The sequence below is a fragment of the Gymnoscopelus braueri genome (assembly GCF_963280865.1).
Source record: "Gymnoscopelus braueri genome assembly, chromosome: 15".
In the NCBI taxonomy this organism is placed as follows: domain Eukaryota; kingdom Metazoa; phylum Chordata; class Actinopteri; order Myctophiformes; family Myctophidae; genus Gymnoscopelus; species Gymnoscopelus braueri.
Window position 1 is genome coordinate 45,363,637 of NC_137620.1, and position 131,514 is coordinate 45,495,150.

Here is a 131,514-nt window from a genome sequence, read left to right on the forward strand (position 1 = left end):
GTGCACGAGAGCTAACTGTTTATATATATATATAGCTTATTTATGCCTATCCTTTATACATGTAGGTTTAAGTTATTCATCGTTACAAAGTTCATATTAAATGAACGCTCAAAAGTGATCCGCAATTACATTCAAAACGACTTTATCTGTTCGTATTAAGGGTACTTTTGAGTGTGCATATTCTTACCTAAGAAGAAATCACAGCTAAGAAAACATTGGTATATATAATAGCACTTTTTATGTTTTATTTTCTTTGTACTATATCATCAGCAGATATTCCCCTGCAAAGCTAACATGTCTGCAAATGAATTTATAATGATTGATTTGCCAGTATTCTTCTCATCATGGATGAATGTTACATTATGGTAAACAATGCCGTTCACACTGAGCACTATAACTATGAAGATAACTATAACTATATAACATAACATCGTATTTTTTATAGTTGGTGTGAACTCTGCCATCCACTTGACTTAGAATGATTTTTAAAACTATATTTTTATAGTTATAGTTCTCAATGGTCCTTAAAATGCAAGTTCTTCAACGATTCTTCTTTTACGATTATTTTATTTATATTGTTTGTATTGGGACTGTGTTATGGCATTGTGTTTTTGTGGGATTCTTATGCAGTGTTTTTTTCATTTCAGTCATCTATTAATTTATGTTTACAGTACGTATGTGTATTCATGTTACATCCTGATCAATTTGTACCTTAATTCCACACATTCAAAATAAAACATAATATGAATATGTCAATAATGATTAGTATTGTATGCACAACAACGTGTTTATACATGACACTAATTGGCCGCCCCATTGTAGGCCAGTTTAATATAACATATGTAGTTGTCGCTCGGTCGCTCAATTAGCTTAGGGATACTTTGCCTGAAAAAACGTTGAAGATACTGTTTATTGGACTCTCCTGTGAGACAATAGATAGAAACGGACGTGACAAAAGTAACAGATAAGTGTTTCTATTTGTGAAAGAGAGACTGACTGTCTATCTACTGTAGCTGTGTGAGAGCATGCAGAGGGGTGGGGTCGGGCCGGGTGTTGTAATTACGTGGTTAATTTTAAACTGTCTGCACCAAAACAATGCAGTGTATGCACCCCTCCTCTCTTCCATGAGTGGTTTGGTTTTGCTCAGCAAAGAACATAGTTTTGTACTGTACTCTACTATACTGTGTATCCTCCATGTTGCCATAGAGAGTAAGAAACCAAATAGGTACAACATAGTAAAAATCTCTGTGTTAACTCAGAGAGTGTACAAAAACACTGTGACATAAATGGTGCATTTATATAGCGCTTTTATCCAAAGTGCTTTACATAGATTGTGCATTACATTCACACACACACATTCATACACCGATGGCGGAGGAAACCATGCAAGGCACCAACCTGCTCATTGGGAGCAATTAGGGGTTCAGCGTCTTGATCAAGGACACCCCTGAGCCACTGATGCCCCTGACGTATCATTCGTTCCAAAGGTTGTGGATTTAAGACCTGGATGATGCAGAGTGAACATGTTATAGGCCTACCTACAGTACTCAACATTGGACCTAGCGGTCCAGGCACATACCACATACGCTGGTAATCCAGCGTGTCACAGGCTGGACTCCCAGTCCCGACAACCTTTGCTGTATGTCACCCCCCATCTCTCTCCCCATTTCCTGTCAACCTACTGTCCTGTCAAATAAAAGCCCCAAAAATATAGTAAAAAACAAAATAGAATTGTGTGAATTAGAGACACATGACTTCAAGATTTAACGATGATACATTCAGTTTTGCTGATGGATTTCTCAACCATCTTCCTCCTCTTCCTATTTTTCATTTTTCATTTTCCCCACTTCTGCTTTCTCCTCAAATTGCCTGGCCCTTGCCATGGCTCTGCAGCATCTATAATTTCATTGTAGCATTTCCTTGTTGTGCAAATTGTTCATGCTGTGTGATGGGGGGCTTCGATGGGGGGCTTTGATGGTGGGCTTTGGGTGCTTGAGCACCTGCCCCAATTGCCTCTGATGCCCAAGTGCTCTTTTTTGTGTTTAATGGCCTGACCAACACCGGCGGCCCTTATCAAGAAGAACATTTGACAAACAATGACAATTTCACTTATCATAATTATTATGTATAATTATATTATAATTAAAATGAGCTGGCTGCCATCAGTCAATTTTAGTTTCACGTTTCACCTGATGCAGTGATGTCATAGTGCCCCTCCCACCTCGTTAATCTTGCAGCTGCTTTGCAAACAACTTGAGACAGGCAGACACTCACTCAGCAAGCATGGTGATCCACTCCCACATCATTAGATTTTCGCTTTTAAACTTCACGTTTTGTGCAGATCAGATTAGCTACAAAACTGAGATGTGTTTCATTTCATGAGCTTTTGTTAGTTTGGTTTGTACAGAGTCAGGCTAATTGTTTTCCCTCTATTTCCAATCAATGTAATAATTAAATAAAGTGGCTCCTGCCTGGCTGTAGTTTGCCCTCATCTTAAAGTGAACATGTCAGGTCTGTTTGTGGTAGAGATGCAGGAGGAGTCACCGGAGATAGGGGGGTAATAGCAGGAATGACATGGGCCATGTTATTGTGGAACATCTTGCTTCCATTATGCACTACATTTCTGGTGTGAAATGGCACGAGTGACCCCCCCAAAAAGTTCCCCCAAAAAATTGCCACGCACGCACGCTTTGCACCTTTTGGTTTTTGAGGGTAATGAGATACTGGCAGACATACAGACGCATCCTGTTCTAGAAGGCTTGGCCTTCAGCTGTAAGAAGTCAGATAAACAAATTACACTTGGATCTATTCACATACAATACTAAGCATTTTGGTTTGAAAAAAAAATGGATCAGCCATAGGATCATGGCGTCATCAGTTCAAGATAATGCATGGTGCAATTATGTGCAGACAGAGTGAGGAGGATACTATATAATACACCTACACAAATATTTGAATGTATTTAAATCTGTTCTAACAGTTCTATACAACATTCTTTAGTTATTAGTATGTGTATGTAAGTGTGTGCGTGTGTGTGAGAGAGAGAGGCATGAAGTCAGCTACACTCCATTGGGAATCATATTTATACCAAGCATTAACCTTTTCCCCCATTTTGTGACTGCAAGTTATATATTAGGTTATATATCAGGCCAATGTGTGGTTAGAATGTTTAAACAATAATGAGAAATTGTATTATTATTACCTATTGTATATTAAAAGACTTAAGTGGGTACATAACTGCAGCTTAAAAATTGCACAACTTCATATTAATAATACAAAAAAGAAATCCATCCCCTAACCACACAAGACACATGTTTATATGATCGTGAATACTAGAGAGAGAGAGAGAGAGAGAGAGAGAGAGAGAGAGAGAGAGAGAAAACAAACAGGGATTCACACCAAGATGAGGTTTGAGCTGTCTGTGTAGTTATAGATGCATTTTAACTTCTGCTTCATCTTGAGCCCTGGTTAGATGCAGTTGGTACATGACACCTTCATACGTTATTGCATTCATTTTGGCGGTGTGACTCTGCTCCTGTGATAGTATAGATTATCTGCGCAAGCATGACACAGAATCTGAGATCACAAACAGCAGCTGCAGGAACAGAGCTGTGACCAATGCAGTGTGAATTTCGTCCACTAAAACTATGACGAAAAATGTTCGTCGACTACCCTTTTTCACTGATTAAAACTAAATAAAAACTAAATAAAAAAAATCTAAATATATTGACAATTTTGTCAACAAATAAATACTAGACTAAAATGTTAGTGAGGGACTAGTGGAGAAGAGATCCAGTAGAACTAAAAGACAAGTCATTTTATGTTTGGTTGCGCTCTGAAAATAGCAGAAATAGAAACGGGTTGTGAGCTTGTAGATCTGCTATTTTCAGCATGCAACCAAGTGTAAAATCAGCATTACGACGCCATCAAGGCACCGCCAACAATACATTTTAGTCGACTAAATCAACTGTAGATTTAGTCGATTAAAATCTTAAGATATTTAGCCGAGTAAAACTAGACAAAAACTAAAACATTTCAGATGACTAAAATATGACTAAAACTAAATTAAATTGTATTCAAAAGACTAGGACTAAAACTAAATACAAAATTAATTATTAAAAATAACACTATACCAATGCTGAGCATGAAGAGTGAACAGTGTTCTGCTTTTAAGGTTGTGAATGATTTATTTGACTCTGGCTCCCTCTAATGTCCTTTGTGTGTCATACCGCCCCCCCAAAAAAACTTGGTTTTTTTGTTTGTTTTACAAATAGATTGTGTTAGTAGTGTGTCTGTATCATTAACAAATTTACACCTGCTTCAATTCATCTAAGTTTGCCTTTCATTATTCCTGCTATTGACTGTATGTTTTCCTGCTCACAGAGCAGCTGTAAACACTACTCATCCCTGTGTTCTGTGGTGGAAAAAGTATTCAATTGTTTTATTTAAGTAGAAGGATCAATACTGCAATATAGAAATACTCAAGTAAAAGTAAATGTCTGGAATTCAAAATGTACTTGAGTAAAAGTACAAAAGGATCAAAATGTACTTAAAGTACCAAAAGTAAAAGTACTCATCATGCACAATGTCCCATTTCAAGTTTTCAAATATATAAAAAATCTTTTGAAAATAGCCGATCTACAAGCATTGTGAGCTTGTAGATCAGCTATTTTCAAATGGCCGAAATGTATATAGGGCTGAAACAGTTAATGTACGTTTTGTAATAATAATCAAAATCTACAAATTAATTATTAACTAAAGTTTTCAAATAATTGTGGTGGAGTAAAAAGTACAATATTTCCTTCTGAGATGTAGTGGAGTAGAAGTAAGGTAACTACACAACCCAAACCTCTACTAAAGTGGTCTTGCCCTTTAAGAGCACAGTTGGACAAACAGGATATTAACAAAGCACACAGACAGCTAGCATTGCAGAAATTAAAATCTTTATTTCTGTATTTATTTGCAGTTTTCTTTTTTTTCTTTTTTTACATTTTTATCCCATGATTGTGTAACCCATTTTTTTCACCCAGATATATTTGCAGTTTTCAAAAATTTTGATTTAAGAAGTGGTTAATGAGCTACAGTACAATGTATCGTCATCATTCGTTGAATATCGTCTATGACGGGTGGAAACCTCATATGTCCAAAACTGTTACTTTTCAGGTTTCAAATTCAAAAAGTATATATATTTAAAAGAAAACAGATTTCGAGCTTGCAGAGCGCCGTATGACGCTGTCGTATGATCAAATAGGCTGTTAACCCTTTAAGACCGGGAAAGCATCATTTGTGTCATTTTAAGATTTATTTGGCTATTCAAAAATGCCAGATCTGCTATGAGCTTGTAGATCTGCTATTTTTGAAAAATCATGAAATGAAAATGAATTTGTGCAAATCTTGGAATTTGTATTTTTTAAAGCCAACATTTGTCAAATATTTCGTTCCAGGGACCTCCCCCAGAAGCAAAGATTTTTGAGTTACAAATGTCCGCTTATAAATAAAAAACCCAATATTTGCACAAAATAATGTTCATGATTTTTAAAAAATAGCAGCTCTACAAGCTCATAGCGCGGCACCGAGTGCCGCGCTATGAGCTTGTAGATCTGCTATTCTTTAGTAGCCAAATAAATCTAAAAATGACAGAGGTGCGTTCCCCCGGATTGAATGGGTTAATTTATAATAAAAAAAAACACACAGAAAAAGGTCAAATATGGAGATGAAGCGGTTTCGGCCCCGATTGCTAACGATATCCAAACGGTACGCGTAATTATCCCACGCATTTATTTTTTGCAGCAGAAAAAACGCGCGTTGTTTAGCCCGGTGTCGTCACCGAGGCCTTGTTTGCCCTCCACCTGTGTCTGGATCCCACAGATGACCGTCCCCGGGTTACAGGAGTTGCTCCAGGACCCCCAGTCGCCCCAGTCCCCGCCTACGAAGGGGCCCGTCATGTCCCCTCCGCCGCTGCAGGAGAGGCGGATGTTGTTGACCGCGGTGTCGTCGCCGCCGGGCGACTCCACCTTCAGCATGAAACGTGTGAACCCTGAGGGGCAGTAGCGGATTGCATGATCACGCCAGGTGCCCCAGCTGGAAAAAAAACAAACAAGGTGCAGGTGCGTCATATATGGGGTTCCAGGCAGTGGTGTAAAGTAACTAAGTACATTTACTCAAGTACTGTACTTATGTACAATTTTGTAGTATTTTTTACTTTAATTGAGTATTTTTCCAATGTCAGTACTTTTACTTCTACTACACTACATATCGGAGGCAAATATTGTAATTTTACTCCACTATTACTTTTAAACTTTAGTTCGCCTACTAGTTACTTTGCAGATATAAATTACTACATTATAAAACATACATTAACCACTTTAGCCCTATTTTATACCTAGGCTATTTGAAATAGCCGATCTACAAGTTCACAACGCGTCTCATCGCGACGCGTTGTGAACTTGTAGATCTGCTATTTTCAAACATTTTTACTTTTGGTACTTTAAGTAAATTTCGAAGCCAATACTTTTGTACTTTTACTCAAGTCAACTTTGAATTCCTGACGTTTACTTGTAACAGAGTACTTCTACATTGCAGTATTGATACTTTTACTTAAGCAAAACATTTTAGTTATTTTTCCACCACTGGTGGTAAAACACTCAAATTGTTTTGGTTTTTTTTGCCAAATAAAAGTAGCCCAATCTCCGTATGTGTTTCTATATAGAATGCTATACAGGCATTCGTTTAGTGGCAATGATTGGGGATGGATGTGAAGGAGGAGTTTTCATTGAAAAAGAATAGCTCGCTCGGAGCAGCTTATACAAATAATAAATAAGAAAAATCTAAATAATGTATTTTTTGGGACCGAAACCTTAGTTCAAAATTCTAAACTGCTTAATTGTAATTTGTTGTGAACTTAAGCTATATCTCAACACTGGTGCAAGGTGTTATATACTTACTATCCGTCATGTGATGACACAAAACTATTGATAGATTTGCCGTCCTTGAAACATTCGAGTCGAATGCCATTTAACGCTGTGTCATCGGCCAAGTCTTGATTTTTCTCCACCTGTGAGAGGAATTCAGACCAACACGAGAAAAGAACAAAGAGAAGAGAATAAACAAGACAAGCAGAGAGGTGAATTGCTGCTGGTATAAATTCGTCTCCTGGTAGTGGTGGAAAAAGTACTCAAATGTTTTACAAGTAAAAGTATCAACGGAAATTGGAAATACTTTAGATGGTAATCTTAGCCAATCAGGGTGGAATATGGAAAATCGGTGATGATCACATGACTATAAAGATGCTGTGTACCGATTTGCGTCACGTTTGGACAAAATCCGTAGGAGTAATATCAATAAATGGGTTTTGCAAAAATCGGCCCCCTGATGGCTCTATAACAGGCCAATTTGAAACATTTGGGGCAGAGGTTCTGCTCTGGCGGACGGACGGACGGATAGGGGACAAAACATAGTCTCGACCACGCCTTCGACCTGAAGTAGACAGTAAAACATTGACATTTTGGCCTAATAGACTATAGTGGTAGATGAAAGGCCATAGAGTCACCAAAATCAGTATTGTTCATGTTTACGAGGCACACTGCAAATTCCATGGAAAGTTTTAGCCGCAGGACTGCATTCAATCACGTTTTAGTCTGCCCCAACGCTCCTGATTTCGTGTATAGAGGGGCGGGTGTATAGAGCCGGCGAGAGATTGCGGCTGATCCCATTGGTTCACCGATCTGTCCGTCAACCCCCGCCCCGTTAACACAACATTACGAGCGACGCCCACTGCACTCTGGTTGGTTGGGAAATGAAACACTTCCTCATACCCAGTACAGGCTATGGTTGGGCCAGGCTTTTATTTTTTAGCAAAACTAAGCAATAAAAGCCTGGAGATCGAGGCTAATCACGTTTATACAATAGTTTTTTTGCATGTGCAAAACAATGCACAAACCCATTACTTTCAACTAAAAATGTCATTAATTTTGCCATAAAGAGATGTATGTATTGATCGGGAATTCAGTTGTCAGATTAATTTAACATTAGTTTGACATGCATTTGTTGCCTGAGATGCTGCAACATACTTACTCTAATCAAGGTTTTACCTGAATTCAAGTTGCATTTCAAATCTGAACATACCCTAAGCCTAACCCAGTATGACTATAAGCAGTATGTACACACACACTAATGTAAACCACTCAGCCACATTTGAATGATTAAAACAATTGTTCAGTATATAAAATGTGGTTTCAAAGTCATGAAAAACAAGCAGTAGTTTCTCTGCTCAGGAATATGGGGTAGTGTCCACTCAGTGGTGTAAAGTAACTAAGTACATTTACTTAAGTACTGTACTTAAGTACAATTTTGAGGTATTTGTACTTTACTTGAGTATTTCCAATTTCCAATACTTTTACTTCTACTCCACTACATCTCAGAGGCAAATATTGTACTTTTACTCCACTACAATTATTTGAGAACTTTAGTTACTAGTTACTTTGCAGATATAAAGTATTACATTATAAAACATACATTAATCACTTAAGTCCTGTTTTATACCTTGGCTATTTGAAAATAGCCGATCTACAAGCTCACAACGCGTCGCATCGCGACGCGTTGTGAGCTTGTAGATCTGCTATTTTCAAACATTCTAGTACTTTTACTTTTGGTACTTTAAGTACATTTTGATACCAATACTTTTGTACTTTTACTCAAGTAAATTTTGAATTCCAGACTTTTACTTGTAACGGAGTACTTCTACATTGCAGTATTGATACTTTTACTTAAGTAAAACATTGGAGTACTTTTTCCACCACTGTGTCCACTGCCACAAGATGAAGGTGCACTCTAGTAGTAGGTATATTATTGTCACCTTGGCAGAAGAAGTTTGGAATTATGCGATCATCAGTGACACACTGATGACATCACTGAAACTCACCCGAGCGTGTCATAGGGTGAGGATCTAGCCTCGCTCCCCAAAACACAAACTGGGTGTTAGGGTTAGGGCAGGGGTCTTCAACGTTTTCAGGCCAAGGACCCCCTAGCTGAGAGAGAGATGAAGCAGGGACCCCTCTATATTGTATAACATTGTGTTTCAGATAAACTTTTTCTGCTCTTTTTTTCCCTTTACACCTATAACTCTTTGCCAAAAATAGCCGATCTACAAGCTCACAACGCCTCGCAACGCGAGGCGTTGTGAGCTTGTAGATCGGCTATTTTTGGCTGAAGTTCTCCTCAGAAAAGGGATGCTAGGGTTCAAGTGGTTCATGTAAAAAAAAAAAACACCTGTTGGCGGAGTTACCACCTGTAGTAACTCTGAGGACCCCCTAGGGGTCCCGGACCCCCGGTTGAAAACCCCTGGGTTAGGGTATTTCAAAATGTAAATTGTCTCATGGACTGTAGGGTTCATGGACTCACATGCGCCACATCGTGGCCGATCAGCCACACTACACCTCTAAAAGGTCAAAGGTGGTACCACAGCTACTTGGTGGTGCCCCTGTGGTACCACAGAGGTACTCAGATGGTATCACTGCCGTTATCAAGTGCTAACGACTGTACGTCCAAAACTGTTACTTTTCAGAATTCAAACATTATTTTTTTTTGTCTGACGTTGTATGATCAAGTAATGAAAGGGCCTTTCTGTGTGGAGTTTGCATGTTCTCCCTAGGTGTGTCTCCTAAGGGTACCCTCACAAAAACATGCAGTAAACCTGGTCTCTATACTGCCTCCCCCTGGTCAGCCGGGGTGCCTGATGGAGGGGAAAGGAACTGGTTGGAATAACTTGTTCCTTCCGCTACGTCTAACCAGGGAACCTCCCCCCTGTCAGGTGATAAGAAGCGGTCCGCTAGCTCTAATGCATTGAAGGAGGCATGAGCTCGGCTCTAGGCTCTCCCTAGGCTGGCAGAGGGAGTGTACCGCCCAGGATTACTAAGACAATTGGCACTGGGTGAAAAAAATGGGTTACAAAATCGTGGGATAAAATGTTTAAAAATAATAATAATTAGGGCGTTGATTTATGAAAAAAAAAAAAAGTTTCTGCGCGACAGCAACGAAATAGGAATTTAATAAATATGGTTAAACTGTAATGTAAATAGTACATTTTCTCACCCGAATCATGAAGGATCCAGCGTAGGAGCCCTCTGGGCACATCTGTGGCGTGGACCAGCCGCCCCACGGAGACCCGTTCCGGACCACGAGCGTTTGGCTTTGTGCCGGCCAGCACACAGCAGCCAGCACTGAAACATAACACACAACACAATGATGTGGCAAATATTCACAAACATGACGTTAAAGCAGTGGTTTTCAACCTTTTTCATGCCAAGGACCCCTGAATTGATATACATTTGACCGCGGACCCCCACCTGAAAATGTTTTGTGCCAGGGACCCCCAGAAGCATTTGAGTAAAAAAAATATTTAATGTAATGTAAAAATATTCAAAGATTTGAACACATTTTCAAGATTTTTCAAAAATAGCAGATCTACAAGCTCATAGCGCGGCACTCGGTGCCGCGCTATGAGCTTGTAGATCTGCTATTTTTGAATAGCCAAATCTAAGTGGTTAAAATGATTCTGACGCTATGTTAACTAATTTCGCTGGGGACCCCCTGGTACCCCCCCCCCCAAGGACCACTGGTGGTCCTTGGACCACTGGTTGAAAACCACTGCATTAAAGGGATGTTTCTCTGTAGAACACGTCTGGGGTCATTTTAACATACTCTGGCATTTGTGCAGTGCTGGAAAAAGTACTCAAATGTTTGACTTAAGTAATTGTATCAATACTGCAATATATAAATACTTTGTTACAGGTGAAAGTCCAGAATTCTAAATTTACTTGATTAAAAGTACAAATGTATTGGCAGCAAAACGTACTTAAAGTACCAAAAGTAAAAGTACTAAAATGTTTGAAAATAGCAGATCTACAAGCTCACAATGTGTCGCGATAAGACAGCTTGTAGATCTGCTATTTTCAAATAGCCTGTATAAAATAGGGCTGACGTGGTTAATGTATGTTTCATAATGTCATAGTTTATATCTGAAAAGTAACTAGTAACTATAGTTTTCAAATAATTGTAGTGGAGTAAAAGTACAATATTTGCCTCTGAGATGTAGTGAAGTAGAAGTAAAAGTATTGGAAATTGGAAATACTCAAGTAAAGTACAAATACCTCAACATTTTACTTAAGTACAGTACTTGAGTAAATGTACTTTAGTTATTTTACACCACTGGTTTTATATGACCATGTAAGAACAAAAATAAACAAATGATCCCGACGGTTTGACTCATAAGGATATATAAGGGTTTGACTCATAAGGATAAAGCAATGTCAGTGGTGGAAAGCAACGAAGTACATTTACTTAAGTACTGTACTTAAGTACAATTTTGAGGTATCTGTACTTTACAGGAGTATTTCCAATTTCCAATACTTTTACTTCTACCCCACTACATCTCAGAGGCAAATATTGTACTTTTACTCCACTATAATTATTTGATAACTTTAGTTACTAGTTACTTTTCAGATATAAATTACAATATTATAAAACATACATTAACCACTTTAACCCTATTTCATACCTAGGCTATTTGAAAATAGCTCACAACGCGTCGCGATGCGACGCGTTGTGAGCTTGTAGATCTGCTATTTTCAAAACATTTTGTACTTTTACTTTTGGTACTTTAAGTACATTTGATACCAATACTTTTGTACTATTACACAAGTAAATTTTGAATTCCGGACTATTACTTGTAACGGAGTACTTCTATATTGCAGTATTGATAATTTTACTTAAGTACAAAATGTGAGTACTTTTTACACCACTGTGAAGCACAGTTTGTTTAGTTTTGGACGACAATTCTTGTATGAGACGATTCAAAGATGACCAATGTTCAGTGGTGGAAAAAGTACTCATGTTTTACTTAAGTAAAAGTATCAATACTGCAGTGTAGAAGTACTCGTGTGTACTAGTAAAAGTCCGCAATTAAAAATGTACTTGAGTAAAAGTACAAAAGTATTGGTGTCAAAATGTACTTCAAGTACCAAAAAGTACTAAAATGTTTCAAAATAGCAGATCTACAAGCTTGTAGATCTACCATTTTTTTTTAGCACATTGTGAACTTGCAGATCGGCTATTTTCATATAGCCTAGGTATAAAAAAAAGGGCTAAAGTGGTTAATGTATGTTTTATAATGTAATGATTTATATCTGAAAAGTAACTAGTAACTAAAGTTTTCAAATAATTGTAGTTGAGCAAAAGTATAATATTTGCCTCGGGATTGTAGTGGAGTAAAATTAAAAGTATAGACAATTGGAAATACTCCAGTAAAGTAAAAGTACCTCAAAATTGTACTTCAGGACAGTACTTGAGTAAATGTATTTAGTTACTTTACACCACTCAATGTTATCTGAGTACATATTTCACCGCTGTATGTCATTGTAAATTATGCTGCTTTGAAGAGTACAGTACTTACCGACGAGGATGCACGGGAGTCGGAGGTTGGTCATGTTGTCAGATCAAAGCAGAACTGATGTGTAAGTCCTGCTTAAAACCATGCTCTTATATACAGCAGTCCTAGCACTTATCCTCAAAAGACTCAGAGACCACCCTGGGTAAATAAAGAACAAAAAAAACAATATTGTTTGACCTCAAACAGTCACCAGTCACCAAAGGCTATATTTGAGTAAGCTTGTTACGTTAGCTAATTACAGTTTCAATGACAGTTTGTTTAATTTAGTTTTATCCAGTGTGGTATGGAAACAGGAAGGAGTAATTACCGATGAGCGGGGCCGGATCTAGGCATGGGCACGGGGGGGGGAAATGCCGCCCTAAATGCCCTGACTGCCCCACCAAACATGATGGCATGCAAACATCCAACATTTCAAATAAAACTGCCCGTAAAAAGTTCGGAAACTTAACCTTGGTCGATTATATCTCCCCTTTAAGTTGAGACCTGAAGCCGATTCTCCTAAATCTCAATATTCTGAAAAATGTATGTTTCTATATCTGTGGTGCTCAATCTTTTTCATGTCAAGGATCCCCAAAATTATATGTATTTGGCCGTGGACCCCCATCTCAAAATATGTTGTTCCAGGGACCCCCCAGAAGCAAAGATTTGAGTTAAAAATGTTTGCTTTTTCGGTGCCGCGCTACGAGCTTGTACATCTGCTGTTTTTGAACAGCCCAAAGTGTAAAATAATGCTTTTTAGCTCAAATCTAAAAATGACACAGTTCCAGGTCTTAATGGGTTAATAACACCGATTGGTATTGTGTTTTATATCACTTTTATCGTTGATTAGTCACCTTTACAACGAGGCCTACAGCTTGTAAAGGATTGGGCATTCGTGGAATGAGCAACACAGCTAAACGTGTGGGTAGAGCCTCCAAAATTTTTTTGCCAAAATGCCCCAATGTATGCTTCTGTTGGTAATCACTCTCGTTTTGAGCGACCTGCCAGCACACACCTGCTGAGAGGTGTGTGTCAGTCACAGGTGTGTGTGTGTGTGACTGGCACCTAAACAAGGGTCTTGCATCTTTTTGTTGAGTTTGTGTTGATGCTCCAAGCAGCAACACTGCCCCCATGTGGCAAGATGCCACGTTTTGTCCCTTCAGGATAAGAGCCGGTGCAATAGAGCAAGTGGAAGCTGGTGTTCCGTCATGCAGAGCGGCAGCATTATTTGGTGACAGCCCCAGGTACCATTTCCAAACTTAGGACCAAGTTCTGTGAGACTGGTGAAGTCAACAGGGCAAGACAACAACCCAAGAAGACCGGTTCCCTCTCCTATGCTTCACTGAGATTTACAGGCAAGATTTTGCACAACGGTACCAAAGACAAAATGTCAAAGTTGCAGGACCCATGCTCAGGTGCCAGTCGTACACCTCACCTGCCCTGCAAATGGTACCAGGGCTGACACCAAATAATGCGTAATCTGCATAACACCAGCTTCACTTGCCCTATTGCCCTTATCCTGAAGGGACAAACGTGGCGTCTTTCCATGGGGTCAGTGTTGCTGCTTGGAGCATCAACACAAACTCAACAAAGTTGCAAGACCCATGTTCAGGTGCCAGTCACACACACACCTGTGACTGGCACACACCTCTCAGCAGGTGTGTGCTGGCAGGTCGCTCAAAACTTTTCGTGGTGCCGGAAGGAACAACTCAATACATTTTTCCCATTGACATTTCCAAAAATATTTATATCTATTAATTTAAGCCTCGAATCAAGCCATCATGACATGACATGAATCATGACCATAAAACGTTTTTTTCTGTGATTTTTTTTATTTTATATTTAATTATATGATATACTATATTTAATAAATACCCTTTGTTTTGCCGTTTTCAACCAAACAAAATCACAGAATCAAACGTTTTATGGTCATGATTCATGTCATGTCATGATGGCTTGATTCGAGGCTTAAATTAATAGATACAAATATTTTTGGAAATGTCAATGGGAAAAATGCATTGAGTTGTTCCTTCCGGCACCACGAAAAACCAGGAAGTGGGCGGGAACTGCGATGCTCTATTACCAACAGAAGCATACATTGGGGCATTTTGTCATTTTTTTGGGAGGCGCTACCCACACGTTTAGCTGTGTTGCTCATTCCACGAATGCGTGATCCTTACAAGCTGTACCTCAACTATTAGTCACAATCAACGATAAAAATGATTTAAAAAAAAACAACACAATACCAATTCGTATTATTAAAAGGGAGATAATCGACGGAAGTTAAGTTTCCGAACTTTTTGTGGGCAGTTTATATTTAAAATTAAAGGGCTTATATTTATAACTATTTGAAATGCTCGCACCACCAAATCAACACCATTTCATCATCCAAATAAAAAAGCTTAGACCGCTCTCTCTCTCTCTCTGCACCTAACCGACCAGCTTCATGCATCATTGCACAATTCAAATAATGCTCCACCCTGATTTGCCGTGGGTGCGTAATGCGTAGCGAGGAGCGAGCAGCAGTCGCTTGTTGACACGGGTTGACACAGACACACCTCTTCCAGAGTTGCCAACTTCAGACAGACAGTCTTTCTTCTGCAAAATAATTTTGAATCAAAAAGTTATTTAGACAATCGAGAGAAGGAAGCAAGAAATAGCGCATTGTATTAACACCAAATCTCCCTTTCTGCTTCTTAGTCTTAGCTTAAAGTAACGAATAAAGCTCCTAATAAAGTAGTTAAAGGGATATTTCACCTTCAAAACTAATTTGGGTCATTTTATCGTCTACTCAGGCTTTTTTCAGCCCCCCCAGACAGTTTTTAAGTTGTTTGATTCAGTATTTAGATATTTGATATTAATTTTGGTGACTAATACTGCCCTCCTTATACGTGCGGGGGCCGTGTTTTTTCAATTACTTTTTTCATTTGTTTTATTTAAAATTTTTATTGTATTAAATTGTTTTCATTTTCAAAAATAATATTTAAAATAAATGAAAAAAGTAAATGAAAAAACATGGTCTCCTCACGTATTAGACAATATCAGTCACCAGAACCAAGGACAATAATAATAATAATAATACATTTTATTTGTAACACACTTTATATTTGAAACAAATCTCAAAGTGCTACAGGATTAAAAACATAAAAAGAAAAAAAGAAAACAACAATAAAAGTAAAACAGTGAAATGAATAAACTTCAGATCAAGTCAGCAGGCACAGTAGAAGTTTAAAAGGATAAAACAACTACATCTCTGTCTAAGCAAATGCCTTGTTAAAAAGGAAGGTTTTTAGGCCCTTTTTAAAAGTGTCAATCGACTGTGGTGCTCTCAGATGGTCCGGGAGGGCATTCCACAGTCGAGGAGCAGCTGAGCAGAAGGCCCGATCCCCCATGGTGCGGAGATTCGTCGTGCGGGGCTCCAGTACGTTTGAGTTTCTGGAGCGGAGTGAGCGGGTGGAGCGGGTGGAGTTCGGGGGTTTGATGAGTTCCTTTAGGTAGGAGGGGGCATTGCTGTAGATGCACTGATGAGTGAGGAGGGAGACCTTGTATTCGATTCTGGACGGGTGTTTCCGATTAATCTAACATGTTTAAAATGGAGTTTGAAGTTACAATGGGTTTGTATAGGAAGGGGCCGTTTCTGATCAAATGAATGTCAAATATCTAAATACTGAATCAAGCAACTTAAAAACTGTCTGGGGTGCTCCCAAAAGCCAGAGTAGACATAAAATGACCCAGTAAAAAATAAATAAGTGAAATATCCCTTTAATAAAGTAATTTGAAATTTGTTTTGTAAAGTGACTTTGGGTACCAAGAAAAGCGCTATATAAGTCTGACGTATTATTGTTATTATTGTTATTATTATTATTATTATTATTATTATTATTATTATTATTATTATTATTACCTCATGGTAGCAGGACGTTTATCTCTAGAAACATTTTGTTTTTAGTGGTTCACTTCACTCACGAGGAAGTCACCGTGCTTTCATTTCTGTTCTCTCCTCGGTCAATATGCGCCGATTTCTGGTTGCTTATCGTTTAGATCTTTTTCATCTATTTATATATATATATATATATTTACAAAAGTATTGGTATCTAAATGTACTGTAGTATTGGTATCTAAATGTACAAGCTCACAATGTGTCGCATCGAGCTTGTAGATCGGGTATTTTCAAATGGACGAAATGTATATCGGGCTGAAGTGGTTAATGTGTGTTTTGTAATAATAATCCAAATCTACAAAGTAACTAGTAACTAAAGTCGTCAAATAATTGTAGCGGAGTAAAAGTACAATATTTGCCTCTGAGATGTAGTGGAGTAGAAGTAAAAGTACTGATAATTGGAAATACTCCAGTAAAGTAAAAAATACCTCAAAATTGTACTTGAGTAAATGTACTAAGTTACTTTCCACCACTCGATATTTGTAACGTGTCTCACTTCAAGAGACTAATCTTACTAGAATGTTCCTAACACATTGTAATTTGCTTAAAAGCTTACTCAAATATTGTGTTTGGTGGTGACTGTTTGAGGGCAAACAATATAATTGCGCTTGATGGTGTCAAACAATATTGTTTTATTGGTTTTGTTTTTTTTGTTCTTTATTTACCCAGGGTAGTAGCTGAGCACAAGTGCTCATCTTCAGCAACACCCTGCACATAGAAACACACACACACACACACACACACACACACGCGCACACGCACACGCATATACACACACACACACACACACACACACACACACACACACACACACACACACACACTATAACCTGGGAGCCAGAGACGTGCAGATGGATTTGGAGAAGCAGGGGCTGGAATTTCAACGAACAATTACCATACTTTTAGGCCCGAACATCCAAACAACCCAAAAATGTGTCACGTATCCAACAAGCTTTGAACTGAGCAGATTGGACCTTCCGTTCCAGAGATAATGGCCAAAACATCTTGAAAACGGCCACTTACGCCGGTTTTTGATCGCCGATTTTCGATCGCCGATTTTCGATCGTCGATTTTCGATTGAGTTTTGGCCATGGTCGCCCGTTTTTCTTCAATAACACGGGCTAGGAAGGTCGTACTTAAACATATATATATTTATACAATTTAGCTAATTACAATCACAGTCCCAACACTGACATCTTGTGGTTAAGACTCACAACTAGGAGAACAGTATGCCCAACATATTCTCGTTCTCAAATAGGACTTATACAGTGGTGGAAAGTAACTAAGTATATTTACTCAAGTACTGTACTTAAGTACAATTTTGAGATACTTTTACTTTACTAGAGTATTTGCAATGTTCTATACTTCTTCTATTATCTCTTCATGTGTATGTCTTCTTAAATGTCATCATGATTTGACTACTCCACTACAACTATTTGAAAACTTTAGTCACTAGTCACTTTGTAGATTTTGATTATTATTATTACAAAACATACATTAACCACTTCAGACCTATTTACATTTTGGCCATTTGAAAATAGCCGATCGTGATGTGACGCATTGTGAGCTTGTAGATCTGCTATTTTCAAAAGATGTGTATACATTTGAAAAATTTGAAATGGGACATTTTGCATGATGAGTACTTTTTCTTTTGGTACTTAAAGTACGTTTTCATGCCCATACTTTTATACTTTTACTCAAGTACATTTTGGATTCTGGATTCTGGATTCTGGACTTTCTACATTGCAGTATTGATACTTTTACTTAGGTAAAAAACTGTGAGTAGGCCTACTCTTTCCACCACTGGTTGGGAGCGACACTTTCCGCACTGAGTGGCAAAGATGAGCAGCATAAAGCAAAAGCTGGACAATGAATGTCAAACCACCTAGCCTGACATTCAGCCTGAATTTTCATTTAGTTTAACTCCATTATTCAATCTGAAAGCCCTCTCAGTGCAGCCGTTTTCTGAAATGGGGGCGTGGCCAAAGTGGGACTCTTGAGTCCCGATTGGGCCGGGCCGCCGGTCAGATTTTCAACCGAGAGAACCCGCCTTCCGCAGCGTCAACGGACCCTGAATATGAGGCTAGCGATTTCAGGGGCTGGAGCCAGGCTACAAACCACCCGGATCACAATGGAAACATGCTTCTGCTTTTTTGTGTTCAATCCATTTTGGCGCTTTCAATTGGTAAGCAGAACCCTCCAATCACACAATAACCTGCGTGGGAAAAGAAAACATCAAATCACACAATAGTGTTCTCACAACATCAAACCCGCCACAAATGTGGGCACAGTTCCAGGCCTTGCAAGCCCCGATGGCTTTCCATGATAAAATGAAAGTAAAATATTTTAAAAAAATATACAATGTAAAAAAAACACGTGGTACCAAAGTACTAAGTTGAACTACTGGCAGCATGCACGAGAAATGTGGCACTGATCTGGTCCAGCAGTGTGTGAGATTAGCTTCGGACAAACAGACATGCATGCATGTGATCCTGTACACAGAGTAAACTATCATGTCAGCAGTAGTGCGTGTTCCTCCAGGACACAGGAGGCTACTGCATGTCCTCTCTCTGGCATAGAGACACTGAGGAGTCAACTGTCCAGCACCAGATTGCACAGTGGAGGGGTTCCGTGAATCCACACTCGTCAAAGGTGTACAGGTGTATACGCGTGTCAGAGGAGACGCAGTAGAAGGATAGTTTGCCAGCAGGCCAGTCCAGATACACCCCTACTCTGTTGGAGCCAGAGGGACTGACAGGGAGTTCTGTTTTGTTGTTATTGTGACGGACGGTGTAACTGTTAGCTTGGAGGTCTTTATGAGCCGCGTAACAATCCAGACTCCAGGATTTGTCGTTGACTCCAAGCAAACTTATATCAGCGTGGCCTTTACGTAGTATGCTGTGGTATGAAACTGCTATAGAAACCTTACAAACCCATTGTAACTTCAAACTTCATTTTAACCATTTTAGATTCATAAATAATACCCGTCCTTGGTTCTGGTGACTCACCCTGGCCTCCTAATGCGTGAGGGGGCCGTGTTTTTCCGATCATATTTTTATTTTTATTTTTTTTATTGTATTTTTTTATTTTTTTTCCAAAAAAAATATTAAAAATAAATGAAAAAAGTAATTGAAAAAACACGGCCCCCTCGCGTATTAGGGGGGCGGTATGAGTCACCAGAACCAAGGACGGGTGTTTTTGATGAATCTAACGTGGTTAAAATGGAGTTTGAAGTTACAATGGGTTTGTATAGGAAGGGGGCGTGTCTGATTACATGAATATCAAATATCTAAATACTGAATCAAGCAACTTATAAACTGTCTGGGGGGCTCACAACGGCCTGAGTAGATGATAAAATGACCAAAAGTTTTTTTGAAAGTGAAATATTCCTTTAAGTACAGTACTTGAGTAAATGTACTTAGTTACTTTTACACCACTGGATATCACTTACCTTTTAAGTAAAAATGTCTTTGTAGACGTAGATCACCTTTCACTGACATTGACAGCAGTGTTGCCAAGTCTGCTTATTATAAGCCACTTTGGGCTTATTTTCTTTTCCTTCTTCTGTAAAGTCGCTTGTAAAAATAATAGTTGTGTCTAAAGTGTAAGTTGATTATTCGTTGCTTCCTAATGTTGTTTTAAACCAGTGGTTCTCAAATAGTTTCATGTCAAGGACCCCTAAATCAATGTGTAATTGTCCTCGAATTGTCATCTGAAAATAGTTTGTGCCAGTTTGTGGATGGTTCAGGTACATAAATATGATCCAACACTGACCTCTAGTGGTAGAAAGTATAAACAATACAGAAACATGACATTAGTTTAGTGGTAGAACGTTACTTAAGTACAGTACTTGAGTAAATGTACTTAGTTAGTGAATGTGATGAATGAGTGTGTTGTTGTTCACACAGAACACTTCAAACAGCTACAATGTATCTGTTTGAACTCTTAAGATGGGGCGGCCGGGTAGAGTGAACTGGAAACCGCAAGGTTCCCAGTTCGATCCCGGGCTGGGGCGCTCCCCCAGAGTTAGTGTGGAAGTGTCCTTGAGCAAGACGCTGAACCCCTAACTGCTCCTGATGAGCAGGTTGGTCCCTTGCATGGTTTCCTCCTCCATCGGTGTGTGTGTGTGTGTGTGTGTGTGTGTGTGTGTGTGTGTGTGTGTGTGTGTGTGTGTGTGTGTGTGTGTGTGTGTGTGTGAAATGCACAATCTATGTAAAGCGCTTTGGATAAAAGCGCTATATAAATGCACCTTTTACCATTTAATGATCTCTGAATACTGTTTATAATAGAAATATAATATTTACTGATGCATTCTATGCACTTCATCTAGAACTCAATAAGATAAATATAATATTTACGCATTCTATGTACTTCATGTAGAACTCACTAAATATAATATAATATTTGCTGATGCATTCTATGTACTTCATATAGAACTCACTAAATATAATATAACAGCAGCGCAACAGTGACCTCTACTGGCGACACCATTTAATAGGTCATTACTAAAAGTCCAGGGTCAAATAGAAAGTAAAAAACGGTATTCAGTAAACCAGTTTAAACTAGTTCGATCATGTGTTCTTCAGTCACATGATTGTGACTGATCTTCAGGAAATCATAGCGTCTCACTCGCTCTCTTGTTTTTCCTTCTTAGTCAGTTTGTGTAAAATCAACCATGAGGATTTATTTACTCATTTTCCTAGTAACTTGGACCAGCTGTTCCACATCTGTAACATCTGTAACATCTGTAACATCTGTAACATCTGTAACAGGTAAGACGATAAAGTTAAACATAACAGATTTACTAAATATAAAAGTTATTTACACTGTTACATACAGGGGAGTGTGGACTGATAACGTTTATTATAAGAGGTGAATATGAGGTTATAAATAATGTGTGTGTGTGTGTGTGTGTGTGTGTGTGTGTGTGTGTGTGTGTGTGTGTGTGTGTGTGTGTGTGTGTGTGTGTGTGTGTGTGTGTGTGTGTGTGTGTGTGTGTGTGTGTGTCCTGTAGAGAGCAGATTTAACCCTTTAAGACCAGGAACACATACTGTGTCATTTTAAATGTTTAGCTTAAATCATTATTTTATACTTTAGGCTATTCAAAAATAGCAGATCTACAAGCTCATAACGCGGCACTGAGTGCCGCGCTATGAGCTTGAAGAAATCTAAAGTGACACAGATGCGTTCCTGGATAGAATGGGTTAATAGTGTATAGTGGTACACCACCCTGTATTTATACAAAATAACACAACATATTTAACAAACACACACACACACACACACACACACACACTGTCGCCGGGCGGTTACGGAGGTACGTCCGTCCCGTATAGGCTCTCTGACTAACAGGTATTTTCCTATCCTAGTGAACTAAACCTTCAATTCACTCATAGGAAGCACATAAGCCTATGGCGTAAGATATTCACTCCAGCTCGTTAACCGATCTCCGTCTTAAGGCCACACCCTTTTTCAGCTATAGGCATTGATCATGAACAACCCATTAATCACTCGCTGCCTATAATCACCTTAATTAATATCGGCTATCTTACTTTAAATGTGTGCAAGTTGGTGTAGTTACTGGTTTGAGTATTTAGAATTTATTAACAATGTCTAAATCCAAGGTGTTGTTTCTTGAATAGTGACTAAACTCCTATTTAATCAATACCCAAGGTGGGGTTAGAGGTAACCCTTAAAATCCTTTAAATGCACTGAAACCACGTTTTACTCTATTAAGACTCAAAACGGAACGATGTCCATATATTGGGTAATATGGTAAAATTAATCTGACAGACTTCTAGGTCATCTACTCTAGCGCGCAAAGAGCCCAAATTTCTCTGTGCGCACTAGTAAGTTTAGTTTTAAGGGGCCCCGTGGCCCGTGGCCCTCCCTACTTTACCTCCCACTATGCTCTATAACCAATAATCAATAATCTTGATATTACTCCGTCCCCTTCTGGGAGTGATTTTTACTGGAAATTAATATCTTCCTTTCTCCACCCAGCTGACTTGCAATGACGATGTATGTTTTCTATTTGTGGGCACACTGCCACACCCCTGGTGTGTCTTCACAGAATTCTGTCACAGCAACAATCTAGTTGCTTTCAGTCTGTATCCAACTGGCAGTGTTAATCAGGGAAAGTTATTACAATATCCACTAGCCACAATAGCTATTACATCCTCCACTCGATGTCTCCTGCTGGGTGCGTGTCATTGGTGTAAAATGATATGACCTCCAGCCCCTGATCTGTACGTGGCATATCGCTCCCCTTTTTCAACGGGGGTTACACTGGCTTTTTCTCTCATGGATTCTCCACGGGTATTTCAACCATCCTTTAGCCTGGCTATAACCTACATACAGATCATCCCTCAACTTTCCAACTCTCCTCCTATGTTATCTAATCCAGCCTAATCATCGCCAGCTAATCAAACTGGACAAGTAACCTTTCCTCTTTACTACGTACCATAGACCATGGTAGGCTGTCTACAATGCCCCCACAACTCTATACTACTCTAAGTATTAGATGCATTCCTCAACTAAGGGCCATCATTCATCACTACACCTTTGTCACCATATTACATTCTTCATCTCTTTAAACCAATTGTTTTCTTTATTATTTATTAATAATAAATAGTTAACAATTAATATGCCTATGTGGCCTTCTTACTTCTATGTAATACCTTTCCTTTCTACTTCCCTTGCTCCATTCTTTAAACTACCTTTCTTTTCTGTTTCAATGATTGTCTCATCTCTTAAACAATTATCAGCACTATAATTAATCATAATGAATGTTTCTCCACTTCTGTTCAACCCAATAATATTATGTTCAAACCCAATACTATTATGTTCAAAACCTAATACCATTATGTTCAAAAGTATTTCTACTTCAGCTTAACACATCGGGTGCCAAAAACGGTCCGGACCGTTTTTGAGAATCCAAACGAGAAGTGCCGAAAACGGTCCGGACCGTTTTTGACCCAATTTTATTTTTATACGTAGAGCCCACGTGGGGCGCTCAAACGAAACTTTGGGATCATCCAAGGAGTTTCTGAGAAGGAGAGGCCGGATGTGGATCCATGTCAAAAATCCTTCCGGTCGGCCTTTCCAATGTTATCTCCTTGACTAAAAGCTTAATATCTCCATTTCTTTTTAACGTGGTGGAAGCGAGCCGTTTTCGATCGGCGATCACTCTGCAATGGAGGATCGCGTTAGAAATATTATTGTTCCAGGCGTTAGTCGGGACCCTCCGCCGTCTCGCACGCACTCTTTGTTTACATGCACTTCCGCGTCGGGGCTTCTACAGCACGAAACGTATCAACGTAATTGGATGGAAGAATAGCCGGCACTCAACGTATAATATTTGAATAAACCTCTGGCACCCAATGTGTGTATTTCTACTCCTGGTTATCACAGCCTCGCTTCTCCGCTCGGGCTCACTCTCTGCTCAGCACAACGCCCTGTCTTGTAATTTCCTGTTGCTCGCTACTAGTTCCTCATACTGCACTGGGTGCTTTTCTCAATACTGACGCAACTCTCCAACTCTCCAGCTCTCCTACTGTAAGTCATCATATTAACCCTCCAGTCTCCAGTTTGAGTTTACTTTAAAATACAATTTACTGAACCAGTTTCAAGTTTACATGCCTTAATAGATCTTCATCTATCATTGATATAGAAAATAACAAACACTTGATCAATTATTTCATAAAAAGCCTATATACAACAATTCCCCATAGCTCCTTCACCAAACTTCCCCACCCCAATGGTCCCAGTCAGTCTATGCCCATGAAAAGGTTCAGATCGTCCTCCACGTCGGATAAGCTATGACTCTGGGTGCTTGGGTGGTCTTCCTCCTCTGGTGGTGTCCCAGGCGTTGGAATAGAGGGGGAATAAGGTGAATAGTATAGGATAGAGGGGGAATAAGGTGTGCTGCGAGATGGGTCTATGCTCTCATCCCATTCTTCTGGGGTTGATGTGGGGTCATAGAGGGGGGAGGGGGTACTTCCCAATTCTGGGGTGGTCACCTCATACTCTTCTCTTATGCCAACAGGGGAATGATGGGCTCTATCTGGTGATCCAATCTGCCTCATTATTCGTATTATCTGTTGCTGTCGAAGGGTCAGGTCATCCAGATCCATCTCATCCAAATCTGAACCCCGCTCCTCTAATCCCCCCTCACTGTCTCTCTCCTGCTGCAACTCCTCTACCTCCTCTCCTTCATCGTCACTTATTTCTATCACTTCCCCCTGACGCTCTCTATCTCTCCTTATTCCTCCTAACATTCCATGAAAGGCGGCGATTACATTTCCAGCCTGCATGGAAGCCACCACATTATCTACTAGCTCTTCATCTGTTAGCATGTTGATGGCCTCCTCTGTTAGCAGCCTAGCTCCGGGCCCACTGTCTGCCAAACTTGAACTTGAACTGTCAATATTGGGCAACAGTGCACTTGAGCTATGGAGCCTGCCGAGTGTGTCACCGTGAGGCAATACTGAACTTCTGCTTTCTGTACGCTGGCTATGGTGGGGCATTGCACTATCTGGGAGCTTCCTCTTGCTAGGCATCACATGTGCAGTCTGTTTAGGCAAAATGCTTGATGGGGGGCCACTGGTGACAGTGGATCCTCTCAGAGGAGGGTCTCGACTGATGCAGACCCCGCCCTCAGCGACAACACACACACACACACACACACACACACACACACACACACACACACACACACACACACATAGTGGAGTAAAAGTACAATATTAGCCTCTGAGATGTAGTGGAGTAGAAGTAAAAGTATAGACAATTGGTCACGTTATTGTGGGTCAGCAATGTTCTGAATTCACCAATCAGGATGGAATATGAAAAATCGGACGGATCCGTCTTGATCAGATGACTATAGAGATAATGTGTCCTGTATTTGCATACACATGGTGTAAATGATATCGTTGTTGTCGGGCAGAAACCTCAAATCTCCATGTTTCTAAGTAGATTAATGCCCTATTTCTCAAACTACGGTGTCACACACAAGTAGCAACTTATATAAAAAACATTAATTTTATGTAAGTGGGCCTCCTGGTGGCGCTATAAAAGGCAGATGTGAAAAATGCAGGGCAAAGGTTTTTCGTTGGCCTCTAGGGCACATACAAAGATCGTTGCAGTTACAGGTAAAAACACAAATTATCCTGTTATAGCGCCACCATGAGGCTGATTTGAAAATGTTCAAGTGCCATGTCTTTATCGGCCTACAGGGAATGTGTGTTCAAAATTTCACGGAAATCGCACGCTGTGTTCATGATTTGAGGCTTTTTGTTCAAAACGGAGCACTCCTGCAAACTTTGGAAGCCAATCTTAGCCAATCATGATGGAATATGAAAAATCTGAAAGACCCGTTTCATTGAATGACTATAGAGATACTGTGTACCGATTTGCGTGATGTTTGGACAAAATCTGTAGGAGTACTGTCAAAAAATGTGTTTTGCAAAAAGCAGCCTTCTAGTGGCGCTATAACAGGCCCATGTGAAACATTTGTGGCAGAGGTTCTGCTCTGGCATCCAGGGAGTGTGTGTGCACAGTTTGGCTGAGATCAAGCCAACGGTGCCGGAGATTAGCTGTTCACAGACAGAAGGACGGACGGACACATACTGTACACAGACGGACGGACGGACGGACGGACGGACGGACGGACGGACAGGGTGCAAAACATAGTCTCGGCCATCAGGCCATGCCTTTTGGCCTGGTAGAGACATTAACAGAAACACAACATATGCACGCACACACGCACGCACACACACACACACACGCACGCACGCACGCACGCACGCACGCACGCACGCACGCACGCACACACACACACACACACACACTATTATCCTGTCCTCAGAAGTGTATTACTACACTTGTGAGGACATCAACATTTTAGGACAGGCATCTTAGAGTGAACATGTGTGACTGTTTGTCCTCATCTTAAAGTGAACATGTCACTGTTTGTTCTCATCTTAAAGTGAACATGTCACTGTTTGTTCTCATCTTAAAGTGAACATGTCACTGTTTGTCCTCATCTTAAAGTGAACATGTCACTGTTTGTCCTCATCTTAAAGTGAACATGTCACTGTTTGTCCTCATCTTAAAGTGAACATGTCACTGTTTGTCCTCATCTTAAAGTGAACATGTCTGTTTGTCCTCATCTTAAAGTGAACATGTCAGACTGTTTTTCCTCATCTTAAAGTGAACATGTCATACTTTGTCCTCATCTTAAAGTGAACATGTCTGTTTGTCCTCATCTTAAAGTGAACGTGTCACTGTTTGTCCTCATCTTAAAGTGAACATGTAACTGTTTGTCCTCATCTTAAAGTGAACATGTCACTGTTTGTCCTCATCTTAAAGTGAACATGTCATACTTTGTCCTCATCTTAAAGTGAACATGTCAGACTTTGTCCTCATCTTAAAGTGAACATGTCAGACTTTGTCCTCATCTTAAAGTGAACAAGTCACTGTTTGTCCTCATCTTAAAGTGAACATGTCAGACTGTTTTTCCTTATCTTAAAGTGAACATGTCAGACTTTGTCCTCATCTTAAAGTGAACAAGTCACTGTTTGTCCTCATCTTAAAGTGAACAAGTCACTGTTTGTCCTCATCTTAAAGTGAACATGTCTGTTTGTCCTCATCTTAAAGTGAACATGTCACTGTTTGTCCTCATCTTAAAGTGAACATGTCACTGTTTGTCCTCATCTTAAAGTGAACATGTCACTGTTTGTCCTCATCTTAAAGTGAACATGTCTGTTTGTCCTCATCTTAAAGTGAACATGTCACTGTTTGTCCTCATCTTAAAGTGAACATGTCACTGTTTGTCCTCATCTTAAAGTGAACATGTCACTGTTTGTCCTCATCTTAAAGTGAACATGTCACTGTTTGTCCTCATCTTAAAGTGAACATGTCACTGTTTGTCCTCATCTTAAAGTGAACATGTCACTGTTTGTCCTCATCTTAAAGTGAACATGTCACTGTTTGTCCTCATCTTAAAGTGAACATGTCAGACTGTTTGTGGAAGAGATACAGGAGGCAGAGGAGATAGGGAGGTGACAGCAGGAATAACATGGCGTTATTGTGAAACATCTTGCTTCCATTATGTACATTTCTGCTGTGAAATGACAAAATGCTGCTTTTATGTTTTAAAGGTCAATACAGCAAATGTATATATGATCATCAAATCAGTCCATAGAAACGGTTTTAATAGTTTGATAAAGAGATGTATAACATCTACGTCAGAATAAAACAATAAATAATAATATTTACAATCATTTATCTTATTTATAACTAGTTAGCATGTATTTTATGTTATGGAATGCATTCAGTTATTTATGATATGTAAGTAAGCTGGCTAAGACTTTTTATAAATATTATGCACACACACACACACACACACACACACACACACACACACACACACACACACACACACACACACACACACACACACACACACACACACACACACACACACACACACAAACACACACAAAAGTCTCCATTTGCTGTGAAATGGCTTGTGGATAGTTCAGGTACATAAATCTTACCCAACACTGACCTCTCGTGGTAGAAAGTAAACAATACGGAAACATGACTTTAGTTTAGTGGTAGAACGTTACTTAAGTACAGTACTTGAGTAAATGTACTTATTTACTGTCCACCACTGGTGGTAGAAGGTTAGTGAGTGTGATGAATGAGTGTGTTGTTCACACAGAACACTTCAACCAGCTAGGGGTCGGCAACTGAGATTGGCGGGCCAATATCATTCCCAGACATTCCATGGCGGGCGGGCGTCCGTCGGACGTCTTTTTTTCCCCCTCCATTTTCCTCTAATCTAGCTATAACATTTTATAAATCCTTTAAAATGCATCGTGTTTATGAGTGCATGATTTCAGTGAGTTCAGGTTCCGTTAAATAAGTATCTATAATTATTTTAACATTTATTTTTAATAATTTTATTTCTAAATTATTTTTGGGGGGGGTCCAATCTGAAGCTAGGGGACTAGGGGGGATTTCCGCGCCTGGCCAGAACAAACAAAAAAAAGTTAATTTAATAAAAACACCAGTTCAGTAAATCATTCATACTGTATCTTTACTAATATGTGACTGAAGGCACCAGCAATGTGAACATTAACATAATTAAACCGACTTAAAATCAGACCAAGATAAAAGCTGAATCCACTTGATCATGGAGTGCTTGATTTCAGAGGCTCTTGAAACGAGCGCTTGGTATAATAATTACAATGCGCCATTTATTAACTAAAAAAAAAATACTGTTAGGCTTTTGCATTGGGGGCGCTCGCTGTTATTTGTTCAGTCTGTTGCTTGATTGCAGAAAACATTTCAGCTGCTGCTAGTGAGCGAGATACAGACAACAACAATGGTGCTATTGAAAAGTTTGAAGAGGAAAGTTGACACTGAAAACAGAGTGTTTAGAGAGGAGTGGACAGATCGGTATGTGTTCATCTTACCTGGTTTCACTAATGCAAATCCCATGTGTTTGATCTGCAACAGACCAGTGTCTGTTTGCAAAGAATATAACATTAGACGGCACCACGATACGGAGCATCCCACCTTCAAAGTGAATTTCCCACCAAAATCAGAGGCACGAAAGAAATAAATTGAAAGACTGAAAGCATCTTATGTACACAGCAACAGTATCCTGGTGCGAGGCCTCACATCGCAACAGAAAGTGACCAGTGCTTCTCTAAAGGCGTCCTGGGTGCTCGCAAAGCACAACAAGCCCTTCACAGATGCAGAGGTTTTCAAGGAGATGATGGTGACAGTTTTGGAGGAACTCGCTGCCGACAAGTCTACTGATGGTATCATTGCGTCAGTCAAACAGCTGTCCCTGTCTACTAGGTCCGCCACCCGCCGAGTCGAGGCACTGTCGGACGTGGTGCGGGGTGTAATTATCGACGGTCTCCGTAATGCAAATTACTTTTCCATGGCCATAGATGAGAGCACTGACAACACAGATGTAGCCCAGTTGTGCGTTTATGTTATATATTTTGATGGAAAAGTTTTCAAGGAAGAGCTGCTGTCTCTTATCCCATTAGAAGGGCACACCACTGCAGACGTTATATTTACGAAACTGGAAGAGTTGTTTAGGCTGCCTTCTTTGTCATTTGAGAGGGTTAATTTAATCGTGACAGACGGGGCTCCTGCTATGGTGGGAAAGCACAGGGGTCTAGTTAGCAGGTTGAAGGAACTCGCCCCCCAAATGCATGGGCTGCATTGCCTCATCCACCAAAGTGTCCTTTGTGCCAGGCTCAGTGGCGAGCTAAAGAGTGTTATGGATAAAGTGATGCGAGTCATTAACTTTATCAGGGGTACGTCAAGCACCCAGCATCGGCTTTTTTTTTTTGGTTGAGCAAAGGCAAAGCATTGGACCGCTTCTGTGGACGAATAGATGAGGTCAAGGCGTTCCTTAAAATGAAAATGAGCAAGACTAAAGCAGCAGCTGACCACGTTGCCCTTCTGGGAGACGTAAAGTTCATGTCCAATGTAGCTTTCTTATCTGATATATTTGGCCACCTAAACCAGCTTAACCTCCAGCTACAGGGTAGAGAGAAAATGATAGTGGACATGGTCGAAAAGCTCGAGTCATTCACGAGTCATTCGCCCTACAGCCAAACAAGGCCACCGGCCTTGACAACATCCCCACCAGATTCCTCAGAGACGCAGCGGTCTCCATTGCTCCCATGGTAGCCCACATTACAAACTTATCCATCAGTCAGTGTCACGTCCCACAAGAATTCAAGTTGGCAAGAGTAATCCCTCTATATAAAAAAGGAAGCAAACTAGATCCTGGCAACTATAGGCCTGTTTCCATCTTTTGTTCCATCTCAAAGGTTATTAGTAGAGCGGATAGTAGGAACAATCGTTCACTTTGTGATACAAGCGTGAAAATTGGCATGAACATTCCTTTAGGTCAACTCTTTGACTTTTTTAATCGAGCCACTCAAAAATCCAAGATGGCGGCCATTTTTCAAGATGGCCGATACCTTAGTGGGCAGTTAAGTGATATGATGGTTTATTTGGTGATACAAGCATGAAAATTGGCATGAGCAGTCTCTGTGGGTCACTTGACAATAGGCCACCCACAGCTACTTGAAATTTCAAGATGGCGGCCATTTTTCAAGATGGCCAACACTTTAGTGGAGCATTTAAGTTATATAATGGTTCATTTGGTGATACAAGCATGAAAATTGGCATGAGCAGTCTCTGTGGGTCACTTGACAATAAGCCACCCACAGCTACTTGAAATGTCAAGATGGCGGCCATTTTTCAAGATGGCCACCACCTTAGTGGACTAGTTAAGCTTAAGAAATCATTTAGTTGGTGATACAAGCATGAAAATTGCCATGAGCCGTCTCAAAAGGTCATTTGACAAGAAACCGCCCACAGCCACTTGAAATTTCAAGATGTCAATCTTTAAATGATACCTTTTCTCATAGAAATGTATTGGGTTCCTCAAAAAGCTCTGTCAAGAGAGGTTGTTTGACTGTGTTTTGTCTGACTCCTCGCCCACGACCTGTCCAGTTTGGTAAGACCTGTCAGGAGTTGCCTCCCACCGGCATAGCTCTCAGGGTTCACTGAGGTAGGCCTAAACAAGCTCCCTTACCACGACAAGGTAACAGTCACAAGGGAGGATATATATATATATATATATATATGTATATATATATATATTGTTTTTTTTTAAACTAACAGCCATTACATGTGTCAAATAAATACTAAGGGGTGGGGAAACAAAAAATAAGATGAATAAATTAGCACAGTTGTGGTGCTGATAAGCACAGTTGTGGTGCTGAACGGACAGTGCTCCAAAATTATGAGTAATGGCTAATACTGAATGGCAATAGCCACGGAACCATGACAAACGATACTAAGGAACTAAACTGAAAATGTGCTTCACTGTTAGATATGGCAGTGGAAGGCAGTGGAAGCAATGTTACAAAGTAACAACTGAAAATTACACAGTAATAGACTAGATAAAAAGTAAAACATGATGCGTCGATGTGACGAGGGGAAGCCGAGCCATAGGCCTCCACTTGAAAACACAGAGGACAACAGGGAATAACTCTGGCAAAATAAACATGCAAATAGGTTCTAGCAGGGGCAACTACATAGGCATGTGAAACTGAGTCCATATCTGAAGCAGTTACACCTTCCAGTACATGCCTTGGAGCACCCACATTTGGTCAACTCCCAACAACTCTCCGCAATAGGTGGAAGTGGAGTCCAGAAGACTTTCCACTTCTCGTCCTGTTCCACCCATCCCCAGTCAGATGGGCTCGGCATTTGTGGATGTCGCTTCAATGCCTGTCAGGGGTGAAAGTGGGCCGGCACGGTCCGGAACGGCGTTCCGGTAAAAGATTTGGTCCCGGAACGCCGTTCCGTTAAGAAAAATTCGAAGGTAGTTGTGAAAATCCCATATTAAATAACCTGCCACAGACCCATGGCCATGTTCAAGAAGAAAACATAATCTACTAACGTCAGATTAACATACACAATTATTAAATTTTCTAATAAAGTGCTTTTGAATTGTTCCACTGTGTGTTTGTGTCAGCATAATCCGTGCTATTTTTACGGTGTTTATTTGTTTTACGGAGCCGAGAGGAGAAGCGTCTCCTCTTCTCCCCAGCGAAACGAAACTGGGACTGGGATCAATTCACTTTGCAGCTTGGAGATCCGGTATAAAACGGATACGGAAACGGCCGTTGTCCGTGCCTATGTGTGTATGTGCAAATTACCGGATAAAGAAGGCGGGCTTTACGACGAATTAAATCCCACCAACGTTCAAAACATGTTTCTGGTTGGCTGACAGACTAGCATAGTTAGTTCTGATTGGTTCAACAGTATCAACACGTCTTTTCTGGAGAAAAAAAGAAAAGAAAAGAAACGCGAGGGGAAATAAACACTGTTTTGATGAAGAATGCAATTTTAAAAATAAATGAAGCACAATGCAACGAAAACTAACTGCGATGTTTAAGAGAAAAGAAGACAGAGTTGAAGAAGCTGACAATGTGGTTAAAAACAAAGTTTGTAGAACAACAACGCCCAGGTACAGTGGTGGGAAAAGTACTCAATTACTTAAGTAAAAGTATCAATACTGCAATGTATGTATGTAAAGCACTCTGTTAAAAGTTTGGAATTGAAAATTTACTTGAGTGAAAGTACAAAAGTATTGGTATCAAAATGTACTTAAAGTACCAAAAGTAAAACTACTAAAATGTTTGAAAATAGCAAATCTACAAGCTTGTGGAGCTTGTAGATCGGCTATTTTCAAATAGCCTAGGTATAAAATAGGGCTAAAGGGATTAATGTATGATTTATAATGTAATAATGTATATCTGCAAAGTAACTAAAGTTTTCAAATAATTGTAGTGGAGTAAAAGTACAATATTTGCCTCTGAGATGTAGTGGAGTAAAGTAAAAGTATAGACAATTGGAAATACTCCAGTAAAGTAAAAGTACCTAAACATTTTACTAAAGTACAGTACTTGAGTAAATGTAATTAGTTACTTTACACCACTGCCCAAAACATTTGGAACCCTCCCAAAACACAGAAAGAACCCTCCCAAATCCGCCGTATAACCACATTTTTTACATTAGTATAAACCCATTTTGTTTGAATATTTTATTAGGCAGAAATTGTTTTTTGTGATAATAAATTGGTAAAATCAGGCAAAAATATGAATTAAATAACATAACCCTAACCTAACTCCTAATCCTAACCCTAAAACCAAAATAAAGAAACCAAAAACTGGAAAAAAAAACGAACCCAATCCGCCCAGAACCGCGAAAAAAACGGACCGCAAAAAAAATTTTCGGCCGCGCGGTCGAACGCACTCCCCCGGCCGCGCGGCTTCGCCGCGCGTCCTCACAGTTCCGGCAAGAAAACTGAGCCACTTTCACCCCTGATGCCTGTCCCCACACGTATCCAGCCTCATAAGAAGCATGTTTGGCATGCTCTTTGAGTGCTGCTTGAGTTGGTGGGATCAAGTCATATTGTCTTTGCTTTCTGGCAAAGAGATCAAGCCTGGCCTCGTTCACAGTTGTGACATCGCTGGACCGGTCATACATTAGATCTTCTTGGCCTCTTGACATGGATATCTTTGGTATCTTCAGTGTCTTCAGCAGATGTAGATGCTCTCTTTTGGGTCCTTTCCAGCTCTGTGTTGTTGAACCTAAGTTTACAGCTTGAATTATATTTTGCTCTGTTTCTTCTCGATGTGCTTTCTATGCCATCACCTTCATCTAGTCGGGTTGGACTAAGTAAGATAGGCAGAGCATTGATCTTATGAAATAATGGAACATTTCTTGCAATGGTATCATAACCAGTACGATCGTGCTCTCTTTTGAATAAACTCGGCTGAATGAGTTTTTCCTTGGTGACCTGCTGACAAATTAAACATCTGTCCCAGTTAGTTTTCACAACTGTTATGATGGCTTCTGCCATGTCTGCAGCATAGGCAGAGGCCGAGGGTTTATCCTTTTACCACCTTTTACCAAGCACTTTGATGTATGGGATACAACTAAGTTCGTGCCTTAACCCTACACTTAGTTCGATCGTTCATCCAATGCCATTTAAATCCTGAGCGATCTGTACACCATCCGGTTAACTAAAACCCCATTAACCTTGGCTCGGCTCTCCCGTGCTGGCACAACCTGTCAATTCAGGTGCGGCTATCTAACTGTTTTGGGGTAAATTAGACAGCATTTGGGATACCAACTTTCAATTAGCTGACATTGAACCCCAGTGATATATCACCAGTGTGCCCTGGTAGTGCAGATATTCACTCTTATCTAATCTATCTATGATCAACAAATCAACACAACTATATTGTGATGTGTTAAAAGTTGTTCTTTAGCATAATAATAATAATCGTCCTTAATGAAAAAAAAACATACATTTCTATGAGAAAATGTATCTTTTGAGGATCCAGGGGGTGGCCATCTTGAAAATAGAAATGTAAAGTGGCTGGGAGTGTTTTCTTGTCAAGCAACCCTTAGAGACTGCTCATGCCAAATGTAATGCTTGTATCACCAAATAAACCATTATATAACTTAATTGCTCCACTAAAGTGTTGGCCATCTTGAAAAATGGCCGCCATCTTGAAATTTCAAGTAGCTGTGGGTGGCCTATTGTCAAGTGACCCACAGAGACTGATCATGCCAATGTTCATGCTTGTATCACCAAATAAACCATTATATAACTTAATTGCTCCACTAAAGTGTTGGCCATCTTGAAAAATGGCCGCCATCTTGAAATTTCAAGTAGCTGTGGGTGGCCTATTGTCAAGTGACCCACAGAGACTGCTCATGCCAATTTTCATGCTTGTATCACCAAATAAACCATCATATCACTTTACTGCCCACTAAGATGTCGGCCATCTTGAAAAATGGCCGCCATCTTTGATTTTCAAGTGGCTCGATTAAAAAAATCGATAAATGACCTCTAAAGATGATCTGTACCAAGTTTCACGCTTGTATCACCAAGTGAACGATTCTCCCAAAATATTGCTTTTATCCGCTCTACTATATAGAGCGATCAATCCAAGAACAAATCAACAGCTACCTCGGCGACCGTAAACTGTTGTTTGAATTCCAATCGGGCTTCAGAACATCCCACTCCACTGACACATGCCTACTGTATTTGACCGACTACATCAAACGTGAGGTAGACTCGGGCAAATACTGCGGCATGGTCATGCTGGACCTCCAAAAGGCGTTTGACACTGTAAACCACTCAATTCTACTTGATAAGCTGAGGGCAATTGGTTTTGATTGCACATCACTAAATTGGATGAGATCTTACTTGGAGGGAAGAGAGCAAGTGGTTGACATCAACAGAACCATGTCCTCATCCCTCCTCGGTGAGCTGCAACCCTGCAGCTCACCTCAAGGCAGCATTTTAGGGCCGTTACTGTTCCTACTATACATTAACGACATGAATACTTCCTGTAACTGCAAACTGTTCCTGTTCGCTGATGACTCGGCACTCCTGATCTCGGGAAGATGAAGATGCAAGTTGAGGAAGCTCTCAGCTCCGAACTTTCCAAAATCCGTACCTGGCTTACCGATAACAAACTGTCACTACACCTTGGGAAAACTGAATCCATTCTCTTTGGGACCAAACATTCCCTCAGTAAGATGAAGGTTAATGACTTCAAGGTCAAAGTCAATGACATAATCATCTCTAGCAAAGAAGAGATTACCTATTTGGGATGTATTCTTGACAAATACCTCACAGGAGAAAGCATGGCAACAAAGGTGGTCAAAGGAGTAAACCAGAGAACCAGATTTATGGGCAGAGTTTCCCCTTTTGTCAACCCTCAGGCCCTCAGGACCCTCTCAGGGGCCCTGATTCAGCCCCTTTTTGACTATGCTTGCTCCTCTTGGTACTCCAACACCTCAGTGTCACTGAAGACTAAGCTTCAAACCTCCCAAAACAAACTGATTAGACTACTTCTCGGACTGGGGCCCATGACCCACCTCACTCCCACTCACTTTACCAGCCTAGGCTGGCTCAGGGTGGAAGACAGGGTTAAACAACAAAAAATGGGACTGGTCTTCAAAATTGTAAATGCAGATTTGCCCGAAATGCCCCCTATACCCGCTTATCTGTCAAAATACCTCCAAAAAGTTAGTGACACCCACAGTCACGAAACTAGAGGGAGCGTAAACAACAATCTGGTACCACCCACCCATAAAACAAACATGGGCAAATTCTCCTTCTACACCACGGCCACCGAGGTATGGAATAGCCTAACCCCATCCCTCAAAAAATGCAGTTCGTTGGGCTCATTCAAAACAGCCCTAAAAACTCATCTTTATGGAGGCCATAAGAGGAGGTAGTACCAGTTTCCCTGTAGACAGATGACCCCCCTCCCCCCTTTTTTTTATATACTTTTATTTTATTTTTCATGATGCTTTTTTTGTACATAGTGGTATTTTTTTCTCTGTTTCATATGTTGATTTGAACTGTTTGGTTGCTACTATATGTCTATGAAATTAATTCAAGGACCCCAACGGAAACAAGTCCGCAAGGACCTTTTTGGTCGGACCTTTTAGACAAAAGTATTATAAATGTAACTGTGCTGTTTTACATTCTTTTGCCTAATAAAATTTTCAATCAATCAATCAAAGTTGTTAGAGACAGACATATCCGCTGGCAGGCTCCTACATTTCAGTGCACTAAAAAAAAAACAAGGATCGGGACATGTGACAGAGCTGATGATTGACTTCATCAAGCAGCTACGAGCCAACTTCACGTATAGGTTTGATGACTACTCTATCCCAAAATAACTCATTGCCTTTGTACGTGACCCTATCACAGTGAAACCAGGTGGAGACTTCTCCTCCCAGGCGAAATAAATGATCCCCTCGCTAGATGCGGCTGCATTGGAAATGGAGCTAATTGACTTCCAAACAACCTCCCTGGTCAGCGATGCACTCAAGAGTGCAGAGTCCATGAGTGCCTTTTGGGTGGCATGCTCAGAAGAGTACAGTAACATCAAGAGACTCGCATTTTATGTGCTCACAATGTTCCCTTCCACCTATGTATGCAAGTCTGCCTTTTCTTCTATGAATGCGATTAAGACCCATGAGAGGAATCGATTGACACACAAAAACCTTGAGAACTGCCTGCGGATTAAAGTGACGTCCATATCACCAGACATCAAGCGAATAGTGACCGACGGGAGGTGCCAGTTTTCACACTAAGTGAGTAGGCTACCTAAGCCTGTTATTCAATAGCCTAATTGTATTTTTAATTTAGTTAATAAATGGCGCATTGTAATTCTTCTAATGTAGCGCTCCTGCTCTGTCGTTTCAGGAGCTTCTGAGATCAAGCATTTCAGTGGATTCAGCTTTCATTTTGGTCTGATTTTAAGTCGGTTTAATTCCATGTTCACATTCCTGTTCTGTCACATTTCTGTTTCTATTTGTAAAGATACAGTTTGAATGATTTACTGAACTGTGTTTTTATTTCATACCATACTACAGCTTGTTTGCTATTTCAGCACCAGGTGCTGTCCACTGACTTTTTTCATGTCATTGAGCGAGCGCCGCCCACGTTATACCCCGCTGCCGTGCCTGTCATTCACTCTCAACATGGAGTAATATAATATTATTTAGGTGGGGATAGTTTCTGTATTTGGACATAATAGATATTATAGCCTATATGTGAGACTATCGGTCTGATACTGTATCAAAAAAAAAAACTCCCAGCAAAACAAAAAAAAAAAACAAACGAAGAAAAACGTTTAAAAAAAAAAAAAAAAAAATCTCACAGGCCAGATATTATTTCTGGGGGGCCAATTTCGGACCGCGGGCCTCCTGTTGCCGACCCCTACAATATCTCTGTTTGAAATCTTAATGATCTCTTAATACTGTTTGTCATAGAAATATATGTATTGATGCATTCTATGTACTTCATCTAGAACTCAATAAGATAATATAATATTTACTGATGCATTCTATGTACTTCATCTAGAACTCAATAAGATAAATATAATATGTATTGATGCATTCTATGTACTTCATCTAGAACTCAATAAGATAATATCATATTTACTGATGCATTCTATATACTTCATCTAGAACTCAATAAGATAATATCATATTTACTGATGCATTCTATATACTTCATCTAGAACTCAATAATATAATATAATATTTACTGATGCATTCTATGTACTTCATCTAGAACTCAATAAGATTAATATATTTACTGATGCATTCTATGTACTTCATCTAGAACTCAATAAGATACATATATTTACTGATGCATTCTATGTACTTCATCTAGAACTCAATAAGATAAATAATATTTACTGATGCATTCTATGTACTTCATCTAGAACTCAATAAGATACATATATTTACTGATGCATTCTATGTACTTCATCTAGAACTCAATAAGATAAATAATATTTACTGATGCATTCTATGTACTTCATCTAGAACTCAATAAGATAAATAATATTTACTGATACATTCTATGTACTTCATCTAGAACTCAATAAGATAAATAATATTTACTGATACATTCTATGTACTTCATCATTAAAGTTACACATGACAGATTTACTAAATATGAAAGTTATTTACACTGTTTGTTACATACAGGGAAGTGGGGACTGATAAAGTTTAGTTAGGAGGTGAATATGAGGTTATAGTGTGTGTGTGTGTGTGTGTGTGTGTGTGTGTGTGTGTGTGTGTGTGTGTGTGTGTGTGTGTGTGTGTGTGTGTGTGTGTGTGTGTGTGTGTGTGTGTGTGTGTGTGTGTGTGTGTTATTCCTGCCCAAAGCTTGCCTCTTGTTGTAAATCTTTTGTTGACACTCAGGTGATTGTGGGATTCTCTGTCCTCTAATAGGATGTCATCAGAATGGTGTCTGATGACTCATGTCATCAGACACCATTCTGATGGAATTGTCATCTTTGGTGTGTCTCCTGTAGCGAGCAGATTTAACCCATTAAAACTTGGAACACATACTGTGTCATTTTACCTTTTTTAGCTATAACCATTATTTTATACTTTTGGCTATTCAAAAATAGCAGATCTACAAACGAGCTTGTAGATCTGCTATTTTTTTGAAAAATAATAAACTTGTGCAAATCTTTGAATATATATATATCTTAAAGTGAACATTTGTAACTCAAATCTTTGCTTCTGGGGGATTCTACAAATGTCTTCTAAATCCTAACAGTTTTTTTTGCTGTTGATGTTACTATAATCAGTGGTTCTCAAACTTTTTCAAGTCAAGGACCCCCAAAAATGATATGTATTTGGCCACGAACCCCCATCTCAAAAATATGTTGTTCCAGGGACCCCCAGAGGCAAAGATTTGAGTTAAAAATCTAAACATATTCCAAGATTTGCACACATTTTTACAAGCTCATAACACGGCACTCTGTGCCGCGCTATGAGCTTGTAGATCTGCTATTTTTGAATAGCCAAATACATCTAAAGTGACACAGATGCGTTCCCGGATAGAATGGGTTAATAGTGGTGTATAGTGGTTATTTTTGTCTCTTTGTTGCTTTGTTTAGTTTTTTCTTCTGTTGTGTATGTGGTCATGTATGTCTTGTATTTTAAAACAAAGCAAATAAGAATATATTAAAACATTTTATAATAAATAATGTGTTTTATGCTATTGTAATTAACAGTTTCAATGTATTGATATATTGTAGCTACTAATTGTAGCTACTGACATGTTTGCCTTTAGTTTGAGGTAGTGTAGTTCTTATTGGTTTATTTTATCATTGTTTTATGTATAGTTTTATGTAAAACACAGCAGTGGTGTAATTACCACACAAACGTCTACATCAGGGGTGGGCAAGATGTATTTCTAGGGGGCCATACTGACTTTGATAAAGTGAGTAAAGGGCCACACATTGTACAATTGAATTGAAACTTGAAACACATAGTGCTGAATTATGTTAAAACTGCATGAATTTGGTACACATGCCAGTCTACTTTACAATAAGGTAATTGCTACACAACTATACAATCATTATCAGTTACAAAATGTTGTAACTGAAAAATTGTTTAGTTAAAACATTGTTATTGTTTTACAGCTGTACTGTACTGTATCACTCTGGTGTACTCTGACTGTACAATAAAAAGATCACTTGCATAAAACAATCCACGTCAATGCCGTATCAACTGTTAAATGAGCCTATAAATGAATACAGTATCTTATCTTGTCTGATATGCACCGCTCCATAGGTCCAGTGTTGATTTCATTAACGAAAACGAAACAAAATATGTTCGTCAACGCACATTTTTCAAAGGACGAAGACGAGACGAGACCACCACCCACATGAATAAACAATAACTGGGACTAAATCATTATGCAATTTCGTTGACTAATAAAGACGAGACGAAAATGTAGTTCACTAAATAAAAACTAGACTAAAATCTATGGTCATTTTAGTTCGCGAACAAAGACGAGACGAAATATTATATTATATTATTATAAGATTTTGTCACTTTCTTCCTGTCTCCTTTGATGCGCTGCGCAGCGCAGGCTGTTCCTCACTCACACACCCCCTTTCAAAGTTGCAGCCGCGTGCGCACACACAGTCACACGCACACGCATACACACACACAATACCCCCCCCCCCCCCCCCACCACCGACAAAATGAATGGACCCATAAGTACCCGTATTTTCCGTATTGTTCAATAAAAAATATTTTAATCCGATCGGTGGCCATTTTCTCCGTATTTTCTCCACGCTTTCAACTACGTGACCCTATCGGTTGGGAGGTGTATTGCACTCTGATTGCACACTATAACTATGAGAACATGGCCGCAAATCGGATTAAAATGCTTTTTATTGAACAATACGGAAGATACGGGTACTTATACCCACCCGAAGTGAATTATAACATCCGTGGCCATGGGGTAAGCACTTTATATTTGAAATCCGAACGTTTATGTAGATGTACGGGCTGTAAATGGAGACAGTGCAAAAGACAGGTTGAAGTTTCGTCATGACTATCATGATATGACCATCATGTCATATGTAGGTTGCTGCTATAAATCTAGTAGCAGCAAGCGAACTATAGTAACTTGTAAACAACCCAGTGTGCAAACTTTGCACAAAATACCTGGGCAGCTATACATGGATGCAAACAAGTAATCTTTAGGTGACACATGTGACATTCACCGTTTCCAAAATAACATTAGGACACAAACAAGCCATTTGGCTTTAAAAAAAAAATCCTTTTTAGCTGACCTTGTATTGGAACTGTACTATCATGTGCTTTCATGTGCTCTCCCGCCTGGACTACTGCAACTCCCTCCTTGCTGGTGCTCCGGCATCTGCCACCAGACCTCTGGAGCTGGTTCAGAAAGCTGCGGCTCGTCTGGTGTTCAACCGCCCCAAGTTCTCCCACACAACCATCCTTCTCCGTTCTCTACACTGGCTCCCCGTAGCGGCTCGCATCCAGTTCAAAACCCTGGTGCTAGCCTATAGGGCAGTGAAAGGAACAGCTCCTTCTTACCTCCGGGCTATGGTCGATGCCTACACCCCTGCCCGACCACTTCGGTCTGCCACCTCGGGGCGACTGATTGCCTCGTCACTCAAGGGTCCTTCTGGCCGATCCACACGGTCACGACTCTTTTCTGTTCTGGCCCCACAGTGGTGGAATGAACTTCCCACTGATGTTAGGACAGCAGAGTCACTGCCCATATTTCGCCGCAGGCTGAAAACTCACCTCTTCAGGAAACACTACCCTTCCTCTCTGCCTGACCTACTTGTTGTTAACTAGTTGTACGAACGCTTGTTTTCTATTGTTGTATTGTTTATTGGATCTTGTTTAGTCGATACACTTATTTGTTTTAGCTCATGCTCATTTGATTTAGCTATTTTGTCTCATCTGTTTAAGGAAATAGGTAGCTGATATATTTTACTTTTACCTTAGCGCTAGGTATACTCTTGGTTGCTTGTTTTTGCAGAAAATGCACTAAAGACTTCTGGTGATTAGTAGTTTTCGTTCCCTACCTATGTTGAATACACTTATTGTAAGTCGCTTTGGATAAAAGCGTCTGCTAAATGACTGTAATGTAATGTAATGTGATGCTTTGTTTCTGCAAACTGCTAAATACAGTATTCAATCAATCAATCAATCAATCAATCAATCAATCAATCAATCAATCAATCAATCACACTACTACTAGTGAATGATTTGTGAGTAGTTAATATTTACCCTGGTATCTGTCACCTTTTTCATTCTCCATGAGAACAACTTACTGGTAAACTTGACCTGAGTTGGCTCTGTACTTAGTTGGACTGCTTTTTCCTTCTACTCCAAATTTGCCAGAAATAGCCGATCTACAAGCTCTACAAGCTTTTTGGCTTATGTTTCCCCTTAGAATATAGATGTTGGGGTTCAACTTCAAGTGGTTAAGTCCATGAGACACTTCATTGTATTTTATTATTATTTTTCATCTGAGATGTATTGTATTTATTGTAATGCAAGCATTGGCGTGTCTGTGAATTGTTATGGTTTCAAATAAATATACAAGTTCAATCAGAACATGTTCCATGTCTGGATGTATTCCTTAAAATTGTGTTTTTCATCAAAAGGATGAGAGGAAATGCTATGTGAAATATTTTTAGATTAGATGGAAATGTTCTATATTATCTACTGACAAAAAAAGTAAAGGGCTAATATAATTGTCATGACTAAAACTTGACTAAAATGTCAACAGTTTTTGTCGACTAAAACTAGACTAATAAAAATAAGTTTTCTTGGACTAAGATAAAGACTAAAATGCTCGACCTTTAGTCGACAAAAACTAGACTAAATAAAAAAAGGATGAGTTTGACTAAATGTGATAAAAACTAACAGCCGTCATTGAAACTGGACTAAGACTGGACTAAGACTAAAAAATAGCTGACAAAATCAACACTGCATAGGTCACTGATCAAACACATTGCATTATGTTATAAATATGGACTCAAGGTTGACGGTTTCACTGTTACATTATAAATATAAAACATTTGAGTACATATACGAATGGAGGAATGCAGGTACATGCATAGTACTCACATGGTAAGTATGAATTACTAATATTTGGAGTCGAGTTAAATTATGTTTTCTCAAAACCATTAACATACGGCAGCCTGGGGGGGTCATTTTGTTTTTCTTTGAGGACTTGGCGGGCCGGATTAAGATGGTTAAAGGGCCGGTTCCGCCCCCCGGGCCGTATGTTGCCCATGTGTGGTCTACATATATGTAAATGTAATGATATAAAGTCATATAAATTAATGTAACTATACACTTAATAATCACCACCCTGCATTTATGCACAATAACACAACATATTTAACACACACATCTATCTGAATAGAAAATTAAACATTACACATTAATATCTCTACACTAAATCCATTTTGTTTTGTTTCAAGGACAACGACTGATTGGTTCATCTCAGCCTGTGATGGCCATGGTGGGAGATGATGTCATCCTTCCTTGTCACATTGAACCTCCTGTCAACATGGAGAAGAGGACGGTGGAGTGGTTCAGAACTGACCTGAGGGGGTGGCCATACGTGCACGTTCTCCAAGATGGACGTGTGGATTCTGAGTATCAGAACCCGTCTTACAAACAGAGGACGTCCCTGTTTCCTGAGCAGTTGTCTCATGGTAACATCTCACTGAAGCTGACCAGGGTGAACAAGTCAGATCAGGGAAAATACGGGTGTTCTGTTCCAGACCTTTGCCGCTACAGTGAGATCCAGCTCTTTGTTGGTAAGATTTAAAGTAGGGAACTTGTGCTACTGCATCATAATAAAATAGTTTAACTAATAGTTGAAACATACAAAGTATGTATGTCTTAAAGGCTTAAAACTGTATTTATATCATACTTAGACCTACATGCATTGTGACTGACTAGACATGGATTCATAAACACAGTCCATAATTTTCTTATGTATATTACAGTTAATGAAAATGCTTGCATGAATTAATGTTTGGTATTTTAGCTTCCTGCACAAAATGATTGCCTTTAGTTTTGATTGATGTGTGTGATCAATAAGGATATTAAATTAGTGTTTGAAGTTCCAGTTCATAACTGTAGATGTTGTTTTACAGTAAATAATAAAACAATGACATCCCTGGACTATTTTAAGGCTATACAATTATACTTATAATCATCACAGGATTTATTTCTCCTTTCATTTAAGGAGGGAACCTTGGGATAGGCTAATAATCAAATTCTAACAGTACAGAAAATGTGCTTTTTGTTATTGAATGAGGTGTTTAAAGGATCTACACCATGAATTTAAAAAAAATATTTGATATTTAATATCTATGGTGTATGTCCCTCAAACCTTTTTCAAAAGGTTAGAGCCTAAATCATCACTCAGATATACTCATCCCAAGTCAATTGTCTCTGGCTTATACAGCACTTTCAGCTGCAATACCAAAACGTCCTCTTGGGCAGGGGGGGGGCTACTGAGCAATTATGTCTGTTAATAAAAAAATGTATTTAAAAAAATTATTTAAAAAAAAGAGGAAAAATTCTGCATAAAAAGAAGCATCTAAGAAAAATACAAAATCGAAAAAAAAACACTTTGAACATTTTTGAACAATTCCACCAAGTGTTTGAGGTGCCTGTTTCACCCACTTCCGGGGGGCGGAGCCAAAATCCGAGCCCGAAGTATTTGTTCGTAGACCCCCACTTAGGGGGGGTAGAAAAAGTTTCGGAGCGATTCGGGCACTTTTCATTTAACATTGGGTTTGCCATCATTAATGTTTGTGACATCAGAAACATTTCCATTCTGAGATCGCCTGTTCAGACACGCCCATTCTGGAAATCCATGAAATGAGAAGGAATGACTGAATTTTAAAAAAAAAACATTTTTTTGGGTACAAGAGACACTGGGGACCCCAAAAAATACAAAAAAAACAAGAAAAAAGTGATTTTCATGGTGTAGAGTAGACCCTTTAATGAATTATATAAACAATACATTTTCACAGCAGAAATAATGTAATTATTAATTTGGTGTGTGTGTGTGTGTGTGTGGGGGGGGGGGGGGGGGGGGGTACGGGACTGTTGGAGAACAACTGGTCTAAATAACATTATATCTTAATAACATTATGTTAATACAGTATGTTGATAACATACATCTATAAAATAATAAATAAACATTAATATCACTGCACTAGGGGGAATTATGTGAAACATCGTTACGCAGTTTGTTCATACAGATGTCCCTTTGGTCATCCTAAAACATCCTAGAAGGGGTGCCCAAAAAATCTTAAAAAGGAAGTGAGTTATGGACAAAATTCAAAATGGCCACCTAAACTGTTGACCGTTGACTCAAAAGACACCAAAAAACTCAACTTTAATTAACCCATTAAAACCGGGAACGCATCTGTGTAACCACTTAAACCATTATTTTATACTTTGGTTATTCAAAAACAGAGTGCCGCACTATGAGCTTGTAGATCTGCATTTTTCTTGAAAAATCAAGAAAATGGGTGCAGATCTTTGAATATATAAAGCAAACATTTGTAATTAATATCTTTGCTTCTTGGGGTCCCTGGAACAAAATATTTTTAGATGGAGGTCCACGGCCAAGTACACATCATTTTGGGGGTCCTGACATGAAAACGTTTGAGAACCACTGATATATATACATTAAAAAAACTGTTTTAGACTGTTTGAAGAATTGTACAAATATTCTCAATTTAAAAAAATAATTGCAGATCTACAATATATATCTGCTATTTTTTTAATAGCCAAAGAAATCTAAAATGACACATGATGCGTTCCCCGATTTAATGGGTTATAAGTTCATCAATAAGTCTGCATCGTGTTTTACAGATCAGTAAATACACTATTTATATTATTTAATATATATAAAACGACAACAGGGACATCTAAAACCAAAGGAGAAACTCACATTTCATTTGACGGTGCTGAAAGCAGGTCAGGAAACCAGGTGGCAGGTATACACAGCTGCAAAGACAATAATTAATTTCGATATAGTTGCATCGTGTTCTACAGATCAGTAAATACACAATTTATTTACAGTATTATTTAGTTACTCTGCTGCGCCCTCTACAGATCCGGTTAATGGAATTTTTCTATTGACAAGATCTGTAGGGGGCGCAGCGGAGTAACTAAAGAATGTTTTCCTTACGGTTGATTATTTTACATTTTGGTCATAAAGTGTATTTGAGGTGTGGGGCTCAGAGTGTTCCCACTTAATAGAGCAGGCTTTCAACTCCATGAAACCCTCTTTGTTAAAGAAAGTAAGAAAGTAAATTTTAAATTTGTACTGCAGACGAGAGGCTGTGTGTGCACTGTGCAGCCTGTCGTCAGTGTTGCCAGAGTTTGAGAGAAATAAGCAACCAGGTCTAGGAAAACAAGCCCAAAAGAAGCGACTATAGGCTACATGAGCACTTTTAACTCTATGTTTATTGTTTATTTGTTATCAAATAAGCAACTACATTTTAGAAACAAGCCCAAAAAAACAATATTTACAAGCAACTTTAAAGCAGCGCAAATTCACTTATAATAAGCAGACATGGCAACCCTGCCTTTAGCGCTAGCACAAAGTATTAGCAGTATAAATCTGGCTTCATTCATTTGATTCAGCATGATATTAACAACATTTCCAAATATATTACGTACTATTTCGAAGTAACTATCCGTGTCTTAATTCAGAAAGTACGCCTAAAGAAGTAAATAAAAACAAAGATATGTGCGTGTGCACAGACACACACACACACACACACACACACACACACACACACACACACACACACCGCGTCTTAGGCTAAAATGCTAGAGTGCTCTTCAACTCGACATGGACAACTTTCAAATATCAAAAAATAATTCAAACTACTACCGATTTCATGTTTAATATGACACACTTCATGTGGAATACAACACACATACATGCACACGCACGCAAGCACACACACACACACACACACACACACACACACACACACACACACACACACACACACACACACACACACACACACACACACACACACACAACGTAATATCGACCAATTATAAAAACAACTATTGATTTCATGTTTAATATACCTACAGTTGACTTGGTGAGACGATGTATTCTTGAAGGAAGTGTTTTTTAGATGGAAGCTTATAGAAAAACAAAGTTGGAGTGCAGTGCGAGGAACGGCGGCCATTAGAGAAAAACTTTCAGAGAGTTAATCTCCGCCCACTTAGCCTGTACGTCTTGACGTAGGCTGACGTCAGACGCACGCAAGGATATTTACGTAAACGTCAATAGAAGGTTCTGAGTTTAATTAATCCACAAAAATAGTTCAGATTAATAGAAAAATATATATATATATATTTTTACAAATCTCTTTATTATTTTTTTCAGACAGTAGAGACAGGGACATCATGTCAAATAATGAAAACAAAGAGGTCTGATTTTTCTTGACAAAACAAAAACAAAATAACAACAATTAAACAAAACACAACACAACAGAACAAACAGTAAAATAGATACAGTAATCAATGTACATGTTAAATGTGAGACAAACAAAATAATAATACAATAAACAGACAGGACAAACAATAGACAAGACACTCATTCATACCAGGGAACAGGAGGGGGAGAGAGGGGGGGGGGGTTTCTCTGCACAGAACACTAATTTATGAGTTATTTTTCATAGTAAGGATGTCAATGAGGTCCAGAAAGGTTATAAAATGTAGTGGAACATATTCAAGAAGTCATTTGAGAGGAGAACAAATGTAGTCTCACCGTCAAGGGAGACACTAATTTGTGAGTTCTTCCACCATAGTAAGGGTGTCAGTGTGGTCCAGAAAAGGTTGCCAAATTTTTTGAAACATCTTCAGAGAGCCGTTAAGGGAGAACCTGATCCTCTCAAGTTTGAGACAATATAGAATTTCATGGATCCATCTGTTATGCGTAGGAGGGGAGGGGTGTATCCATTTAAGGAGAATAAGCCTCCTAGCGAGTAAGGTTGTGAAAGCAACAACTCGGCGTGCGGAGATGCGCGCATTAAGCATTAAAGGGATTCCTAAAAGGTTAGTGAGGGGATCCGGGTCAATTGGTTCCCCAAGGGAGTTAAACACCTCTGACCAAAACGCTGTTAATTTAGGGCAAGACCAAAACATGTGCATGTAATCTGCTGGCGATTGTTTACACCTATTACAAGCATCGGACCTGTCAGGGTATATTCTGGCCAGCTTTGCATTGGTGTAGTGGACTCTATGTAATATTTTACACTGCAATAGTTTGTGCCTTGCACAAATAGAAGAGTTATGTACCAGGTCTCGAGCATGGTCCCACTGATCATCTGACATGGTAATACCGAGGTCCTGGTCCCAGGTAGCTCTCAGGGAATCTAAGTGGGTCAAATTGACTGTAAAAATTGTCAATATAAAGGTTGTTGATGGATCGCAGACCCTTGTCTGCCCAGATCCTAAAGACAGGGTCAGTACAAGATGGAAGGAAATGGTGATTCCTGTACACGGGTGCTAAATTTGAGGACCTATATAGGCCAAACTGCCTCCTAAACTGGTTCCAAATCTTTAATGTATGAATTACGATAGGGTTTTTGGACACTTGTTTAACCGGGAGAGGTAGTTGAGAGCAGACCACCGACCATAAAGAGAGATTCGAGGAGGATGCCTCCATTTTGGCCCATTGGGGTTGTACTTCAAGAATCAAATGAGAGCTCCACAGTCAGTTGATTGTTTTAAGAGAGGACTAAAGACCTACCTTTTTAGCAAAGCATTCTTGTAGCTGGTTTTATCTCTAGGCTTTATGCCCCCATGTTTTAATAGTTTTCTTCTAGTTTCCTAGTTATTGTTTTCTTTTACTGGTGTGATGTTTCTGTTATTATGCAATTGCCTTCTGTAGCACTTTGAGATTTCCTGTAAATGTAAAGTGCCTTATAAATAAAATCCATTATTATTATTATTATTATCAAATTAGTATTCCAATTTTTTTTTTATGGATATTGGATGCCCAATAATACTGACTGAGATTGGGAAGGGCTAGACCACCCTCGGATTTTGGAAGTTGAAGGACCGCGCCTCTGATTCGAGCCCACTTATTACACCACAGAAACGAGTTAATGAGCTGATCAAGTGTAGAAAAAAAGGCTTTACTGATGAAAATCGGAATATGTTGAAAGGGATACAAAAAGTGGGCCAGCACCACCATCTTTACCAAATTTACACGTCCCAACAATGAGAGAGGCAAGGTGGACCATCTAGCCAAGTCAGACTTAAAACGTTCCACCAGAGGGCTGATGTTTTTTGCGAATAGCTCTATGAAAGTTTTAGTGACGAATATTCCCAGATATTTAAATCCCTCCGTAGCCTTTTTAAAGGGAAAGATAGTTTGAGGAAGCCTGTCGGCCAGGGCATTAACAGGGAAATATTCACTCTTCTGGAGGTTAAGTTTATAACCAGAGAGTTTCTTGAATTGATCTAGAATGCGTAAAATTACAGGAATAGAAGATGACGGATTAGAGATGTACATGGAAGGTCATCTGCATATAAGGAGAGCTTATGCGTAAAACCAAAACGGTTAATGCCTTGAAACCTCTCTTCATTACGAAGCCATAGTGCCAGAGGCTCGACTGCGAGTGCAAACAGCGACGGAGATAAGGGGCAACCCTGTCTATTCCCACGGGAGAGGGAAAACAGACCAGATTTCACTCCATTAACATTGACCGATGCTACCGGGGATGTGTACAAAATTTTAATCCAAGAAATGAAGTTAGGGCTAAAACCGAATTTATTAAGTATGTAAAACAGATACCTCCATTCCACCCTATCAAAGGCTTTTTCCGCATCAAGGGAAAGCACAAGTTCAGGAACCCTAGTGGTAGGAGAGTAGATAATGTTAAACAGCCTTCTCGTGTTGGAGGACGAGTGCCTTCCCGGCATAAAGCCAGTCTGGTCCGGATTAATTAGATTAGGTATAACTCTTTGGAGACGGTTGGATAAAGCCTTAGACATAATTTTGAAATCAACGTTTAAAAGAGATATGGGTCTGTAACTACTGCATAAAAGTGGGTCCTTATCCCTCTTCAGCAGCAGTGTGATTGATGCTTCTGATAGAGACAGGGGTAGCTGGCCTTTTGAAAAGGCATCGTTAAATACCCTTACCAAGATTGGGGCCAAAACGTCACAAAATGTTTTAAAGAACTCTGTGGTATAACCATCAGGCCCAGGTGATTTCCCGCTTTGTAGGGATTTAATTGCCTCCGATACCTCCAGGGTCGTTAATGGTGCTCCAAGACTGGTGGCAGAGCCCTCTTCCAATTTGGGATAATCTAAGTCTTCGAGGGGATTGGGCCCCTCCCAATCCTGTGCACAGGTCTCGGAGGAATACAAATCAGCATAAAAAACTGAAAAAATCTTGCTAATTTCCCCTGGGTCTGTCATTACCTCCCCCGGATCAGTCTGGAGGCACTGGCCGCCCTTGCCTAGTATGCGAGCAATTTGCCCGCCTTATCTCCTTGTTCAAAATAGCGCTGCCTAGTCTGTAAAAGTTGTCTCTCAACCTTACCAGTTGATAACAAATCATATTGAGCTTGAAGTTGTAATCTCTGTGTGTACAAGGTGGGCGAGGGGTTGACCGAGTATTGGCTGTCCAAATTTCGAATGTCGGCTGAAATTGTTGTCAATTTGGATTACTCCGATCATCTGAAGTGGGAAACAAATGAGATAATTTGTCCGCGGAGATAAGCTTTGAAAGCTTCCCACAATACGTTACTGTCAATATCTGGAGTGTCATTGGTTTCGAAGTAAAATGTAATCTGTGACTCAAGGAAGTCCTTAAATGTAGGTTCAGACAACAGCTGTGGACTGAATCTCCAAAACCTGGAGGGTGGTCTGCCATGTGGAAATTGTATCTCTACGGATGTCGGTGCATGATCGGAGATAACTATGCTATGGTACTCGCAGGAGAGAACATTATGCAATAATTTGTCGTCAAGTAAGAAAAAATCGATTCTTGAGTAACTGTGATGAACTTGTGAGAAGTTGGTCAGCATGATATTGCAAAACTTTGGCTGATTTTGACAAAGTAGTTTGTTTAGTAGATTATCAAGAGCTAAATTCTGGACTAGGTTAAAATCTCCTCCAATGATGATTTGATATTCATCAAGGTTCGGTATGGAAGAGAAGAATTTGGAAATAAATGTATCATCATCCCATGTTGGAGCGTAGACTGAGGCCAGGACCACGGGGGTGTTTAGTAATTTGCCTGAAACTATAACATATCGTCCATTTGGATCTGACACAGTGGTGTTCAACTCAAATGCAATGTCACGATGTATAATAATGGCGGCCCCTCTAGAGCTTTCAGAATACTTTTAGTGGAACAGGTGGCCCATCCACGGCTTTTTAATACACGACACCCGTGCAGTGCGCATACGTGTTTCTTGTAAGAAGCATATGTCTCCCTTGAGCGGCTGCAAATGTGAGATTACCTTTCCAGCTTTAATGATACCGTTCATCCCTTTAACGTTCCAAGAAAGGGGGAGGGAAAGGAAGGCAGGGGGGGGGGGCTCACACACACACACATACGTCCAGTACAAACAAGAAAGAAAACCATGAACACAAACCCGGTTCCCTGAAAACAGAAACCCTAGTCCCAGAAGGGGCACCAAACATGCGTATCACTCCGGATTGGGGCGGCCATAGCTGAGTGGTTAGTGAGCCCGCCTTGGGAGCCAGAGGCCCTGGTTGCCCCAGGTACGATTCCAGGCCACGCCAGCATATGTGTCGATGAAATGAAATTTGTCCCTGAGCAAGACTCTTAACCCCTAATTGCTCACAGGCCCTCATTGGAAACAAGCCCTCAAGGACTTTCATGAACGTCCTGTTAAAAGGAATTATCCTTATCCTTACAAACCTCCCTGACATGAGTCAGTCCTACTCCTACCTACGTAACTTCCGTTCCCCCTATTTTTAACAACAAGTGAAAACCTCATAGACCACCCCCCTGCAAACCACTGAGTGACGAAAGGCATATCAAAAATAAAAATAGAAAAATGTAAATTTCCCTGTCCTCTCCAGTCAGCGCCCACCTCAAGTACCAAAGTCCCCCACCAAGTCTAGCTTAATCTGGATAGCAGTGCTATAGGATAATCCAACAAACAGGCAGTAACCAAATGGGTTCCACCCTGAAAACCCAGGCATGGTGCAACATACATATCCTATCTCAAATAGATTGCACTTGTCAGGTAGTCTCACCATTTTTTCTTTTTTCTTTTTTTCTTTTGTATATAATAAAATCCAAGATGAAGCCCCAATTCAAGTTTTTTTTTTTGGGGGGGGGAGAGAAAAGGTTTGGCACTTAAGGTTAGGCTCCATACTGAAGTGAAAACCGAGGTATAATATAAGATACATATCCGATCACAAATAGAGTGTACATATTAAGTAGCAACACAATAAGCTTTTACAATAAAACCAAAAATAAAAATCTGTGTAAACTATCATTGAAACCATTTTCTTTTCTTGAGAGGAAAGATACAAAATACAAATACAAGAAAATGAAAAAGAAAAAACAGGAAAACCAAAAACTGTGATAATAAAATATATACATATAATAATAATGATAATAATTGGCTGCTTAAAGTCAAGCTGCACAATAGAAAAAGGAAAAAATACAGAGAAAAAGAAGAAAAAACTCAGTATAACGTACATACTTAAGATACCTATCCTATCACAAAGAAAGTGCACTTATAAAGCAGTAACAAAATAACCTGATCATGAACAACCAAATAGAGTATCGCATTGCTGCTTTCCCCCTCATCCTCCCACCCCCCAAGAAAAACAATTGGCCGTCTTAAAGTCATTTAAAGATCAGAATGGCACCTCAATGGTGCTTCAATTACAGAAGGTCAAATATCATGATAACTACTACATCAAGGCCACATTACAACTGTTATATTTAAGGTAAAAAAAAACACTAGGGTCAAAAGAAAAGCCCATATAAGAGGACCATTTCGGCCATCCAGAGAAAATACTGGACCGGTAAACAGGGCAGAGACTGTTAACCTTACAGGAGAAAGAAGCCCAGTGCACGAGCGTATATAAAATGTGAATACAAAGCTAGGTAGGGCCCCCGCTATTTATAAGGAAAATAAGGAAAGTATAAATATAAATATAACATTTATGCAAACAAGAACAAACAAAACTAAACAGAAGTAAAGCCGATCCTACAGCCTAAATAGCACTCCTCTGTAGGACAGACAGTCACAATTTGCAAGTGGAATTCAACTAAAAGCAAGCCATTAGTTAACAAAAAAAGAAAGGGGAATGTCTGTAATAGTAGTAAATTTAAATAAGTGATTGGCCCACAGCTATGTAAGATACACAATCAACACTCCTAAAGTGGATATCATCAGTGATGTATACAAGAACAGAAAAGAGCAAAACACCCAAGAAAAGTCAGCTGCTGTACACATAAGCCCAGCGCACAAGCACAACATGCTCATGCACTGGGCTCACCCGCACACACAGCATACAGCACAAAGCACATACAAACCCAATACCAGAAAGCTAGACAGGGCCAATGCTATTATAAAGGAAAATGAGGAAAGTATAAAATATACTTAACATTTATGCAAACAAGAACAAAAGTAAAATGCGTCCAACGAGCCTGAAAAGTACTCCCCTATATTACGTTTAAGTACAAGTCTGTAATAGTAATCAATTTAAATAGATGATAAGCCCAAAGACATAGGCTATCCAATCGGCACTCCTAAAGGGAATACTATTAGTCTGTCCACGCACATTAAGACTGTGACAAAAAAATGAAGACATTAAAACGCTGAGATGTATATGTTTTAAAAAAAAAGAAGCGGTGTGAGCGAAGGAGAGAGGAAAAAAAAAAAACGCTCCGGACCCATGATTTCAACCCAGCCGACGGTAGTCAGCGTCAAAGCTAGCCAATCAGCCACAGCTGGGTTAGTCCACATAACAATATAGCAGTCAGGCTAGATACAATTACCATTTCCATGAAACACTCTTTAAGTGGGTATATTATCTCGATGAAGTTGCGGCATAAAACACTATTTACAATAAAAAAATAAACAAGGGCGGTGGCCGGGAAGGCGAGAAGATGACAAAAAAGAGAGAAAAAAAAAAGGTGTTGCATTAAAACAGCGCTAAAAATAAAATAGGTCAAACAACAAGCGATAGAGTAATCAGGTTAAACGTCACGTAGACTGCCCCAACGCTCCTGATTTCGTGTATAGAGGGGCGGGTGTAAAGAGCCGGCGAGAGATTGCGGCTGATCCCATTGGTTCACCGATCTGTCCGTCAACCCAACTGTGGCTAACCAGCTAGCTAAAGGCTAAGCTAGCCAGCTAACAGTCAAACAAGTTCACGCAGCAAACAATACAGCTGCCGGGCCAAATACAAAATTTTGCAAAGCCCATATCCAAACAGATCCAGTCATAAGCACAGCACCCATTACTTGCGTTTAGAGATGATGTACTTTTCAGCCTCCACAACTGATGCCAGCCGGACCTTCGCCCGCCGTTTTCGTTGGCGATCATCAACTTAGACGGGTAGTGAAGAGCAGGCCTGCAGCCCAGCTTGTACAACTCGGCCATCGCCTCACAATATTTGCCGCGCTCCTCCATAACATCATGAGGATAATCTTCATGGATGGCGATTCTCTTACCCTCGTACTGCAGGTCTCTTCGCTTGCGCGACTCCCTGATGACTGTTTCCTATCGGTAAATGGGGAGCGCCATGGAGAACGGCTGCTTTCGTATACGCTCCGTAGCGTCGCAACGCTTTTCCGTCTTTTTAGTATTTTTTAGCCTTCTCTTTTTTTCCTACACCGTCGGGTGTCTGAGGAGTTATGACAGACAAGCACTTATGGACATCAGCACAGCGATTACACACAGATTTCCGGACTTTTTTGCGGAAAACCCTCCACTCGGCTGGGTGGGGGGTGCCATTGTCCCGGCCGGGACAATGGCACGGAAACGGCGAAGAAGACGGCCAGGTCGACGAGGAAAAAGAGCGGGTCTCCTCGTAAGAACAACAAAACGTGGATATAAACCTGCACTGCCTTCAATCCTGCTAGCGAACGTTAGATCTCTGTGTGAATCAAGAACAGTGACCACTATGGACGACTTACTGGCGCGCGTAAAGTATAACAGTGAGACGAGGAACACGTCTATTGTTGTGCTAACAGAGACGTGGCTAACGGAGTTAGCATCTGATTCTTCCATCACTCCCCCTGGTTTCACCGTGTATAGGAAAGACAGAGACCCTGTACTAAGCGGTAAGCAACGTGGGGGGGGGAGTTTGTGCCTTGATCAACAACAACTGGTGCAAAGATGTTAAAATCCTAGATAGTCACTGCTCTCCAGACCTTGAACTTTTAATCATAGCCTGCCGTCCTTTCTACCTACCACGCGACTTCAGCATTGTGATTGTAGCCGTTGTTTACATTCATCCTGGAGCTAATAAGGACACAGCTATGAGGGAATTACACCAGGCGATCAGTGCACAAGAAAATCGCCACCCGGACTGCGCAGTCATCTGCCTAGGCGACTTCAACCGGACAGACTTAAAAAAGGTCTTTCCCAAATTCCACCAGCATGTCGCCTGCAGTACCCGTGGTGACAATATTCTTGACCACTGCTACACGCCCTTCAAGGATGGATACAAAGCTCTCCGCCGCCCACCGCTAGGAAGCTCTGACCACTACGCCATCCAGCTGCTACCTGCCTACAAACAGAGGCTAAAAAGGGAGCCGGTCGTTGAGAAAGAAATCCGAATCTGGTCTGAGGACACAGACGCTATGCTACAATCCTGCTTCTACCAGACTGACTGGGGGATGTTTAAGAACGCAGCTGGGAATAACATCAACGAACTCTCAGACTCAGTCACTGGCTTTATCAGTAAGTGCATAGATGACATAGTCCCAAAAAAGACAGTTCGGATCTATCCCAATCAGAAACCATGGATGGACAGCGGAGTACGTGCACATCTGCATGAACGGGATGCTGGTTTCAAATCTGGCGACGTGGAAACGCGCAACACGACGCGCACGGCCCTAAACAGCGCCATCAGGAAGGCGAAAAAGGCCTACACAAAAAAGATGCAAGACAAACTCAGCAATGGCGACATCAGGAGCACATGGCAGGCGGTACACACCTTGACAGACTGCAAAACAAGAACCAGAAGCGAGGTGAACCCGCCTTCCTCCCTCCCCAACGAACTGAACACTTTCTACGGCTGGTTTGAGATCAGCTCCAACCGCGGCAGCCAAGCGGGGCCATCAGCAGCACCAGCAGAGGAGAACCCTCTAACCATCTCGGAGAGAGAAGTGCGTACAGCCTTCGCACGGGTCAACATCCACAAGGCAGCCGGACCTGATGGGATTCCAGGCCGGGTCCTTAAGACATATGCAGACCAGCTGGCGGGTGTCTTCGCTGACATCTTTAACCTCTCCCTCTCCCAGGCTGTGGTCCCTGCAGGGTTCAAAATGTCAACCATTGTGCCCATTCCCAAAAAGGCCAAAGTGACATGCCTGAACGACTGGAGACCTGTTGCTCTCACCCCGATCGTCAGCAAGTGCTTCGAGAAACTGGTGAGGGAATACATCAGCTCCACGCTACCTGCCTCGCTGGATCCGTGGCAGTATGCATACCGCAAAAACAGATCCACCGACGACGCTATTGCCATGGCTCTCCACACCGTCCTCTCGCACATGGACAACAAGCTGCTGAAGGACAAATATGTACGTATGCTGTTCGTGGACTACAGCTCAGCATTCAACACCATTGTCCCAGCAATACTTGACAAAAAGCTCAGAGACCTAGGGCTACACCCAAGCATGTGCGACTGGATACAGGACTTCTTGTCCAACCGACATCAGGTGGTGAGAATGGGCAGCATCACATCCGACCCCCTGACCCTCAACACCGGAGCACCCCAGGGATGCGTGCTGAGCCCTCTCCTCTACTCCCTGTACACGTATGACTGCATAGCCACACATGTTTCCAACACCATCATAAAGTACGCGGACGACACGACAGTGATAGGCCGAATCGTGAACAACGACGAGTCTGACTATAGAGAGGAGATCAACTCACTGGCACTCTGGTGCCGGGAGAACAACCTCTCTCTTAACGTCGACAAGACCAAAGAACTGATCGTGGACTTCAGGAGGCCGCGGAGAGACCATGCGCCCATCCTCATCGACGGTGCTGCAGTGGAAAGGGTCAGCGAGTTCAAGTTCCTCGGAGTACACATCGAGGAGGACCTCAAATGGGAGACGCACTCCACACACGTGAGGAAAAAGGCTCAGCAGCGACTGTACTGGCTCCGCCGCCTGAAGAAGCTCGGAGTAGGACATCGCATCCTCAGGCTGTATTACAACAGTTCTGTTGAAGGCATCCTAACAGGCTGTGTCACGGCCTGGTACGGGAACTGCACTGCCCGAGAAAAGATCAGCCTACAGCGAGTAGTGCGATCGGCAGAGCGGATAATGGGAATCGAGCTCCCAGCGCTCCAGGAACTGTACAAAAAGCGATGCGTGGTCAAAGCCAACCGCATCATCAAGGACAAGCACCACCCAAGTCACAGACTGTTCAAACCCCTACAACGACCGCGACCGGGCAAGGGGCTCTACCGCAGTATCAAGAGTTCCACCACCAGGTACTGGTGCAGTTTTAATCCGGCTGCTGTCAGAATGCTGAATGGGGCATAAGCCTGAATGAGGCATAGGCCTTGTTCAGCAGCCTGACAACAGGCGGTGCAGACTTTTCTGGCTCTTCCTGAACACACCTGTGGATTATACCAGGGACAATGACTTGGACTTTGGCCCCCCCTCGGACACACCTGTGGACTACACCAGGTACAAATGACTTTTTGTTGCACTCCCTCATGGAGCTACTTGCGGATTATACTAGGGTCAGTCCACCCTAGGTGGACACGCACTGACCTTTTGCACCTTAATCCCATGTATAACGCACTGACTTTTTTTGTCTTTTTTATTGTGCTCCTCTCCTCTAAGCACCTTAACGTCCATTGTATATCATGCACAGTATAAGTATAACATGCACAGTATACAATACATTGCTGCTATGCTCAGGCACCTTAGTTTTTTTTTTTTTTTTTTTTATCTCAGGTACTCTGTAAATATGTAGATAACTTGTCCGGCCTTCTGTTGCTCTCTTGTTTTGATCTCCTTCCCACTTGCCCCCCACCCTCTTCTTCTCCCCCCCTCTCTTCTTTCTATGGAAACTAACGTTGCGATGGGAACGATGTACAAAAAAGAATTTCACCCACTTTTTTACCTTGTAAACCTGTGATGTGACAATAAAACTGATTCTGATTCTGATTCTGATTCCTTCATCTGGAGGTTGTGGAATCGAATAATGACATGCCTCGGTTTCTCGTTAGCACCCGGCTTAGCCTTCAGCGCTCTGTGCGCTAAATCCAGCTCGGGTGGTATAGGCAGAACCTCGTCCCCCAGAAGTTCGAATAGAAAGGTGGAGAAAAAGGTGGTAGGACGGGGACCCTCGATTGATTCTTTAAGGCCGATTATGCGACAATTCCAGCGGCGACTCCTTGGCTCGAGTTCCGAGGCTTTGGAACGAAGCTTGGCGTTGCTAGCAGTTAGCTCCGCGCAGGCCGCCTCCAAGGAGACTATGCGGTCGCTGACTGAGGTCGCGTTGGACTCCAATAAGGCAATGCGCTGGCCATGGTCAGTTATAGTGGCATGGATAAGATCAATTTTTGATTCCAGCGTCGTGATGCTTGATTTGAATTCAGCCGACAGAGCCGTCCTGTGTTCTTCTAGTAGGCTAGTCAGTGAATCCATGTTGATGTCGCTAGCGGCGGCGCCGGCTTCCATTAAAGTAGTGTCTTTTTTGGCTTGTGTGGAAGCTCTAGTGATCATTCTTTGTTGTCAAAACCGAATCGTAATCTCTTTTAATACTAAGTCATACCTTTTTGGGGGAAGGTAGTGGGGTTTTTCAAAAGGTAAAGATATATAGCGGGGGAGCAGAGACGGACACGTCTACTCCTCACTCTGCATTACCGGAAGTCCAAGTTAGAAGGACCTTTTAACATTTTTCAAGTTTTCAATACATAAACCAAATATTGTTTTATAGCATTGGGTTTTACAGTGTATCGATGGGTTGAAACAACCTTTTAAACCAGGTTTTTAGCCAGCCTGCAACTCCATGTTGAATATAGACATGCGTCCATGCCTAGGAATGTGCTTCAAGACCACATCAAGATCACCTTGAGCCGTCTTCTAGTCAGGCAGAAGAAAAAAATGACATGATTTCAATGTTGTTGTTGTTGAAGACATTATTCCTATATCTACTAGTTTTCATCATAGTGAGCATGTCATTTTGTGCTAAAGCAACATTAAAATGTATACATTAAATTTGAAGCAAACTAAATAAATAAAAGTAACACATAAGTAACTATGTAAAGTAACATAATTAGTTATAGTTACTTTTATAATTCAGTAGCTGGTAAACAAGTAACTAGTTACGTTTATAATTCAGTAACTAGTAAACGAGTAACTAGTTACTTTTATAATTCAGTAACTAGTAAGCTAGTAACTAGTTACTTTTATAATCCAGTAACTAGTAAACAAGTAACTAGTTGAGAGCAGGAGACCAGGCAGGAATCAAACTTGAGAAGTTTGGGCCACAGGACAGTGTCTCCACCATTTGATTTGATTGATTTCATTTTATACCTGATGTGTAAAACAGTTGTGTCATTGCTCACTGTGTTTCAGCGGATGTTTCAGCAGGTGAAAGTCTCACTGCAGGAGAGATTGCAGGGATTGTGCTCACAGGGATCATCATTGTGGTGACAGCAATACTGGGATATTTATGCTGGAAAAAGCAAACTAGTAGTAAGTGCCAAAATGATTTGTTAATTTATAATTTAATTTACTAAATCATCCATCTATGTGTCTATAATGATAACAATATGCAGATCAAAATGAGTCTCCTCACACTGACCAATAACTGTTTCACATCTCTACTGGTACAGAACGACGAGCCAGATACGGTAATGATTCAGTGATGCTTCTCAGTGATCCTGATCTAGGAGGTGTGTGTGTGTGTGTGTGTGTGTGTGTGTGTGTGTGTGTGTGTGTGTGTGGGTGTGTGTGTGGGTGTGGGTGGGTGGGTGGGTGGGTGTGGGTGGGTGGAATGGGGGAGCAGCCTGTGTAATAATCAAATTCAAACGTAACTATAATGGCGACTTCACTTATACAATATAGCCACACTTAGGATCTTAATGCAGAACTTGTAGTATTAACTCGTATCAATTCAATAATTTCCCACTTCATATTTCTTATATTTTGCAACTTACAACATCCAAGGAATGACAGAGTTCGTCTTGTATTTTAGGGGATTTATTGAAAGGTCCAATCTTTTATTTCCATCCAAAACAATATATTCCTCCTGAGTTTCTCTCAAATAGGATCCTCTTGAAAATACTGAATGGCTTTCCAACAGCAACAAAAGCAATAAAACACATTACGTTATTACGGTTACAGTCAAAAACCTGTATTGTCCTACTCCTGTCGTTATCATCTCTCACTTTCACTTCAATACAGGCCTGACGTAACAGCTCCTGAAAAACTTAAAATAGCAATAGCTCTTATAACATAATATAATAGAGGTTTCAGACATGTGTCAAAATATTGCAATAAACAATATCTACTATTAATACACAAAATGCCATCACAATATGCAAATACTACTAATAATACTGTGTCCCCTTGGTTATAACAAAATCATAATAATTGTTTTTTTTCCCCACAAAATGGGTTACGATTTTGCAACCCATTTTTTCACCCAGTGCCAGTTGCCTATGTAATCCTGGGCGCTACTCTCCCTCTGCCAGCCTAGAGAGAGCCCAGAACTGAGCTCATGCCTCCTTCAATGCATGAGGAGCTAGCAAGCCGCTTCTTATCACCTGACAGGGGGGAGTTTCCCCGGTTGGATGTAGCGTGTGGAGGGAACACGTTATTCCAACTAGTTCCCTTCCCCTCCATCAGGCTGACCAGGGGGAGGCAGTATAGAGACCAGGATAACTGCATGTTTTTGTGAGGGTACCTACCCTAGGGGACATGGGGAGAACATGCAAACTCCACACAAAAGGCCCTTTCACACAATCATAATAAACAAAAAATATAATAATAGTAAAAATCACTCAAATTTGTTCTCAATCAGTTTTCGGTCAGTTTTGGCTCTTACAGTAACTTCTTCCCGGTCGGGGCAAATAGAAACAAACAGAATAACGTACTGTAGCATTCAGTCCTATATTGCCTACATAGGAGACAGAAACAACAGTATCAGGCATCGTAACTAATACAGTAAATATGGGATAAAGAATCTGTGGAGTGTAATCGCTTACCGCCCGATGGGAGAGTGTTCCTCCAGCAATACAAGGAGAGCCAGCGATGAATGAGGTATATTGCCTTATATGGTCAAAGACTTGATCAGAACCAACTCAGCGCAGCTGTCTCCAGCCTGTTAGTCAGCGCACAGGTGTCATCACATCAAGCTGATTGAAAATGAAAATCGGACGTACCTCCCCTCAATGATGCACCCTAGGCAGCGGCGCTGGCCGAGGTGCTGAACTCTGCCGTCATTACGCTGGCTGACCCTGTGGATACACTCACCTGATCGGTGGTACTGAGGCAAGACCCGACTTAACTTCGGTTGATTATTTCTCCCCTTCAATAATACCAAATGGTATTGTATTTTATATCATTTGTATCATTGATTAGACACCTTTAGAGCGAGGTATAATCTGTAAGGTTTGTGCAATCGTGGAATGAGTAACACAGCTAAACGTGTGGGTCGCGCCTCCAAAGAATTGGCCAAAATCCCCCAATATGCTTCTGTTGGTAATCGCTCTTGTTTTGAGCGACCTGCCAGCACACACCTGCTGAGAGGTGTGTGCCAGTCACAGGTGAGTGACTGGCACCTGAGCATGGGTCTTGCAACTTTGTTGAGTTTGTGTATGCTCTCAACAGCAACACTGCTCCCATGGAATGGAAAGATGCCAAGCTTGTCCCTTCAGGATAAGGCCTGTGCAATAGGGCAAGTGAAGCTGTTCCGGTGTTCCATTACGCAGATTACGCATTATTTGGTGTCAGCCCTGGTACCATTTGCTGGCAGGTGTGTGCCAGTCACAGGTGTGTGTCTGGCACCTGAGTATGGGTCCTGCAACTTTGACATCTGTCTTTGGTACCGTTGTGCAAATCTTGCCCGTAAATCTCTGGAAGAAAACCTATGGTTCCTCAGTGAAGCAAGGGGGAGGAACCGGTCTTCTTGGGGTGTTGTATTATTTTGACTGCACCAGTCTCACAGAACTTGGCCCTAAGCTTGGAAATGGTACCAGGGCTGACACCAAATTATGCTGTCACTCTGCGTAACGGAATAACAGCTTCCACTTGCCCACAGGGCCTTATTCTGAAGGGACAAACGTGGCATCTTTCCATGGACACTCTAAGGAGATCTCAGTCTGTTAGACTGGGATCCTATGGGGAGACACAGAGTCCCCCAGGTACCATCAGTACCTGGGGTAAACAACAGTCAACAGCAACAGCACAATAAGCAGTTTGACAAAATGTAGAGCTACATAGGTAGTTGATATGGGAAATAATATTCATCATTTTATGAAAATTATGAAACATCTATTTTGTATGCAATACCTCCCAAAATGTAGGAATTATGCAAATTAAAGGATTCATTCGCTCCTTAACCCATGAAGACTACATGAGATCTTTTAAAGTATGATTTTTCTGGTTTGGTTGGAACTTGATGGGAAATGCATTGAAATCAAAAGGCATAATACTTTTCTTAAATTACAATGTTTTAATACAATTCCTATGTAGTTTATAATAGAAACAACCAATGAAATGGGGGAAAAGAACAATAGGTCAATACATCAACAGATGATTAAACTGGTTAAAATAGATTAAACCAATTTCAACATGTGCTTTATATCATAGACATAGAGGGGTAAGAGGAGACCCAAATAACAGTCTCTGTTAGATGGGGAGGGGGGTCTTGGTAGGACAAACAGCTGTTAGGGTCAGTTCTTTGGAAAAAGGGGGGGGGGGGGTTCTGTCCTGAGCCGAGGCCCCTCCAAACAGGTCTCTATGAGTCCATTTGGGCTGTGAACTGAAAACATTATGAATTAGCTCTATGTGTCCATTACCGCTCCGCGTACACACTACACAGAGAAGATGTGTCACATTGTCCATGGGCTCAACCCACATACTGAACTATGCTGCTCATCCCACAAATCCTTACAAGTGGGGCTCCATTTTAAAGGTAAATAAACACTTCAAAAGAGACAATTCATCTGCTTAACACAATTTTCAAAACCTCACCATTACAGAGCCATCAAGATCCAAAAGGAAGAAGAAAACGAGACAAATGTCAGTAGAGGAAGAGAAGCTGGAACTTTGCATAATTTCTAGCCCATCACCAAAACCACGAACATGGGTCCAAATCAGTGAAAGATGGAGGCCACAGTTAGAGAAGCTTGCAAACACTGATGACTGTAACATTACCAAAGTTGGGAGTCTTATGTTTGTGGAAGATGATGAATTCCGCATTGTAAAGGGCAGTAATGGAACTGAGGTCTTATTGGGGTTAAGAGATGATGGCAGTGAAGTCGCAGTGAAGAGAATGACTAGAATATTCTATGAAGAGCTGAAGAAAGAACAAGACTTTTTATGTCTTCCAGACCTTGAGGATTCTTCGATAGTACGATATGTGGACTTTATAGAGGATAGGAACTTTGTTTACCTTGTTCTACAGTTATGTGAATACAACCTGGAAGAATACATCACTAAACACAATCTTTCTGACATGGGAAGAAAACAGCTAGCAAAGCAGGTTCTCAAGAGTTTAAGTATTCTTCATTGTCAAGAACCTCATATTCTCCACCGGAACATTAAGCCCCACAATGTCTTGATTGGTAAGTGTAAACAAACACAATTCATTTACAAGCAAATGTATAAGACATCTAAGCAACTTGTACTGAATTAATTTTGCTATATTGATCTACCCAATTTGCCTTGCAGATATTAAAGGTAAGGTAAGATTGGCAGATTTTGGAATAAGCCGACGATTACCCAAAGAAAAAACAGCCCTACTTACAAGAGGTGCAGGAACTTCCTGCTGGAAGGCTAAGGAGATTCTGGACATGGAGGATGATGGTGATATCCCATACAAAAGAAGCTCTGATATCCAGGTTTTTTTATTATTACTATTCTGCATGAGAACATTTTAATTAATGACAACAAAAAATATGTTCTCACTCATTTCCATCACTTAAGGTGTCTGGGATGTTGATATATTACATCCTGTCTGGAGGACACCACCCATTTGGCAGAGGCGTTGAATGTGAATACAACATTCTATATGGAAACTACAATCTGCGCCATGTTCAGGATGTGGTTGCCAAGGATCTCATTGAGAGGATGATCAATGAAGACCCAAACAAAAGACCTACAGCTGAGGAATGCTTGGTTCATCCTTTCTTTTGGTCAAACGAGAGGTAAGATAGAACAAACATTATTCATTCATTTTTAATTCATATACCAACCCCTGCACCACCCCCGGGTGCTACACCAGAATGTTGCGTGCCGTACTTAACATCAGTAAGAGTGCACATGTTACAACAATAATACTGTATGTATGAGGGAATACCAAGGGTGAGCGAGAAAATAGCAGCGAGGAGAATGAGACTAGCAGGACACTGCCAAAGACATCGAGAGCTGTCAGCCAGCAAATTGATGCCGTGGGTGGGGGCACGGTGGCGCAGTCGGTAGCTCTGTCGCCTCACAGCTAGAATATTATTATTATTGGTATTATTATTATTATTATTATTATTATTATTATTATTATTACCCTTATTAATTAATTAAACTTAATTTAATTTCATGTTGTTTTTTTGTTTGTGTGTTTGTTTGTTTGTGTGTCTGTCTGTCTGTCTGTCTGTCTGTCTGTATCTCTCAGGAAAGCAGAGTACTTGAGAAGGATTGGAAATCAAATGGAAGTTGAGAACTGTCTGAATACTGACAAGGACCTCATCACGACATTAGACCAGTATGCTGAGCAGTGTTTGGCAGTAACGAGGTAAAAGTAACGCGGTACTGTAATATTATCACTTTTTTTCAAGTAACCGAAACTGTGTGTCGAATTGTAGCGTGATTTGCATATTAACAGGATTCACAGTAAGCTGGTGTTTCAGGCACATTGTACATACATGGCTCTGCCATTGAAAACATGCAGTTAATAAGTTATTTCCCTGCAGTTAATAAAGACTTAGTGTCTGTTAAAGTCCATTAAAGTGAATTAATATTTTCGAGCTCCATGCCAACATCATGTGTCTCCCCCAATCCTGTTGCATGCCCCATCATTGATTTGCAGCATTCTGACACAGTGACACTGCAAACTCTACTCGTTTGCAAATCATTTATGTAGAACTATTTTACTTTTAGTCCCGATGTCTGCAGTTGAAGAAACATAGTTCATCTCCTTAAACGCTTTATTTTGCTCGACTTCCATCAACGTATAGGCCTATTCCTTGTCTAGCATCAGTCCACAGAAGGCAACCTCTGGAAAGCTTGGTTTTTGTTCTAAATTAACCACTGTGATTTGTTCTAGCACCCGTTTACTGTATGCAGTAATTTGCTCAAGCATACATGCATGCTCTGTTTCCATATCTTCTCTAGACCCAGACAGAATCAGCAACCTGCAAACTGACCCCAGTTTAAAAGATACTATTAATTTAACCAAAGTAACGCAAAAGTAATATAGCGAGTTACTGTTGGCAAGGAGAAATAATTAAAGTAATAATATTACTTTTGAAAAGTAATGAGTAACGATTAATGTATTACTTTTCTTTTAAGTCACAAGTCCAACACTGATGCTGAGCAGGGACAGTTCAACACATGGAAACACAAGGTGAGTGTATTACTAATAGTATGAGGAACAATAAAACAACTATTACATGTTTCTGTAAGACCCCATTTAATGCCTTTAAAGTAACTTTGTTCATGAAATAATGTACAAATACACGTGCTTTGCCAAAGGAACTACAGCATATTTCCAGGCTCATATCCATCTTTATGTTCCCAGGTGAATTATAAGTTGTATGTTTTTTCAGTTCCCACCTGAGTTGCTTCAGAAGATGGATGGCAAGAAGAAGTCCTACCCTGAGAACTCATTTGGATTGCTGCGCTTCATACATGATCTCCATGAGCACTAGTAAGCTGAATTAAATTTAAAAACAACACAAAGAGAAGTCCCACCCATCTATTTATAGATAAGTCAAATATTTAAAAATATAAACGCGGGGCACTTTCTTCGGTGTCAAAACTAAATAAATCATCCAAGTCTGTCAATTGAATTTTAGAACAACAACGCATTAACTTGCATGTACAGTTCCTTGTTGTAAAGTGATTATTATTATAATTATTATTATAATATAATATAATATTATTTTATTATGAGTCATGCCTGTAGAGAGAGCTGTTGGACAGGGAGACTGTTTTCACTTCTAGGGCCCTATTTTGCAGTTCTTAATTACCGCCAAGTCTTATGTCTTAACTTAAGACCTGGAAGCATGGCCGACAATGTTTTGCTATTTTGAGGACTGTAAAATGATACAAAATGCTAGTCAGTAAACGGCTCTGAATTAGTCGTGGGTGTGGTTTTGGCGTTACATTAATCAAGCCAATAGGAGTATCAGCTGCCATTCCATTTAAGATCAGTGCAAGATGCAGTGCTATTTTCCGTGACGTGTGTGTGTGTGTGTGTGTGTGTGTGTGTGTGTGTGTGTGTGTGTGTGTGTGTGTGTGTGTGTGTGTGTGTGTGTGTGTGTGCTTTGTGTTCACAGTGCTGAGGATGAAGCTCACATTGACCTGTTGGAGATATTTCCTGATCTGTTTGGAGGAGTTTACAAGTTTGCTAAAGAACAAGACTGGAACTCAAGGCCCTCCCTGAAGGACATGTTTACAACGTACTGGACGAACAAAATGTACTAGAAACAGGCAAACATGTTCTGTCGCACATACAGTATGTTCTTCTAAATGTTATTTAGCGGGGCAAGGTGGCGCAGTCGGGAGTGCTGTCACCTCACAGCTAGAAGATCCTGGGTTCGATTCCCGCCGGGGATGCTGGGGGCGTGTTCTCTCCTCCGTGTCATCAGTGCCCATACCCTAGGTGGGGTTGGCGAAAGAGCCTTTTTGTATGGAGTTTGCATGTTCTCCCCATGTCCTCTAAGGCAGGTACCCTCACAAAAACATGCAGTGATCCTGGTCTCTATACTGCCTCCTCCTGGTCAGCCAGGGCGCCTGATGGAGGGGAAAGGAACTGGTTGGAATAACCACGTGATACGTCCAACCGGGGAAACTCCCCCCTGTCAGGTGATAAGAAGCGGCCTGCTCACTCCTCATGCGTTGAGGAGGCATGAGCTCAGTTCTGGGCTCTCCCCAAGCTGGCAGAGGGAGAGTACCGTCCAGGATTACAGCTTAGGCAATTGGCACTGGGTGAAAAAATGAGTTACAAAAATTGTGGGATCAAATTTACAAGGAAAAAAAATATGTTATTTCTATTTAATATCATGGCTTAATCACACTTCACGCATGTTCAACCTTATCTGCATATATTTGGTCCTCACTTCATGTTCATTATAAGATGACACAATTTCTGTCTACTCACTCAGTTCAGAAACCTGCCTACCAGTGACATCATCAATGGGGGATTCCAAGCTAATAGAAACATCAGCCTTTCTCTTCTTGGAAAGTTAGCATGCTGAAATAGAAGCTATTGTTCTTGCATTAATACAAAAAAGAAAATGAAGAAAGTTTGAAATCTTGTTTTGAAATGATTAAACCTGCCTGCCAATGATGTCACTGGTCAACAGGTTTCGGAACTGTCCACAGCCCACCAATGAGAACACAGAGTGAGTAGACAGAAATGATGATGTCACTGGTAGGCAGGTTTCTGAACTGTTTGCAGTCCACCACTATGACACAGCGTGAGTAGACAGAAATGGTGCCATGTTATAATGAGCATTAGTGACCGGACCAGATTTGCTTTTTTTTTAAAACTTGTGTACTTTTATTTTTTTTGTAATTGTATTCAATTGGTTTGCTCTTAAAGAGCTACGACAAACACTCAAAATTGTAGTTGTTTTAGCGAAATGGAACATGGTTGACAAAAGGGAACTTTTATCACCTCTGCACCATTCGGTTCATCAATATTTATGTCTTAAAAAAGGTGAAAACATCAAGGGATTATCATGCAAACCCAAGAGCACAGATTATGTGATTTATTTATTTCTTCATGCAGGATGCCAGAGGGAGCATCGTTCCTTCTGACAGGAGTAGGACTCCTAAAACCAGAGACGACAGAGGAACAAGAACCAGAAGAAAGACCAGAGGAACAAGTGAAAGAGAAGAGACCACTGGTGACAAAGGCACAAGTGACAGTGGAGAGACTACTGTCAACAGAGGCACAAGTGAGAAAAGAGAGCTTACAGGTGACACAAAAACAAGGACCAGAAGACAGACCAGAGGAACAAGAACCAAAAGACAGACCAGAGGAACAAGAACCAGAAGACAGACCAGAGGAAAAAGAACCAGAAAACAGACCAGAGAGACAAGAACCAGACAAAAGACCAGAGAGACAAGAACCAGAAGACAGGCCAGAGGAACAAGAACCAGAAGACAGACCAGAGAGACAAGAACCAGAAAACAGATCAGAGGAACACAAACCAGAAGACAGACTACAGGTGACAGAGGAACAAGAACCAGAAGACAGACCAGAGGAACAAGAACCAGAAGACAGACCAGAGGAATACAAACCAGAAGACAGACTACAGGTGACAGAGGAACAAGAACCAGAAGACAGACCAGGGAGACAAGAAGCAGAAGACAGACCAGAGGAACAAGAACCAGAAGACAGACTACAGGTGACAGAGGAACAAGAACCAGAAGACATACCAGGAAGACAAGAACCAGAAGACAGATCAGAGAGACAAGAACCAGAAGACAGACCAGAGGAACACAAACCAGAAGACAGACTACAGGTGACAGAGGAACAAGAACCAGAAGACAAACCAGAGAGACAAGAACCAGAAGACAGACCAAAGGAACAAGAACCAGAAGACGGACCAGAGGAACAAGAACCAGAAGACAGACCAGAGGAACACAAACCAGAAGACAGACTACAGGTGACAGAGGAACAAGAACCAGAAGACAGACCAGAGGAACAAGAACCAGAAGACAGACCAGAGGAATACAAACCAGAAGACAGACTACAGGTGACAGAGGAACAAGAACCAGAAGACAGACCAGGGAGACAAGAACCAGAAGACAGATCAGAGAGACAAGAACCAGAAGACAGACCAGAGGAACACAAACCAGAAGACAGACTACAGGTGACAGAGGAACAAGAACCAGAAGACAAACCAGAGAGACAAGAACCAGAAGACAGACCAAAGGAACAAGAACCAAAAGACAGACCAGAGGAACAAGAACCAGAAGACAGACCAGAGGAACACAAACCAGAAGACAGACTACAGGTGACAGAGGAACAAGAACCAGAAGACAAACCAGAGAGACAAGAACCAGACGACAGACCAGAGGAACAAGAACCAGAAGACAGACCAGAGGAAAAAGAACCAGAAGACAGACCAAAGAGACAAAAACCAGAAGACAGACCAGAGGAACAAGAACCAGAAGACAGACCAGAGGAACACAAACCAGAAGACAGACTACAGGTGACAGAGGAACAAGAACCAGAAGACAGACCAGAGAGACAAGAACCAGAAGACAGACCAGAGAGACAAGAACCAGAAGACAGACCAGAGGAACACAAACCAGAAGACAGACTACAGGTGACAGAGGAACAAGAACCAGAAGACAGACTACAGGTGACAGATGAACAAGAACCAGAAAACAGACCAGAGGAACAAGAACCAGAAGACAGACCAAAGAGACAAGAACCAGAAGACAGACCAGAGGAACAAGAACCAGAATACAGACCAGAGGAACAAGAACCAGAAGACAGACCAGAGGAACAAGAACCAGAAGACAGACCAGAGGGACAAGAACCAGAAGACAGACCAAAGAGACAAGAACCAGAAGACAGACCAGAGGAACAAGAACCAGAAGACAGACCAGAGGAACACAAACCAGAAGACAGACTACAGGTGACAGAGGAACAAGAACCAGAAGACAGACTACAGGTGACAGAGGAACAAGAGGAAACAAACCTAACAAGGTAATCCTGTTAAACTAGTATGCAGCCATATTCTCTAGGTGCACTGCTTTACATTCATAAACACACTTGTCCCCACTTTTTTGTGTTTGACACGGGGGAACAACTTTTTCACGTTGGAAGTACCCCCCGAGGAGAAAATAATAATAGAAATATTAAGGTTAACATATTCATTTGATGGACGATATCAATCACGAGAAGCAGGAACGTGTGTTTACACATGGAGGGCATTTGGGAAACTAATGTAAATAATTAGATATTGAATCAAGCAACTTAAAATAAATGGCTATTTGAAGACAGCTTGATCGTTAAAGGCAGCATAGCAGGCTGTATGCTGCAGTCACTTTTCTATAGGCTAATAGCTCTCATAAAAATCAGAGAAAGCGAAGGGTTTTGCCGTGATCCATAGTAGCCTAATCAAACTATAATTGATTAGTACAGCAGGTAGACGCAGGCTACTATGTGTTGATCTGTTCCGTACCCGGTAAAGCTTGATAACTGTGGCGTAGCTACAACGTCGGAAATAGCTGATCGTCAATCTCACAACACGCTGCATCCTCTACAGTGGCCTATAAATTGGCCTTAAAAGAAGAGAACGATTGTCGACCGTAAACCCTGAAACAGGGTAAGGATTACCCCTGGAGTTTTTGATTGATTGATTGATTGAATACTTTATTAGTCAGAAATGTAAACAGCACGTGATATGACATTAACTCAATGACGAGATTTGGTTTTTCCGCTAGATGGTGCAGTTCGCTCGCCTATGGGTCACCGTTTGGCTCCCTGTGAAGGAGAGGAGCAGCAGGTCACGTGATCACAAAAAAACAGCCCGTTCCCTTCCTTGATAATTCGAATTGGAGGAGTGGATTTTTCTCTGTCTGTGTTGCTTTTTGGCAAAAACAGCCTACATTCAACTGGCCGCAACTATGGAATGGACGATCACGGCGGCTTGCTTTTCCCCCCGATTCTACGAGACTCGGATGAGCCTTTTAAAGCAACCGGGGGATCGATCATTAAATAATAATAATAATAATAAGAGATGAATATTCTATGATTTCTCAAGGGTTAGTGAAAACACTCAAAAATCGCTGGCAGTGGCAAATTATGTTTTATTTCTGACAGTCAAAGAGTTAAGGCTAAAAGGTTAACACAAAAATATCCTGGGGACTTTTTTCCATTTTGGTCCTATGTATTCAATTCATCAACATAGTATAAGCAAAGCAGCAGAGAGCAGCAGCGTGGTCTAACACGTTTGTTTTTATGAAGTTACTAAGTCTAAGTATAAATCCATACATTTAAGTATATGCAGAGCCCGGGGAAAGTAGACTTAAGGACGGAGTCACGGATAGTATGACCTGCTGGCCGGGTGAGGCTTGCCTTTAGCCGGGGTCTCGGTTTAGCACGGCCACAAAGAGGTTAGCAAGGCTGCAAGCAGTAGCCTAACGGGAACACTCCATCTAGAACCTGGGCAAAAACGGGCCCGAGGATTACCGCTGGATACGAAACCGGTTGGCCTGGTGAGGCTCGTTATTAGCCGAGGTCCAGGACACCCTTATTTCCACAGATATAAGAGCCTGTACGCTGTAGTGTAGAATGCAGTATCAACATTCTTAGCGTCATGAAGCCCTGTTACACTGTTCCCTGACTTCCTTTACAAAACCTTTCAAAACAAAACGGCTTATTTTGTATGGAATTGTTACTATACTACAATAGTACTTTTATTCTTATACAGAGCCGTTTTTGTGTCAAATTCTGCCTAGAAGTCGAGTCAGGTATTTATAGTGTAGCTCCGTCATTAAAACATAACAATATCATACTTTCTGATTGATGATGTTAGTAGTTTTAATAAATAAACAGTATGAAAATCAAGACATTCCTACTTGTTTTGATCTTTGAATTAACTATGTGTGTGTGTGTGTGTGTGTGTGTGTGTGTGTGTGTGTGTGTGTGTGTGTGCGTGTGCGTGTGCGTGCGTTTCTAGACTCTCCTCTGATGATGTCGATCATTCCAACATGGACATTGTGAGTATAACCAGCTTCTCTACAGAATAATTACACAGACTGAACATCAGGAAAAGTCACTGATTGTTTCCTGTCCGCTTTGTGTCTTTCAGACCCGTTTTGAACCAAGCGTGCACACGGAGCAGTCAGCCAATGAATACAGGTCAGTCATCCTAAACATCTTCATTGAGCAACATGTGGCAACGTGACACCTAATGAAGTCAATAGATGTTAGGACCACAATGGAAACAAGTCCCCAAGACTTTTTTTTGTGTTATCCTTTTAGCCTAAGGGCCCCAAACCCACTATTTGGGGATTTAGCATTGCACGAGTGGCGTTCCCGTGCAAAAGTTGCTATCTTCGGACACCAGCCTTATCCTTCTCTCCCTCTCTGCCCATGGAAGAGAGACATTGCCTTGGAATACAATTATATTTGATACACAGAATTATCACTCAGAAATGGCTGGTTATAGAGGACTATAAATTACAGCAATCTGCTTGTGTTCTGGATTAATTAAACACAATGGTCAGGTGTGATTATAGCAAACACAGATCAAGCAACATTGTATTAGTCTTTGATAAGCTTAACTGGCAACTGATGATAAAAACACAATTTATTGACACAAGGAATTAACAGTCACAATTTTGTGGATTACAGTAACATTGTAATGACAATTACATTCACAATCACCTAATTCCAAAGTGAACTCTGCTGCCGCACTGGGTCGCCGATAATGTTGGACACCATACACTCGACATTTGCTTCATACGCTCTAGCCTTTGATTGCCTTTCAATAAAACCAAATTTGATAGACATAAGTGTCACCTGTTACTGATTATAGAGAATGTTATATTATTGTAATCCATTCATTATTTCCTGTGCAATGGATGAATAAAACTCAAGTGTGTAATTTGGAGAGCATGGCATCGCGCACAGCACAAATTGTCTTCTTTGAATAGACTATCATCTTAAACACAATTGACACAAGGAATTGACACTCTCACTGATTATAGGAAAATTACAATCACAGATTTGTTGAGAATTAGTAGACCTCAAATGTTGTGCCGCTGTGTGCCCCGGCCGACTCCCGACATGTCCATTGCAGGCTCGCTCTACCAAACGCATTTGACATAGCGGGTGGTTTTAGAATCCGCTATGCACTTTCCCAAACGTGTGTGGGCAAGATATCAATTTTAGGGAAAGCCCAACAACACGCCCACGGGGACACCTCAAGGTGCAAATAACCGAGTCGGCATAATGAATAGAGGGTATAGCGGCCGCAAGATACGGTTTACTGTAGGTAAGTGCCAGCTCCCTTATGCGTAATTCACGGGTAACGGGTAAGGCACGGTGAAAATAGAGCCCTAAATGTCTTACTGTACCTTTGTGCTGTTTACATTTCTGACTAATAAAGTACTCAATCAATCAGTCAATCAATGTCAATAAAAATGTTTGTTTTGTGTCACAGATTCATGTTCCCCGGCATGGGGCTGTTCCAGTGCAGTGTGACACGGTTGGTGTTTGGAACGACAGGGGAAGGAGAAGTCCTCTACAGGATTGTTCAGTGGCATGAAAGATGGCTCTGGTCAACAGGAAGGACTCGTGCAGGGCCTCTGTTTGACATCCAGTGTCCTCAGCAGTCTGTCTGCCAGCTACATCTCCCACACTGTGACATCACACCAGGTGAGTCAGTGTGTGTGTGAGTGTGTGTGTGTGTGTGTGTGTGTGTGTGTGTGTGTGTGTGTGTGTGTGTGTGTGTGTGTGTGTGTGTGTGTGTGTGTGTGTGTGTGCGCGTGTGCGTGTTTGTGTTTGTTTGCATATAATACAATATATTATGTTTAAAAAACTTTTCACAGGTGATCTGTCCGTGGCTCACATCACAGATGATGGGGTGGAACTCTTAGAACCACTGAAAGTGACCGAGACTCATGTGGTTGTAAATGTGACCCACCTGTCTGGCTTTGGGATTCTGGAGAGGATTTCGAGCCTCTTTAAAACACAACCAAAACGTGCTCAGGTTCTGCTGTTCCTTCGACCACCGGGACCTAAGAGACGGATTCTAAATGCATTTCTGCTGCCGGACAATGTGGCTCCCGAAGAGGTAAAATGTTGTTTGTTGAGTAGCTTGTATCTCTATGGCATTGGATACATTTAGACTTAATGCATTAAACATGATATGGATTTTGAAAAGACAACAAGAGGCTAGTCTGTTAGGTGTAGCCACTTTTGACAACCAATACAAGTTTATAGCCTGAAAAATCATTATGATTGAACCCTGTCAAAATGTGTCATTGTAGGTGAAAGTAAAACATGTTGAGGATGAACACATCAAGACCACCTCCGACTGCCATCTCACCGAGTGCCAGAACTACAGTCTACAATGTTCTAATACTTCATATACAGTATTCCCCAAGGTATCATACATTAATACTACAACCTCACAAGTCAGGAAAAGGCCACAGACTTGAGGCCCTGTCCAGCTGATTTCACCTTTTCTCCTTTGCTTCTTTTCTGTCAAAATGGTTTATAGAAACTAGTGCCTTGTTTTGAATTCTGAAATAATGAAAAACTGGATTTATTTATACTAGTATTACTATTACTACTATTATTATTACTACTAATACTACTAATACTATATAATTGTAATAATGATAATAGTAATTACAGTTGTATTTGTTTTCAGGATGTGAAATATCATCAGAACTATGGACCGAATTACCATGCAACTTTTGAGGTGAAGTTCAAGCTCGATGCAGAAGTCATCCCATTGAAATTATTGGGACCTGACACATTAGTCTGGGAGCAAGAGATTGACCTGGAAGGTAAGGGCAGAGTTGTATCTGAATTATGAGATATAGTGGAATAGCTCTTTCATATTTAAACATATTGTCTTCCCCAGTATAACTATCCTGGCATTTGGATAGACGGCAACGTTACTTTGTGTAGCCTTAACCTCAATTAAGACGTGCAGCCTTTGAGTTCATAAGCCTAGTGCAGCCATTGAGTTTGTAAGTATGCTGTTGTATCCTACTGGCTCACCTGCCAGTGAGGAGCCCCCACCGGGAGGATGTTGTACCCTACGGTCTCACCTGCTAGTGAGGAGCCCCCACTGGGAAGATGTAGTGCCTCCATCCTACTGCTCTTCTTCAACATTCCCCACTGACAGGCTCCACCCCCACTCTGTAGGAGTATGTACAGCGACTAAGGTCACCCTCCCCTGTATTTGTCACATTCTGCCTCTTACCAGGTACTTGGCAAATAAAAAAGGAGGCTAGAGCCAATACTATTCAGTGGAAAAGTGATGTTACACTGCCATAGGCAGGCCACCAGGCCTGGCGGAGATCTGCGCTCCGCGGAGCGCCCCTTTCTTATTTATAACTGTGACTGTGACTTGAACAACTTTGCTAGGCCATATTTGATAACATTTGTGCATGTATTATTTAATTTCAACACTTTTTGTTGTTCTTGCAGCACAACCTAAAGAAATGGCTGCATCTGTCTCACGTGAGTTTTTTTGAGCATTGCTTAGTATTGAATCTACGTACATTTTAGGGGCTTAGTAGGGCTTAAAGGGGTTGGAAGTGTTTCATCACTTCCAATTTCACTTGTTTGTACTTTACTGAAATATAGGCTGACAATATATTTGCATGTGTTTTCACTTCTGTGTGTGTGTGTGTGTGTGTGTGTGTGTGTGTGTGTGTGTGTGTGTGTGTGTGTGTGTGTGTGTGTGTGTGTGTGTGTGTGTGTGTGTGTGTGTGTGTGTGTCAAGTCAAGTCACCTTTATTTATATAGCACATTTAAAAACAACAGAAGTTGACCCAAAGTGCTTTACAATCACAATAGTATAACCTAATAAAAATACAGCATAGTAAATGAAACATAAAGCAATACCTAAACAAAAACACCAAAGATAGGAGAACATAAAAGTAATACAAAAAAAGAGGAAAAATACATTCAATGGCCATAAGTTAAGATTGCCCTCAGACTGAGCTGAAGGCAATGGAGAAGAGGTGGGTTTTTAGGGTGGATTTAAACCTTTCAATGGTGGAGCTGGTTTTAATGTGCATTGGTAAATTGTTCCAGAGTGTGGGCGCAATAGCAGAGAAAGCCCGGTCACCTTTAGTTCTAAGGTTTGTTGGGGGAATGTCGAGGGGCATTTGGGAAGATGACCTAAGAACTCTGAGGGTAGGAGGTGCAGAAAGTAGGTCAGAGATGTACTGTGGCGCGAGGCCATTTAAGGCTTTAAAAACAAAAAGTATTTTTTTTTAAATCAATGCGATATTTCTCTGGTAACCAGTGCAGTTGGGCCAGAACCGGGGTAATGTGCTCTCGCATCCTAGTTCCAGTCAGGAGTCTAGCAGCAGAGTTTTGGACCATCTGCAGACGGGAGAGAGTAGACTGAGCCAGCCCATGGTATAACGAGTTACAATAGTCCAACCGAGAGGTAATAAAAGCGTGGATGACTGTTTCCAGGTCCCTGTGAGTTAAAATGGGCTTCAATTTGGCTATGGTTCGTAACTGATAAAAACTACTTGAGAACTACCATACCCCCCCGGGAGGTCCTGTAACTACTGACATTATGGGCAGCAGCACAGACATGGGAGGTCCTGTAAATATACTGACATTATGGGGCAGCAGCACAGACATGGGAGGTCCTGTAACTATACTGACATTATGGGCAGCAGCACAGACATGGGAGGTCCTGTAACTATACTGACATTATGGGCAGCAGCACAGACATGGGAGGTCCTGTAACTATACTGACATTATGGGCAGCAGCACAGACATGGGAGGTCCTGTAAATATACTGACATTATGGGGCAGCAGCACAGACACGGGAGGTCCTGTAACTATACTGACATTATGGGGCAGCAGCACAGACATGGGAGGTCCTGTAACTATACTGACATTATGGGCAGCAGCACAGACACGGGAGGTCCTATAACTATACTGACATTATGGGCAGCAGCACAGACATGGGAGGTCCTGTCTGGGTCTCACAACACATTTGCTGGCGTTTATCTTTACTGTTTTATTTAATTTTAATTAATTTTGTTCATTATTTTTTTTGTGTGTGGCAGACAGTAATGGTTCAAAATGTGACGTAACAGGGCGAATGGGTGATTCCATATTTAATGGGATGGATGGCAACTAGGGCTGGGACTTTAACTGATTAATTTTTGATTAATTAATTACAGAAAATTAACGCGATTCAAAAGATTAACACATTTTAATCGCACTTAGTTTTTGCACTTTTCTCACTAGACGAGTTTCAGGAGTACTGATCATACCGGTGCACCAACCAACAGACAACAAACCCCAGTGCACGCAATGGGAGAAAAAGCCGATCACACTGCTTTGCTTGGCCCAGTGGATGGGAAATTTAGATTAAAAAAACTTTGATGGAAGCGTGGATAAAAACACGGTTGTGTGCAGATTGTGCAACAAATAATTTGCATATCACCTCAATGCTAAACATGTTACAGCTAGCGTGGAAAGCCAGAGATAGCGTTAACGTATGTCGCGTATAAAGATAACGTTAACGTTAGTCCGATTACAAGGACCCACACCCAACCCACACTCGGTCACTTTATGTTGAACTGTTAGTCTGTTTATTATTTTGGCCATGGATATTGAGGGAGAGTTGGACTGAAGGGGTCCATTTTATTTGTATTTTTCAAATCAATATGGACTAACTAAATTGTTGGTAGTGTTATGGCCTTTGAAGCAACAGAGAGTTTTGTTTTTGTCAGTCTGGTTTGTTCATACAGGATATTGGACAATAAAATGCTTCTCGTGTCAAATATTGATATGCGATTAAACATGCAATTAATTTTGATGTATTCATTACAAAGCCTCTTATTAATTCGATTATTTTTTTTAATCAAGTCCAAGCCCTAGTAGCAACCCTAGCTTGTTTTAATGTGCAAAAATCATTGAACAATTTTTAATTTTGTAGACACTCAACATATGTTTTAGTTCCCATTGTTCTGAGAGCACCACACATTCATATAATTACACTTTTTTTGTGGCCGATAAACTGGCTGTAGACAACAGTTAATTACATTTTTGAACACAAATGGAATCAATTTACTATCAGGATAATTACTGTCAGGTAATACCAGGTTAGCCTGGTAAACCCTCCCTCCGGAAATCTCAATTCCATTTGATTCCTGGAGTGAGTCTGGCATGAACCGCCTCTCTGCAATATTGGCTGTGTATGCCAAACGGCCGCGCCTATCAGCGTCGTCGCTCATTGTTCTGTGATTGACAGCTTACGTTGGCCAATCAGGTGGCGAGTTCGAGTGAGCCCAAAACACGAACGGCAGCCATCTTTTTCTGTCCACTATAATCTCCGCGATTTTTTGACTTCAAAAAGCTCTCTAACTTCTATTTTGAGGCACGGAATTTACTTATAAGATATCGTTTGGATAGAATTTAGTTGTTTAACTTCATATATGTGGTCAATTAATCATGACAAAGCCTATTTAAAAAAAAAATTAGAGAACCGGTAGGGGCGGGCAGTGACACCATTGTACCCGAAAAAGGCAACCCATTTTGGGTATGGCTGTCTCAAAAGTCCCGTCGCGTCACATTAAGACTGGTGAACTGCTGATTGGCTGAAGGGGAAAAATTATCATTGGCTGAAGGGGTTGTCAGTCAACGGTATTACTCCCGCCCAACTCCAGCACAGCCAATATTGCAGACAGGCGGATCAGGCCAGACTCACTCCTGAAATGAAATGGAATTGAGATTTCCGGAGGGAGGGTTTACCAGGCTAATACCAGGTTACTTATACAAGTTTGTTGTCTTTTCTCAAACAATGTAACAGTAAACCAGCATGCATCTGCAGACCCTCCAGTGTCAAGTTCAACTTCCACAAGCAGAGCAGTCGCCCAAGCTGAAGGTGAGCTGACACTTATGTCTGGGCTGTTCACACTATACCTAGAGTCTGTACATACACATACTGTATATGTACCTAGAGCAGGGGTCGGCAACCTTTTTGACGTGAAGTGCCATGTTTTCATATTCTTGATAGTCAGTGTCAACATTGAGTTTAATTATGACACTGCATCATTTAATATGTCCGTCTGATGTTGATTGTCCCGGCTATACATAACAACTTTTATTAATTTTTCTTTAGAAATATTTTCTTTCACATCAGGATAATGATCATTAGACTCAATAACCCCTAGTGCAATAACCCCTGCTGTATCTCCCAGACTCCCTCGCCAGTCTGAGTTAAGAGTTTGAATGAATGTAGAATTATGTGCAGAATGTAATTTGTGTACAGAGATGAGGGGACTTAATCTAACTGACTAAACGTTTTTTTTTATATTTAATTTAAAAATAAAAAACCTCTCAAACACACTTATGCCAGTGTGCCAGTGACCTTCCCTGTGCCAATGTTGGCACCTGTGCCTAAGGTTGCCCACCCCTGACCTAAAGGCTATACATACACACTATACTGTATACGTACCTAGAGTCTGTAAATACACACTATACTGTATATATCCTATATCAAAATTGCCTAGAGGGTCAAGCGACGGTGGGTGGATGTCGCAAACGTAACCTGCAGACCTGCCAGGCGCACTGTTGCTCCAATCCGCACCAAACTTGGCACCAACACTGGTCAGGGGTCTGCCATCAGAATAGCCACAACAGGGGCCATTGGCGAACCATTGCCCTGCCCCCTCTGTGTTTCTATTGGCTGGCGTTTAAACAGCCATAACTCCAGTTCCCAGCATGCTAAACGGCCTAAACTTGGTAGGTGCTCTTAGACGGCCAATAGGGACAAGTTAAATTTTTTAAGCCCATATACCCCTCTGCTTTCCCCCCGCCCCCTCTGTGTTCCTATTGGCTGGGCTTTAAACAGTAATAACGGCATGTTAAAGGCCCCAACCTTAGTAGGTGCTCTCATGTCGTTCTGCATGAGCTGCCGTTCATGCAGAACGACATGGAGCTGGTTGCTTGTTTCTCTCACAGAATCTGGCAACACCGAGGACTAGCTTCACGTCGTTCTGCATGAACGGCAGCTCATAAGGGACATTCAGTGCATGTTTGAGTGTCAGTACATAATGAGGATTAGTGGAAAAAAATACAAACTTTGGAGCTGCTAAAATAGGCGATTTTTGTTTATCCGCATTACTCCATTATGCCAGTGGAAGGGGTCTCCACAATGGACAACAGGGGCTTCTATGAAAAAAGTCAACTGCCCCTGGTATGTTGGTGAGTGATTAGCGACACATCAAAGCAAACACCTAAAATGACTGGAACTCTCCTTTAACTCTTTGACTACCAGAAATAAAACATTGTTCGAGTGTTTTCACTAACCTGAAAAATCACACAATATTCATCTACTGTACGATCGATCCCCCGATTGCTTTAAAAGACGTATCCGAGTCTCATAGAATCAGGGGGAGAAAAGCGTGCATCCATTCCATAGTTGTGGGCAGTTGAATGTAGGTTGTGTTTTCCAAATCGAATAACAAGGAAGTGAATGGGCTGTTTTTTTGCGATCACATGATTTGCTGCTGCTTTGCTTCTCTGGGAGTCAATTGGTGACTCCCAGGTTAGCGAACAGTGCCATCTAGTGGAAAACCACTGAAAACAACTCATCAAGGTGTGATTTTTTTGGAGTCAAGCTTATTGCTTCATGGGCTATTACTGGAACTACGTTTTGGAACAGTACACTTGTCATTCTCGTTGTTGACAGGCTGCGCCTTAGCAAAATATAACAAGAAATCTCGCCATTGGCAGTCAAAGAGTTAAGACGCGCAAAATAGCCCATAGGCTCTTATTGCCTATATCAAACGCCTAAAACTGAGATAGGCCCTTACACACATACTGTATACACTAATATATTATTAGCCTAACTGAGGTATGTAAAGGCTTTCCATTATAAAACATAGAATGTTAAAGGCCCACTCCACGCAAATCATGTTTTTAATATGATTATGAAGCTTATCTATGAAAATCCTGGTGGCTCTTCTCTAAATAAAAGCATCTAATGGATTTTTACCCCCAAAACTGCCCTTAAGACCGCCCTCTCTGTGAAAGCAGGTGTGTGACATGAGACGTGACTCATGTATCATGTCGCATCATAAGGGACACGCCAATCAGTCCTCTTCAAAGAGATGTTTAACCATGCCAGCACGCATGTACGTAAAGTCAGCCTCTGATTGGGCAACATACCAGCGTGGGTCAGCCAAGATCAGGAAGTAAATAGAACAACAGAGCCACGTTAGAGAGTCAGCTAGTCGACGTGTAGCGTGTGTGCCTGTTGGTAATGGTGTGTTCTAGGTGTTTTCGGAGGGATACGATCATCATTCCTTGCACGACATGCATGTGGTCGTGGAGATACGCTAGCGTGTTTTCAATGGATGAAATGGTTAGAAGAGGGCTACGCTTGGCTACGAAAATGTTCTGCAGGTCACACTACATATTGAGTAACACGGTAGAACACACCACTCTGTGTGTGTGTGTGTGTGTGTGTGTGTGTGTGTGTGTGTGTGTGTGTGTGTGTGTGTGTGTGTGTGTGTGTGTGTGTGTGTGTGTGTGTGTGTGTGTGTGTGTGTGTGCGGCTCCCTCGACAGATTTTATAGCCCTTCCCGATTTATGATACCTTGAATGGTGTCTCGAAGGCAAATACTGCCGATCTACAAGCTCACAACGCGACGCATCCGTGACACTCTGTGAGCTTGTAGATCAGCTCAATGAACTGCACAGAGTTTTCCTTCTAGGCCAATGTGAAAGCATATATGACCAGGGGTGCACATAACTTTTTTGGTCTAGTTCTCAGAAGAGCACCTGGACATGTTACTTTGGTGCACGCCAAATAAATGGTCAATAAAAGGTCCGATGCCCCCCTGCCGTTCGGTGCCCCCACCAAGGTTGGTGCCCTGTGCTGCGCTGATTTATCCACCAGATTGGGACGTTCACGGCATATTTTGCACCATCACGGTGCGTTCATCATCGATGACGAGTGCCTGTAACACTGGCAGCTGCTGGCTGCGTGCAGCGTGCTGCGAGTCGCAGCGTGTCTGTGTGTCAGGATGCGAGGCATCACGTGCAGCATGCGTCCCCTCCCCCTGCGCCTAATGCCTGTACATGGGGCCAACACATGCTGTTGTTATTTTTCTAAAAGTTTGCACAGAACTCATTTACCTTTATTCTATCACTGCCTACATCTTAACATTATGGCAAAACTAGGTTACAATATTTACATTGGAATTAATTTATAACTTTGAAATTCTAATTATAATAAACATAGACCACATTCAAAAGTAGGCTATAGGCCTATTCAAAACGTTGAGGCCTGATAAGGCATAATTAGTCAAATATTGCATTTTGCCAGTGATACATGTGTGACTGAGATGTGTTTATTATTATTATTATTATTTATTTATTTTGGGGGGGGGCTTCTGCATGTTGATTCCAGAGACGTGGCATATTAGCATATTCATGAGGGGTTGTTCATTATGGCATAATTAATAGATCCTGGAATTAGGCCACAGGCAGAGCCAAGTTCAAGGTGCTATAAAACTCCTTTATGGAGTTTTTTTGGGGTGAGAAACATGCTTGACAGGGGCATTATTGATCAAATATTTATATATATAATATTTCTGACCAAATTTGGATGTGTGAACTGGCACTTTAATAAACGTGTAGGAACCAATAATTAATAGGCTCCTATATTGCCTACCGTGTATCAAATTCCAAAAACAGGCCTTTATACAGCACACTTGTCCTAATGTTTCAGTAACTGAGGTATGCAAAGGCTTTCCATTTTAAAACATAGAATGTTTAAACATGTTTCCCTCACATAGTTTCACCAACAACTCAATGTTCATTCCTCTTAGCTTCAGAGAAACACTTTGTCGACCAACACCGGTGTTTCCTGATTGACAATGTGACCACGATGGATCCCATCCTGGATCTACTCCTTGAGGAGGATATCATCACCAAAGAGGGCTACAGTAATGTGAGGTCTAAGTCCACCAAACAGGAGAAGATGAGGGAACTCTATCCACTCCTGAACTCCAGCAAAGCCAAAGACAGTTTCTACAAAGGTCTTGAGAAACATGAGAAGCTTCTCCTTGATGATCTGAAGTAATTTGCATTTAAATTATTTTGATTGATGTAAGCCTACTTTTTCTTTGAGAAAATGGAGGCCACAGTTAGCCTAATGAATGGCAGTCTTTATAGAAGGTTATTGATACAATGTTATGAACGTTACATGCACTACAGCAGGTGATTTATGTATGTATCATTGATTTAAAAAGATAACACTCATGTTTTTGTTCCATCTCATTGTAACGTTACTGTTGCAGCCTGGAGAGTTTAGCTCAGATGATGAATAGGACGGCATATGGCTTTGCTGAATGCTTTTATCTCTCTCAATGGATCCTCATCATCACCAATATTCTCAATGTCAATATTATTTCTACACATAATGTGGTAATTAACAGTAGCGTTGTTCATTTCCTCTAGGAAGTAAGTGATGATGTGATGGAGTAGGAGTTTTGCTGTCCGAGCTGTGGTCTGCCTGTTCCTCCAGTCTCCTCCTGTACTTCCCTACTTGTCCACCGGGTGTCGCCTCATCTTGTCCTTTTGCTTATCATCCCTGTATTAAATGCACATGTGTTGACTACCCATTGGCTTCACCTTTAGTTAGTGGATTTAGCCTGTGTCTTAGGGCGGATTCAGACTGGGTCCGATTGATTCGAACCGTTCCAGAATACGAATGCCCTCTCCCTGCTGGCCAGCATTCACATTGGCATGATTCTTCCGTACCCGAGTACACTTCATTCAATTGTAATGGTACTTATGTGCCTCAGGGGGGGCGCTGTGGACTATGGGGCTCTGGGACTGTGGTGTGTGTGTTCTACCGTGTTACGCTATATATGTAGTATACCGTCCCCGAAAACAATCGTATACCATCAACTAACCATCTGATACGCAGGAGGAGGGGCTGGGGGCAGCAAGAATATGGACTTCAATAGCCTTTTCATGTGATAATGTGGTGTCCAAGGTGAAGGCTTATGTTGAGGCTATTGAGGTGATAATGGCCGCTGGCCATGGTAGTTTAGAGGTAGTTCACACATTAACTTAGCAATAGTGGCACACTTAATCGCTGCAACGTCTTGTAAGCTGCCGCTTCCCCGTCTGATGCGTCTGCTCCACGGCCGCTGTCTTCACCGATAGAGACACCACAGTCCCCGACCGAATCCCTGCCTCTGCTCTCATCTGCTGACACTACACACACAATAAGGAAAACCAGCCTGTCGATATTGTAAATGTACCCAGCCTTACTGCATGCTCTCACTTATGTGTGTGGATGCATGTATTATAGTAGTAGTATAATCTCTCTCTCTCTCTCTCTTTCTTTCTTTCTCTCTCTCTCTCTCTCTCTCTCTCTCTCTCTATCTCTCTCTCTATATATATATATATATATATATATATATATATATATATATATATATATATATATATATATATATATATATATATATATATATACGTATATATCCATAGTCTGAATCGCCCATCAGTCTTTGTCCAGTGCTTGTTCATGGACTGTTACTGTTCCCCAATATACATTCTGAGTATTGTCTCGCAGTTTAATAACACATGGACGAACCAACAAACTGTACCAATAATTACTTACGTACCAGATCAATGCCATTTCAGAGGTTTATGGCTAGGCTCTACCACTATGACACAGCTGGTTTCTGAGTGGTATTATTTTTGGAAGCATAGACCATATCCATATCTGCTGATTCTCTGTGGAACAGATCAGAAACTGCTAAACCAGTTGATCCCAGTCTATCCCCCTCTTCTTTCTATGGAAATTAACGTTGCGATGGGAACTATGTACAAAAACGAATTTCACCCACTTTTTTACCTTGTAAACCTGTGATGTGACAATAAAACTGATTCTGATTCTGATTCTGATTCTGATTCCACTATGGTTAGTTAAGTATGTGTTTGTGTTTGTAGTTATATCTTATCTCTCTGATACTGTCTGTACGTTTCATTTGAACTGTATCCTGTTTCATCCTGTTCTGTTTTCAGAAAACATTATGTCGAGATGGGAAAGAAAAGCAGAGAAGTAAACATTCCTCATACATTCTATGTAGGCCTACTACATTCGATTTTTTATATTGATATTTTGCTCAATAGACCATGGAACAGCTCTTTATTTGACCTGTTGAATATTTGATCAAATATGACAGTACCCATATTGTGCCCTACATGTAACATGTATGTTTGATTTGTGATATGTTCAATAGACTGAGGAACACTGTATATTTGACCTGTTGTATATGTGATCATCCATGACTAAAAAAAAGGCTTGCACACTGAAAAATGAACATTGAGGCTCTTTGGATGCATAAATAGTCTTTTCCTTACAAAGGTGCAAAAAGTGACATGGTGAAATAGTACATTTATTTTGATTTTGAATGTAATTATAACAGTACCATTCTTGTGCCTTTGTATATAAACCTTTATACTTAAAACATAATTGCATATACACCCTTATTTTATTTTTTTAAATAAATCTTTATACTTGATGCTTATTTTTGTGTTGCTCTCCTCTCCTCCTGCTCTGGCCATGTTGTTGGTTGACTAGGCTTTTAGTACAGACATTTTACAAAATGACCTAGGACAAATTGCAACAGAAACTCTTTCAACTATTTTTGTTTCATAAATATGTTGGTAATAACATATCAAAAGTCCTAAGAAATCCCAGTGGTGGAACAGATGAAATAGGTGATGTCACGATGTCCCACTTGATGTTAAAAACAGGATTTAAGCATGTTTGCTTGTATAATGTCCACACAAAAGGTTCAATAATGTCCACTATCAAGCAGAAACTGTTGGATGCAGCACAGTGTTTGTAAAATAAATATATATATATCTTAACCCTTCGAGTGCCATTTCTGTATGTTATGCATTGTTATGCACTCTGTTTTCATGTTCATTTCATATACATGTATGTGAAGCTCTTTAAGCTGCATGTTCTGTATAAAAGTGAAATAGTTATTATTATTATTATTATTATTATTAATAATAATAATAAGTGGATACAAAATTGATATCAGAATATAGTTTTTTTTTGCATTACTAAACCATAAAATAGTAGCCTGTAGTTCTTAACAGTAACTCGCAAGTATGCATTTATTGTGGACCACATCCAAGTCGATGTTGGACTTGACAGCCGCATATGACATTGTCTGGCACGATGAACTCCACCTGAAGTTTCGGAGGACAATCCCTGATCGTCATATGGTGAACTTCATTATGGAGATACTCAATCCACAGCTTCACCAGTGATGGCCAGCACAGGTGGTTAAGAAGATTGAGGAATGGTATTCCGTAAGGGTCAGTTCTCTCCTCAATGCTGTTTAACATCTGCAGTTCAGAGTGTTTCCACTGAAAATGAATTGGTTCAGAACCTAAAAGTTGGTTCAGAACTGAAACCAAAAAAATGATCTTGTTTTTTTTTGCCCTGAACTGGCAACCACAGTGGGCGTGACACTGTTCTACAGGTTGGAAGATGCAGATGTGATATAAACAATGGCAAAAGCAAGAGAAAAATCATCATTAACAACAAAGAAAAGAAAAGGGAAACTGTAACTACCATTAACCATTGAATTTCCCACATTAAATGGACCCTTTGACCGGTCATATTCAACACATTGCTGGCCATGCCTGGAATGGAACATGGGGACTCCTGCCTCTAATTCACCGGTTCACGGCCGGTTCCGTGAAAGCACCAAGGTTCCAAGGATCTAGAATGGAACCAGTTCTAGAACCAAACGTTCTTTTGGTGGAAAAGTAGCCTCAGAGTTACAGACCTAAGGGTCCATTTAGTTCCATTTGTACACTCTCAGAGTTACAGACCTGTAAGGGTCCATTTAGTTCCATGTGTACACTCTCAGAGTTACAGACCTGTAAGGGTCCATTTGGTTCCATGTGTACACTCTCAGAGTTACAGACCTGTAAGGGTCCATTTGGTTCCATGTGTACACTCTCAGAGTTACAGACCTGTAACCAAATAGAACCAAATGGACCCTCCAGTCACACGCACGCACACACACACACACACACGCACGCGCACACACACACACACACACACACACACACACACACACACACACACACACACACACACACACACACACACACACACACACACACACACACACACACACACACACGCACACGTAGCCTAAGGGCTGCACTAGTCATTAAAGTGTCATGTGTTTGTTTAGTTGTTTGAAGCAGAGCAGATGTTCTGTCTGAATAAAGTCATGTCAGAACAGGAACACAATATGAAAATAAATCCTTTGTCACTTCATCCATAAATCTATGTGTATTCATATGTATTATTTATCATTCATTTTAATAACTATTCCTTTTATTAACTCTATTCATTATATTAACTCTATTCATTATATTCTGGTTATTATCAGCATGACCATCAGCTATATGGTTGATCTACTGTACAGTATGCTAAGATAAATGTGATATTTGTACCTGTGAGTATAGATTACATTTACATCAATGGTTTAACCAGGTTTTGTCTGTCTGTCTGTCTGTCTGTCTGTCTGTCTGTCTGTCTGTCTGTCTGTCTGTCTGCCTGCCTGCCTGCCTGCCTGCCTGCCTGCCTGCCTGTCTGTCTGTCTGTCTGTCTGTCTGTCTGTCTGTCTGTCTGTCTGTCTGTCTGTCTGCCTGCCTGCCTGCCTGCCTGTCTGTCTGTCTGTCTGTCTGTCTGTCTGTCTGTCTGTCTGTCTGTCTGTCTGCCTGCCTGTCTGCCTGTCTGCCTGCCTGCCTGCCTGCCTGCCTGCCTGCCTGCCTGCCTGCCTGATCATCTTGGTTGCATACCAGTGAGGTGCGCCAAACACTCCATTCCAACATGTCACAGCACGATGAGTTGTGGGCTTGTAGATCTGTATTTCCTCTACCAGCACACAAGTATGTCTGAGTGAGACCTTGACTTGACGTGTCTTTTGTAATTCAATAAGAGATGTTTTTGGAGCTTCAATATTTATAATCTCTGTGTTCATCAATATATGCAGTAAATGATGCTGTTATTATGACTCATATAGGCTATACACACTGTCATTGTTTAGTCATTATAACTCATTATTACGTGATGGGGTCAGTTTAGTAACTGCATGTTTATCACTTATTGTATAAGTTGAGTGCATATGTTTGTTATCATTTATTGTATAAGTTGAGTGCATATGTTTATCATTTATTTTATAAGTTGAGTGCATGTTTGTTATCATTTATTTTATAAGTTGAGTGCATATGTTTGTTATCAATTATGTTATAAGTTGAGTGCATATGTTTGTTATCATTTATTTTATGAGTTGAGTGCTGTTTGAGTTGCAATATGTAGGCTACTCTGTTACTGCCCCAAGAACAGTTCCCATGGGAACAAGGGCGGATCAACTTGGGCAATTAATCGCAATCAGTGGCAGCTGTGTGGGCAGCACAGGTGCCAAGTTTAAGGCCACTCAGGACAGAGTGAGACAGAAACACAATGGAACTCACCAGACAGGACGCTACAGCACCCTACAGACGCTACAGCACGCTACGCCACGAACGCAGGGGAAAGGTGGAATCAGCGACAGACAGCCAAAGGGAAACGACACGTTCCAACGGAGCATCGGTGCAGCCAAGGAGGAAAGGCAGCAGCCGGGTTGGACGGCCGTACATGCAGAGCGGCGGTGCTGTTTATCCACCAGAGACATGGAGTCAAAGAGGGGAAGACAAACCAACTCAGCAGAGGGTTAAGGCCAAGTTCAGACTGGCCCCTCTTCAAAGCTAAGTACCCCTCTTGTGACGCTAGACGCTGTGTGCACTGTGCACCTGTAGTTGTTCTTTTAAATACATTATTTTAGTTATTGTGTTTATTAGTTATTCAGCCCCACACGAAGGCTCCATTTTGGGACATTTAATTCATTTTGTGAACACTAGCCCTGGCCTGGTTTTTTGTATTAATTGGAGCATGTTTTTATATGCTGTTAAACTTAATACTTTGTAGCTCTTTATGTGTGTGCAGTGATTGTAGACAGTAGGCCAGTGGTGGAAAGTAACTAAGTACATTTACTTAAGTACTGTACTGTAAGTACAATTTTGAGGTATTTGTACTTTACTTGAGCATTTTCAATTTCCAATACTTTTACTTCTACCCCACTACATCTCAGAGGAAAATATTGTACTTTTACTTCACTACAATTATTTGATAACTTTAGTTACTTTTCAGTTAAAAAATATGATATTATGAAACATACATTAACCACTTTAACCTTATTTTATACATACAGTAGGCTATTTGAAAATAGCCGATCTACAAGCTCACAACGCGTCGCATCGCGACGCGTTGTGAGCTTGTAGATCTGCTATTTTCAAACATTTTAGTACTTTTACTTTTGGTACTTTAAATACATTTTGATACCAAGACTTTTGTACTTTTACTCAAAGTAACATTTTGAACACAGGCCTTTTACTTGTAACAGAGTGTTTTTATATTGTGGTATTGCTACTTTTACTGAAGTCAAATATCTGAGTACTTTTTCTACCACTGTAGTAGGCCGTTGTGGGACAGTGTAAACTGATGGGAATTATTGTATTGACCCCTAAAGGAGACCCTCCTGGGAGAAGGACAGAAGGCTGATAAGCTATATGGACTATATGGACTGTGCTCTACTTCTTAAACCAGGACCGTACGGACATTGCCTCTAGTAGGACTGTGATTACCTGATAATTCTGATTGAATCATTTTGTACATTTGGCAATAAACCTGTTTTATTGCACCCTTTGCTCCTATAGTTTAACTCTGCTCAACCCTGGTTTATATAAGAACCTGTTTGAAAGTGTTTATTTCAGTTCCTGGGCTCTATTATCCTCCAGGTGGCGTAGTCGGCTCTAAAATAATATCTTTGTTATTTCCACCTCGCCACAATTACTCATTAATACAAATGGAACCAATAGATCTGTTAGGGTTCATTTGGTTAGTTGTCCCTTCTTAGAGTTACAGACCTGTAAGGGTCCATTTGGTTCCATGTGTACACTGTGAGTTACAGACCTGTAAGGGTCCATTTGGTTCCATTGTACACTCTCAGAGTTACAGACCTGTAAGGGTCCATTTGGTTCCATTAGTACACTCTGAGTTACAGACCTGTAAGGGTCCATTTGGTTCCATTAGTACACTCTCAGAGTTACAGACCTGTAAGGGTCCATTTGGTTCCCTGTGTACACTATCAGAGTTACAGACCCGTAAGGGTCCATTTGGTTCCATTTGTACTCTCAGAGTTACAGACCTATAAGGGTCCATTTGGTTCCATGTGTACACTCTCAGAGTTACAGACCCGTTGTGAGCTTGTAGATCTGCTATTTTCAAAAGATTATTATACATTTGAACTTGTGAAATGGGACATTCTGCATAATGAGCTCTTCTAGTACCTTAATACCATTACTTTTGTACTTTTACTCAAGTAAATTTAGAATTACGGAGTTTCACTTGTGACTGAGTACTTCTACATTGCAGTATTGACACTTTTACTTAAGTAAAAAAAAAAAACTTTTTCCACCACTGTTTGTAACAGACCCGGGGGGGGGGGGGGGGGTTCCATGTTCACAAATGTTTCCCTGAAACTTTTATTTTGAAGGGCTTCCTGCCCAAAGTCAGGTCTCTGAAACTCATTCCGAATGAACTCATTCCGAATAGAGGAATCTGTTCCACTCACCTGTTTACATGGGACCTGAATAAAAGTATTCCTCGTTTACATGACTCAAAGCATTCATTCGGAATATAACTTTTGACATGCGCAAAGTGGTGGACATGGACCAGTTCAGGGGCCGCCCGGCTCCACTACCTGGGACGGAGCTTCCCCTGGTGGGCATGGGGCAATAACCCCCTTGTGCCTCCGCGGCGGTCGTAGGCAGGCCGGGAAGCAACTCCTGGCCAGGCAGCGTTGTAATGTGGTGCAAGCCTGCATTCCTTTGTTATTGCCATTTTAATGCGAAAGTAGCAGATCTACAAGTTCAGACCAGTTTCTTTTTTGTATTGGTACCAGACAGGTACGATGACGTCATCGCGCATTCGCACATGGTCATTATAATAATAAATAATAATACATAAACACCAGACCGCTCATTATTATAATAATACATGCAGAGAGAGAGAGAGCAAGGCACGCTCATTTATGGCAAAAGTACAAAAGTATTGGCATCAAAATATACTTAAAGTAGAAAGTATAGGCTACTCATTATGCCGAATGTCACGTTTTTCTTGTATTATTCTGAAAAGGCTTTGAAACATGCTGTTACTCATTCACTGTGACGAAACCCCTCTTTCTGCGCCGAGTAGCGCACACGGGTTGAATGCGGGGGGTCTGTCGTCCTAAAACACAATAGCCCCGGGTCAAAATCCAGCGACCATGGAGCGGCCGCGGATGGCCCGCTCAAAAGGTGCGTGGGGCGGGGTGTTTTGGGACGACCGTTCCGGCTGCCCATGGAATGAATTGATGAAATAAAACTCAGCTGTTTGGCTGTAGCTGCGCCCTAATAATGTTGTTTTCGTTTATTTTTGTTCACGTATGCTATTAAAATATTGCAGTATTGGGCCTTAACATGTGATTAAAAAGGAATATGTATTTGGCCCCTCATATATAAAATAAATGTAAAATCTGATTTAAAATTGAAACTTGCAGCTAGCTGATCAATGCGTTTCTGCGTTTACGTGTGGACAGGGATTTTTTTTAAATCTTTGTCATGTGGCCAGGGAATCAGGGATTCTTTTTAAAAACTAAAATATCCGTTTAGAAAAAGATCCATATAAATGTAGCCTATAGGCCAGAAATCCTTGGAGCGTCCGTTCTCCTGGACAAGTCTGGGTTAAGCCAACCATTACAGGCTTATTAAATGACGCTATATAGAATAGAATCATTAATTTTATCCCGCACGAGCAAGCGCTTCTCAGCACCAGCCGTGGCCAAATTAGAGATTAGAGGTCATTTTTGGACAATTTTGACAGCACTACTAAGCACGGACATGCGAAAAGTAATGCATGTATTCCAAACAGACAGGAGCGTTCGGAATAAAGTGTTTATATGGTCAATTCCGATTGGTATATACCGATTCAAACGGTATATACCACCCCTCCTAACCCGAATGAAAATGCATTCGGGTCAGACTGGAATGGAATATTCTATTCCAATTGAGGTGTTTACATGAGGATTTATATTCTGAATGAATTCATCCATCCATTCATTCATTCCGAATAAAACTGTCCATGTAACTGCAGCCAATGTTTGTATGATATGGACAATATGGCACGGACTGTCATGGAAAGGAAAGGACGGACGGCCAAATAAACAAAAAAACAAATAAACAAAGCACATGCCACTTTAGCACCCAGCTGGAAGAGGGACAAGGTAATTACTTGAGTATACACTCAACTACTGCCAGCCAGCCACCCTGTCATTGGCAAACAGTTTACAATTAATATATGATCATGATCATCAAATCAGTAGAAAGTGTTTTAATAGTTTGATAAAGAGTTTAAACATTATTCATCATCATCATTCTCCTGAATAACATCTGTCAGAATAATAATAAATACAAATAAATATTGATTATTATTTTTTATCTTAATTATGACTCTTAGTTATCGTGTATTTTATGTTGTAAAAAACAATTATGTTGTAAAAAACTTAATGCATTCAGCATTAAGTTTTATAAATGACACACACACACACACACACACACACACACACACACACACACACACACACACACACACACACACACACACACTCCATTTACTCTGGATTGACTTGTGTATGGTTCAGGTACATAAATATGATCCAACACTGACCTCTAGTGGTAGAAAGTAAACAATACAGAAACATGACTTTAGTTTAGTGGTAGACAGTGGTGGAAAAGTACTATTTTTGTTTTTACTTAAGTAAAAGTATCAATCCTACAATGTAGAAATGTGTAAAATGTATTTAAAAATATTTTGAAAATAGCAGATCTACAAGCTTGTACAGTAGATCTGCTATTTTCAAATAAACAAAGTTTAAATAAGGCTGAAGTGGTAAATGTATGTTTTGTAATAATAATCAAAATCTGTAAAAGTAACTAAAGTGTTCAAATAATTGTACTGGAGTAAAAGTACAACATTTGTCATTGAGCTGCAGTAGTAAAAGTATAGACAATTGGAAATGCTCCAGTACTCAAGTCAAAGTACCGAACAATTGTACTTAAGCACAGTACTTGAGTAAATGTACTTAGTTACTTTCCACCACTGTGTGGTAGAACGTTAGTGAATGTGATGAATGAGTGTGTTGTTCACACAGAACACTTCAAACACTTCTCCTTCCGGTCGCGGACCGGATACGGAAACGGTCGTGTCCAACGTGATGTATTGTATGTGTGGATGTAGTTTAGGAGGAGGCGGGATCTAAAGCGGATGTTGTGATTTAAAATGAGAGAGAGAGAGAGAGAGAGAGAGAGAGAGAGAGAGAGAGAGAGAGAGAGAGAGAGAGAGAGAGAGAGAGAGAGAGAGAGAGAGAGAGAGAGAGAGAGAGAGAGAGAGAGACTCTGTTACAAGTACAAGTCTGGGTTTAAAAATGTACTTGAGTAAAAGTAATTGGTATAAAAATGTACCTAAAGTACCAGAACTATAAAGTACTCATTATGCAGAATGTCCCATTTCACAAGTTTTCAGATGTATAAAAAAATAATTTGAAAATAGCAGATCTACAAGCTCACAATGCGTCGCGGTGAGCTTGTAGATCTGCTATTTTCAAATGGCCGAAATGTATATACAAGGCTGAAGTGGTTAATGTATGTTTTGTAATAATAATCAAAATCTACAAAGTAACTAGTAACTAAAGTTTTCAAATAATTGTTGTGGAGTAAAAGTATAATATTTGCCTCTGAGATGTAGTGGAGTAGAAGTAAAAGTACAGACAATTGGGAATACTCCTTTACTTGAGTAAATGTACTTAGTTACTTTACGCCACTATAAAAGGTGTGCCCTGGCAGACAAAAGGTTGTGAAACACAGCTCTACATGGCATTCAGTAAACATGTTTAAACACGTTGGATCAGATTAATGTGTTCTTCAGTCAGAAGTGAAGCAGCAGAAATACGTCTCACTCGCTCTCTTGTTTTTCCTTCTAAGTCACAGTTTGTGTAAAATCAACCATGAGGATTTATTTACTCATTTACCTGCTAACTTGGACCAGCTGGTTCACCACATCTGTAACATCTGTAACAGGTAAGACGATAAAGTTAAACATGACAGATTTACTAAATCTAAAAGTTGTTTACACTGTTACAGACAGGGAAGTGGGGACTGCTCACGTTTAGTATAGGAGGTGAATATGAGGTTATAAATAATGTGTTTAACCCTATTGTAATTAACACTGATTCAATGTATTGATATATTGTAGCATGTTTGCCTGTAGTTTGAGGTAGTGTAGTTCTTATTGGTTTATTCTTCATTATGTTTCATCATAGTTTAATGTAAAACACAGCAGTGGTGTAATTACCACACAAACGTCTACATACATGTAAATGTAACTTTATGAAGTAATACATTAATGTAACTAAACACTTCATAATATATATTACTGGCCAAGTTAGACACCAACCTGCCTCAATGCACAACTAGAAAAAGTGTTCCTCTGAGCACAGGTCTCCACCAGGTCAGGTTATTGTGGGTCAGCAATGTTCTGAATTCACCAATCAGGATGAAATATGAAAAATCGGACGGACCCGTCTTGATCACATGACTATAGAGATAATTTGTCCTGTATTTGCATATTCATGGTGTAAATGATATCGTTGTTGTCGGGCAGAAACCGCAAATCTCCATGTTTCTTGGTAGATTAATTAATGCCCTTCTTTCTCAAACTACGGTGTCACACAAAAGTAGCAATTTTTTTTTTTTTTTTAAATGTTACTAAGTGTTTTTATGTGTCTTTAGACATACATATAACAACTGCACTTAATTTTTTTTAAAACAACAATGTTTTAAGGAGTTATTGACCTGTCCACTCAGGAGGACAGCATGCATTTGTGTTTTTAAGTGAAAAGAATAAGGATCAAATACAACCAATGAATACAATTATAAAAATCTAATAATATCAAATCAAATATATTTGTAATGCTGTAAAACTAAATTTTTCACATTTCTAACATATTCTAATACTATTTATTAACTTTCTCTTGACTCCTCGGCTCAACAAACACAAAACACATAAATAATAGTGTTTCTACTGTCAAGTGAAAACCAAAATAACTCTAAATTGAACACCAACATGAGTGCTTACTGTCTAGTGAAAACCAAACTGTGTGATGGGTGATGGCTGATTGAAGTTAGCCTGGCATGGCCAGACTAGTGCAGGCTAGATTGAAGTAGTCGCACCTGGCCTGAGTCAAACTAAATTGACTAAGCACCTAGGGCACAAAGCCTGCAAGCATTTTATGCAGATGTACTTGGATGTTCCTGTGCATGCAACATCATGGCATCTGTTTGCATTGTTTTGTGTCTGTATGCTGGGGCCAGTGGTTTCCAGGGGCAAACCTGGTCTCAGGGGTGCCTTGGACACTGCAATGTGTTTCACAATGCTCATACAAGATGGACTTGGTGAAGCGATATAGTACAGGATATAGGTCAGTAAAACTGAAGAGACTGTATTACTGAAATACATCTGAAAGAGAGTGTTGGGAGAGTTACTCACAATGTCCTCTGTTATTTTTGTAGAAAATGTTCATCAAAATAATGGTGGCGGTTGGTGGTGAATTGGGTGGGGGGCTAAGAAATCTATTATACTATAAGCTACCTATATAGTTCACCCTGCAGCAACAGCATCACATTCCAGATACCAGGTTACAGTAATGACACTACTATATGCCTATACTTTGTTATAGCAAGAGCTCCACTCCACAACAACACAAGTAGGCTACCCACAATAATAGCCTGATGATGCAAAAAATAAACACACGCGCACACACACACACACACACACACACACACACACACACACACACACACACACACACACACACACACACACACACACACACACACACACACTACTATTTCTTTCTCTGTGCATTTTAGCAAAAAGGATTATATGCCAAAATGATTGGATAGGCAACATGTTATGTGTTCCAACAGTAATGACTGCTGATAACCTACTGCAACAGTTTTTATTACAACTGTAATCAATTCAAATAGCTCCATGGGGATTGTTTTTGTTTGTGTGGGATGGGGGATGGCTGACCTGGCCTGAGTCAAACTAATTGGACTAATTGGACTCAGAGTTGGGCACTGTGAGTCCAATTAGTTTGACTCAGGCCAGGTGAGACTACTTCAATCAACCATCACCCATCACACAGTTAGGTTTTTGCTGAAGTCTGACCACTTGGGTCAAAACTGAATTTCCCTTGTAGGTTCAAATAGGTTATTATTATTATTATTACCCGTATTATTATTATTATTATTATTATCATCATCATCATCATAGCTTCACTGTCACTGCTAATCATATTTGCTTATCCTTCTTTTTCTGGCAGCCAGCCATTGATCACCACTGGCCACTATCATCATCCTCACTTTAGTCATATAATAGTTACTCCACTATCCTGTAGGAATAGGTCTATAATGAGCTGCACATGACCTCTACAAAATATAAATAGACACAAATGTACTCCCATAATGTAAAAAAATATGCATAAAATATTATTTTTGATACAAACAATGCAGGTTACTTTCTAATAACATAAATACATTGATTTATATCCAGAAAGGTTACTGCAGATGAAGCATTTTCAAGAGCAAACTGTGGCAGCAAAAGTATGAATTGTAGTTGACATAGAGCCAGTGATGCATGCAGTCCAATTTAGTGGACAGATGATCAATCATAATTTCCTCCCAATATAAAATCAATACTTGGAATTTTTCACAACTATAGTGCTTATTAGATGTTACTTGATGTAATAATATTTTTTTTACCTGCAGGGGTCTCCTACTTTAGAAGGAATGGATAGATATTCCTGAGCTGTTGGGCTTGTTTACATTTCTGTCAGCCATCTTGGATGTTGAAAAAATTATGTTGCAGTTACAACACCTGGCCACTGGATGGCAGTATTGAGGTGATGCTCTAGCGTCCCCTGTATAGGCTAGTATGCAACTCTGACATCAAAACCTATTCCTATAATAGAAAATGAAATTTGAATAGCTGTCCACTGTAGTGACCGTTATGCGTGAAACATTTTACAAAACTAAATTCAGTGAAAAGTGTTTAAGTGAGTCTGTGGGTTTTATAAACACTGAACCAATGAAAAGTATCAACAACAGTAAATAATAAATACATTGGATCCACTTTCCTGTAAAGTAACAGTTTTGGACTTACAAGGTTTCCACCTGACAGAGACCTATGTTTAACCCATTAAGCACAAATGTAATGCTTTCTACATCAGTAGTTCTCTAATAAAAAATATATATATCAAAAAGTTATATAAAAAACATTTGTTTTACGTAAGTGGGCCTCCTGGTGGCGCTATAAAAGGCAGATGTGAAAAATGCAGGGCAAAGGTTTTTCCTTGGCCTCTAGGGCGCATACAAAGTTTTACACAGATCGGTGCAGTTACAGGTAAAAACACAAATTGGCCTGTTATAGCGCCACCATGAGGCTGATTTGAAAATGTTCAAGTGCCATATCTTCATCGGCCTACTGGGAATGTGCGTTAAAAAAATCTCCGAAATCGCACGCTGTGTTCATGATTTGAGGCATTTTGTCAAAAACGGAGCTCTCCTGCAAACTTTGGAAGCCAATCTTAGCCAATCAGGATGGAATATGAAAAATCTGAAAGACTCGTTTTATTGAATGACTATAGAGACACTGTGTACCGATTTGTGTGATGTTTGGACAAACTCTCTAGGAGTACTGTACATTTTTTTGTTGTTGCAAAAAGCAGCCTCCTGGTGGCGCTATAACAGGCCCATGTGAAAGATTTGCGTTAGAGGTTCTGCTCTGGCATCCAGACAGAAGGACGGACGGACAGACAGGGTGCAAAACATAGTCTCGGCCATCAGGCCATGCCTTTTGGCCTGGTAGAGACAATAACAGAAACACAACATACTGTATGCACACACGCATGCACATGCACACACACACACACACACACACACACACACACACACACACACACACACACACACACACACACACTATTATCCTGTCCTCAGAAGTGTATTACTACACTTGTGAGGACATCAACATTTTACGGCAGGCTGAAGGAGAGGGATTATGTTTTCACCCCTGTGAGTCCGTCTGTCCGTCAGTGCCCCAGTTGATTGGACTGTTTTCTCCTCTCGTCTCTTTCCTGATTGATTGATTGAATACTTTATTTGTCAGAAATGTAAACAGCACGTGGTACAGACTGTAATTTCAAAAAGCTTTATTAAAAGCTATGTATTGAAATTGAAATGATCCTTAACCCTTAAATCCAATGTATTATGTCCATGTGATGATCATTGTCATGTTTTAATGTTTTCTTCTCATTCAGGTGATTATTCAGTGAGGCTGGTCGGTGGTTCAGGCTCCTGTTCAGGCAGAGTGGAGGTGTACTACAGTGACAGCTGGGGGACGGTGTGTGATGATGAGTGGGATCTGGATGATGCCCAGGTTGTGTGTAGACAGTTAGACTGTCCACCAGCTCTGTTCACCAGCCACTTCGGAAAGGGTGATGGAAACATCTGGTTGGATGATGTCAGGTGTTCAGGCAGTGAGTCACAGCTTTCACAGTGCAGCCATAGGGGGATTGGAAAGCACAACTGTGGACACAGTGAAGATGCTGGTGTTTTTTGTGGTAAATATGAATTTTATTGCAATTAATAATGATGTTTGTGTGTGTGTGTTGTCATCCTATCCTATATTAAAATTGTCTAAAGGGAGAACCTCTGACATCACGTTCATGTCACCATGACCATATAAGGAGTTCCCAATGCAGCTACGCCGAATGTTGAGCTCATACTAGATAGTACAATCCCTTAGATGTAGGGGTAAACGCTTCACTGGGGTCTTCAGGTGGGCACCCTCCTTCATTGGTGTTTCGTTGATAGGCCCACGACACCTCCACAGGGGGTGTCATGACACCTGGTGTCCCAGGTTTTTATCATCATCATCATCAGTCAGTATTTAAGTTCTACTGGCTGCTGGAATCAGAGAGTCAATGTGTCTTTTTGTTTGGCTTCAGTTCAAATGTGTTCACTGCCTCTCCACCAGAGCTACATGCCTCTTGGCATAGGATGAATGCATATTGTTCAGTCCATTGCCCCTTTTCAGTGTCCACCTTTCTTTTACTGACGGACTTTGAACATGTTATTTTCATTTAATTTGTAAACTCTCAGAGTTACAGACCCGTAATAAAGAAATAAGAACATAACGTAAACATAGAGACAGAAGGTTTCTGCAGCAACACTTTGCTTGTACTTAATCTGGTCCAGTTTTAGAGAGGATCCTAAACATAAAGTGGGTTTGGGTCAAAACAACCCCCAAGTCCCAGCCAGCAAGATGTGACTCCAACATAAATGTATTTACATTAACGGCGCAGTAAGTGATGTTTGTTCACATAAATGTTACATACAGTGTAGGTTATATCTCTCTCCACACAGCTGATCAATGGCTGTTGACACTTGCTCTTAGCAGTAGCCTAACTGCAGTGGTGCAAAGTAACTAAATACATGTATTCAATTACAGTACTTACGTACAATTTTGAGGTATTTGCACTTTACTTGAGTATTTCCAAATTCCAATATTTTTACTTCTACTCCACTACATCTCAGAGGCAAATATTGTACTTTTACTCCACCACTTTAGTTACTAGTTACTTTGTAGATTTAGCTTACAAACATACACACAACTTCAGTCCTTAAACTTTGGCCATTTGAAAATAGCAGATCGGCTATTATCAAAGGCTTTTTATACATTTTTTTATACTCTAGAAAACTTGAGAAATGGGACCTTCTGCATAATGAGTACTTTTACTTTAAGTACATTTCAATGCCAATACTTTTGTATCTTCTATACTCTGTTACAAGTAAAAGTCCTAATATTCAAAATGTACTTGAGTAAAAGTACAAAAGTCTTGGTATCAAAATGTACTTAGAGTACCAAAAGTAAAAGTACTCATTATGTGTTTTCATGTGTGTAAAATGTAATACAAAATCCTTTGAAAATAACAGATATACAAGCTCACTACACATTATGATGTGACATGTTTTGAGCTTGTAGATCTGCTATGTTCAAATAGATAAGTTTAAATAGGGCTGAAGTGGTAAATGTATGTTTTGTAATAATAATCAAAATCTACAAAGTAACTCGTATTTTCAAATAATTGTAGAGTAAAAGTACAATATTTGTCTTTGTTTCTCAACTGTATAAAACATCTTTTGAAAATAGCAGATCTACAAGCTCACAATGCGTTGCATCGTGACACATTGTGAGCTTGTAGATCGGCTATTTTCAAATTGCCGAAATGTATATAGGGCTGAAGTGATTACTGTATGTTTTGTAATAATAATCAAAATCTACAAAGTAACTAATAACTAAAAGAAAAAAGTCTTCAAATAATTGTAGTGGAGTAAAAGTACAACATTATACCTCTGAGACGTAGTGGAGTAGAAGTAAAAGTACTGACAATTGGGAATTCTCCAGTAAAGTAAAAATACCTCAACAATTTACTTAATTACATTACTTGAGTAAATGTACTTACACCACTGGATATAGGTATGCCCTGGCAGACAGAAGGTTGTGAAACACTTTTCTACATGTATTCAGTAACCAAGTTTAAGACCTTAAAGTTAAACATGACAGATTTACTAAATATAAAAGTTATTTACACTGTTACATACAGGGGAGTGTGGACTGATAACGTTTATTATAAGAGGTGAATATGAGGTTATAAATAGTGTGTGTGTGTGTGTGTGTGTGTGTGTGTGTGTGTGTGTGTGTGTGTGTGTGTGTGTGTGTGTGTGTGTGTGTGTGTGTGTGTGTGTGTGTGTGTGTGTGTGTGTCCTGTAGAGAGCAGATTTAACCCTTTAAGACCTGGAACGCATACTGTGTCATTTTACAGTGCCGCTCTATGAGCTTGAATAAATCTAAAGTGACACAGATGTGTTCCTGGATAGAATGGGTTAATAGTGTATAGTGGTACACCACCCTGTATTTATACACAATAACACAACATATTTAACACACACACACACACACACACACACACACACACACACACACACACACACACACACACACACACACACACACACACATATCTGAATATAAATTAAACATTACACATTAATATCTCTACATTAAATCCATTTTGTTTTGTTTTAAGGACATCAGGTGATTGGTTCATCTCAGCCTGTGACGGCCATGGTGGGAGATGATGTCATCCTTCCTTGTTACATTGAACCTCCTGTCAACATGGAGAAGAGGACGGTGAGGTGGAGGAGACCTGACCTGATGGGGTGGCCATACGTGCACCTTCTCCAAGATGGACGTGTGGATTCTGAGGATCAGAACCCGTCATACAAACAGAGGACGTCTCTGTTTCCTGAGCAGTTGTCTCATGGTAACATCTCACTGAAGCTGACCAGGGTGAAGCTCTCAGATCAGGGAACATACAGGTGTTCTGTTCCAGACCTGGACCACCTCTATAGTGACATCCAGCTCCTTGTTGGTAAGATTTACTGTTCAAAACATGGATGAAAAACAACAATAAAATAGAATGACTAAATAGTTTTCATTAAGCTGATATGTTATTACTTTTAACTTTGTTGTGGTAGTGTGAGGGTTCCTGATAATATATTAATAATAATAAACCAGTTCTTCCTGATAGCTGTTATTAATTCAACAAGGACCTTTTACCCCTACCCACTATTTTATACCTAGGCTATTTGAAAATAGCAGATCTACAAGCTCACAACGTGTCACACCGCGACGCGTTGTGAGCTTGTAGATCTGCTATTTTCAAAAATTTTAGTACTTTTACTTTTGGTACTTTAAGTACATTTTGATACCAATACTTTTGTAGTCAAGTATATTTTCAATTCCGGACATTTACTTGTAACAGAACACTTCTACATTGCAGTATTGATACTTTTACTTAAGTAAAACATTTGAGTACTTTTTCCACCACTGTGTGTGTGTGTGTGTGTGTGTGTGTGTGTGTGTGTGTGTGTGTGTGCGTGCGCTGTAGAGAGCAGATTTAACGCTTTAAGACCAGGAACGCATACTGTGTCATTTTACAGTTTTAGCTATAACCATTATTTTATACTTTTGGCTATTAAAAAATAGCAGATCTACAAGCTCATAGCGTGGCACTCGGTGCTGCGCTATGAGCTAGAATACATCTAAAGTGACACACATACGTTCCTGGATAGAATGGGTTAATAGTGTATAGTGGTACACCACCCTGTATTTATACACAACATATTTAACACACACACACACACACACACACACACACACACACACACACACACACACACACACACACACACACACACACACACACACACACACACACACACACACACATCTATCTGAATATAAATTAAACATTACACATTAATATCTCTACATTAAATCCATGTTGTTTTGTTTTAAGGACATCAGGTGATTGGTTCATCTCAGCCTGTGATGGCTGTGGTGGGAGATGATGTCATCCTTCCTTGTCACATTGAACCTCCTGTCAACATGGAGAAGAGGACGGTGAGGTGGACCACAGGGGGGGGGTCAGTATACGTGCACCGTCTCCAAGATGGACGTGTGGATTCTAAGTATCAGAACCAGTATCAGAACCCGTCATACAAACAGAGGACGTCTCTGTTTCCTGAGCAGTTGTCTCATGGTAACATCTCACTGAAGCTGACCAGGGTGAAGCTCTCAGATCAGGGAACATACTGGTGTTATGTTCCACACCTGAACCGCTACAGTGACATCCAGCTCCTTGTTGGTAAGATTTACTGTTCAAAACATGGATGAAAAACAACAATAAAATAGAATGACTAAATAGTTTTCATTAAGCTGATATGTTATTACTTTTAACTTTGTTGTGGTAGTGTGAGGGATCCTGATAATATATTAATAATAATAAACCAGTTCTTCCTGATAGCTGTTATTAATTCAACAAGGACCTTTTACCCCTACCCACTATTTTATACCTAGGCTATTTGAAAATAGCAGATCTACAAGCTCACAACGTGTCGCACCGCGACGTGTTGTGAGCTTGTAGATCTGCTATTTCAAACATTTTAGTACTTTTACTTTTGGTACTTTAAGTACATTTTGATACCAATACTTTTGTACTTTTACTCAAGTATATTTTTAATTCCGGACATTTACTTGTAACAGAGCACTTCTACATTGCAGTATTGATACTTTTACTTAAGTAAAACATTTGAGTACTTTCGCTGTGTGTGTGTGTGTGTGTGTGTGTGTGTGTGTGTGTGTGTGTGTGTGTGTGTGTGTGTGTGTGTGTGCGTGTGCTGTAGAGAACAGATTTAACCCTTTAAGACCAGGAACGCATACTGTGTCATCTTACATGTTTAGCTATAACCATTACTTTATACTTTTAGCTATTCAAAAATAGCAGATCTACAAGCTCATAGCGCGGCACTGAGTGCTGTGCTATGAGCTTGTAGATCTGCTATTTTTTAATAGCCAAAGAAATCTAAAGTGACACAGATGTGTTCCTGGATAGAATGGGTTAATAGTGTATAGTGGTACACCACCCTGTATTTATACACAATAACACAACATATTTAACACACACACACACGCACACGCACACACACACACATCTATCTGAATATAAATTAAACATTACACATTAATATCTCTACACTAAATCCATGTTGTTTTGTTTTAAGGACATCAGGTGATTGGTTCATCTCAGCCTGTGACGGCCATGGTGGGAGATGATGTCATCCTTCCTTGTCACATTGAACCTCCTGTTAACATGGAGAAGAGGACGGTGGAGTGGACCAGAGGGGGGTCATCTGTGCACCTTCTCCAAGATGGACGTGTGGATTCTGAGCGTCTGATCCCGTCACACAGACAGAGGACGTCTCTGTTTCCTGAGCAGTTGTCTCATGGTAACATCTCACTGAAGCTGACCAGGGTGAAGCTCTCAGATTGGGGAACATACAGGTGTGAAGTTCCACACCTGAACCAACGCTACAGAGAGATCCAGCTACTTGTTGGTAAGATTTACTGTTCAAAACATGGATGAAAAACAACAATAAAATAGAATGACTAAATAGTTTTCATTAAGCTGATGTTATTACTTTTATCTTTGTTGTGGTAGTGTGAGGGTTCCTGATAATATATTACTAATAATAAACCAGTTCTTCCTGATAGCTGTTATTAATTCAACAAGGACCTTTTACCCCTACCCACTATTTTATACCTAGGCTATTTGAAAATAGCAGATCTACAAGCTCACAACGTGTCGCACCGCGACGTGTTGTGAGCTTGTAGATCTGCTATTTTCAAACATTTTAGTACTTTTACTTTTGGTACTTTAAGTACATTTTGATACCAATACTTTTGTACTTTTACTCAAGTATATTTTTAATTCCGGACATTTACTTGTAACAGAGCACTTCTACATTGCAGTATTGATACTTTTACTTAAGTAAAACATTTGAGTACTTTTTCTGTGTGTGTGTGTGTGTGTGTGTGTGTGTGTGTGTGTGTGTGTGTGTGTGTGTGTGTGTGTGTGTGTGTGTGTGTGTGTGTGTGTGTGTGTGTGTGTGTGTGTGTGTGTGTGTGTGTGTGTGTGTGTGTGTGTGTGCAGTAGCGAGCAGGTTTAACCCTTTAAGACCAGGAACACATACTGTGTCATTTTACATGTTTAGCTATAATCATTATTTTATACTTTAGGCTATTCAAAAATAGCAGATCTACAAGCTCATAGCGCTATGAGCTTGTAGATCTGCTATATTTTTATTAAATCATGAAAACTTGTGCAAATCTTTGAATATATTTATATTTTAGTGAACATTTGTAACTCAAATCTTTGCTTCTGGGGGATTCTACAAATGTCTTCTAAATACTAACAGTTGTTTGATGCTGTTGATGTTGATGTTGGTATAATCAGTGGTTCTCAAACCTTTTCATGTCAAGGACCCCCAAAAGTGATATGTACTTGGCTGCGGACCCCCATCTAAAAAATGTTTTGTACAGGGATTTTTCAAAAATAGCAGATCTACAAGCTCATAGCGTGGCACTCGGTGCCGCGCTATGAGCTTGTAGATCTGCTATTTTTTAATAGACAAAGTATAAAATATGGTTAAAGTGGATAAAATCATTGTGATGTTATATTAACTAATTTTTCTGAGGACCCCCTGGTACCCCCCCAGGACCCTTGGGGGTCCTCCGACCCCACTTTGAGAACCAATGGTTCTCAAACCATCTCAATAACATTATGTTAATACAGTATGTTGATAAGTGAACAACATACATCTATAAAAATAATAAATAAACATTAATATCACTGAATCAATTTTGTTTTGTTTTAAGGAAATCAGGTGATTGGTTCATCTCAGCCTGTGATGGCCATGGTGGGAGATGATGTCATCCTTCCTTGTCACATTGAACCTCCTGTTAACATGGAGAATGAGACGGTGAAGTGGAGGAGACCTGACCTGAGGGGGTTACCATACGTGCACCTTCTCCAAGATGGACATGTGGATTCTAATCTTCTCAACCCGTCTTTAGTTTTGGAATAATAACATCAATTAATTATTCCACATAACTGTTATTAATTCAATAAAGGGCCCAGGGGCCTATATGCAAAAATAATACTAAGAATATACAATAAAAATATACAATAATAATAAAATACTGAAAGTAATATAAAGAAGAGTTAGGGTCTTGTTACAATAACTTATATTTTAGCAGCAGTTTATAAAATGTGCAGGTATTGTTACAATATCTATAATATAATAATATAATATAATATAATATAATATAATATAATATAATATATAATATAATATATAGAGAACTGGTTGTCCAAAACCACAGATCAAAACTTGCTGCCCATATATGGGCATATACTGATGAGATCAGGGAGCACAATGTATGGGCATAAAAGGGAGATAAAATAGTTTAATTGATAATCTCTATGTGTTTTTGCAGGGTCTGTGTCTCAGCCAGTGATCTCTTTGACTGGAATAAAAGGTGATCTCTTATCTTGGAGATGTGATTCTGGGTGCTGGTTTCCTGAACCTAAGATGTCTTGGCTGGACAGTGATGGAAACAACATCAATGCTGAACCCTCAGTGACAGAGAAACCTTCAGATCACTGTTATGTTGTCCAGAGGACTGTGACAGTGGCTCTAACAGAGCATGTGACCTGTAGAGTTCACCTACCACACATCAACCACACTGTTGAGACACACAGTGTTAAACCAGGTAATGAACATCACTCTCTATCATCTCTCTTTAACACCTTGAGGAACCTCAGCAAACACTCTCTCATTCTGTGTGTCAGACTGTATAAGGGTCTCATATGCTCCTGAAAGGTCATCTGTGCGTCCTATAAATGTAATTTGGAGTATTATTTGTGTGAATGCAAATAATTGTTGTGGTGTGACTAAAACAGGTTATGGAGTGCAAGAAAAAGCAAAAACAAATGATGTGGTTTGTGAGATCACACACTGTTTATTCTGTTCTTCTCTTCTCATAATGTTTCTAGAGACACTGTTTATTCTATTGTTTTCCACAGAAGCTCAGCCTTTAATCTACCATTACCTTGTGTTGTGGATATAACATGATGGTTGACTAAAATAAATGTAATTTTGTATAACTTAGAGAATCCAAACATATTAACCAAATGGTCTGTGGAAGTGAACAAATGAAACACAGTGAGGATGTGATTGTAAAAGGTTCTTGTCTGGAGATGTTTGATGTCTCATGTCTCAGTGAAGACATGGATAGAAGAGGGACAGACACTACATTTTAACTTAAACTATTGTTTATTTTTTGCATCTTGAGTATAATTATCCTCTTTCTTCCATTTCCTACTATTTTATTTCATTCTCAAAAGATTTTCACCAAAGGAAAACATGTTGTAGCAGTTGACCCCCCCCCCCAAAAAAAAACAGCTAACATTCCTTCAAAATAATGTCAGACATTTTCAAAATATATAAAAATGATCTATACATAAAAATAAATAAAAAAAGCAATAGTGAAAATAGCCGATCTACAAGCTCAGCTGTTTTCACTATAGGCTTAAGTGGTAAATAGGTAACAATTTACTGAACGGATAAAATTCATACACATAATTGACACGTAAATAACGTTTAAATAATTAAGTTTGGTTCCCGGGAAGACACCAAATTTCTCCTTTCGGTATCTACCTAAAAAGCTTGGGATCCGACCACTAACTTAGAAATAGCATGTCTCGCCAAAAATACATAGTAAAACACAGGAGCCGAGATACAGGTTATTTCCCAAATAAATTAACCAGGAAGTGAATGGAGCAGTAAATCTTCGGATCACGTTATCTCCTGGTTCTGTGAGAAAGACAAAAATACAGAAAAGAAACTCTTCTTTCTCGTCCATGGATTCTTAGCAGAATCGGACAGACAAAGAGGTAGTTGTGGTGTGATTGTGTTAGTGGTAGAAAGACTACAGAGTCGACGTGTGATGATGTCAGTGGTGTGCGACCGAGCGGGAACCGACACAGTAGCAGAGTGACAGACAGCGTCACATGTGAGAAACACCTTATTAAGTACAATTGGACTCACATGCACGTTGTTTATTAACACGACAATAGTCCAGGGGCCAACACTGATATTTGATGTCTTCCTACATGTCTCTCGTTTATATTTTGGTGTGATCCAACTTCACTCTAAACAAACCTTACCCCATATGAAACCGTGATGTGTGGGAATTAGGGATGTCTGATATTATCGACCAATATTAGCATAAAATTTAATATCGGAAAATATCTATCGCTTATTATTTTTATTTTTTTTCAAGGCCAACATCTAATCTAAGATTAGAGGGACTCATTCAAATGACCACCAGTGAATCCCAGGACTCACCTAACAACATCACTGTATTATATTAGATTTGTTAGATATTATATTGATATTATAGATATTTTATTTTATTAGATAGCCTATGTGATGTTGTTACCTGACAATTAGTTGACTTTTGGTGAAAAAGCATATATCGGTATGCGGTTGATATCGGTATCGGAAATTAGGAGTTGGACAATATCAGAATATGGGATATCGGCAAAAAAAGTCAATGTTGGACATCCCTAGTGGAATCATTGATATGACTACAATACGTTTTGGAAACTAATGTTCTTATAAACAGTTGTTTCTAATGTACTTATCAGTTAGATATTTAAAAAAGTGTAAAACACATACAAAATTGTGGAGATGCAACTGTGACCTACTGGCAATTTGCACAAGAAATGTGTTGCTGATTGGCCCAACGGTTTGTGAGATTAGCTCAGACAAACTGCTTCAGGGCGGCTGTGGCTCAGGAGGTAGAGCAGGTCGTCCATTGATCCGTGGGTCGGCGGTTCGAATCCCAACTCCTCCTGTCCACATGTCGAAGTGTCCTTGGGCAAGACACTGAACCCTACATTGCCTCCAATGATTCGGTCGGCGCTAGCTTGCCACAATTGGTGTGTGAATGTGGGAAAAGTGGGGACGCTGGCGTCGACTGTTCGCCGCTCCACCTCCCAATGCCCCCCCCTGTATGAATGAATGAACCATTGTAAAGCGCTTGGAGTAAGTTTGAGTACTTAGAAAAGCGCCATATAAATGCAATTCATTATTATTATTATTATTACAAGCTGTAGTTTTAAGTTATTGCTAAATAAGCATACTAATAATCTAGGAAAATCTGACTTCGCTTAAAATGGCTATATCTCAATTAGTTGAGACCTCAGTGCCGTCAACTGGTCCTCAGTGAACATGAGGTCCAGACTTGGACCCTAACGTCCCTATTATGGGGTGTAATAGCCAATGCATTGTGATCTTGTAGATCAGCTATTTCCACTGAATGTTCACCCCATAATAGGGCCTTTACGGTTTATGTGCAATGGCAGGGGAACAATGTGTTGTGTTGTTGTGCGTTGTGAGCTTGTAGATCACCTATTTTAATATATGTAGTGTACACCGAAAACAGGAGGGGGCCTAGTGTAGAGTCCTGGGGACTCCGGGCGGTCAACTAAGTATGTTACCACTTAAACCCTTTATACTTATTAGACAGAGTTCCCTAGGAGTATATGGTACAGCATACATCTATTCAAATCAACATTCAATCCATATTGTTTTGTTTTAAGGACTTCGGGTGATCTGGTCTCCTCAGCCAGTGATGGCCAAAGTGGGAGATGATGTCATCCTTCCTTGTCACATTGAACCTCCTGTCAACGTGGAGAGTGGAAGGATGGAGTGGACCAGACCAGACCTGAACCCTGAGTTTGTGCATCTCCTCCAAGAAGGACGTGACACGGCCGAAGAACTGAACCCGTCGTACAAACAGAGGACGTTCCTATTTGATGATGAGTTGTCTCATGGTAACATCTCACTGAAGCTGTCCAGGGTGAAGCTCTCAGATGAGGGAACATACAAGTGTTCTGTTCCAATCCTGGGCAACAGTTTGATTCAGCTTCTTGTTGGTAAGATTTACTGTTCAAAACATAGATGGAAAAACATAATGAACCTTTATAGCATGATTTTTATTACTCAGGTCAGGTTAGTTAGGGAGGTGTTTACCACGATGAGTAGTCTAGGCTGGGTAGACTGCAGAAAGAAAAACTAGTGGTGGTGCAACATGCAAGGTCAGAATTTTGAGGAAAAAGGAAAAGCATTATAATGAGCAATGTAACTACTTTTTTAAAATGTGTCTTTTGTAACGAGCCAAACATTGCTGACTGACAGACTGACTGACTGACTGACTGACTGACTGACTGACTGACTGACTGACTAATCAAATAGCTTAATTGATAATCTCTTTATTTGTGTTTTGCAGGGGCTTTGTCTCAGCCAGTGATCTCTTTAAGTGGAATAAAAGGTGATCTCTTATCTTGGAAATGTGATTCTGGGTGCTGGTATCCGGAACCTCAGGTCTCTTGGTTGGACAGTGATGGAAACGACATCAATGCTGAACCCTCAGTGACAGAGAAACCTTCAGATCACTGTTATGTTGTCCAGAGGACTGTGAGAGTGGCTCTAACAGAGCCTGTGACCTGTAGAGTTCACCTACCACACATCAACCACACTGTTGAGACACACAGTGTTAAACCAGGTAATGAAATTCACTCTCTATCATCTCTCTTTAACACCTTGAGGAACCTCAGTAAACACTCTGTCATTCTGTCAGACTGTATCAGGGTCTCATATGCTCCTGAAAGGTCATCTGTGCATCCTCTAAATGTAATTTGGAGTATTATTTGTGTGAATGCAAATAATTGTTGTGTTATGACTAAAACAGGTTATGGAGTGCAAAAAGAAGCTAAACAAATGATGCGGTTTGTGAGATCACACACTGTTTATTCTGTTCTTCTCTTCTCATAATGTTTCTAGAGACACTGTTTAGTCTATTGTTTTCCACAGGAGCTCAGCCTTTAATCTACCATTACCTTGTGTTGTGGATATAACATGATGGCTGACTAAAATAAATGTAATTTTGTATAACTTAGAAACTCCAACATAGTAACCAAATGGGCTGTGGGAGTAAACACATGAAACACAGTGAGGATGTGATTGTAAAGGGTTCTTGTCTGGAGATGTTTGATGTCTCATGTCTCAGTGAAGACATGGATAGAAGAGGGACAGACACTACATTTTAACTTAAACTACTGTTTTGTTTTTGCATCTTGAGTATAATTATCCTCTTTCTTCCATTTCCTACTATTTTATTTCATTCTCAAAATATTTTCACCAAAGGAAAACATGTTGTAGCAGTTGACCCCCCCCCCCCCCCCCAAAAAAAAAAACAGCTAACATTACTTCAAAATAATGTCAGACATTTTCGAAATATAAAAAAATTATCTATACATAAAAATAAATAAAAAAAGCAATAGTGAAAATAGCCGATCTACAAGCTCAGCTGTTTTCACTATAGGCTTAAGTGGTAAATAGGTAACAATTTACTAAACGGATAAAATTCATACACATAATTGACACGTAAATAACGTTTAAATAATTAAGTTTGGTTCCCGGGAAGACACCAAATTTCTCCTTTCGGTATATAACCGACCACTAACTTAGAAATAGCATGTCTCGCCAAAAATACATAGTAAAACACAGGAGCCGAGATACATGTTATTTCCCAAATAAATTAACCAGGAAGTGAATGGAGCAGTAAATCTTCGGATCACGTTATCTCCTGGTTCTGTGAGAAAGACAAAAGTACAGAAAAGAAACTCTTCTTTCTCGTCCATGGATTCTTAGCAGAATCGGACAGGCAAAGAGGTAGTTGTGGTGTGATTGTGTTAGTGGTAGAAAGACTACAGAGTCGACGTGTGATGATGACAGTGGTGTGCGACCGAGTGGGAACCGACACAGTAGCAGAGTGACAGACAGCGTCACATGTGAGAAACACCTTATAAAGTACAGTTGGACTCACGTGCACGTTGTTTATTAACACGATAGTCCAGGGGCCAACACTGATATATGATGTCTTCCTACATGTCTTCTCGTTTCTATTTTGGTATGATACAACTTCACTCTTGAAACAAACCTTACCCCATATGAAACCGTGATGTGTGGGAATTAGGGATGTCTGATATTATTGACCGATATTAGCATAAAAATGTAATATCGGAAAATATCTGTATCACTTAATAATTTTTTAAATAAAAAGGCCAACATCTAATCTAAGATTAGTGGGACTCATTCAAATGACCATCAGTGAGTTCCGGGACTCACCTAACAACATCACTGTATTATATTAGATTTGTTAGACATTATATTGATATTCTAGATATTTTATTTTATTAGATATGTGATGTTGTTACCTGACAATTAGTTGACTTTTGGTGAAAAAGCATATATCGGTATCAGTTGATATCGGTATCGGAAATTAGGAGTTGGACAATATCAGAATATGGGATATCGGCAAAAAAGTCAATGTCGGACATCCCTAGTGGAATCATTGATATGACTACAATACGTATTGGAAACTAATGTTCTTGTAAACAGCTGTTTCTAATGTACTTCTCAGTTAGATATTTAAAAAAGTGTAAAACACATACAAAATTGTATGCAACTGTGACCTACTGGCAATGTGCATAAGAAATGTGTTGCTGATTGGCCCAACGGTTTGTGAGATTAGCTCAGACAAACTGCTACAAGCTGTAGTTTTAAGTTATTGCTAAATAAGCATACTAATAATCTAGGAAAATCTGACTTCGCTTAAAATGGCTATATCTCAATTAGTTGAGACCTCAGTGCCGTCAACTGGTCCTCAGTGAGCATGAGGTCCAGACTTGGACCCTAACGTCCCTTTTATGTAATAGCCAATGCATTGTGATCTTGTAGATCAGCTATTTCTACTGAATGTTCACCCCATAATAGGGCCTTCAGGGTTTATGTGCAATGGCAGGGGAACAATGTGTTGTGTTGTTGTGCGTTGTGAGCTTGTAGATCACCTATTTTAATATATGTAGTGTACACCGAAAACAGGAGGGGGCCTAGTATAGAGTCCTGGGGACTCCGGGCGGTCAACTAAGTATGTTACCACTTAAACCCTTTATACTTAGTAGACAGAGTTCCCTAGGAGTATATGGTACAGCATACATCTATTAAAATCAACATTCAATCCATATTGTTTTGTTTTAAGGACTTCAGGTGATCGGGTCTCCTCAGCCAGTGATGGCCAAAGTGGGAGATGATGTCATCCTTCCTTGTCACATTGAACCTCCTGTCAACGTGGAGAGTGGAAGGATGGAGTGGACCAGACCAGACCTGGACCCTGAGTTTGTACATGTCCTCCAAGATGGACGTGACACGGCTGAAGAACTGAACCCGTCGTACAAACAGAGGACGTTCCTGTTGGATGATGAGTTGTCTCATGGTAACATCTCACTGAAGCTGTCCAGGGTGCAGCTCTCAGATGAGGGGACATACAGGTGTTCTGTTCCAATCCTGGGAAACGGTTTGATTCAGCTTCTTGTTGGTAAGATTTATTGTTCAAAACATGGATGGAAAAACATAATTAACCATTATAGCATGACTTTTATTTCTCAGGTCAGATTAGTTAGGGAGTTGTTGACCATGATGAGTAGTTTAGACTGGTTAGGCTGAAGACATAAGAACAACTGGTGGTGCAACATGCAAGGTCAGAATTTTGAGGAAAAAGGAAAAGTATTATAATGAGCAGTAACTACTTTTTATTTTTTAAATGTGTCTGTTTTTGTAACGAGCCAAACATTGCCTGCTGGCTGCCTGACTGACTGACTGACTGACTGACTGACTGACTGACTGACTGACTGACTGATCAAATAGCTTGATTGATAATCTCTTTATTTGTGTTTTGCAGGGTCTGTGTCTCAGCCAGTGATCTCTTTAACTGGAATAAAAGGTGATCTCTTATCTTGGAAATGTGAATCTGGGTGCTGGTATCCGGAACCTCAGGTCTCTTGGTTGGACAGTGATGGGAACAACATCAATGCTGGATCCTCAGTGACAGAGAAACCTTCAGATCACTGTTATGTTTTCCAGAGGACTGTGACAGTGGCTCAAACAAAGCATGTGACCTGTAGAGTTCACCTACCACACATCAACCACACTGTTGAGATACACAGTGTCAAAGCAGGTAATGAACATTTCCTTCACTCTTTAATACCTTCCATGTTCAATGTTTTCTCTAATAATGGGATGAGGATGGGGTCAGGGCTGTGAACGAGGAGGTGAAACTAGCCAAAGCTAGAGACATCTATAGAGCAGAACCTCAGAACTGGTGGGGGGGGGGGAGGGGGTCAGGAAGATTACTGGGTATGGTTCAGCTATTGCTGCTGTGACAGGGAACAGTGAGAAGGCCAATGACATGAATGTATTCTTCAATCGGCTTGATGGAAGGGCGGCCCTTGCCGTGACAAACATCTGGGACCAGTCTCCCGGGGCCCGAACCGATTGCCTGCAGGACCAGTAACTGCCCCTTGGAGGAAGGTGGGAAAAGCAGTGACCTTTCAGCCCCTTCATCTCTGGTCCTCACCGTTTACCAGGTGGGACGTCAGCTCCCACAGACCAACACCAGGAAAGCAGCGGGACCGGCCCGGCAACATCAGCCCCCAGGTGCTGAGGGAATGTGCTGAGCAGCTCACTGTTCCATTCAGGGATCTCTTCACCTGAGGCTACGGAAGATGCTTGAGCTGTGGAAGACTTCCTGCATTGTCCCGAAATGCCGTCCCTCAGTCCCTAATGACTACTGGCTAGTCACCCTAACATCACAGGTCCTTCAGCATTTGAGACCCTTAGTGAGTGACCACATTGACCCCTTCCAGTTCACATACCAGGCTAACTGGGGGGTAAAGGATGCAATCATCTACCTGCTGAACAGGACCTACACTCACCTCAACACTTCATCAAGGACAACAACACTGTCAGGATCATGTTCTTTGACTTCAACACCATCGAGTCACATCTGCTGGTGGAGACGCTTGCAGCGATGCAGGTGGACCACAGCATGGTGGCTTGGATCACTGACTACCTCACAGACTAGACAACAGCATGTGAGACTGCAGGGATGCAGGTCAGACATGCTGGTGTGCAATACGGGTGCCCCCCAGAGAACTGTGCTGTCACCCCTCCTGTTCACTGCCTATAGCTCAGACTTGCGCTACAACTCATGAGTCATGCCACCTCCAGAAGTTCTCAGTCAGCTGCATCACACATGTGAGCATGACGAGGTAGTGAGGGACTTTGTGAGGTGGAGTGAGGTCAACAATGTATTGGACTGGACTGATAACTCTGCTGCCTCTACAGTAAGGACATGTAGCATGTAAGACCAGGCAGGAATCAAACCTGTGATCTTTGGATCACAAGACAGTGGATGGAACCATTTTAACACAGCTGTTGATTTGATTTATTTAATTGTATAATGTTGACAACAGTTGTGTTATGACCAGTGTTGGAAAGTAACTAAAGTAATTATGTAACTTAAAGTAATATTATTACTTTTTCCCAGTAACTAGTAACGTAACTAATTACTTTCATGTTTTGAGTAATAATATTACCTTGACTTTTTTTCAAAAAGTAATTTATTACTTTTTTTCACGAGCCTTGGTGGTACGCTGGGTTTGAGTGTGTTTATTTGATCCTGTGTTGTTTTTGGTCCATTGATATAATGGTAGACTGGTTGGGATCGAGTTGCTATGCAGGCTGCTTGCTGATCCGGTCTAGAGCGGATACGGAAACGTTGCGCACTTGTCTATGTGTGACTTATCAGCTGCGCAAGGGCGGGCCTTAAACCGGATCAAACATTGTTGCCATGTCTGCTTATTATAAGCGACTTGTTAACCGATGAAGACGCGCCGTAAGCTTGTAGGTCGGCTATTTTCAATATATATATATATATATATATATATATATATATATATATATATATATATATATATATATATATATATTATGAAGAGGTTGTTGTTTAACTGGTTGCTGTCAGATAAAAGGTTTTTGAGAGGCTGGCTGTAAGTGGGTCCACCAACATATTGTCCAATGCCCACTTAACTGTAGGCCTAGTACATAGGCCTAGCTGTAGGCTGTTAGCACACTTTTGACTTTCTTTGAAATTTTCAGCAGTCATACAGAATGATTTTTTACTTGCATTTGCTCTTACATTCAGTCAGAAACCCACGATGATAATGTGTTGCTATGGGAGCCTTTTTATTTTTGTATTTTATTAGAATACATTTTCTGTAGAGGTTTTGTTGTTTAACTGGTTGCTGCTGTATGCACACACTTTTGATTTGATTATTTTCAGTTTGAATGTGTTTTGTGTCCTGAGATCCTGACTGAGTCCTCTTGATGCTTTCAGTTTTTATGGACAGTCAGTCATATAGAAATGTTAGTTTTTCTATATTTTTGGAATTGAAATGCACTGGCACATGTAGCCTTATTGGCCTAGCACTGTTTGGAGCTTTAATAAACAACAGAAGTTGTTCAAAGATTGTGTCTCATGATGAGTCATTATCTGTTTGAGCCCAGGTGTTTGGCAAAAAAGGCAAAAAATACATTAAATACATTTAAAATACTTCCAATAAAGTCCTTGCGGTCTTGTTTCCATTGAGGTCCTTAGTATTCAATTAATAGTCAAATGGTTTTCAGTTAGTCTGTAAATTATGAATTCATACACAGTAAAAGTGTTAGTGTTAATATAATTCAAATGAGTGTACAAATGGAACCAAATGGACCCGTCATGTGTACAGAACACTTTTCAGAGTTAAATCAACAATGAGGATTTTACAATGTAGGCTGCAAAGTCAGACTTTTGAGGAGAAAGGATGCAATTACTGGGGGCGAGAAAAAAAAAGTAACTTAAGTAACTAATTACTTTTGGCAGGGAGTAATAAGTAAAGTAACTACATTACTTTTTAAACAAGTAATATGTAATAAGTAACATATTACTGTGTTTTAGTAACTTTTCCAACACTGGTTATGACTCACTATGTTTCAGAGAGTGTGAGTCTCACCACAGGAGTGATTGCAGGGATTGTGCTCACAGTGATCATCATTGTGGTGACAGCAATACTGGGATTTTTCTACTGGAAAAAGCAGAAGCAAACTAGTAAGTATTGAACTGATTTGTTTTTTTTAAATCTACATGTTTTGTGTTATCCTTTTAGCATAACATTTGACTGTACTGTAATGTTAACATAAATCTCTTAAATAAAATAGTCAATCAATCAATCAATCCCATTACAGAGCCATCAAGATCCATTGAGATGAACATGAGACCAATATCAGGAGAGGAAGAACCACTGAATGATGACAGCGTTCCTAGTCCAAAACCACGAGAATGGCGCCCAGTCAGTAAAAGATGGAGGCCACAGTTAGAGAAGCTTATAAACGCTGATGACTGTAGCGTTAGCAAAGTCGGGAGTCTTGTGTTTGGTAAAGACAAGGAATTCTGCATCGCAAAGGGAAGTGGTGGAGATGAAGTCTTCTTGGGTTTAAGGGATGATGGCACTGAAGTTGCAGTGAAGAGAACGACAAAATTCAACGATGCTGAGGAAGTGCTGAAGAAAGAACAAGACTTGTTACGTCTTCCAGACCTTGATGATCCTTCGATTGTACGATATGTGGACTTTATAGAGGATGAGAACTTTGTTTACCTTGTTCTACAGTTATGTGAATACAACCTGGCAGAATATATCACTAAACACAACCTTTGTGAATTGAGGAGAAAACAGCTAGCAAAGCAGGTTCTCAAGAGTTTAAGTATTCTTCATTGTCATAATCCTACAATTCTCCACCGGGATATCAAACCCCAGAATGTCTTGATTGGTAAGCGATGGGGGAAAAAAATAAATCATTTTGTCTGGAATTTATTTTGCTCAATCCCAAACCCTTAAGTTATATCGATCTTCCCACTTTGCCTTGCAGATATTCGAGGCAAGGCAAAATTTGCTGATTTTGGAATAAGCCGACTATTACCTGAAGGACAAACAACGCTAGTCACAAGCGCTTCAGGAACGAGATGCTGGAGGGCAAAGGAAACTTTGGATGCAGACCGTGATATCCCATATAAAAGAAGCACTGATATCCAGGTTGTTCTTTTTTATTCTGCGTGAGAACAATTTAATTAATGACAACAGCATACAAATGTTCTTACTCATTCTCATGCTCATTCTTAAGGTGGCTGGGATGTTGATATATTACATCCTTTCTGGAGGCGAGCATCCATTTGGCAAAGGCCCTAGATGTGATGTCAACATTCTGGATGGAAACTACAATCTAAGCCATGTTCAGGATGTGGTTGCCAAGGATCTCATTGAGTGGATGATCAATGAAGACCCAAACAAAAGACCTACAACTCTGGAATGCTTGGTTCATCCTTCTTTTGGTCAAACGAGAGGTAAGATAGAACAAACATTTTACATTGCACATATTATTCAGCTCATCAGTTTGATGCAATAGTAAGGTACATGTTTTAGCCTAATGCTTTCAAAATGATTACTATTAATTTCCCAGGAAAGTAGACTACTTGAGAAGGATTGGAAATCTAAAGGAGGTTGAGAACTGTCAAAATGCTGACAAGGACCTCATCAGGAAGTTAGACCAGTATGCTGAGCAGGTGCAGTTCAACACGTGGAAAGACAATGTGAGTAAACGTTTTCTAATAGAGTGATAACCATTGCATTTTGAGCTTTTGATCATTTCTGTTTTATTTCTTCTGCCTTTCATTTCTCTTTAAGACCCTATTTAATGCCTTTAAGTAACGTTTTGTATACCATTTTCAAAGTAGGCATTTACTGTAGCAGTCACTCTTTATCCAGAGTGACTTACAATAAACAGGGTAAACACATACATATAATGCAGAGAGACAGTGTAGTGTCTCAGTAAAGTAGAATCACAGGTAGGCTAATCAATGAACCTAGCAACTGTCTAAACAACACGCTATCAAAATAACAATCTGTACATTGAAACTGTAGGATACCAGGTAAACAATAAACTTAGCATCTGCTTAAATCTAAATAACATTTTAACCTTGCATATGAAATGGTGTACACTTGCTTTGCCAAGTTTAAAACCTAATTTCATGCTCACATTCATACTTATGTTCCGAAGTGAATTAAATCCTTAAGTTGTATGTTTTTCCAGTTCCCACAGGAGTTGGTCCAGATGATGGATGATGAGAAGTCCTACCCTGAGAACTCATTTGGACTGCTGCGCTTCATACACGATCTCCATCAGCACTAGTAAGTAGAATTACGTTTAATAACACCTCAAAGAGCAGTCACACTATATACAAGTCATGTGCATGTGCGTGTGCGCGTGTGCCACTGACTTAATATTAACCCTTGTTTTATTTCTAAAGACTACAAACTATTGCACTTAACTCATTCAGTCCCACTGTGACAGACTTATTTCTGGCTGTGTTTGCCCAGTGCCAGAGATTTTTTGATTTTTCTTAGATAGGAGTCGAGATACAGGATTTTTAAGTAATAAGTTAACCAAGAAGTGAACGGAGCAGCGAATCTTCGGATCAAATTATCTTGGGTTCTGGACGTTCTCCCCCCCCCCCCCCCCCCATTTGGCACAGAATGAGCTAATAGAAGTGTATCAGTTACATGGCCTGGGGGGGGCGGCCCTACAAATGGAGCCGAATGGACTGTTGTGGACTGGTCTGGTTCCTCGTTGTAGAGCACAGGGTCCACCGTAGGGCACTCCCTACCCTCCTTCAAAACCGCCATAAAATAGCACCTGTCTGTTCCTAGAAAAGTCTTCTAAGCTTGACACCAGAATTGCCCCCCCCCCCAATGTCTTCTGTACATACATTTGTATTGTTCCTAGTGTTGATGATTTCTTGTATGTTATTGTATGTCTTTCCATGAGTTGTGTTCCTTGTGTCAATGCTCGCCTTCAGTGATCACTGCTTTGTGTTCACAGTGCTGAAGATGTAGCAGGTATTGACCTGATGGAGATGTTTCCTGATCTGTTTGGAGGAGTTTACAAGTTTGCCAAAGAACAAGACTGGAACTCAAGGCCCTCCCTGAAGGACATGTTTACAACACCAGATGCTGTAAAGTCCCCAAACCCTGAGACAAAGACCAGTCTCAGTCTACCAGTCCAGGAATCAGGACTCAACGACTCACAGTGACGTGTCCAATAGACTCATATCTGTGACTCATGATCCATGAGTCCAATATACTCATAACTGTGACTCATGATCCATGAGTCCAATATACTCATAACTGTGACTCATGATCCATGAGTCCAATAGACTCATAACTGTGATTATTGATCCATGAGTCCAATAGACTCATAACTGTGACTCATGATTGATGAGTCCAATAGACTCATAACTGTGACACATGATTGATGAGTCCAATAGACTCATAACTGTGATTATTGATCCATGAGTCCAATAGACTCATAACTGTGATTATTGATCCATGAGTCCAATAGACTCATAACTGTGACTCATGATTGATGAGTCCAATAGACTCATAACTGTGACACATGATTGATGAGTTCAATAGACTCATAACTGTGACACATGATTGATGAGTCCAATAGACTCATAACTGTACATAACTGTAATCCCACTGCAGTCTATCTGATGTCTGTGAGTGAGAGCAGTGGTGCACAGTAACTAAGTTTATTACACGGCTTGGTGTAATAATAGATTCTGATTGGTCAATCACCAAATTCACCGTTCTGTTATTTTTTAATATTGTCCGCTGAACTCAATAACAGACCACTGTCAAATCAAAGACTCAGAACACCTGCTCATATCAATCTGTCTAATCAAAGACTCAGAGCACCTGTTCATATCAATCTGTCTAATCAAAGACTCAGAGCACCTGCTCATATCAATCTGCGCTGCCTGATTTTGTGTCCACTTTTACTTATATCTCTGGGGTGATTTTAAAGTCTACTCTGGCTTTTGTGTTTCACCCTACACAGTTTAAGTTGCTTGATTCAGTATTTAGATATTTGATATTCATTTCAGTCACGTCCCCTTCCTACATAAACCCATTTTTATACTTCAAACTCCATTTTAACCATGTTAGATTCATTGAAAACACACATAATTGGTTCTGGTGACTCATATTGTCCTTCTAATACGTGAGGGCCGTGTTTATTGTTTTTAATTTTCAATTTTTTTCCAGGTTTTTGTTCAGGGTGATAAAGACCTAATCACACTGTCAGGGTTAATTTCTCAATAATGACCTGCTCCCCATTGATTATCCCTTGCTTCATTAATGCTTGTTAATAGGATAGTTTATTTCAAGTGCTACCATGTGGGGTTTACATTGATACTGTGTGATACTTTTACATTTATATAATGGGATATTTTTACTGTGGGATACTTTTACATTTATATAATGGGATATTTTTTACATTCATACTGTGGGATACTTTTACATTTATATAATGGGATATTTCTTACATTCATACTGTGGGATACTTTTACATTTATATAATGGGATATTTGTATATTGATAAAATGGGATATTTTTACATCGATATTGTGTTTACATTTATATAAAAGGGATATTTTATATTGATATTATGGGATTTTGTTTTTACATTGATATAATGGGATATTTTTACACTGAGATGATGGGATCTAAATGTATTGTCATTATACAGAGAATAAAGAAAATCTCAGCTTTAAAGTGCAGTGAAACAGGTCCCTGGTGACTATTCTCATGGCTGACCCCTGAACTGTGTTTGTGGCACGTTTAATGTGGATTGAAGCAACAGTGTGTCTGTATATATATTGCTATGGCAGACCCCTGAACAGTGTGTGTGCCAACTAAAGGTGCAGATAATAGCTGATGTAATCTCTCAAGAACAGATTCTGCTCTGCGTTTGAATCTGTCGGGCCCACTTGACCTACAAGTGGGCGTGCCTTCAGATCAGGAAGCATGCCGCGCTTTACCCAATCAAATATAGTGGGCGGGATTTACTGTCTGTGCTCTGCTTCCCACTAGAAACAAACAGAAACTCATTTAACAATAGCGTCCTCGGAGCAGACAACCACGGAAAGATATTCACATTTTAACTTGCTCTTTCATCATAGAAACAAGTGGGCTCATAACCAAAACGATCCATGTTCTCTGGGAGAAGTGGTGTTAGTGTTCCGTGTAGAAATATTGTTAGTGGGAATGAAAACATAGTCGCACCATCGGGTGAAAGGCTGAAGGCAGACCAAAACCCTGGTTTCCTTGCGCGCACGCGTCCTTATACCCTATAACAGAGCCAAGTGAGAGAGTAAAAAACAGCAGAGGGCGCTGTTTTTCCTTTTCATTTGTCGATGGGTTCCCAGATTGTAGCTGATGTAATCTAGTTGTTTTTGGGAAGTACAGTGTACTTTGTGTGATTAGTTCCCTCACAAAAGGAAATTTGTGATAGGATTCACTGTGCTGCTCTGCGTTTACTTTACTTGTATTATTATAGTATTGTAGAGGCTGTATTTAAACTATGCTGAACAATGTGAGTCTTGTGATTCATAGACTATGAAAACACATTATGTAGTTTACAATTCAACGCTGGTTCCACCACCAGCCACCAGGTGGAGCCAATGACTAACTTGTTAGTACAGTATGTATGTTGTTGCTGTCTGGCAGAAACCTCTGATCTCCATACTTAACTTTATTTAGTTTGTTCTCCTCCTCTAAATCAGTGTCCTCCTCTGTCACAGTACAGTGTCACACAAAAGTAGCAAAGATAACAGATCTACAACCTCACAACGCCTCGCATCGTGACACATTTTGAGCTTGTAGATCTGCTATTTTTGAATATGTTTTTCAAGTCAATGTGAAAGTTTGTGTGAACTTGTGACTAAATAATAACTACATTGGATCCATTGGAACACAGGTTCTTTATTTTCTCCATTTCCTGATGAACAGTAATAGTTGGTGGGTGGTAAACGCATTGGGGATCAAAATGTTTGAAATACACTTTTTGTACAGAGTATTAAAAGTAAGAGTTACAAGCCTTCCTTTCTTTAACTCTTTCATATTTAATCAAGGTGTTTTTTCCCACAGGCAGTCATGTGTCCATACTGTATGTGGATCCAAATGGAGCAAATGTACAAATGGAACCAGTGTTAACACAGTTAGCATCGCGACGCATTATGAGCTTGTAGATCTGCTATATTCAAAAAAATAGATATACATTATATCTATTTGAAAACTTGAAATGGACATTCTGTATAATGAGTACTTTTTCTTTTGGTACTTTAAGTACATTTTTATACCAATACTTTTGTTCTTTTACTCAAGTAAGTTTGAAATTCTGGGCTTTTACTTGTAACAGAGTATTTCTATATTGCAGTATTGGTACTTTTACTTAAAGGGATAGTTCACCCCTAAAATGACTTTTTTTCTATCGATTAGTCACCTCATGAAGACTTGAATTCATGGATATTTTTTTGTTTTTGTCGCATTGCTAAGCCAATAATTTGATGACCAGCGGACCGGTAGGCAGCTGTTCTGGTAGGAGACACAAAGGAGACTCTTTGTGTCTCCTACCGGAACCGCTGCCGGTCATCAAATTATTGGCTTAGGAATGCGAAAAAAACGAAAACATATCCATGGATTCAAGGCTCCATGGGGTGACTAATAGATAGAAAAAAAGGCATTTTGGGGGTGAACTATCCCTTTAAGTAAAGAATTTGAGTACTTTTTCCACCACTGACTTTAGCTGCCTTTAGTGGTCCACCGTAGTCCTTCCATTTAGAAATGGAAGGACCCCAGATGCCGGGCAAAGCATAGATATAGAAACCTAGATACCTCATTGGCCTCTGCAGTTCATTGGAGCGACCTGTATTGCAATATCCTTGTATTGCTTCCGCCCTCAGTCGCGTGCGTCACAGAAGGGGGCGTTCAGTAGGCCTCTGATTGGCCTACCGAACGTCGTCTTCTGTGACTCACGCGACTGAGGGCGGAAGCTGGTGCGCGCCCGAGATACAGACGCCTCAAGAGCCGGAGGAGGCGTCTACCTTTATATGTCTATGGGGCAAAGCACACGTAGTAGGCGGCTGATTTGTGCCTGATGGAAAATGACCTCATATTAAAATACTACAAACGCACGCTGAGATTTAGTGCTTTTTAAAAGCTATAATATAGATCTATAATAGGCCTATATAGATTTATAGATCATTTATTTCCCGCATTTCTTCACCCACGGCTTAATCCAATTTTAATTCATTATATTTGATTTAAACTAAAGTTTTCAAATAATTGTAGTGGAGTAAAAGTACAATATTTGCCTTTGAGATGTAGTGGAGTAGAAGTAAAAGTATTGGAAATGGGAAATACATCAGTAAAGTAAAAAAATAATCCTCAAAAGTGTACTTAAGTAGAGTAGGCTACTAGTTACTTTACACCACTGCCTTGAAGTCACTGACCCTTTCCACTACAACACTCCTCTACTAAAGACACATTTATACTACAACACTCCTCTACTAAAGACACATTTATACTTTGGTGCATGACAGTGTAGAGCGGCAGAAGTTGATCTACAAGCTCTCAACGTTGCAGATGTGACGCGCTGTGAGCTAGCTGGTAGATAGACACATGTCACAGCTCAACACAGTTGTACAATGGAGCATCAATTAGGCTTTGCTTTGATATCTACCCTGCTCAACCTCTCAGAGTTACAGACCCATAAGGGTCCATTTGGTTCCATGTGTACACTCTCAGAGTTACACACCTGTAAGGGTCCATTTGGTTCCATTCGTATACACTCTCTAGACTCTAGGCTACATTGTTTTTGGATAATGTGTTGGTGAATACAATATTTTGCATCCACGCACGCACGCACGCACGCACGCACGCACGCACGCACGCACGCACGCACGCACGCACGCACGCACGCACGCACGCACGCACGCCCACACACACACACACACACACACACACACACACACACACACACACACACACACACACACACACACACACACACACACACACACACAGGTAGCCTAAGGGCTGCACTTCTCTTTAAACTGTGTGTTTGTTTAGTTGTTTGAAGCAGAGCAGATGTTCTGTCTGAATAAAGTCATGTCAGAACAGGAACACAATATGAACATAAATTCTTTGTCACTTCAGCCATAAATCGAAGTGTTTTCATATGTATTATTTATCATTCATTATATTAACTCTATTCTGCCTGCCTGTCTGTCTGTCTGTCTGTCTGTCTGTCTGCCTGCCTGCCTGCCTGCCTGCCTGCCTGCCTGCCTGCCTGCCTGCCTGCCTGCCTGCCTGCCTGTCTGTCTGTCTGTCTGTCTGTCTGTCTGTCTGTCTGTCTGCCTGCCTGCCTGCCTGCCTGCCTGCCTGCCTGCCTGTCTGTCTGTCTGTCTGTCTGTCTGTCTGTCTGTCTGTCTGCCTGCCTGCCTGCCTGCCTGCCTGCCTGCCTGTCTGTCTGTCTGTCTGTCTGTCTGTCTGTCTGTCTGTCTGTCTGTCTGTCTGTCTGTCTGTCTGTCTGTCTGATTGTCTGTCTGTCTGATCATCTTGGTTGCATACCAGTGAGGTGCGCCAAACACCAGATCTACAAGCTCACATTCCAACATGTCACAGCAGGATGAGATGTGGGCTTGTAGATCTGTATTTTCTCTACCAGCACACAGCCTGTAAGTATGTGTGAGTGAGACCTTGACTTGACGTGTCTTTTGTAATTCAATAAGAGATCCTTCTGGAGCTTCAATATCTATAATCTCTGTGTTCATTAATATATGCAGTGGGGGGGGGGGGGGCGCTTTACCCAATCAAATATAGTGGGCGGGATCTACTGTCTGTGCTCTGCTTCCCACTAGAAACAAACAGAAACTCATTTAACAATAGCGCACGCGTCCATATACCCTCTAACAGAGCCAAGTGAGAGAGTAAAAAACAGCAGAGGGCGCTGTTTTTCCTTTTCATTTGGCGATGGGTTCCCAGATTGTAGCTGATGTAATCTAGTTGTTTTTGGGAAGTACAGTGTACTTTGTGTGATTAGTTCCCTCACAAAAGGACATTTGTGATAGGATTCACTGTGCTGCTCTGCGTTTACTTTACTTGTATTATTATAGTATTGTAGAGGCTGTATTTAAACTATGCTGAACAATGTGAGTCTTGTGATTCATAGACTATGAAAACACATTATGTAGTTTACAATTCAACGCTGGTTCCACCACCAGCCACCAGGTGGAGCCAATGACTAACTTGTTAGTACAGTATGTATGTTGTTGCTGTCTGGCAGAAACCTCTGATCTCCATACTTAACTTTATTTAGTTTGTTCTCCTCCTCTAAATCAGTGTCCTCCTCTGTCACAGTACAGTGTCACACACAAGTAGCAAAGATAACAGATCTACAACCTCACAACGCCTCGCATCGTGACACATTTTGAGCTTGTAGATCTGCTATTTTTGAATATGTTTTTCAAGTCAATGTGAAAGTGTGTGTGAACTTGTGACTAAATAATAACTACATTGGATCCATTGGAACACAGGATCTTTATTTTCTCCATTTCCTGATGAACAGTAATAGTTGGTGGATGGCAGAGATGTCCACGAGTCTCTGAGCTCGAGTCCGAGTCAAGTCTCAAGTCTTTGAGGCTCGAGTCGAGTCAAGTCTCAAGTCTTTGAGGGTTGAGTCGAGTCGAGTCCGAGTCAAGTCTCGGGTCTTTGAGGCTCGAGTCGAGTCGAGTCTCAAGTCTTTGAGGGTTGAGTCGAGTCGAGTCCGAGTCAAGTCTTTGAGGGTCGAGTCCGAGTCAAGTCTCGAGTCTTTTTAAAGTCTTTTAAAAAAAAAAAAAATGGGGGGGGGGGGGGCATAAATGTAAAAGTATAGACAGGTCATAATAAATCACATTAGATTCACAGATTAGAGATTTTATGTATTTTCCCCACAATTTATTTTCATTCAAATGAAATGTGATTGAACTTGCACTAATAATGACTTTAGTTGATTTTTCACTCTTTAAAATATAGTATTTCTTAATTATTAATAATTACAGCTTGTAGATTGGCTATTTTCATGATTTTTAATTGTTTTTAAATAATAATAAAAAAGGAACATACAAGATTTCCACCCGACAGCGATAATATATAGCCAATATGGTTCTGTATCAGTATATGAGTCAGTTTTTGCTGATTTCATTCTAATTGGCTACTATGCCTGCATATGAATTTCATGGGCCTGGGTAGGTCACCCTGGCTTGGCGGAGATATGCCCTGTTGCGCACACTCGACTCCGCACAGCAGTCCAACAGCAGAGCAGGTGAAAAATGTGGATCCCCATGCAGTTCAAATATGATTCTTTTGGGGGGTCACGGCCTGAAAAGGTTTGAGAACCACAGCTTTTATGCAGTGAACATTACATGAGCGTAGCGTTTACCGTGGTGAAGTGTTGAATATTCACCCAGCTGGGTTTAACGAAATGAAAATCCGATGTTTCCTAAACGTGCTGTCACAGATGTTCCGACCATCTTATAAAAAATGTAAGCATATGCCAAGATAACTGAGGTTATATAGCTGATTCTGAGCTAAACATATTTGTTTAATTTCGAAGTTTTTATATTTAAACTTTATGATGAAAGGCCGCGGCGGCCACACACATAGCAGCTGTTGCGCTCGCCTCTCCATGTTTACGTTAATGAGCAGCATGAAACAGCTTGACTGAAGCCGGCTCCGCGCAGCGCGCACTGGAGCGGAGGTTTCTTTGCGGGGGGGGGGGGGCAGGGGAGTGGAAGTTTTTTGGGCATTTCATTCATTTATTTGTCCAAAAAATAAACATAAAATAAAGATTGTCCACGAGTCTTTGAGGCTCGAGTCGAGTCAAGTCTCAAGTCTTTGAGGCTCGAGTCGAGTCAAGTCTCAAGTCTTTGAGGGGCGAGTCAGAGTCGAGTCGAGAGTCTCGTTTTTGGCCACTCGAGTGCGACTCGAGTCCGAGTCCCTAACTCGAGTCCCCATCTCTGGTGGATGGTAAATGCATTGGGGATCAAAATGTTTGAAATACACTTTTTGTACAGAGTATTAAAAGTTAGAGTTACAAGCCTTCCTTTCTTTAACTCTTTCATATTTAATCAAGGTGTTTTTTCCCACAGGCAGTCATGTGTCCATACTGTATGTGGATCCAAATGGAGCAAATGTACAAATGGAACCAGTGTTAACACAGTTAGCATCGCGACGCATTATGAGCTTGTAGATCTGCTATATTCAAAAAAATAGATATACATTATATCTATTTGAAAACTTGAAATGGACATTCTGTATAATGAGTACTTTTTCTTTTGGTACTTTAAGTCCATTTTTATACCAATACTTTTGTTCTTTTACTCAAGTAAGTTTGAAATTCTGGGCTTTTACTTGTAACAGAGTATTTCTATATTGCAGTATTGGTACTTTTACTTAAGTAAAGAATGTGAGTACTTTTTCCACCACTGACTTTAGCTGCCTTTAGTGGTCCACCGTTGTTTAGAAATGGAAGGACCCCAGATGCCGGGCAAAGCATAGATATAGAAACCTAGATACCTCATTGGCCTCTGCAGTTCATTGGAGCGACCTGTATTGCAATACCCTTGTATTGCTTCCGCCCTCAGTCGCGTGCGTCACAGAAGGGGGCGTTCAGTAGGCCTCTGATTGGCCTACCGAACGTCCCCTTCTGTGACGCACGCGACTGAGGGCGGAAGCTGGTGCGCGCCCGAGATACAGACGCCTCAGAGCCGGAGGAGGCGTCTACCTTTATATGTCTATGAGGCAAAGCACACGTAGTAGGCGGCTGATTTGTGCCTGATGGAAAATGACCTCAAATTAAAATACTACAAACGCACGCCGAGATTTAGTGCTTTTTAAAAGCTATAATATAGATCTATAATAGGCCTATATAGATTTATAGATCATTTATTTTCCGCATTTCTTCACCCACGGCTTAATCCAATTTGAATTCATTATATTTGATTTAAACTAAAGTTTTCAAATAATTGTAGTGGAGTAAAAGTACAATATTTGCCCTTGAGATGTAGTGGAGTAGAGGTAAAAGTATTGGAAATGGGAAATACATCAGTAAAGTAAAACAAAAAAACTCAAAAGTGTACTTAAGTAGAGTAGGCTACTAGTTACTTTACACCACTGCCTTGAAGTCACTGACCCTTTCCACTACAACACTCCTCTACTAAAGACACATTTATACTACAACACTCCTCTATTAAAGACATATTTATACTACAACACTCCTCTACTAAAGACACATTTATACTACAACACTCCTCTACTAAAGACACATTTATACTACAACACTCCTCTACTAAAGACACATTTATACTACAACACTCCTCTACTAAAGACACATTTATACTACAACACTCCTCTACTAAAGACACATTTATACTACAACACTCCTCTACTAAAGACACATTTATACTACAACACTCCTCTACTAAAGACACATTTATACTACAACACTCCTCTACTAAAGACACATTTATACTTCGGTGCATGACAGTGTAGAGCGGCAGAAGTTGATCTACAAGCTCTCAACGTTGCAGATGTGACGCGCTGTGAGCTGGCTGGTGGATAGACACATGTCACAGCTCAACACAGTTGTACAATGGAGCATAAATTAGGCTTTGCTTTGTTATCTACCCTGCTCAACCTCTCAGAGTTACAGACCCATAAGGGTCCATTTGGTTCCATGTGTACACTCTCAGAGTTACACACCTGTAAGGGTCCATTTGGTTCCATTCGTATACACTCTCTAGACTCTAGGCTACATTGTTTTTGGATAATGTGTTGGTGAATACAATATTTTGCATCCACGCACGCACGCACGCACGCACGCACGCACGCACGCACGCCCACACACACACACACACACACACACACACACACACACACACACACACACACACACACACACACACACACACACACACACAGGTAGCCTAAGGGCTGCACTTCTCTTTAAACTGTGTGTTTGTTTAGTTGTTTGAAGCAGAGCAGATGTTCTGTCTGAATAAAGTCATGTCAGAACAGGAACACAATATGAACATAAATTCTTTGTCACTTCAGCCATAAATCGAAGTGTTTTCATATGTATTATTTATCATTCATTATATTAACTCTATTCTGCCTGCCTGTCTGTCTGTCTGTCTGCCTGCCTGCCTGCCTGCCTGCCTGCCTGTCTGTCTGTCTGTCTGTCTGTCTGCCTGCCTGCCTGCCTGCCTGCCTGCCTGCCTGCCTGCCTGCCTGCCTGCCTGCCTGCCTGCCTGCCTGCCTGTCTGTCTGTCTGTCTGTCTGTCTGTCTGTCTGTCTGCCTGCCTGCCTGCCTGCCTGCCTGCCTGCCTGCCTGTCTGTCTGTCTGTCTGTCTGTCTGTCTGTCTGTCTGTCTGTCTGTCTGTCTGTCTGATTGTCTGTCTGTCTGATCATCTTGGTTGCATACCAGTGAGGTGCGCCAAACACCAGATCTACAAGCTCACATTCCAACATGTCACAGCAGGATGAGATGTGGGCTTGTAGATCTGTATTTTCTCTACCAGCACACAGCCTGTAAGTATGTGTGAGTGAGACCTTGACTTGACGTGTCTTTTGTAATTCAATAAGAGATCCTTCTGGAGCTTCAATATCTATAATCTCTGTGTTCATTAATATATGCAGTAAATTATGCTGTTATTATGACTCATAGTATACACACTGTCATTGTTTAGTCATTATTATGTGGTGGGGTCAATTTAGTAACTGCATGTTTATATTTTATTTTATAAGTTGAGTGTGATCTATATGTTTGTTATCATTTATTCTATAAGTTCAGTGCATATGTTTGAGTTGCAATATATAGCCTACTCTCTGTTACTGCCCTAAGAACAGTTCCCATGGCAACAAGGGTGGATCAACGGGGGCAATTAATCGCGATCAGTGGCAGCTGTGCGGGCAGGGCAGGTGCCAAGTTTAAGGCCACTCAGGACAGAGTGAGACAGAAACACCATGGAACGCACCAGACAGGACGCTACAGCACAGCACGCTACAGCACGCTACACACGCTACAGCACAGCACGCCATGAACGCCGGGGAAAGGTGGAATCAGCGACAGACAGCCAAAGGGAAACGACACCATCCAACGGAGCATCGGTGCAGCCAAGGAGGAAAGGCAGCAGCCGGGTTGGACGGCCGTACATGCAGAGCGGCGGTGCTGTTTATCCACCAGAGACATGGAGTCAAAGAGGGGAAGACAAACCAACTCAGCAGAGGGTTAAGGCCAAGTTCAGACTGGCCCCTCTTCAAAGCTAAGTACCCCTCTTGTGACGCTAGACGGCGTGTGCACTGTGCACCTGTAGTTGTTCTTTTAAATACATTATTTTAGTTCTTGTGTTTATTAGTTATTCAGCCCCACACGAAGGCTCCATTTTGGGACATTTTATTCATTTTGTGAACACTAGCCCTGGCCTGTTTTTTGTATTAATTGGAGCATGCTTTTATATGCTGTTAAACTTAATACTTTGTAGCTCTTATTTGTGTGTGCAGTGATTGTAGACAGTAGGCCAGTGGTGGAAAGTAACTAAG

General features: G+C 40.5%; 4 protein-coding genes across 4 annotated transcripts; 3 read left to right on the forward strand and 1 right to left on the reverse strand.

Moving 5' to 3' along the window:
- Positions 1 to 4,926: 4,926 nt before the first annotated feature.
- LOC308101263 (vitelline membrane outer layer protein 1 homolog) lies at positions 4,927 to 12,586 on the reverse strand. The gene is made up of 4 exons (XM_080450675.1): positions 12,449 to 12,586; positions 10,090 to 10,217; positions 6,945 to 7,054; positions 4,927 to 6,081 (listed from the first exon to the last, which is right to left on the reverse strand). Exons 1-4 carry the CDS (start codon positions 12,480 to 12,482, stop codon positions 5,778 to 5,780), a joined length of 576 nt encoding a protein of 191 aa, XP_080306801.1. The 5' UTR covers positions 12,483 to 12,586; the 3' UTR covers positions 4,927 to 5,777.
- Positions 12,587 to 63,346: 50,760 nt separating this feature from the next.
- Positions 63,347 to 83,847, forward strand: LOC308102166 (uncharacterized protein; the record flags this gene model as incomplete). Its single annotated transcript, XM_080451767.1, has 17 exons — positions 63,347 to 63,811; positions 64,369 to 64,475; positions 65,833 to 65,887; positions 66,090 to 66,190; positions 66,822 to 66,944; positions 68,279 to 68,447; positions 69,828 to 70,213; positions 72,192 to 72,231; positions 72,324 to 72,373; positions 73,680 to 73,894; positions 74,068 to 74,312; positions 74,509 to 74,625; positions 74,895 to 75,033; positions 75,683 to 75,715; positions 79,044 to 79,118; positions 83,074 to 83,323; positions 83,705 to 83,847. 17 exons carry the CDS (start codon positions 63,347 to 63,349, stop codon positions 83,709 to 83,711), a joined length of 2,577 nt encoding a protein of 858 aa, XP_080307893.1. The 3' UTR covers positions 83,712 to 83,847.
- Positions 83,848 to 94,391: 10,544 nt separating this feature from the next.
- LOC308102167 (uncharacterized protein) lies at positions 94,392 to 106,512 on the forward strand (the record flags this gene model as incomplete). The annotated part of the gene is made up of 6 exons (XM_080451768.1): positions 94,392 to 94,519; positions 98,821 to 99,123; positions 101,653 to 101,997; positions 102,928 to 103,275; positions 104,192 to 104,369; positions 106,467 to 106,512. The coding sequence occupies exons 1-6, from the start codon at positions 94,447 to 94,449 to the stop codon at positions 106,510 to 106,512; spliced, it is 1,293 nt and encodes a 430-aa protein (XP_080307894.1). The 5' UTR covers positions 94,392 to 94,446.
- LOC308102168 (CD276 antigen-like) lies at positions 104,419 to 120,303 on the forward strand. The gene is made up of 13 exons (XM_080451769.1): positions 104,419 to 104,524; positions 105,846 to 106,742; positions 109,639 to 109,974; positions 110,328 to 110,603; positions 113,142 to 113,477; positions 113,841 to 114,116; positions 116,976 to 117,086; positions 117,224 to 117,805; positions 117,905 to 118,068; positions 118,157 to 118,376; positions 118,493 to 118,622; positions 119,123 to 119,220; positions 119,912 to 120,303. The coding sequence occupies exons 2-11, from the start codon at positions 106,562 to 106,564 to the stop codon at positions 118,498 to 118,500; spliced, it is 2,490 nt and encodes an 829-aa protein (XP_080307895.1). The 5' UTR covers positions 104,419 to 104,524; positions 105,846 to 106,561; the 3' UTR covers positions 118,501 to 118,622; positions 119,123 to 119,220; positions 119,912 to 120,303.
- Positions 120,304 to 131,514: the final 11,211 nt, after the last annotated feature.

Excerpts from the sequence above, each read along its gene's own strand:
- LOC308101263 (XM_080450675.1), bottom strand. The coding sequence starts at position 12,482 with ATGACCAACCTCCGACTCCCGTGCATCCTCGTCG. Across the intron at positions 10,218-12,448 it reads ACTCCCGTGCATCCTCGTCG|TGCTGGCTGCTGTGTGCTGG; the intron begins GTAAGTACTGTA and ends GTTATGTTTCAG. Across the intron at positions 7,055-10,089 it reads CTGGATCCTTCATGATTCGG|GTGGAGAAAAATCAAGACTT; the intron begins GTGAGAAAATGT and ends TTCCTCTCACAG.
- LOC308102168 (XM_080451769.1), top strand. The coding sequence starts at position 106,562 with ATGTCTTGGCTGGACAGTGATGGAAACAACATCAATGCTGAACCCTCA. Across the intron at positions 109,975-110,327 it reads TTTGATTCAGCTTCTTGTTG|GGGCTTTGTCTCAGCCAGTG; the intron begins GTAAGATTTACT and ends TGTGTTTTGCAG. Across the intron at positions 117,087-117,223 it reads GAAAAAGCAGAAGCAAACTA|AGCCATCAAGATCCATTGAG; the intron begins GTAAGTATTGAA and ends ATCCCATTACAG.